The sequence below is a fragment of the Patagioenas fasciata genome, chromosome 2, assembly GCF_037038585.1.
Source record: "Patagioenas fasciata isolate bPatFas1 chromosome 2, bPatFas1.hap1, whole genome shotgun sequence".
Classification (NCBI taxonomy): Eukaryota; Metazoa; Chordata; class Aves; order Columbiformes; family Columbidae; genus Patagioenas; species Patagioenas fasciata.
The window spans coordinates 114,783,883-114,912,301 of record NC_092521.1 but is presented as its reverse complement, the minus strand read 5'-3'; the positions used below and the strand labels follow the sequence as shown (position 1 = coordinate 114,912,301).

At 40.9% G+C, this 128,419-nt stretch overlaps 1 protein-coding gene and 2 long non-coding RNA genes across 4 annotated transcripts; 1 reads left to right on the top strand and 2 right to left on the bottom strand.

The window, feature by feature from the left end:
* Nucleotides 1-9,195: 9,195 nt before the first annotated feature.
* On the bottom strand, nucleotides 9,196-95,894 carry LOC139827245 (uncharacterized). Of its 2 annotated transcripts, none has more exons than XR_011737678.1 (5): nucleotides 95,795-95,894; nucleotides 56,008-56,160; nucleotides 51,837-51,892; nucleotides 51,013-51,112; nucleotides 9,196-11,224 (listed from the first exon to the last, which is right to left on the bottom strand). It is a non-coding gene; the product is annotated as an uncharacterized lncRNA (long non-coding RNA). The 2 variants fall into 2 exon arrangements; XR_011737677.1 differs by lacking the exon at nucleotides 95,795-95,894 and adding an exon at nucleotides 58,275-58,371.
* On the bottom strand, nucleotides 15,082-27,501 carry LOC139827246 (uncharacterized). The gene is made up of 2 exons (XR_011737679.1): nucleotides 27,105-27,501; nucleotides 15,082-16,227 (listed from the first exon to the last, which is right to left on the bottom strand). It is a non-coding gene; the product is annotated as an uncharacterized lncRNA (long non-coding RNA).
* Nucleotides 91,061-112,268, top strand: INHBA (inhibin subunit beta A). The gene is made up of 3 exons (XM_065832688.2): nucleotides 91,061-91,141; nucleotides 93,800-94,320; nucleotides 105,295-112,268. Exons 2-3 carry the CDS (start codon nucleotides 93,933-93,935, stop codon nucleotides 106,179-106,181), a joined length of 1,275 nt encoding a protein of 424 aa, XP_065688760.1. The 5' UTR covers nucleotides 91,061-91,141; nucleotides 93,800-93,932; the 3' UTR covers nucleotides 106,182-112,268.
* Nucleotides 112,269-128,419: the final 16,151 nt, after the last annotated feature.

Below are 128,419 nucleotides of genomic sequence, written 5' to 3'. Positions count from 1 at the left end.
ACAGAACGAGGTCTCTGTGCTGAGAAAAAACTGTAAGTTCTCCTTCAGGCTACATGTTGAGACCAGCCCCCTGGGGTCTGAGAAGCCTGGTGAAAAGATAGGCCAAACTTGAGTGTGGGTGAGTGCATAACACCTGAACAGCTTGTGGTCACCCTTTACTGAGATAACCCTTTCAGAAAGTCTATTTTGTGTAGCAGTGTCATGCCTTCACTGACAAATGTCAGATACTGTCCTTTAAGGCTGTTTCTTGCACTGACAGAGCAGAGTCAGGTCCTTAAATCACAGCTGTACCTGCCCTGAAATGATCAAATTGTACTGCATGTAACTCACCTGTTTCTTCAACACCTAGGCAGTGCCTTTGCAGTGTGAAATCCATGTAAGTAGATCTATTTGCTTTAACAGGCACATGTGGCACTTTTGCAGCACCTGGCAGGACTTCAGGCACCAGCTTAGGGCTGGGGCCTGCCCTCTATGGGCACTTGGAAGGACACTCAAGGGCATTTAAAATGTGACTCTATTCTTACATTTGAGCTAGACTGTCATCTAAGTAAAGAAAAAAGCCTATCACACTTCCTGCACAACCCCTTCTTTCCCAAGGCTGCCTGGACTCAAGCCCTTCTAAGTATAAAACTAAAAAATTATTATGTCTCTTCAAGGGGAAAACCCTACTTGCACCCTCAGAGCAAGACCTACCACCTGTAGTGGTACATGGTGCAGACAATTGAGCTGTTACATCTGCTCAGCGTGGATCCATCTGGAAATAGTAATGTGATTCCTGAAAGAAAAGCCAGGTTGTTCAGTACTGCACCCAAAACAATAAATGCCAGTCCCAAATGGCTCTGTAGTACTCCCAGCTTCAGAGCTGTTGGTGGAGTAACTGAGGCATCTATTGCATGATGTTGATCTGCTCTCCTATGGGTGTTTTACTTGGTTGTGCCTACCAACAGACATCTGCAGGCAGAACTTCAGCTTGGTCTGCAGCTTTATGAGTGTCACAGGCAAAACCTGGGTTTGCTTTTATTTCTGATTTTGAAGCACAAATGGTTAGATGTGCTTACTCTCCACTTCATTGCAGAGGTGACGGAACCCGGACAAGGACTCTTGTAGACAGTTCAGTGCAATATGGAAAATCTGGGTGTTTTTCTCCAGAGACAGAGAGAAGTTATGCTATTGAGTGTTAGGAGACGATGACCAATGTCAGTATTACTGCATTTGGGAAAATGCAAATACAGAATTCTTTCCCAGTGATCATGGATAGTACTGTGATATGTAGAAATGTGGGGAATTAGGCAGTGTCATCCCATGTGATTTGTACATACTTAAGAGGGAATTAAATCCATGTGAACATATCCAGCTTCACAAATGTTGAGGCTTGATTTGGCTTGCTGTTGTACCAGTTTTATATGCGGGCAACTCCACTGAGGGCTGTGGAGTCATTAAACACTGACAGAAGAAAGCAGAGACTCAGATGCTGCCACCCTCCTTACCACACCAAGAAATAGCATGCATTTCCCAGACACTTCATCCATTGAGCAACAGCAGCAGTACTGTCCAGGTCTTCTGTGATCTGCCCATCATCTTATCCATGTGTCCAGGGGTGACCACCTCCAGGAGTAAGAGGTCAGCAGTTTATCTGCACCCATTTGGGTTTGGGCCTCCCTGCAGTATGACAAGGATGCAGCATCTGCGTTCTGCCATTTGCATATCATCACAGCTCACAGGCTTTAAAGAGTCCTTTGCCATACCATTTGGTGCCCAGATTTCCATTTCCTCTTAAATTACTGTCACATACTGCAACCACTTTAATGTTGGAGCTAATGCAGCACCCTCTCTGCTGAAAGGCTCCATTTCCGGTATCCTAATTGCAATATACCCCATCATAATCATTATCACCCCCGTTGAGGGATTGTCTTTCCACCACATACTGGGCCGTATGTTCTACTTTACAGCGGCGCTACGCCCCCTGACCTTCCTCCTCATTTATGCTGACAAGAGAAAAGTCAAGGCCAACAACAAGTTCTTTTATGTAGGCCTTTCTGAATACACAGGGACTGGTGGCATTAGGGCTGTGAGCCTGCCCATCTGTGTGCTGAAAGGATTGCTGTCCCATGCAAACAAAGCCAGGCATGTAAATTATGCTGGGTGCAAACCACGTTGAACACCAAGAACAGCCTTTGAGCAAGTGTCAGTCTGAGCATCTACTTTCCGCCCCCATCCATGGAGGAAGGGTGTAGCAGGCTAGACTGGGATGGGAACGTGATCTGTATCGTGCTACTGCAGGATTTACACACCTACTGATTTTACTCATGCAACGATGTCGGGTCTCCCCATCTCCTTGCCCTCGATTAACTTTTAGCAGAAGAGTGGGCGTAGGGATGTGAATGGCACTGCCCAAATGCATAAAGGTAACCGTGTGGAGGATCCAGGCTTCACTCGTGATTCATGCTGTTCCTTGGAAGCAACTTGGCAGCCCCGCAGCCATGCAGCTGGGTGTCCATGCCAGCCCTTGCGAATGCAGCCTTGCAGTCTTGTCTTCTCTCAGCCCTGGAATCAAGCCACGGGTGCTGGGAGAAAGGATTGGGTTTCCTTTTTGGTGTTTTGTTTTGTTTTGTTTTTTTTAATATTTTCCTATGAACCCACCCAATTTTGCAACATTGCAAAATGAAGGCTTTGCCTGTTGTTTGTTTTGTGTCCTGCTGAGGGGAGGGACAGAAAGAACTGGGCAAGATAAAACAATGGAAATTAGAGTGGAATTGAGGAGTGTGAAAAACAAGAAGGCTGAGGTTGTGAAAAGCAGGACCAGGCTTGGGAGAGAAAAGCCCTTTTATGTATTGAGACATTGTCTTATAGCCCTGCTATATATGCATCAAATACTAACCCAGTAGGAAGCACGGATAGGTATAGCACTGCTAACAGAGATTTTGTAAGCTATTATTCGGCCTAAAGAACAAACTGGCTGACCTTGCCTTTGGCTAAAACCTATTAAATACATGTAGGCATATGTGTAAATTGAATTGCCTTTGAAATAAAACAAAACAAAACAACACAGAAAACACAAACCAAGCAAACAATAAAAAAAAAAAAAAAACAAACCAAACCAAACAGACAAAACAAAAAAACCCCAACCATTGGATTAAAAATGATGGTAAAATTACATCAGGTAATCCCACAGAATCTGGCAAACTCTACAACTGCTTCAAGTTACTCCTGACCCTGGCAGTTCCCCATTCAGTGTGTGGTCCTTGGCCGGGGCGGCCGTGCCACTGGTCTCAGTGCTGCTGGGCCTCCGGCTCACTTGCCTGGTCTCCCCTGTTGTTCTCTCTTTCATTATAATGGGGTAATATGGAGTAGTGGTTGGAGTTCAGCAAAAAACAAAATCAGAGGCTTTAACATTTGACAGCCCTTCCTGGGAAGGACCAGCAGGGTCTGAGAGTTTCTCCTCTTTATGAATTTTGTGCATGAGGGGCTCCTGAGAATCCCATGAAATGCCTATCTCCTTCTTCACCACCAAAATCCATTTTAAAACACAGTACTCATTTTCATGTTTTCACAACACCTCACTTGCAGGCATGTTACTAGATCTAATTAATGCTTGTAATCAATGAATGCTTAATCACTGCTGGTGAATAATGCTGGATAAATGTACAGTCTTGCTTGATTGAATGCTCTTTGATGGGCTAATGGGTCACTCTATTACTCTCTTAGATTTTGCTTAAGCAGGCAAAATATCTGGGCTGATGTAAAACAATCCTGCATTGATCTCTCCAGCCAAGTGGGGTCTTTCCAGTAATTAGAAGGGTGGTGACAGGAACAGCCTTGGCTGGCTGGAGGACACGGGGGACTAGAAAGAGGGGTTTTTTTTGTTGGTTTTGAGTTCTTTTTATTTTAATTTGAAAGCCATGCAGCAAATAGCAAGGAGAAGACTGGTCAAGATCTTTTGACTTTTAGCTGTAAAAAAATCATTTAACATTCCCTGATAAGCCTCTTGATTTAAGCAGAGAAGCAATTTCTTCTCCCTGGGAGTTCCATTTGTGTAAGTCTGGCCCCAAAACTTCACAGACTCAAATCTCTGGAACCAAATTCCAGGAAACATTCATATGTGGATGATGCATCTGTAACAGATACAAAGGGGAGAGGGGAAGCATTTGGCAATTAGAAGCTGGAATCATTTATAAGTCCAGCTGGTACTTCTCTTTTTTCAGGTGACATGTCTTGAGGGGAGGAGAACCTGTCAGTGGCATGTTTTGCACTATGTCTTGCCTTTTCTCCATATTAAGGCTTTCCCCATGAACTCTCCCAAATGAGGCCAGTTTCACAAGCGTGGAGAACCAGCACTAAACTGTGCTCTGCTCTCCAGCACACTGCACAAAGGCCACTGAGAAGCATCCTCACTGCACTTCTCTGGATTCAAACTAGTGTGTGCGAGAGCAAAGTGTGGGCCACTCTCTTGGTGGGTGTTCAGAGCAGGAAGGAGCACGTACCAGACATGGGTCATAGTCTGTGGTCTGACTGTGCCTTCCTGGATACTGTCAGAGCTGGACCATGCAGTGCTAAGCACACCCAGACCACAGAACCCAGTGGGTCTGGGAAGGGAGCAAAGGATCACAGGGATTCTCCAGCATCCTGCAGGCTCACTTGCACTGTGATGATGTAGATCATTGGTGAATCTTTTTCACAGAAAGAAAAAGGCCTTAAGAAAAGCAACAGAGATATTAGCTACAATAAACTGATTTTCAGCTTCCTTATAAATCCAGATGAGATCTGTGGCACCTACATCGCAGATCACCAGCACTTATTTGCAAAGCTGAGTACCTGCAGAAGCAACATCATCAGCACATGTAAGTCTCAGAGTGCAAGTGAAGTTTCCCCAATCCAGCCCCCTGTCTCTTTAACTTTATACTCTCTTCAAATGCTCAGGCCTGTGCTCCAACATAAATACATTGCCTGCATTTCCCTCCCCCAACATTATTCCTCTTGAGCTGTGGAAGATTATATGCAACAGATAAAAAAGTGCTTGTTTCTTTGACAAATGCAAGGCTTAAAGACCACCCTCTGTTCTTGAGCAAAATTAGCTTATCTTTGCCCCAAAAAATGTTGTTACTAAGAATGAGCCATCATTTGTGTGTGGCCTGAATGAGATGCTCAATTCATCTTATTAGAGGTTATCCTTTGAGGAGCTTTAAAAGGAAATGCATTGTTCTTAATTATTCTTATCTCAACAGCTGCATAATTCCTGGTTTTGATTTAAAAAAAAAAAAAATCCAAAGAAAGATTATACTGAAAGCTGGAGATGGGTCTGAACCCAAACTGCAGAGTTGAACTGTAGCTCTTCAGTCTGTGCTAAACTGTCTTCTGCTTTCCTTTGAGAAGGTATGCGTTCTTTCCCTTCTCCCGAAATTAAAACACGAATATGTGCAGAAAACAACACAAAATCTCAGAAAAATAGGTTTAATCTCTCTTTCTGGTTTTACACTTGTCCTAATAATGTTCTTTTTGTTGTGTCAGAAAACAGTAAACAAGACTTGGTGAGGAAACACTGCTTTCCTCTGTCATTTCTGCACCCCAAGCTACCCTGACAAATTTTGTAAATATTTTCATCAGAAGGGCCGAAACCCAGTATTTCTTTTCCATTCAGTGAAAATTCTAAAAAAAATCAAAGCAAATTGAAATTTGGGTGAAATTTACTACCACGCTAAAAAGCCACTTTCTGTTGGTTAAATGTTTGCACAAAAAGTGACATTTGCTGTGATGCTGTACGGTTGTCACAAGCTGCTACCCACTTTGAAGTGGAGCAGCACATAATGGATCAAATTCTCCACAGAGCTCAATGCCAGAGTTTCAAGTGCTTGGCATCTCGCATTTGGTCCAGCTTCTCTGAAGTGGTCAGCATCCAGCAGCTTCTATTGTGACAATAAGTGGCAAGATGTTTTGTAAAAGGGCTTAGCTACCAAGCTGCTGAATTCTTCTGAAAGATCTGGTCCAGGATGGTATTGAAGGCAGTTTCAGCTGGTTTGATTGAACCAGCCACTGAATCACAGTGGATTCCTTGAACTTTTTATTATAACGTGCCTCTGCCGTGAATCGCTGCCCCTTCTCCCAACAACCAGGTAGTCAGTACCACCTGCTTCCTACTGGTACCATTCTGTTGTCCCAGAAATGCAGACGGGTCCTTCTTTGTCTTCCATCCTGTCTGTTCAGGCTCAGCCCCAATCCCTGTGTTTACATATATAGAAGGATTTATTCCCGTAGTTCATGGCTGAATCCAGTAATATTGAGAAGACAATGCATCTCTCTTTTGGTGTCTTACTAAGTGAAACATTGAAAGGTGAGCACTGTCTCAAGCTGTGTATGTTGGACTCTGCTAGAAACATTAGCCCATGCACACAGTTTGTACTGAGCTGCATGTAGGATATGCGTGTGCCATGGAAAGGCTACGGGAAGGACTGAAACTATGAACAAACAGGAACCTTAGGTGTACCAAGGAAGCTTTTTGTTGATATCTTATAAAAACAGGCTGATGTAGAGGTCTCAGTTTTGACTGCGCTGTTTAGTGCTCTTCTCATTTGAAAACCAAACTGCTTTGGTGCAGTTGGAAATAGGCTCTAATTTTCACAAGAATTTGAAATCAAAAGGAATTAGACACTCCTAACGGCATGGCCATAGAAGCCTTATATTATCCAGTTCAGCAATCTTTGGCCTCACCTTTACACTCCACATACTAATTTAAAGGTGTAAAATAAGTTAAGCATCTGCCACGACTGCTAACCATGCTGCTTACCTCTTGGCAATGATGTAGGAAGTTGGAGGGTAAACTATCATGTTTGGCTCACCAAGCAGCTGCACATTCTGCAGGGGCTTCTTTCAGCCAAGAAGCAACACAGCTGGTGCATCCCTTTCCAGTACAACCTCAGTGGCTTATCCAGGAGGATTTAATCAGTTGAACATGGGCTGTCACAGATCTCCTTCCCACAACCTCTCTGGGCAACCTGTTCCAGTGTTTCACCAACCTCATAGTAAAAAAATTTCTTCCTTCTATTTAGTCTGAATCTACCTTCTTTTAATTTAAAACCATTAACCCTTGTCCTATCACTACAGGCCCTGCTGAAAAGTCTGTCCCCATCTTTCTTATAGGCCCCTTTGAAGTGCTGAAAGGCCACAATAAAGTCTCTCTGGAGCCTTCTCCAGGCTGAACAACCCCAACTCTCTCAGGAGAGGTGTTCCAGCCCCCTGATTATCTTCATGGTCCTTCTCTGGACCATCTCCAACAGCTCCATGTCTTTCTTGTGTTGAAAGCTTCAGAACTGGATGCAGGACTCCAGGTGGGGTCTCACCAGAGCAGAGCAGAGGGGCAGAATCACCTCCCTCGACCTGCTGGCCACGCTCCTTTTGATGCAGTTGGCTTTCTGGGCTGCAAGAACACATTGCTGGCTCATGTCCATCTCTTCATCCACTAGTACCCCCAAACCTTTCTCTGCAGAGCCGCTCTTAATCCCTTCATCTCTCAGCCTGTATTGATACTGGGGGTTGCCACAACCCAGGTGCAGGAGTCTGCGCTTGGCCTTGTTGAACCTCATGAGGTTCGCATGGGCCCACTACCCCAGCTTGTCCAGGTCCCTCTGGATGGCATCCTGTCCCTCAGGTGTGTCAGCTGCTCCACTCAGCTTGGTGTCATGCGCAAACTTGCTGAGGGTGCACTTGATCCCACTGTCTGTGTCATTGATGAAGATATTAAACTGTAGTGGTCCCAGTATGAACCCCCGAGGGACACCACTTGTCACTGGTGTCCATCCAGACACTGCGCCATTGACCACTGCTCTTTGGGTGCAACCACCCAGCCAATTCCTTATCAAACAAACAATCCATCAATCAAATCCATACCTCTTCAATTTAGAGAGAAGGATGTTGTGGGGACCATGTCAAAGGCCTTACAGAAGTCCAGATAGACAACATCCATAGCACTTCCCTTGTCCACTGATGTAGTCATGCCATCACAGAAAGCCACTAGGTTGATCTGTGTTTCCCATAGCACATTCAGGAGTTCACAGATGTGCTGAGACAGGCAAGTGCAAAAGGTATCTTATGAAGTGGGACTATAGAGAGGCCATACAGGACAACAGGAGAACTATGAATGTTGCATGACATGTGACAGGGTCCAGTGGCTGGGAATCAGTTAACCAGTTTCTCCTGAGGACCCCAGGGTGAAACAACTGCCCAGTTGGTATGTGTATCACCATTGCACACACAACAGGCTTGCTAGGCACCCAGGGCACTCACTTTCCTCCTACAGAGCACATGGTACATCACTAGAATATCCTGACTGCCTGTTGTCTTTCTTATGTGACATTTCCCAAAGTGCTCATCTTGAACTGAACATGCTATGAAGAACTTCTGTAGGTGTTCTTGTACATATATTGGCAGTTTAATCTCTGGCAATCAGAAGCAAGCAAATGCTACCCAAACATTGGTAATACAGGGCAGCACAGACCACATTGTTCGTGTTTCTTGTATATTTTTTTGTTTGGAAGGCATGTTTTTCTTTCCAGTAGATCTTAACATTTCAAGCAAGTATAAAACGTCATGTTTGTGAATATCTAAATCATAACGATTTTGTCATTGCAATCATTCCTTGGTGTATTAGCAGCATAGTGACAATGGACAGCATAATAAACCAGCCTGCGACGGGACCTCACTTCTGGCATTCATACGATTGTGATCAGGCTCTGGCTGCTGGTAGGTTCAGCACGGAGTGGTTATTTTGTACACCCCTCCCCAGCCCCCTAGTTAATATGAATGGGCATGTGAAGATTAGCTCCTGTCTAAAACACAGTAACTACTGAAAGCAGCTAGACAGTATTTCTCTGCAAGAGATACTACTAGTTAAGCGGTGTTAGCTCGGAAGACCAAGCTTCCTTTGAAAAGATGCTCAGCTACTATCAGCAGTAGATTTGGGTCTTCCCTCCTGAATGGCAGTCTCCATTTCTAATCCCTCAAACAACAATGATGTTCTTGCTTTGATTTCTCATTAGTGAAAGGCTATAGGAGGAATACAAGATTAATGACTGCAGCACAGCCTTACTCAGTACCTACAGCAACAGCAGCTGTTACCTCATACAAAACAATATTTTTCTCCTGGGTACTCATTCTACCTACATCAGAAAAAGAGATGAGGACATTTACAGTTTCCCAAATTCCTTATCTTTATTTTTAGACATTCTTAGTGAATGCCTAAAGCACCACTGCTAGGCATGAAACAGAGAGAGAAAAGAAACAACAACAACAACAACAACAACAAACAACCCTCCACAAAGCTTAAAGATGCACTACGGACAGATTTAAAGAAACAGCAAGGGTGTATGGCAATAGGCCATCTCTTCCAAAACCAGCTTGACTCCTATCCAGACATATGCTTCACAAAGAGCAAAACTGCCAAACAGTTATTGACACTAGAGGTATTATTTAAAAAAAAATTATTTTCATTTAAAAAGATGAATATCTGCAGCTGAAGAGAACCTGACTGTTAACAGGAACTTTAATGCACCGTCCATGCAGAAACAGCCATTTGCCAGTACTGCAGAGATCAGACATGACAAAAAATAGCTTGACTCATCCAGACGGTAATTCAAAGCAGCAAAATATATCAAATCCTACCCAAAACCCCATCATGCATTTTCCACGTGGAAAGTAGACGACTCCCACAGAGAATATCTTGTTGTCCAAAGCGCTTCTGAAGTTGCCCTAGAAAAATCTCTCTTCCACCAAGTCACACAATATTAATGGACACATTGCTACTTATCACACATGTACATAATTTTGTAAAGCTTTGCACATTTATGTTGTTGCTAGGGATACAATTGAGCGAGGACTTGACCTGAGGAATGACTGAGCAATCTCAGTATATGCAATGAACGCAGCAAAGGGCTGGGGGTGCCCAGTACCTCTTATGAGCAAGCCTGTGCTGTACACAGTCACCCTACATCCTGCAAAGCATGCATCTGATTTACAGCAATGGCTTGCGTGCAAACTGATTTGGGCAAGGTTTGTTCCAATGGTGGAGTGAGGGCAGTGCCTGGTTCAGACTTCACTGAAGACTTAATTCTGTTCCAGTATCACTGGTCTCATTTTATGATCTTGGGTGAAGCACTGGGCTGACTCTAAATCTGTGGATGTAACTCTGACTATTATCCATCACTCGGTATCCAGAAGAGATAAGAACAACTCACCCACTCTTCAGTGGCCTGATGTCTCTAGCAGTTAACAGGCTGACTACTAACTGGAAAGGAAGGACAGTGCTGACCGGCAAGGAAGGACTGTGCATTTCTGAAGCAAGAGGATCTCTCACATCATAAACACAAAGTTGGGAATTTCATCTTACCAGAGGATACAGCTCCTTTTTCTTTTAAATTAGAGACGGGTGAAATAGGTTGGACAAAATAAAACTTGATCCAGATTTCCTCTGAAGCCTTGAGATGGCCTTAGCAGAAAATTAGATATAATGGACATGTTAAAAGAACTAGATCTCATTTGAAAACATCAAAGAAACAGAAACACCACAGGCCACATTTTAGAAACTGGCTGCCTGAACAGTGAAAGGAGAACAGTGCAAGCACCACCTCATATACCAAATATGCACTGATGTGTGCGAAAAAGGATACTCACGTACTCTACCACCATTTCTCCTCAGGCAGTTGTCCATTCCCTTACAAAATCCTGGTCTTGTACAGACAGAAATTAATGAAATCCATTTGTAAGAACATTTTGGTTATCTAATTTTGAAAACATATCTCCAAACGATACACACTGCCCAAAGAGGACTGGTGTGCTCTACCAACATGCAGAGCTGTTGCCAATGTTGGTATTCAGGCTGGTTCAAATTTCCATACAAAGCTTGAATTTAAGTACATTCATTTCTGACAGCCCAAATGGAAACACTGACTTTTGTAGGGCAGTTTTTCAGTACTCTCTTTTTCAAAACAGCTCTTCAGGATGCCTCCTGCTAGACCTCTCCCAGAGTCACTGTAGGTGGTTTTGGAAAGGTAGAGCATATTCCTCCACCAAGTATTTTCCCTCTACCTTTCGTGAAGGGATCCATGGTCCTTCTTACAATGCTTCCTGGCAGAAGGAGTGTCGCACTGAAGTTTCCAGGTATCACACAGCACGACTGAATTAAATCTCTTGGAAAAAAGTTTAGTCTCACAGCAGCAGGTCTAGGCTACAGCTGTGTCCACTGCAAGAACAGAAGAGAGATATAAAAATTATTTAGTGCATCTTTCTACCCTGTTATCTTTCCACCATCCTCAGCTGCCTCAGTATGAGGATAAATGTGCTCCAGGGAGTCCAAGATGGGCTGGCTGATGCCCACAGGCCCAGACATCCCAGCCCACAGCCCTTGCAGGGCCCCTTGGGATTTGCTGCCAGCCCTGGGCACATAGCAAGGGAAAATGGGTTGGGAGGATGGGTGTGAAGCTGGCTGAGCAGCCCAGAGGCTCCAGCCCAAGATTTTGCCAGTCAGCTTTATTACAAACATTTGTGGCGTCCCAACAAGAACACTTCAAAATGCTAGAGCTCACACCGCAGGCAACAACTGCAGAGCACAGTGCTTATTTATTTATTTATTGTTATTTATTAACTGAAAATGAATCTGTTTCTACACTTTTTAAGTGGGGAGTGTGTGTGGGGGGGTGTGTTATAGAAAACTAGTCCTTGCTCCGTGCAGTGGAAGGAGCTATTTTTCCGTCAGGAGAAGAAAGGAGCGCACTGACCAGGGGCACTGCACAGCAACGGCACCAGCTCCTGCAGGCTGTGTCCCTCGCAGGCTGACTGACCTTTTTCAAAACCCGTGGGTCACTTTTAGTGCTCAAGAAAGTGACAAGCAAGTAGCACAGATGTGTTCTCCAAGCTTCCCTGTGCAGCTCTGCCAGCACAGAGCATCTTAGCCATGTCCTGCAATAACCTTGTTATCCCAAGTCCTTGGGAAGGGACTTTTGTAATTTTCCCATGATTTGATTTCTTGTATAGACTTTTCTGCAGCCTGCCTCACCAAAGCACAGCCAGAGTCCGTAACCATTGAGCCTTTACTTCTCTCCATGGTGTCTGACAAACTGAGCGGTGGCATTATTTCAATTTTTCACATGCAGAGAGAGGCTCCAGCATGAGCTCCAGGGTCACCCCAGGGGCCTGGACAAAACTGGGAAGCAGTGGGCTCTGGGTGCAGGTGAGAGGATCCTGGCGCTGTCTCAGGATGCGTGAAGGTTGACCTGGAGCTGCAAGGACCAGGGCTTCACAAAAGCCATGGGGGTGAAAGCCAGCATATCCCAAACCCTGACAAGCAGAAGGGAAGGCAGCTCCCTTGGTTGATTCATTTGCAAATCCTATGGACTTGAAGTGTCCGAAAGGTTGGCGCTCTGTAGAGGGAATATCTGGCAATAGCAGCTTTCAGCAGGAGTGACACCTGATTGAACCATGATGTCTCAGAAGAACTACACATCTCCAAAATTCTGAGGTTCTGCTCTTCTGTTTGCTAGGCACGAGGAAAATTTTCCACATTTGTCAAATTTCTGTTCTCTTTGAATTATTGCAGTTTTGAAATGCAGCAGTATCATCCATGAACATTCAGAAGAAAAGCTAAAAATACATTTAAGAAAATAACCCAAGTATTGGGGGTGTGTGCGTCTCTAAGAACCAAGGCTCCAACCCTGATCTAAACCAGACTGTTTCTCTCCTCTCCCCCACCCCCCTCTTATTTAAAGAGAACTGGAAGGGAAAAGACTCCATCAGTCTCTGAGTCTGTAAACCTTTCCCCTCCCTAATATCCGAGACAAGACTTAAAGAAGAACCAGTCTGGAACAGAACATGAAAAACCTTCTGAAAAATGACCAGAGGCCTAATGCTGTCACTGTCCCATGTTTATTTTTCTTTCTTTGATGTCTGATGTCAAAGAGAAAATAATGTCATCTGCTGGAAACTCAAACATGTTTGCATTTTGAGGTAATTAGAATTAATGTTGGAGGGCAAAACTAACACTGAGCCACTCCAGTCTTTCCCATGTGAGGAAAACATTCCGTAATGACTTACATTTAATCTGGGAGCTGGCAGGCGGTCAGGAGCAGCCCCGATTCAGGCAAAAGGGTAATATTTCAAAAACTTTTTCTTTGAAAAATAATAGATAAAATATAAAATAAAATAAAATAATAAAATAAAATAAAATAAAATAAAATAAATAAAATAAAAAAAAAAAAAATAAAATAAAATAAAATTACCTATCCATATATGCTCTGGTTTATAAATGCTGGAAGCCCGACTGTGCTTCTCCAATTCCAGAAGGGTGTAACTCTGCTGAAAATCAATGGCTGACAAGGGTGTAAATCACGGAGTAATGGCAGTCCTGGTTTAAGACCACCACTGCTTCCTAAGTACTCAGCACCCACAATTGCAGTCAGATTTTCTAAAGAAGTCAAGCCCTCATTCACATCCAAACAAGGGCCAGATTTTTGTAAGTGCTTAGCACGCAGTCTCTCCCCATTGTGACATTAATGGCAACACGCTGAGCTCTTTCGGAAAATTGGTCATACATGTTTGTTTTGGACCAAATCTTGTCACTCTTATACATGTTGAGTAGCATCTTACTCAGTGAAGAATCCTACTTAAGCAGTGCCTCTCTGTGTGAGTGTTGCTGCACAAGGACTGTCTCTTTTAAGTCAAATGCCAGCCATGTTGCTCAATGCCCTGCTGGAAAAGTCTCAGATACTATGGTTTTTAACAAGCTATGAAAACCTGACCTGAATCAAACCCAACTGAGTAGGTATGGGTTAAATCTTGGCTCATGAGAAACTGGGTGTGGTTCTCACAGGGCAAAGAGAAAAAAAAAGGTTATTTCTGGACTGAGGACTCTCATTTGAGTTACTCAGGCATCTTCAGGGGTTAAAAATAGAAAAGCAACCTTTTCCAGTTCAAATAAAATGAATGGCTATGCTTATCTGTGTGGGTAATTAAAAGCAGCTGAACTTCAAGAGCTGAGACCTTCCATACAGCTAGTCCTCACTGAGGAGTAGCTTCTTAGCAACACTTGACATATCAGAAAAAATAATATTAGTAAGGATTGTTCTGTAGTAAGAGTAATGTGGATTGTAGCTACATTCAAATACAAGTTATTGCTGATAGAACTATGGAACAGATTAAAACATTCAAAAAGCAAAAGAAAAATGCTTCTCCTTCTACATGGGTCAACTGTAACTCTCCTGACCTCAAATGTAGTTAAGAGCAGAACAAATGCTGTATTTTCCCTTCTGCAACTCTGCGGAGGTGTGTGCCCTGGCCCTTGCCATCGCACGGCTGCTGTGGCAACCCAAGTGACTTGCAAGTATGGCTAATGCACTCACATGATGTGCCTTGCACTGCAATTCCACCACATCAGTTCCCAAAGACCCATGGGAACTTCACTGGCTGAACTATGATTTTCCCCTTGTCATGCACTGTCAATGAGTTTCTCTTTTTTCTGACTTTTCTCACAGGTCATGTGGTCCAGCAGATTCACATGAAAGAGAAGTGACGCAGGGACGTTTACGTTGGCTGTTCTGAGTCTGGCTCGGCCAATTTGGGCAGAATGACTGCACCTGCAAAGAGGAAATGTTGAGTGGCAGGGGAGTCACTCTCACAGTGCGTCAGGCTCTGCTGCCTGTGGTCACATCACATCTCTCCTCAAACTTCTCCTCTGCACAGCCAAAGGCTCGGTCTTACACTAGGGCAGTTCGGTGGAGTTACTCTTGCTCTGTACCATTGAGAGTTGTTGTGGAGATAGGTGGGTATCACAGGCTGTCATCCTGCAGGCTGCATTTCCAGCTCCTCCACCATGCTGCCGAGTCACATCCTTCTATAGACTTCTCTTCGACAGCCAGCTCGCAATTGGAAAGGCAGCAGAGCAGCTGAAAGAACCAGCAAGGTCTTTCTGCATGAAGGACAACATTTAAAAGGCGATTTTTCTTCATGTTTCATCAAAGCAGCCTATAAGAAAATGAAATCTCAAACTTTGACTATTATCCAAATCATCAGTCTTTTTAAGCCTGCAAAGCTGAAAGTAGATACCACTTATATTTGCAACATGTTTTCTTTATTTAGCCATGGTCAAAAAAAGTGAAACAATAGCATACTGTACTTTTTGAATTTACATTGGCCCATACTGACAACTCCAAAGACAATTTCCCTAATCTGCAACTGCCTCCCAGGCCTGGACTTAACCAGGCTACTTCCTATGTTGACAAGACAAAGGCATCTCTAACAACTGTAGAAGGCATATTCCTATGAATGTCAAGGCCTTACAAATTCCTGGGCCCTGAGTGCTGCTTACACATCAGATGTGCTGCAGCCACTGCCAAGCAGGAGACTAGAAGAGGAGGAGGGCCATGGAGGGAGTTTCTTGCTGTTTTCTTCAGCCCTGGCCTTTGCTGATGCTTCCCATATTCCTTACGCTGTTCACCTTCCCTCATTTTTCTCTCTGTCCTTCCAAACACAGGGTTGCTCACCAGGGGCAAGTGACCTGCTGCTCAAAATCAATTTATGCAGCTAAGGCAAGGACCAAGTGCTGATCAGTAGCTGAGGAGGAATTGTGTATACATGTTAAAACAAGCTGAGATGTCTTCTCTTAGAGCGTTTGCTCATTGACTCCAGCCACCCATTCTCAGGAAAAGCTGATGGCTAGTGGTGGGAAACAGGTTGTCAGGAGGCAAGTGCTCACACAGAAGAAAGGTAGCAGAGCTCCAAATCTCTAAGTCTTTTTTATCACCAAATAAATATTTTTCTCTGTTTTCTTATTTTCTAAGAACAGTGCTGTTATTACAGCCTGCCTGCTGCTCAGTGCTCCTCTCTCCCTAGCCTGTTACCTCCCGATCTTCTTCATTGCTTCTCTCCTTTGTTTCCTTTCTTCCATTCCTTGTTCTTTTGCCTCCTCTGGCTCCATTTCATTGACAGCAGCAAGGGCACAGTGAGATTAACCAGGTTTGGAAAGTTTGCCTTTGCTGTGCACACATGCTCTGTTTTCTTCCCTTCACTCCCAGCGAAGAGAATGTGTCCAAAATTGCTGTGAAGCTCCTCAGTGAAGAGCTGGCATAAAGCTCCCCCAGCAGAGCAGTGCCATGCCTTTGTCTTGCACAGGAACCCGCACACAGATTACAAGAAACAGAATGGTGACTGTAAATAAGAATAAAAGATGTCTCTCCACACAATTTGCCAGCACTTCTGTTAAAGAAAAAAAAATAAAAAAGATATCACACAAATCAGAAGTCTTTCATTGCTTAATGTAGATATATTGTACACAAAACTTGTTTCACTTCATTTGGTGTGAAGCTGCAGTAAGTCCATTAAAAATGAAGGAGTTGCATCTGCTTAGAACTGGCACAAGCCAGACCACAATCAGACCCATTACATCTATTGCTATAACATCATCACCTTCCATATGGTGCCACAACTAGTCCGTATGCTGAAATGAGTACTGCCTAAAATCTGTTTATCCCCAAAGCTACATTGATCTTAGCCTCTCTTATATCAAGAACCTCTACTCCAACCTGCAAAGACACAGCCATTGTCACAGGGCTGTTTCAAAGTTCCAGTGTGTTATGACGGATTCACCACTCATCCTCACCTAATTCTGAACACAGATACTCAGATTGGGCCCCCTGGCCAAGAGCAGAGCTGAATTTCCTTAGTAGAGTCTATGTGGCCTTGGCCCTTTGTAAAATGTACACTGCACACTGCAAATATGGTCACTCGCTCTACTGCTAATTCACTCCACTGCTACTTCACTCCTCACTTTCCAAGGTTTCCAGCTTCTTCCTCTGATCTATTACAAGCACTCACTGTGTGGACTTTCCTAGTGTTGGTTAATAACAGCTATATCTAATTACATAGAAAATATATCTGTGCCAGTATTCCATCTATCATTTCACACTTCTTTTGGATGAGTACTCTAGTATCCCATTACCTCACTGAATATGAGTTTTTTTCCAAGTTCCTCCAACCCAAGAGTCTTCAGCCCTCATTATTCCTTACATCCCTGCAAGTGTTGGAAACAGGAATCTTTGAACAACAAAGGACCAACACACAAATGTATTTATCTGCTCCAAAATCCTCTTTCACTGGCATTCAACTTTTATACAAGCAGCATTTATCATTGTGGACTTAACCTCTTGTCCTCTCCTACCTTTATGTACTGTCCTGGCCCAGTTCATTTCTCATTTAAACCTCACCTTCCCTGGGTGAAGTGGTTTGTTTGTTTGTTACTCTTGTAAAATGAGCTGCAGCAGATTTCTCTTTAACCACACATCATAACTAACATTTTATTTCTCCTTCACTTTACTTTCCAAATGAGGTTGTCTCACCTGATTTTCACGTTAAATCTCTGATCAAAGAGAGAGAGGGATTGGCTGCTGTTTTCCTTGCACTTTTTGCCCCATTGGAATTTCCTCATATTTAGTTTAGTCAAGTTCTCCACTTCTAAAATACCAAATCTAAGTTTCCAGTGATCAATACTATCCAGTGGAGCGCCTATGCTCATCCTCTGTATTAACTCCTGCTTTTTCTTAGGGGTAATCTGAACTTCCCCCAAGCTACGCATCAAAACGAGTGGCTTTAAATAGCAGTTGTCTGTGGTATTAATCAAGTTTCTTCTTAAAACCATCCCAGATGTGCCACTCAACCAGCTTATACTGGTTTCTGTAAGAACACCCACTGTTATTATTGTACCAACAGATTTTGCAACTTCCTTAATTTCTTTTAACACATGAAGGTCTTGAGCTGAGATCTTTTGCAGCAATGAGGGTGTGCTAACAGCAGAGGGTTGCATAAATCTGTGCAGCAGTCCAGTGGACCGTGAGGGTGTAGGTATAGTGTGGATGAGGGGAGGGTTACTTTAAATAGCTTGCAAGCTCTGTAACGTTGCTGACCATTTTCTTCAGTCTGGAAGCTATTGGAAACTGGACAGAGGAGCGAGGATGTAAGTTTGGCCTTACACAGCGACATAGGCACGTGAGCACAGATTGCATGAACCCAGTTGCATCTGCCTGATCCCTTTTTTTCATTGTTTGGGGGACAGGGAGTGTGTTAGGAAAAAACAGATGGACAGGGATCCACAGCAACTCTGTACTAAAGTGGTACAGAAAAACGGTGTTTGGTAGAAGATGAGGATCCCATAAAAGAGCTCCCCATCTGGGCCTGGGACACTTAGGACATTCTGAGCATTTTTCTTTCCACTACCCTTAGGCAGTGGGAAATTACTACTTCTTGTGTGAGTGGAGAGAAAACAACCAAGCAGTCTCCATTTTAGCGTGCAGGAGATAGGCGCATTGCCTTGGCAAAGTGATGCCTTTTATTTGTATATATATCCATCCTGGCAATGCTTTGGGAATGCACTGTGTACTCGGTTTCCAGCCCGCATGGTCCAGGGGCCACTAGGGCAGTATTTCTCTCTGTTACAAGTCCCCACATTTATCTTGTGAACTCCTTGATGAAAGCAGTCACCAAACTATTCTCCATAGGATGACCTGATGCTCTCTGGATGTGAAAGTCTAGTGACATATTATCATGCATTCTGGGTCTACTTTTTATTGGATTTGCCACACTGAACATTTGAGATGAACACACTAATATCAAAATGGTAAAAGCAAAGTCTGAGGAAGGCCCAGTGAAGTGATAGCATATGTAGCTGAAAAGTATTTGTACTGCGGGCTTTTTTCAGTCATATCCCTAATACTAATGTCAAACTCAGCTCTACGCCATTAGAAAAATCCAATAAGAGTTTCTCAGGCTATGGAAATATTTTTGTAGAGACTTACATTTTACTTGGGAACTGGCTATCTGTTACAACCAGCAATTCAAGTCAAAGTAATGGAGTAATATTTCAAAACTGATTAGAGCAAAACAAATAATCACATGAATGGTACTATTTTGCAAAACATGCGATCTTCAGTAATTTGTGGGTTTGGTCCCTGGTGCTAAAATTGTGCTGCCTTTAATCAAGCTAATTATGCAAAACTCTCTGAAGGTCACAAAAGGTTCAGGTGGAGGCTTTTTGATGCTGAAATGCAGGCCAAACACCCATAGTACATTGTTCTGATTAGAAATGAAGCCCTGGTTTCTTCAGACTCTGTACTGTGTTTGAAATTGCAGTGTGAAATACCAGCATTTATACCTTGCCTATCCTCAGACTGCTTTGCACACCTCTGCAAAAATCAAATTACACCCTCCCACTCTCTAATGTGGATATAGAAATGAACCTTCTCTTTCCATCACCATGCCCTCTAAAAACATTACATTATACTTACAGCATTTATTTATTTTTGGCAGCCAGCCAGAAAATAAATATAATCTTCTTTCAAAAATACCCCTCCCTGTGAATTGGATTATGTTGTAATCCATTCTGGATCCACCCCAGGCCTGTTTGCCTTCTGGGGTAGAACGACAACACTTTGGATGGTCTGCAGGGCCAGGCGGACAGGGTGGACCACCAGGAGACTATGATACAGCCCAGGTTTCTCTCCCACTTCTTAATTTTACAACCACAAGGAAAAAAACCTGTACACAGAGTAGGCTTTGTCCATCTGCGGAACACACGCTCTCCCACGTTGCTGCTGCTCATGAGGTCATGGCGTGGGACACTGCGAAATGGTTGGCAATGCTGGCAAAGCCGTGATGTCAGCCTTGCGTGGTGCAACCAGTGTGGGGTGGGTGCGGAGTGATTTGGGGGCATTTCTACCCCACTGGCACCACTCGGGGCTGCCAGGCGTAGGCAGTCAGTGCCATGCCCCACTTCCATGGGGCAGTGCAGCTGCCAGTGCTCCAGCAAGGGCTTGCTGTGACTTTTCCCCCCGCCAGGGGCCACTGCTTATGCTGTTTTGCTGGCATTTTACATTGCTCTTTCCCTGCAAACCTCCACTCTCCTTTATTCTCTTCTTCCTGAGCGGTCTCTGTGGCCACTCTTCTCCATCTGACTTTGTGGTGAGTTGGGGATTGCTGGTGTTCTGGAAACCCGATCGCTGCATCTCCGGCTGCAGTGTAGGGACCAGAACTCTCTTCAACTTAAATTGAGGGTGACTCGATGACAAACTGAAGGGACTTCAGAGAGGGGAAAAAATGTTCCAAGGCTTAGATGTGGGTTGAAGGAAAATGAAGGGAATGGGCTTTGCACATATCTTGGCTGAATGATATCTAATTGGGGTATGATAATTCCTCATAAGTCTTATGAGGATATAAACACTTTAGAGGCAAAAGGATTGATTAGGACCAGAGAAGGGACTATAAGTGGAATTAATGAGATGAAACTGAGACCAGGAAAATTTATGCTTTAGAGTAACATTTCCTATTAATGAGATCTACTACAATGTGGGGTAGGATTCCGACGACAAGCAATGGAAACCCTGTTGCTTAAGTTATTTCAGAGAAGACTGGACAAAACACTCAAGAACACACTGTAGGGAACAATTCCACAGTGACAGGAGGATGGAAAAGATGATCTAATAGCTCTTTCCATTTCTAATTTATATGGTGACCTTATATTAGAGGTGTGTTGGTGTTTGTTTTTTTGTTTTTTGGTTTTTTTTTGTTTTTTGAGCTGCCAGCCAGTCAGCAGTAAAAGAAACATGCTAAAAAGTTCCTTCTGGTATTCCATAATAGTGTCATACTTCCCTACTTCCCAAGTCCTGTCTATTACACATATACAAAATAGACCTGACGATTTATAGGAGAAACATCATCCTCCATTCATCCTATTATATTTTGCTGAGTTACTGCAGGGTCTCTAAAATGTGGTTATCTTGCATGCCATATGTGCTAAAACATCACAGCACAGCAAATTCAGTCAGATGATTCAATATTAATTTCCTGGCTTTGAGAAGTCGAAAAGTGAAATCTTCTGTGTCATTTGAAAACTATTTCTTTTTCCTATTACCTTTTCTTCACATACACGGGCAGTTCTGTAGAATAACATTTGGAAAATCTTTGTAAATAGAGCCTTATTAGGAGAAAGGCAGATGCAGGCATTATTCAGTAAAAAGAGGGGGAAAACGTCTCTTTGTACTACAAAAGGTACCATAAGAGAATGTGAATTCTTGCTGAAGACACATTTACATCTGTACCACTGACTTTGCAATATATGCCATTCCATATTGCAGGAGCTCTATTTTTTATCACTTTACATCATATACATGTGTGACACACTTTCATTTCAACGAGAGAGGACAATAAAGGTTCCTTTAATGTTTAACCTAATAATCTGGGCTGTGAAGTGATAGCACAGATTGCCTGGGAAGGTAGAGGATAGAAGTTGAGTTGCTTGCTAGAAATGGTGTAGATCAAGCCCATTCTGCTTTAGATGAGGATAGATTAGATGCCTGCTTGAGTTGCTTTTCAGTCACAGTTTCTGTTTTTCACAGAATCTTCCATCAGTCTCTCTGCAGAATTTCCAGACATGCCAAAATATGTGTAGATGCATATAGGTCAGCTAAATCCAAACACCGGTAGAGTCTTAGACCTTAGGTCAAAATAAATTGTAGAGTTTATCTTGTCCAGCATTTCTGAGCATTTTCCAAGCCATGATCTCATATTACTACAGAACAGAACAACGGGCCCTTTTCTCTCTTCTTGCTTCTAAAGGCAGGGCAGTTGAAATCCTGTCAGAGGTCCCAGGACCTGAGGAGTGAGAATAGAGGCTGTAGCTCAGCCCCTCAATAGAACGGTACACATCAGCTCCCAGTGCAGAGGGGAGCACAGCTGCGTGACTATCTGACGGTGTGCAGACAGCAATGTGCACAGATGGGACACAAGGCGTGCAAAGAGAATGACCCAAGGTCTGCTGTCTGCCACTCAGCTGGTAGAAGGTGACTGATTTTCACAGACTCATACCAATGTATACTAAAACTGTACAGACAGTCATGCTACCATACACCACAGCTGATGCTGACTTCATTAAAGCTCTCTGGTCAACGAAAGCAATTGTACGTTGTTAGTGGTTGGACAGGAAGACAGGAAAGGATTTGATTCAGTGCTAGCTGTGCTACTGACTCATGGCTTACCCTCCAAGCAAGTCATTTGACCTTTCTGTAGTTAAGTCAATCTGGCTGGAAAATTGTGCGGGAAGAAGGGAAAAGCACTACTCTTACTGAAAACCACAGACAGAATCTGAGCTGAGTTTTCCTAGGGTAAAAAAAGAGAGAGGCAATATCAGAACGTGAGTCAGGATCAGAACCTCCCTGGCCTTTTCCACTCAGGACGTCTGGTAGTATCATCATTATCATAGCAGAAAATCATTTACTTAAAGGCTTACTTCTAGCTCACAAACCAAAAGGAAATACTTGGTGCCTGTGCCAGGTACACTCAGCTCCTGAATAGATTGAAGGACTATCTGAACGGATTTAATAACTTTGGACTTCTCTACATGGATCATATTTAAAGGGTATAAATAACCAGAGCAAAGACTGGAACAGAGATGGATTTATATTACTAATATTTTTTTAAAAAATTTTCTGATGGGAAAATGGAAAAATGTAGGGACTTAAAAATACCTTTTTTTCCTTGTGTTATGCTTTCTGTCAGATTTTGTACTATAGAGACCAAAAGAACATTTTTTGGCACAATACCAAGCTAAATACAATGTGGTGTAAGTTCCTAATAATGGAAAGAAAGTTGTGGTGGGAAAGTGTCTAGAGCAGATTTTGTAGACAGAAGGTCCCCGAATTGGCTGCAAAACCAATTTCTTTTTCAGAATGTCTTCCTCATTTTGAAAATATAAATAGCTCTAATTAAATGCCCCAACCTTTTTCTTTTAGTATGAGTAGGAAGTGGAGTTGTAAAAGATTGATTTTGGCCAGTACTGCCATAAAGTGGTGAAAACAATAATGACCTGTAAGGGAAACTGAAATTCAATGGGGGATGGATTTGTGGTTCTGGATATCTTGAAAATACCTCTATTTTTTGTGAGAAACCTCTACTAGACCAATGAAACCAGACCCCCTTTGGATTTCAGGAACATTTGAACTAGAGCAAAAGGCCCTCACTTGGACAGATTACTCAGGCTCAGAACTACCGTATGATGGCACTATTGAGGACACATCCACCCATACAGCACCACTCCATGTACTTCTGGGTCTCGAGGGGATAATTGAATCAAAACCCAAAAGTGCTCTGTAGTGAGGGAATCACTTGCAACATGCTGAAGGTGCTTTGGGCTGTTGGATTCAGGCACTGTGAATTTTCAGTTCTGAGCTGGCCCTTAATGGAAACAGAGTCTCCTTGCAGTTTGATATCAGGTGAAATATTGAGGTGCTTTGATCTGATAGTAGAAATACCACTAGAAGCGTGGCTTCAGTATTGTAGCCATCATGATGTTGAACTGCCAGTCATTTATCAGGGAGTCTACAAAAGATCTGCCTCATGAAAAGAATGGTTATATATTTTCACGCATCCAAATGTTTCACTTAGGTCTTCTGAACTTATTTGTAGAAATGTCAAGAAGCATCTAGCTTTTTCTCAGTCTAGATACAGGGATTATCAGAGCTTTTAGGTTAATAAGACCCAGCAACTAGAATGACAGCATTGCACAATAGTCATCATTAGTGGGGAGGAGCTGGAACATAGAGATGGGTTTTCTCCATCAGAAGGTTTATTGTTAGAAAAAGTGGTACAGATAGGGACATTTTTATGAGTCCCAGGGATACCACTTCTCCATCAGCATCATGAGAAGAAAAGAAGTCTCTCAATTTTATTTGCAATTAGGTGGTAAAACATGATCAAGAGGCTCCTTGTGGGCTCCTCTAAATTCATCACCATCATTGAACTGTTGTGTTAAAAGACATAGAGGACATAACAGACAATAGAGTTCTGGCAACATTTCACACTAAACAAATCTGAATTGAAACTTTAGACTTCTTTGAACTCAGACCTGACCCTGACTTAAGCTGGATTTACATCGAGAAATTACTCTCTTGGCTTATGCACACAAAGTCAGAACTGGACTGCTAGACATGAAATACTGTGAGCTCTGATGCTCTGAAATAGAGCCACACATCTGTATCACCTGGAAAGTTAAAAATATTTGGAAGTAGGGTTAGATAGGAGTTGTCAACATTGTAGACATGCCTCACTTGTTAGAGTTCTGTAGAATTTTGAAAGTTTTGCTTTCAATCTGTGCAGACACTTCATTTTTAAAATTCCCCTCTGTTAACTTTTTGTGCGTAGGAGACAATTATTTCTCAAATGGCTATTTTTTTCTCATATGATGCAGTCTGGAGGGGAATATTTTCTCTTTCTCACATGCTTTTACCTTGTTATTAAATAACTTTGTACATTCAGATCATAGTGATATTGTAACTTCAAGGAATTAACAAATAGGTCATAAAATACAAGTGCAACACGACCACACTACAGGAACAACATTCCTGAAGCAATCTCAAGTTTTCTTATTTCTTTCAACCTCGCTTTTACAGTAATACTGCATAAATCACCTTACATTGCAACAAGCAAAAAAGCAACTGAGCCAAATCCAAAGGGACAGATGCAACAAACAACTTTTCTTTTTCCTGTGTGTTGAGCTGGTCAAACACAAGCCAGCTGCACACTAGAAGCAATGGATCCATGGCAATTATGTGTGAGCTAAATATGCCTTGACTTCTTCATGGTCAGCCAGCTTTAGAATAAAAAGAGCAAATAAATATACCTGCACATGCGAAGATTTAGCTTTGCTTTCATCTTGAAGGCCGAGCATTTAAATGAAGAATTTTCTTTTGGAAGATGAAACAACCAGATTAACTTTCAACTTAACACAGATACTCTAGCATATTTGTGCTTGCTAAAACACAGTGCAGTCATAAGGCCCTAAAATGGCCTGTGGTAGGCCAAATCTGGTGTCAAATTGTGCTCTGTCATCATGCCTCTACACTTCCTATGCGCTAGTGTGGTGGTGGTTACTCTTTTCATCTATGGAGGACTGGAAGAGCTCAGACTGTAAATGGTTTTTGCACTTCCCTGTTTTTCCTGTTCTCCATGTGAAAACATTCCTACCTTTCACCAAGGCAGGATAAGGCAAGTGTTTCTAAGAAGGTTTATTCTCCAATGCTCCCTCATCCTGGAGCTCTTCAAGATCCTTTATAGCCAGAAGCTTCTCTTCTGTTTGAATTTGTGTTCATGCATCAAGCTGTCAGATAATTTTTCTAAGTCATCTTTCCAGAAGTCTGCCTTGACCATGCAAGTCATACTTCAGAACCATAGTGCTCAATATTGTATGCTTATGTAATTAAATAGATAACAGAAAGCTTTTATTCAAAGATCCTGCTCTTATAGTGAGCACAAAAGGGGCCAAGATGTGAAAGAAATGAGAAAACACGGCAGGTAAAGCAGATGGAAGTAGGTTTACTTGAAACTGTGTACCGAATGCAGATGCAACATCCACTAATATGTGAGATTCTAATCCCTAGTATTTGAAATTGTTCTTACAAATATCTTGGGATAGCTAGAAAAAAACCACCAATGTCTCTTGACGAAATCACGAGTGAAACTTGCCATTTTCTAAACCACGTCACAATACAACATGACGGAGGGTCCATCTTTCAGATTAGAAGGCCAGTTTGCACAAGCAGTGTCACATGGCATAGGTGTGGTGACAGTCTGGCATCTCACTGTTTGCCAGAACTACAGTGCAATGCTGCTGCTGGCTGAAACTGCAGTGGGGAAGTTCCTAGTTTCTCTTCTCTGGAATAAAGCACCCATTTATTGCTAGCTGATTCATGCTGTAACTAATCCAGCATTTAACATAGTCTTTGTTGTTGCACGAGCCACTTTAATTTGAGAATTTCACATTTGGAAAGTAAGAAGGAAATTATTTTGTGGCAGGTTTTCTTTTTTTTCTTTCTTTTATAATCATTTGAAAACTGCTGCCAGGTCTGGAACGTGGGAAGTATTCCCACATGTGAGGGTATGATATGGTGGAGGACAAAACAACACGCTCTGGAGCTTAATATACTTTTGTGTTTTCGAGACACTGACCTGAGCCGTGCTCTCTCTGACACCACCAGTGCCACAGTTAACCTACTGAGCACCTTCCAGGCACGTAAAGGTTTAATAAACAACTGAGAACTCAGCTGCAAAATAAGATTCTACCTTTGTCCCAGTCCTGGTAAAAAAATGTATCCCTCAGCTCAAATGGCACTGTTCTGGGCTACAAGTTTTTACTCTGATATAGGTATAATCAGTAATGGACACTTTGGAATAAATTGCATCAACTGTGTACTTCTAGAAGGTTCACTAAAAACCCCACAACCTTTAAGAATTGTGCGTCACCTCTGTTCCTAAAAATGAAGCTATCCTCTAACATCCCATCATTTGCAGCCTTTCCTCAAATTCTAGAAGTAGTCCCCAAAAATATTGCCTTGGCAAAAAGGAACAATCAGATTAAATTCTGACAGAGTAGGGAAGTAGTTTCCTGCGTGACCCTCAGGGCCAGGCATGGGCAGAATAGAAAGGGGAGATTCCTGCTTTTCTACACAACCCTGTAACTATACTTGGAAGGTCCCAAAAAATTAGACTGGAAAGTTGGGTTGCTTCTAGTCACAATATCACTACAGTGGTATTTTTAGTGACTTTTTTTTTTTTTCCTCAAAAATTCCCCTAAAGAATAAATACCAGAGAACCCTACTGGAGCTTTACAGGTAAACAGAGAAGACACTATTTCCAAAAAGGTTTCCAAAAATGTGTCTGAAACAGCTGTCCGAGTGGCATATCCAAAATACCTGGTGAAATGGTACAGCATAAGCTACTGGTACAGTTGTGGGTTGATCTCACTTATGAATAAGCTCAAACCTGTGCCAACAAAATATTTATCATGCAATGCTATGTCTTTTCCCCCTTCCACTCTGACCAAATTAAATGAAATCAAAATTAATCAGTAAATTACTTTAATCTTGGTAGAGTTTCTCATTAATTTGTGGTTTCTCATTTCCCACATCCCCATCGCTGCATAAAACTTCCCTTTTTACAGACAGTTCACTGTTTACATGATAAACATACTCCCTGCATTACCCTTCTGGACTTGTATTGCTCAAGCGTGAGAGCTTCAGTACATTCCACTTCCTTACCAGCCCCTTGAAACCTCCTTGATGACAGTGCTTGGTGACCACAACAGGCAGTGAGTCCTAATATTGCAGTACAGAGAATTTCCCTCCACCAATGAAGCATAACATTCAGTTTCTCCAGCTGTTCTCCTCATTCCTGGAAACCTGCTGGAAAAAGCCACTGTGGAGGTAAATGGACTGTCATGGCACAGAGGCATCACCCACATCTCAAAAGAACTGACTGAAGAGGATGGGACTCTTGCCTTGAGACTGGCAGCTCCTTCTGTTGCACTGCCAGGATACAAAAACGCTTTAAAGTGTGTATTATCTGGAAGCTCACCAAAGAGGAGGACATTCCTCTGGAGGTTTAGCTGGGACAATTGACTCCCCACGAGCTGCTGGCATGGAGACTGTGCATGCAAGAAAAGGCTTCATGGCCAAGGCTCACCCTTGCCCACTATCCCTGTTTCCCTGTGTTGTTGTGGATCCACAAAATGTCAGCTTGCATCCAACAGGCACAGTCGTTCCCTAAGTGGCAGCCTGCACCCCAAAGCACAGCAAGGAACCCAATCTACCCATTTCTGCCACTGGCACGAGGATGTTCACCAGTGTCAGTGGAGAGCGGGCATATCTGTCTCTTTTCCTTTCTTTCTTAACTATGTAAAACACCTCAGGCAGCAGTGTCAGAAATCCGACTTCCAGCCTAACTGGCATAAGATGCGTCACTTCAGCAATTATGTTTGCTCTGGGATAATATGCTCCAGCAAGTTTTACTATGAGGAATTGCTAGGTATAAACCCTACTGAGGTATAGATTAGCACCAGGAATCTCTCTATCCCATCAGTCCTGCCTATCCAATAAACCTCACCAGCTCATAGGCCTTTTGGCAGTGTTCTTTCAGAATTACCTCTGTGAATTGGCTGACAAGAGCCAGGAGAAAAACACTAAAATCTACCAGTGACTTAGATTATACTTGCCATTTTGCCCCAATATAGGATTCAAGCTATCTACAAAACCAGAGGGTTTTATACTGTATTCACAATTCACCAAGTTAATTTGTATGTTCCTCCCAATTAATTAACTAAACAGTAAGAGCCAGGACCCAATCTCAGCTCCAGGGATACCATCTGTCACAACCTGGCTCAGTCCCATCGTGTAAGGTCACCAGTCTGCTGTGAGTGGGCTCAATCCATGGGGTCCCACCTGCTTCTAACCCAGCCATTTCTGAAGCAAACAGCCTCTCCTTGCAGATCCTGTGGCCCTGGAGCTCCTCCAACCCCTTTCCAGGGAGGTGAAACCTTGCAGGGAGCCAGCTCCCCTCCGTGCTGCCTGAGGCTCATGCAAACTTCTGGGAAACTCATCTGGGGCTTCAGGGGAGCATTTCCACACTTCTAGCTTAACCCCCCCCACCAGGACAACATGATGGGAAAGCAAGGAGCAAACTTTAAGCAGAAGAGTGTCTGAACCACAGACATGGTACTCTAAAAAGGAACCAAAAATCATAGACTTACGAAAAAGGGCAAAGTCCTGAGTCCTGGCTTAGTCACCCCTTCTGTGAATGCAAGGGCTGGGATGAGCCCATTCTTGTTTTCCACACACTATCATGCAGGACTCATCCATATTCAGCTGCTGCCCTTGCAATGTCCCCACCAGGAACCTCTGGCGCTTTTCTCTCCACTTTTCTGTGTACAAGAAAAATGTCCCTGGGAAAGGCCAGCACCTACAAGATGATCAGCATACTTAGTCATAATTTAGCATCATGATGGCTTCTTACAGTTATTGCTTAGAAAGGCCACTGAGCATATTTCTGAGGCAGAGCCAAGCCAGCGAGCTACCTACACGATGTCTAGAAATGTGCCCAGGATGGTACAAAATAAAATCCTACTCTCTGACCCTGATGTGCATTTAGTGCTCTAGAAGAAGGTTCCCTGCTGAGGCACTGCTATGGGGTGTAATGTCACAGAACAGGAATACACTGGAGACAAGGACCCTCTTCCTGGCCGTACAGCAGTGTGCCCACAACGCATTGATTGAAGACTGGCAGGGTGAAGCCCCAGCATTACAGAGTTCAAAGGAAGCTCAAAGGAAGACCTGACTTTTATTTTTTTCCTTCTGGATTCAGAGTTTCAGTCATAGGCTACAAACGATACAAGGGTGTGCCTGCAGATAAATGAGCTTTCTGGATTGCACTCAGGGCACTTAGTGCCTTGTAAGATCAGCATGTGGATCTTCATGCTGGTTTTGACACCATCTGAATTATTGTATTTATTTCTGAAACCAGTTAAGTGCCTGGAAGTGTTCTAGACAAAAAACAATGAAACTACCAAGAGACTCAAAAGAATGATTTGTGATGAGAAATTAAAAGCAAGTGTCTTACCTACTCACAGAAGAATATGTTTTTTAGAGAAAAGTCATTGTCTATCTTTTCGGCTGTGTCGAATTTAAACATACTTTTGAAGTGCATATATTACATAATGAGGATGATGCTGAAATGGACACTATGAAAATTCCATAATAAAACTGTATTTTAACAAGTGTGTTCTTACCATTTCAAGCAAAATGCACAACCCCTTTTATGTAATCACCTAAATGGTAACTATGGGTAAACACGTATGTGTATGGGCATATGTGCTTGTATGTATTTTTAGTAAGAAATTTGAAAAGTGCAAATAGCAAACATGAAGAGGGACATTTAGGATGCATCAAGGAATAGTGGAGGAAATGAAACCTTCCTCAAAGTTAAGAAAAGGAAAGGACGGAAGATCCAAGTATAGCTAGAGAAGCTGTATATATTTTTGCCTGCATTTACAGAAAACCAAATGAAGACACAAAGTAGATTAAAAATAATTAGAGACTTTAGGTGCCTCCAATTCATAGTGTCAAATTTTATTCACTGTATCAGCACCTAGACTCATGAAAGTTACTTGCTTAGCCCTTTTAGTGTCTGAAGTTCAGTACCCCAAGCACACAGTTGGAAATGTTACATGAAGGACCAGATGTGTGAATTATCTAATTTCCATTGATGTAAATGGGAGTTAAATGCCTAAAGAAGGAATTATGTGCCTCTTTGCTACAGCCTTGTGTTTTAATGGATACAGCAGAGACATAGAACTTGTGCCAAAGATTTAGAGCTTACAGAATTTTTTAACCAAAAATCTTCAACAACTAAATAAACAAATAAAAGCCTCTGTTGTAATTCAGGATGATACTTTTTTTTTTTTTTTTTTTTTCTTAATCAGTATAATGCTTTTAGACTTTTCAAAGGTGGCTTAAGCTATAGGACATTTCTCTCATCTGCTACCCAGGGCAGAACTGTGTTTGCAGTGTTGTGTTTTAATCCAGGCAAGGTTTGGGATTATGCTGACAGGCACAGCATGGTGGAGGGAAAGGGCTGAAGAGAAAAGGTCCATGTGGATCCTTGCTTGATTTAGCCAGGATTTGCTTTAAAGGCCAGAACAAAACTCATGTCAAACTTTAGACTATTCTTCAGCAGCTGACCATGGATTCAAATATGTCTAGTTGGGATTTTTCCCTTCTTCTGTCAGTCCAGTAGGTTGCTTGGACCACCTCCTTCAATGCTTAGGAATACCAGTCTTTCTGCATTGCTTTTGAAGATGTGAGAAATAAAATCCCATGGGTTTTGAAGGCTGGAATGAAGCAGAAACCTTTTGCTGCTGGCCGCAATGCAAGTACATAGAGATGGCCCAATGCCCAAACATGCATTTTTTTTTCTTTGGGACCTTACAATTTGAGAAACCTAGATAGTCTTGCAGCTCACTAGTTTGGTAATCCCTCTGCTTCAACAACAGAAGCAGAGGGAGGTGTGACTCACTTCCCAACCACCACTGCCTCTAGCAGCTGAAGACAAATTAGTGTACAGTCTCTGGGCCAGCAAGTTAGTTGTCTATAATCTCAGCCACGCAGGTCTTGTGGAGAAGAGGTGATGCTACCTCAGTGCATGCAGCAGCCATGCCCTTTTCCCTCAAAATTTTGCATCATAAAGTAGGGTGGAACAAATATCCAGTTCTAAATTTATCAGCAATCTACAGTATTCTACCAGCTGGGAGGAAAGAAGGGTCAGGAAAACCTTTATATACATAAACAACCATTGCATTCGAATTTCCTTTTTCTTTTTTTTTTTTTCTTTTTTTTTTTTTTTCCCCAGGCAGAAGTATGTTTCTTATTTATCTGAAAACATCCTGTTCAAATTTAAGATTGTCTGTGGTTAGTCACTGTTCATTATTATCTGTTCTCAAACCAGTCAGGATGGGAATAATTTCTGATGGGTCACCAATAGGGAAAATAAAACAAATGAGGAGAGAAGATGTATGGGAATCCTTGCATGGTGTGGTTGATATTATGATCTGTATTTGAAATGGGATAGGATATGGAGGGTCTACTAGCACTTCTGAGAAAATCAGCTTGATAGCCTGGGATCTGCAGGGCATCTGCAGGGCAAACACATCCATGTGTCCTTTTTTGACTGTTACTCATTACTTCACAGTTTAAAAAGTGTCCATCACTAAATAATCTGGGTAGCCTCATGTTCTAGTTGTTATACATGATGTGCCCTGTGCCCTTTCCATGAATCTGTCATAGAGATTTTTAATCAGACGTACATAATAACAGAAATTATTTGACTCTTCCTTTGGAAGATATTCCTATGTGCGCATTTTGACTGATCTTCAACATTTAGTTTAGCAAAACATTCTGAGTCCAAGATCTAAAGTTCAAGTTTCCTAAAGTTTATGAACAACTCTGTGGAAATGCAGACTACCTACAACCCTGAGTTAGGGGAAGCAGCAGGGCCTACAGAATATTTTTGCTTTAGTTTCTGTTTCAGTAATGGTCACTTTTTGTTCCATGGAGCCCCTTCAGCTTGGAAAGGCTCGTTGAGCATTGTGGAGCGTTACCACGACGAATGCTGAAAGAGTTACGCTGCGCTGCCTTGTGGTTTTTGTACGTATAAATCAACCTTAGATCATAAAACACAACCTGTAATAACAATCACCAATATTTAATAAATATCTGACTAGTTTGAAAACCTGTTCAAATACTTTGTACCACCCACAAAAACGTTTGTAATAAATTGCAAAGCAATAAAAATCACGTAACACATAATTACTGGCATTATTGTATACTTCACTTTTTTTGAGGGAGGAGGAGCTGGGTGGAGAGAGGAAGAGGCTGGGTTTGAGGAAAAAAGGGAACTTTTCAGTTGTATTTCTTGAGCTAATTCATTATATGATTTTTTAAATAATACATTTTAAGCAGTGCTAAATATGGAAAAGGAATTTTCAAACAGCTCACAAGTTCTGTTTTTGAATGAGTCATTACTAATCAGTAGGATTCTCTTAACAGGGGATTTACAGCAGAAGAACCAAAGCCTATTTCTATTGAAATCAGGGGCAAACTCCCACTGACTTCAACAGAGGATTGACCCAGCAGATGTGTTAGAACCAGGAAAGGAAAAACTTAGGTGTTATTTGCTTTTAATAAATCTTCAAGGACTCTTCCAGTTCAATTACCACAACTTTTGGCACATTTTATCATTCTCCTAGTTTGTGCACAAGAATGAGGCGTAAATGTGTAAATGGCTTAAATACATGTAAACACTAAACCTATGTTTACATTTGCACTAATGTAAGCTTCTTCACTCTTACTGGTGGCTTGTGGTGAATTTACAATACTTGTGTGTTAGGTTGTTTTACCAAGAAGTGGGTTACTGTCCACTGTAGAGCTATTCTGTTTGCGATTCAACAAAAAAAGGAAAATTAAGCCATCGCCATAAAGCAAAAAAGAGACCGGCAAATCTAGTAATCCTGCCCCCCAAAAAGACAGAGTATCAGTTTTCACATGAAAAGATAAGCTTTTCTGCTTGAAATAAGGACTGAGCTGACTGGAATGTAACTTTTGCAAAGCTCTGAAAGTGATTCAGAAGCATTGATTCTTTAGTGTAGTGTGGGTTTTGTTTGTTTGTTTTTTCCTTAAAATACCTAGCAAGCCTAATTCCTATGGAAAGTCCTGGTAACATAAGAATTAACATGCCTTTTGGAAAAGGACTCAGAGTCTTCTGCATACGTTGCATGTGAGCACTTAAGGTATTTGAACTAAATTACCTATTCAGTTTTTAAAAAAGACCAGCTATGAACTTCATTTACGATCCAGATGACTCCTTTTCAAAAATCAATTTACTCCTTAAGAGATTTCCTGACAATTATTGCTTGCCCATGATATTACAAGATCAAAGCCATTCATTTTTGCAAGTAACTCAATCTGATCAAAGGCACAATATAGGAGACATTCAAAATACTGTAAGGATTTACAGACACACTGTTAGAGATGATGCCTCAGGAACTGGATACAAGTGCATCTTTCAGGTGGGAGCTGCATAACAGGACTGAGTGCTATGGGAAAAGTTCTCACTATCTCTAACCTGGATTCTGTTTTGCCCATGGATTTCTGTGATGTAAGAGAACCAAAGTAGACCATGTTTAATTTTATAAGTCTATATAATGTGTTTATATATATACATACATATATATTATTTTTACTATCAGAAAAAAATGGCCTTCAGCAATTAAATGACATAAACTGCTCAAAAAGTACTTACAGACAGCTGGGGTCCCTTGAACAGTAGCAGAATAGGAGAAGCAAAACACCAAAATTCTCTCCTTGCTTTGCCCAGGACACATACACACAAACACACACATGCAAATTTGGGATGCTTCTAAGGCATTCTTTTGCAAGGCCATGTCACTGAGCAGGTCCTGTTACTAATGGGGTCTGAGAAGGAGCTGCTTGTACTTGGAGGAGTGGGTAAAAATGGCTTACAGGCCCAGTCCCAAATATTAATCTTGGCTCTGACTTCATAAGGTGCATGGACCCCTTGGGGTGTGGCGATGCTACCAAGTGGAAGAAAAAAGGCAAGAAGTAAAGACCAGGTACTGAACATTGTCATGAATGTCTTTGCCCTGGCAGAGATCCCAGGATCTCTGTGGCTTTCAGAAAGACTTTTAGAGGGTAAACTGACAGCTCTTTTGAAGCGAGGCAAACCATCTTTACTTCCCTAAAAATAGCATTAAAAAGAACTCAGCATGTGGAACTCTGCAGTTTCCTACCTCCTTCCTTTTCTCAACTGGTGTATTTTCATCATGCTTTTAAAAATTCAGTTTTTAAAAGTAAAGATACAATTAGAAAAACGTGTATTTCAATACTGCTGAAATGCTTTTCCAGTCTTTAATTTAAAGTTCTGCAGGTGAAAATGCAAGAAAAACAATTTGGGGCATTTTCACAGGCAGTCACAAGACCAAGTAAGACAAACTCTGGACTAAGGGAGGAACAGTCTCTGCCAACTGCAGCAGCTGAGTTAGAAAGTTACATTCTTCCACCAAGTACTTTGGCCACTGTTAACACATGTACCAAGGCATTCAGGGATGATATGCATGCGTTGCATACAGACGGTCACGGGATTAAACAAAGCCACTCAGAATAAATTAGCCTCAGTATTAATCGCACAAACCTTCCATTCCTGCTGTCAAACCAGAGTCTCTTCTGGTTTACAAGGATTACAAAGACTAGAGAGTGGCATGCAAAGTAATTTTAAGTATTGGCCTCAGCATCAGGGTTACATTCACCTTCTAACAATAAATGTACACATATACAGAACATTACTTGTAGATCATTTTGGGATCATCAGTGAGCAAGCAGCAGGTTGACAGTGTGGTTGAAGCAACGAAAAAAACCTCTGCTGAATGGTATTAATAAAAACATGGAACCAAATTTTTAACAGACTGAGAGGAAGCAAACTCAAATTTAGTGCACACTTGAGATGCACGATTAATGCTCCCAGAGCAAAACCATTGAGTCCAAATGTCTAAGCTAGTAAAGGCATATTTAGACACCTAAACAAAAATGGCCTGAACTGCTGTGTCTCTGAGCACCTGCGCTTCCCAGTGAAATCAGTGGGTTTAGCAGGCTAGCTTTAGGAGCACAGGTTTGAAATTTGTAAATATGAAATGGAATAACAAATGGGGAGAGCAGAAGCTGCGTCAGCAGATGCACTAGTCTCTGCCATAGTAGTGTCCTGCAGATGTTACAGAGACGAAAGCAATTTTCCACGATAGATGATACATTCAATATATATACAATTAAAGTAATGGGAAACAAAATGAGAAATGGGGTCGCGCTCATCTGCTCTTTTGAAGATGTTTTTTCCATAGAAAGAAGCAGCTGAATGCAACTGTCATTTAGTTACATCAAAACAACATAACATGTGCGAGCGAGGGAATCCTGGCACGTTAATTGGCAGTGTAGCTGGTAATGTGCTGTGTGCTGGACACTGATGCCTCTCTTTCTCCCACTCCTTCCCATCTTTTTCCCTCCTTAATAAGAAAAGTAAACTCAAGAGAAGTCTTCCAGAACACAAATAGGCATTGTTCCCTGGATGGTAGATATGTGAGATGTACGCAACAGATTTTGTTCCACTGGGTATGGGAAGATGAACAAGTCACTGCAGGGTAAGCCAGTATGTTGGATTCACAATACACAAGCTGCTCCGTAGTAATAATCCTTATGCACCCTGCAGGACGCTGCAGTAAATGCAAAATACTTCACCTCTCAAAGGACTTGGATGCCTAAAGACACTCACTCTCCATGTGACTAACCCATACTGAAATCCATGGGAATCTGGCATGAGTGCTTTTGTAAACATTACTAGCTGTCCACCTGCAACTTTATGTACCTAAATTCCTTTGAAAAACCTGACCTTGGATCTCAGGCAGGTAATGAACCATTTTCATACTCATTTCATTTGATGCATGTAGCGCATGTAGGCCATTAGGAGAACTATTAACTTGCTCACCACCACGTGAGTTTCTGGTCCTTATGGCCTCTGCTGCTGGGGGAAAAGCAGGCGGCTCCTGGGGTGAGTGGAAGGGATAAGCGTCCTATTGCATTTGGCAACACGGCTCTTCCACATCCACCTGCATCCAGTCTTTCTGCCAAACTACGAGCCCTAGCTTTTTCTTGGTCCAGTTACATCTCCCAAAGTGCAGGTGGACGGGTAATATAGTAGACTGGAATTTCCTTAAGTTCAGCTCTGAAATCAATATGCTCCAATCGTACCTAAAGGGGCCTGATTTTCAAAGTTGAAGCAACTCCGGCTGAGGTCAGGGGACTGAAAGTCAGTCCAACAGAAAGTTTGAGATGTGAACCTCTGAGTGAGGTGTGTGGTTCAACCCTCCTCGTTTCACGGCAAGATCTCTGCTATGGGAGTTAGGGATCCCTGATTCTCTATAGAGTCAGCACTTTGCTCATGTTTCCTCTTGCTCTTTTGCCCATACGACACCACCGGTTCTGCCTGTAAGCCTCCTGTTTTGAACAGCGGAGGGTATCTGGTGAAACTACAAACACAGTGGCACATGTTGTTTTCAGGCAGTGGTTAAGGCAACTCTCCTAAACAGTATTACAAGCTTCAGGATCTTTGTCCAGGACTGACAAATTAGGAGAGCAGCATGACAGCACAGGAAGATTCAGAAGCCTGAAATTAGTTTATTTCCTGCTGCAGCCATGCTTCGCTGTGATACTGTGCCTCACCTAGCTCTGACATCATTCTCTTAAACTAACATGCTGTGTTAAGAATATTTATATAATAAAAATTGTGAATGTTGCATAAATTAAAGGCTTCATAGGTATTAAAGCACCTAGAGCTTATCATTTCCAATCTGAAGCAGTCTTAAAACCTTGAAAGGTATGAACTAAAGATTTGTTAGCTTTTATTTTTGCAGCATTATTAAATAAGTTGGTATTGGTCTGTTACACATTTAAACTCTATTATCTACACTTCCAGATTGACTTTTTAGGTTAAATATATATTTAAAAAAACCAAACAAAAATACAATGGTTAAGAACGTACAAACGCCACTGAAATAATGAACTTTACCATGAGGAGGGTGAACTAAGTCTGTACTTTTCTATACATAGCAAGAAACAATGACACAAAGAAGTATTGAACAGGTTATTTAAGCCTCAGCCTTACTGCTAAATGCACCTGTGGTCATGAAATGCTTCATTTAATCTGGTGGGTTGAGAAGCCTGAGTATGAGAAGATAGTAGCTAGTTAAGGGCCTTGTAACCTTTCTTGTTACCAGAGGAATTTTCTCTCTAAGCAGTTTGGCACAGATAAGGAAAAACCTCATGTCTCCCATCTCTTAAGCCTGCACTTTAGCCATACATCCCTTCTCCCTCCCTATCTATGTGAAAGCTGGAAGACCACAGCGTCTGGCAAAATATTTAATGATAATAATACTAAAACATTTCCCACTGACTGAGGAAACTACAGAAGTAACACATAGTGTGTGTAGGCCTCTGTCCAGGAATAATAAACTATAGGTTTCAGTCTGATCGTGAAAAAGAGCTCAGATAGCAGTGAAACAAACACATTTATCCTTATAAGACTGAATGATAGCTGTGCTGGGCCAAATATTAAGTGATAATTACGAGGGATAAGCAAACCCTGTGGAGCTGGAGGTTTTGTAAGCAGCTCAAGCTTTTAATATGTTTTGGAGTTAGAGTTTTATAAAATCCCAGGCTTAGAGGAAAAAAAAAAGTTGGAGAGAGTTGGAAATCTCATAACTCTTCTTCTTCTGTTCCTGCTCTACTGCTTCTGTTGGAATAATGGCAATGGAGATATAGGTCCCACAAGAAGGAGAATGCAAATATCAGTGTCCCTCTCCAGCCTCTAAATCTCAGTCAACTTGCAGGACACTGAGGCTGACATGCTGCCTCTCACACACTCAAGTAGCTCAGGGGAAGTGTTTTCCCCTCAGCTGAGCAGGCAGGATGGCGGGCAAACGTCAAGGTTTTCGAGCCTCTCAGTTTTTATTGCACCCATGATGGTTGGTGTTTCTTTCTCAAGGTCTCAGCTGCTGCAACTGGCTTATTACCTAGGATCCTTTGTATTTTTTCTAGGAAAAAGAAAGAAAGGATAAAGAAAGTAAAACAAAACCTAGGTGCCACATCTTCTCAAAGAAGCTGTCCTAAGTCGTGACTTCTGCACTCCAGAGGTTTGCATTGCTGACTGTACCACACTTTTGCAAGAAACTAAGCTGCCACCCATAAGCCCATCAGCAAAGCAGTTTCTGAGCTGCTGGTCAGCTTTCTGAGCCCCGGAGAAAGTAAAAAATCAGAGGAAGAGCACAGAAGTTGTACTGGCAGCTGCTGGGAGCAGGGACTTATGCTCTCCAGGGATATCCAGCTTTCTCAGCAGACAGCTCCATCGTGCCACTGCTTTGCCTTTACCCACCATTACTTAGCTTCATTTCTGCTAATTTGAGGCCACAGCTGCAAAGCCCGCTGCTATTGCCTGAGCTCTGTTCCACAGTGGCAAAAGGCAGCGACCTTAAGCCAGAGCGGAGGGGCAAATGGTGTGTACAGTTATTTCAAAAATGCAGATTTTTAAGAGCTAATTTAGACAGTTGCAAAAGATAAGTGACATAAATCGTCACATGGGGAGCTACACAGGCCTTCCTCCTTCCGAAATCTTTTCCCTTCACCTGCTGTGAAAAAAAAACCTGCATGGTATTGCAAGTGAATGCTTTATTGTCTATCTGTTCAGAGGGAAGAAAATGAAAGAAAACCACACTTGTTCTGCTACATACAGGACTTTGCCACCCATTCTGAAATCCAGCAGCAGCAAAGGCACAAAGGCAAGGTGCCATAAGACAGCAAAACCCAGGGTATATGCCATCATAAACAAATGCAGACTGGCTTTGCCCTGACACAACTAAGCCCTTGTTTTTGAAGGACAGTGCTTTCCCCAAGAGACTAAGAAGGAAGTTTCATACTACTAGCAGAAACCTTTTGCCCAGAGCTGCAGCTGAGTATTTTGGCATCCATGCTCCTTTCAGCTGTAGACATCCTCCATTTACGCTGCATGCAGTTTATATTCCCGGGCAGCAGCGGCAGCAGCAGTAGCACCACCACAGGGCTTGGGCATAACTCTTATCCATTTCTCCCACTTCCACTGCCCTTGCTCTGCTCCAGATTCCACCAACCCCAAAAGGAAATGAGTAGGAGTTAGTGACTCCTGAAAACAGACCTCAAAGCAGACAAATGTAGCAATTGCCTTGCAATAGAGAGGACAAGCTGCCATTACTTCTCCCATCCAGAAATGAATAAATGTGAGGACCACAAGTTATGTCCACAGCAGAACTGCTTCCTGGGAGAATGGGAAGAATGGGAGAGCTTTCCAAAACTTGTGGGGCGAAATTGTAAAAAGTGAGATCTACTAATAATATCGGATTTTTCCTCTGTTCATAACTCAGCTGGGGAAAGAGTGTCTGGCCACAGCTAGGAACTCATACATTGTTAATTCAGGACTTCCGTCTCTTCATAGCAGCCCAAACTGGCATTTTGCCCCCCTTTAAAAGGAAAACAAATTTAATCCTTTTGGAGTTCTGTTCCTCATTTCAAAAGTGTTTGAGTGGGTTTGAAATGAAACAAAATATGTCCACCTCTTCTTAGCAATGCCACATCACTGGAACTGATTGGAGAAAGGAGTGATTGGAGGGCACATGGCATGAAGTCTGCACAGATCACATGAAACAAACCTCTCTCTGTAAAACAATGCAGCTCAGGGACCAGTAAATTCAGTAAAATCCCCTGAGAGAAGCAGCAGGCCAAATACATCACTACTGTTTTCAAAGGAACTGAAAGATGTAATTGATGCATTTATCAGAGATTATTTGCGGGAGACTGACAGTTTGAATTCTACTTGAACTGCTACAAATTTGATGTAGTGGTGTTTGAATCAATGATCTTATGTCAACAGAAATGAAATACGAGTCAGGACTTGAGTCCAGAAATAAGCCCTCCACCACCTCAATTCTGTTTCATTTTATTCTCCCCCTGCTTGTCCCCCCTGCCCCAAGCTGAATCAGAGAACTCATCTGAATTATATCTTGTCACTGAAAAGAACTCCTGAAAATGGCTTCTGCTGAGCTGGGTTAACCATCAAAACACAGCCATGTAAGCCAAACAGCAAACAAGGAATTTGTAAGAAAATTCTCCTGAGATCTTAACACCATCTGAAAAGGGTGCAAACCGTACCAATAATTGTGCAGATCGCTTCAGTCTTTCTTTAGAGATGTATCAATGTGCACAGAGTGCGAGCTGGACAAGAAAGTCTGGAGGAGGCACCAGTCTGTTTGCATTATGTAGTCATAGTGCTAGCTGGAGTTGACTTGCAGCATCTGTGAACAGGCTTCTAATAAAGAGTGTCTTTAATTGAAAGATAATGAAATCCTGCCATTTTATTACCTAGGATGACGATGGGGGAGTAATGCTCACACTGAAGAAGAGTGCCTGTTTACGAAGAGGCAACATTTATGGAGACACAATGCAACTTGCTCCACAGGAAAGCTGGATTTTTAGATAAATAGCATTGCATAATCATTGAAACAGCACAAAGGAAAAATGGATCCAGAATACAGAACTGATTGTAAGGATTAATAAAGCAAAGATTTGTCCCTATCTGATACCCCGTGCTTTAGCTGAGAAATACAGGGATAATAGATAATTGTACATTATGTTAGACGGGAAGATACTGTGGACAGGGACTGGGGTTCAGATGGAGATGGGGAAAGTGTTTTGTTTTTACCTGGAATCAAGAAGAAAAGGGTAACTTAGATATGTGAGTTACACAATGGAGAGCTCTGGTATCCACATGTAACTCAGGAGACAAAAAAGATTCTCTAATCAGAAACAGCATCGTTTGTGAGACATGTGATTTCAGTTTGCAGGAGAAAACGTCAAGAGAAATATCTCCAGCCCTGGGGAATCACATACAAATGTCAACAGCACAGGAGCTGTCCAAGGGAAAAATCAAAACAGTGACAGCCATTAGTGCACAGAACAAGTACATAGATGCAAGATAAAAAAGCCAGTGACTCAGGACACAGAGAGACTGAAAATCATGGCTGAGTGTACACACTGTGGGCAGAACATGAAAGGCAGAAATTAGCATTCTCAGCCACTGAATACAAGTGCGAAGAGTGTAAGAACTGTGTCCCAGCATACAGCCAGTTGAGAAGAAAGAACAGATTCCAGAAGATGAAGAGATTGGAAGAGGATTGGAGGTGTCAGGGTTTATGGAAAGGGTTTATGGGAAAACTAGTACTAAGGTGGGTGACAGCATTTGGGTTTGAAAAAGAAGAGCTCAATTTCATCACCAGATCCTGCAACACTTGCAGAGTTAGTTGAAAGACTGCACTGCCAGCACTGGCAAAAGGCTTATGTCTTGGGAGATAAGGGGTCAAAAACTATGGTATAGCTTTGAGAGAGTGTTGGTACTAGAGATGTGAAAAGTGGAGATGAAAAAAGCATCATTATTGCTACATCCTTCAAAACTTGTAGGAATGGGCTAAGGAAGGGTGAAAGATTAAGATAATTTCTGAGGTACCTTTAGTTATGGCAACACATACAGCACCTTAAACTTCAAAATTACAGTATCTGAGAAGCTATGTTCAATCCTTCATTGCATGGTTTTCAAAGAAAAGTGGATTATAATTAGTGTCCCAGGTTCATGGGACAGGATAAGGATTTGGGAGAGCAGGGACTAGCCAGTTTGATTTACTCCTGGGATGGGAGCACAGCTTGGCTAGGAAATGGATCTGATATGACAGGTGAGAGTGTGGCTGGATCTGTGGCTGTTTGAGATCACTGACCACACTTGATAAAGCCATGTAGGGCTTAGAGTTAGGAACATGGGATTGGTCATAAAAGTTCAAACCAGTACCTGCCCCTGAGAACTATCATAGGGAGATGCCTAGAGTATACAACAGTGTAAGACTGATAATGCACTCCTAACATTCAGTCACGAATTTCATTTTCATGATCTTGTCTAGTCTCACCTTACCTTGAGTGCATGTAAAAAGTATCCAGCAAAGGATTCTGTGCCTTAGTTGTACAATCTGAAAAGAGCCAACTTCCTCAGCGTTTTGGAACATGCCTCTTTCTGATTTCATTTGATTACCTTAGGTTTGTATTGAAAAAGACAGTGAACAAATGATCCCCACTGATCTTTTCTACTCTGCCAAAGATTTTATAAAAACCTTATAATACTCTTCCTGTATGTTCTCCTTACTGGAACAGAATTGTTTAACTTATTTATATGGTCCTTGTATGGCCCAGTTCTATTACATTTTTATCCATAAGCCAACACTGAACATCAAATTAAATTAGAGCTCTTCAGCTTTCCAAAAAGAAAGGAAGAGTTAGGCTGAGCTTGCTTTGGAGTAAGTGGGTAACATGCTATTGCCAGATCCTATGAGTCCCACCACTGACAGAAGGTCTGTAGCAGTTGGGAGCTGCTAAGCTGTGGTTAAGTCTATGTTTTGAAGGGTGGTTCTGAAAGAGCTTTTGCCTGTAAGGTCTCTCTGTGTGGACAGAACCAGATGTGGTTCATGGTCACTCTTGGGACATGCCTAGGTTTGTTTTGGAATTCAGAAACCAGAAACAGGAGTGGTAGGGTTTCTGATGCACCCAGCGGGGCTGGCAGTGCCAGGAAGAGGACTGGAATGAGGAGGAACCTGTGCTGCCAATGCTTTCAGCTTCAGAGGGAATCACTACAGATTAATTTTTATCTCTAAAGCTACATAAACATAGAGCTGCTAGAAACAGGTGATTTTGGCCTGTTCTCAAGCACCTCTAGGGTACACTTTGATAGCTAGGACACTGTAGGAAACCCTCCCACTTCTCAGCACAGATTTTGGCATGCTGCCTCTGCCAGGGCTCCCAGGAGCATGCCAGGGTCAGCTGGGAGGAGGAGACAGTGGAGGTACAGAGGCCAAGGAAAGCACTTGGCCATGACAGCATCTGGCACTGTGTCCTTCAGAGGCCTGGGGCTCAAGACCACAGCTCCAGGGAGTGACTATTGAGTTTCCACACTTTCTGCTGCCAGGGGACAGGTGAAATACAAATGTGTTTGGGTGCCCTATGCCCTATGACAAAGGACAATGAAGAGAATAGGGCAAGGTGACTTGGAGGAGGAGTTAATTTGCCATTGTCTGAAAAAAAGCATCTCCCATGGCAACCTCAGTTCATGAAAGTAGGAACTATCCAGGAAAGACATCTCAATTATGTATTGTATGCTCAGGGAGCAGCTGCAGCAACCAGTTACATAGGCCTCCCTATAAAGATCAACCCCGGCAGATATTTCCACTTAGCCAGCCATGTGCATATGGGTTGCTTTAGTAAACTTCACCTCCTTCTCTGAGCTGCTCACCTGCTGCCTTGCCAGAGCATGAGGACACCGTGGCACAGAGTAGCAGCACAGTAAATGTGTTTCTGGCAAGGACTGAGATTAGGAAGCAAGGAGTTGCTTTCCTTCCTGAATCTTGAAATTTCAAATGAGCAGGTGAAGAATTCAGCTTAAAAATATGAGTTTGCAATGTCAAATATGATATGTTTGCATTGTTAACTCTCTTGTAGTACTTTTGCTGTCTTCAGGCTAGGGTTTGTGTCAGATCAAGGGTTGCAATTTAGTACAAGGAAATCTAGAAACACACAAATCTTGCAGGTGCTGGTAGAAAAGGATGGAGAAAGTAGTTAGTGTGGAGAAAGGATGTATGATTGATTTTTTCTGTCTAGCCTCTGACTCAGCTCTGAATGATTAATATAGTTAGGATTGGGTTTTAAGAAAAAAAAAAAAAACAATAGAGCTAGTTCTAATATCAAACCTTGGAACTTCAAATAACTTCTCTTGAGTTATAAGCGTCAGATTTTTGAGTCTTGCAAGTCTTGCTATGCTAAAGATGGAGAAATGAAGTTAGCAGGAAGAATTAGTTCACAGTTATTTTTCTTTCTTTAGTGGTTTATGTTTCAGATCATAGTTAGGAATATTGTTAGGTGTACCGATAGAATTTCTTTCAGAAAAGAAAAAGTAACATTACTCTTGAATCTTATGAGTTGTGCCAGACTCATATGTTCATTTGTCCTCCATTTCAGGGTTGAAGCTGAGGGGGAGGAAGTCTCTGAATAGTTTTGTGCTTGCACCCTGCAAGTCATAACAGGTAAGATGAAGAACACAGCTAGCAGAAAAAAACCACAACTGACGAGTAATTTCAGCGTTTCAAGAACCTGTCTTTTGGGGCAGCAGTAAGACAGGGAAGAGGAAGTCTAGAACTTCAGGGACTTTTCTTATTCTGGAAACTTGCCAACATGAGGTAAGTAACCTCCAGGTCAAATAGTTTATGATTAATTTTATGGTTCCCATGAGTTGCAGGTTGTTTAGTCCTAGTCTATTTTAATCCAGTCGCGTCTGATGAGGGATAAGAAATTAGTCAGAACTTCTTTTTCCCTACTAACTTCATCCCACATCTTACCCTCTCAGTGGCTGTAAGATTCAGGAACAAATCTTGCTTCACAGTTTTCACTGTCTAAACCCTACCCTTGAGGAGAGGCCTGAAAGCTATGGCAGGAATCACACTGATTGTAAGACCTTTGTCTCTGCTAGCTACTTCCATTGTCTTCCATGACTGGAAACCATCAGTTTCAGTAACAAAGCTAAAGCTAGGATTCCTCAGTCCTAAGCCTTACCCAAACCTGAAGAAAGAATTGGAACTTACAACAAGCTTAAATTAATTATATTTTATTTCTCAACAACATTAAAAATCCTTTGGAGTTGGCAAGATTTGGGCAAGCAGAATTTCTCTGTAGCATAAGCTGTAGAATTTCTCACTTTCTGAAGCTACCTTTAAACTTAAACTAAATTCTATCATTCAGAACAACTCATATTCAAAGGGAAATCAGGTGTCCTTTCCCCACGCCAGCACAAGGAAACTGCTGGCTAGGTTTAGCATTCAGAATAGCATGGACTGAGTATTTTAGGCTGTTATTACCTAGCAGCTCCTGTTACAGGACTGAAGATTTACCATGTTCAGAGACACTGGAGAATGTACCAGAAGGGTCTTTACCTGTTATTGTATTGGCCTCTCTAGTAGCATTAAGACAACAGCAACTTTTGGAACAGGCAAAGATTTTGAGAAGGAGATGCTATGGGACAATTTTTTTTTTCTTTTTTCTGCAAGTCCTCGAGGCAAACAAAGGGTGGCAGACAGCTTGGGAAGAACACGTAGTTTCATATTCTTGGCCACCTGGAGGTAGGGTAGATTAGGTCTAGGGTTTTGAAGACAAACTGTATTTTTCTGTAGCTTGCAAGGCTGAAGGGGATTATTTCTACATAGGTACTGGTGTAAGGATCAGGTCAGCAGTAGGTATTTAAGATTAGATTTTTCAGATCAGTATTTTCAGATCTGAAGAATATAGCAGCATCTGATCATGCTGCCTCTAGGTCTCGAATTTGTTTCCAGCACTGGAAGATTCTGGGTCCAGACCTTTTCTTTGCCTCATTGAAGAGGAAATGATCCAATTGTAAAGCTAATTCATTGGTTTCTCATTTTCTATACCCAGACCTATTCCTTATTATAACCTGTCAGCTTATCTCATCCACAAAAATAAGCACTTTCTGCCAACTAGGTTCAGCTGCATTTCTAACCACAATAACAGCAGAAATTATCCTTACTCGTTCAGACTTGCAGTCATGAATCCACGAGGTCGCACAAAAATTTACAACAGGTAACCATTAGCCATAATTTTTCAGTTTCTGATGTCATCAACACCAAGGCTAACCAATAATCACCCTTCATTGTACCACAAACAAAAGATTCATGGTTAATTCAGGATCAGATACTGGTTTTCAGGTTAGGTTAAAAGTAAGGGTTAGGGCTCAGATTACTTTTGGGACAGCAAGGATTAAAGAGATCGTTCTACTGTTGGGTACCACATGACCTGTAGGACTAGAAGCTGGGCTATCGGAGACAAATGGCTTGTGATTAATTCTCTTGCTGTTAGGGGTCTCTGGACTATTAACCTTAATTTTAAGGTTAGGGTTCAGAAGATCTGGGTCATCAGAGCTAGATTTATTGCTGGATTCTGCAAAGCCCAGAGGGCTAGTCTGATGGCTTGAAGAGGAATGAGCAAATGATTTGTGGTTCGGGGCAGTTAGGGATGACTAGGCCATGGGAATAATGTAGCAAATAGTTCGCACAGATGCCAGTTTTGGCTTCAGCAAAGATTTGGTCTGGTAGCAAGCAAAGGATAAGTTGAAGTGTCTTTTACATTTAATTAGCCTACCACCTAAAAGGTGTCTAGGATATATTAGATGAACGAACTTATCAGACTTACTTCCAGTCTGTTGGAAATACAGCCTTGTTAAGCAAGTAATATAAGATTGGATTAATTTATCAATTCACTAATTCAAATTCACTGGAAATTTTCAGGAAGAAACAAACACATACACAAGGGCCTACTAGAATGCAAACCTTGGTGTCACTGACAGGCCAACCCACTAATAGCAGGTCAGCACAAATCATGCAACTAATCAGAATTTTCTTCTCAGTATGAGACAGGAACAAGAATAATTACTTTGTTCAATATTCTCCAGTGTATAAAGCCAAATTTCAAGGAGACACAAGACAAGCTGAAGGCAGAAATTACTCCATCTGCAGCTCAAAATCTCACCATGACAAAGTTACTAATAATTCTGCAAATGACAGTAACCACTACATCCAAGAGCCAGCACAAAATAAACCAGTGGTCTACTAATCAAGAGAAAGCCTGCAAAGTAAGGTGGAACAGTGCTACCTAGCAGAATGCTGAAACGATGTCTAACCCCCAGTAAGGTGGGGGGTTACTACCAGCATCACTTTGGGCAAAAGTCCTCAGAGTTCTTGACGTCAATGGTGGCTTGTGGTATGTGGTATTTGACTTACTGCCAATCACCTATTTGCCATCACATTTGGCACTTATCATTAGTATCAGTATTATTGTCGCAAATCTAGCTACCCAAGAACTAAACCCATCACTAACTAGAGGGACTCAGAGGCACCAATTAGGTAGTCTGCCATGGTCTTGTTTCAGTAGCCAAAGTAACAAGAACAGGCTACGCAGTTCATCACATGATAACAATCACAACCAATTCCCAAGCAAGTACTAGGAGTGTAAGGTATCTGAATGCAGACAAGATGAAGCCAGACATCTTTTTATCTCTGAGAGATACTAATCAGACCCAAGAAAGAGTGATAAAAGCAATGCCTAGACGAGGAGGTTAAAGGTGGAGTCCATTGATTTACATGTGTGGCCCGTTGGTCTTCTGGGTTCTGCTTCCTCCTATCTCTGCCTTAAACAATTAGCACACAATGGTGCCACATGAGTGGCCCTGAATGGACCTGGAAAAGAGCAAGAATATCATAAAGTGCCTCAGTCTGTGGGGCAGAGAAGGCAGCTGCCCTCAGATGGGGATTGTTCACTTGTGTGGCCTCAAGACAATTCCAAGAACAAGGCAGGGAAAGAGGCAACTCAACTTTGTCTGTCATTTTCCTGCCCTCCCCGCCCCCCCCCATCCTGGAAGCTTTCTCCCCTTCTCTGATAGGCGTTTGAAAACAAGAGCATTCACTTTGAGGCAGTAGTGGCACAGGGATAAGAAGTTGCCAGGACCAAAGGTTGAAGTTCTCTCTGGGCATGCAGCTGCCAGATGGCTGCCTACTCCTTCTCATGTCTTCCCTTCCCCATGCAATGGTGAGCTGAGTGAGGTTGAGGGGAGAAGCTGTGGCTCCTGTGTTGACAACATGAATAGGACTACATTTCCCCTTTCGGGAAAAGTTCAAGATCATCAGCTTGAGGAAGGCTGCTTTGGGGAACAGTTATGATGGCTACACCAGGGAAGTTAGCATAGGCAGGAGACAGCAAGCAGGAGACATACTTGGGCTTTGAGAGTGGAAATATGGAGAAACGGGTGGGAAGTGATAAGGGACCAGGAGCTGGGAAGCAAAGGCTGGGAAGCAGGGGGAGAGGTAGACTAGCCAGGCTCTGATCTGCTGGTGCTTGAAGTTGTAAGGCTTGTTACTAGGAAGAGATTTATTTTTTAGAGCTATGTTTGCTATATTTGGCATGGGGGCACTCGAGATGGGGAAAAAGGGTCTGCTGAAGGCCAGAGAGGATGTATGTGTACAGGGGAAGGGACTGACAAGGAAAAGGGAGTAACAGAAAGGAGTAAGGGACAATGTTAACGGCCTTGCAAGTCTGCAAAGCTGGCAGCTCAGAGCACTGCCTCGACACTGGACAGAGCTACATTAAAGTCTCAAAACTAAAACACCGTCTGACTGAGCTCTTAGGAATTCACGGGTGCTATCAGTTAACCTTTCAGTACTGACTGAATATTAAATCCCAGTACAGACTGCCACAGGAGGAAACCACTGTCCATTACACTCAGACTAGTTAATCTGGTAAAGGTACAGAACAGGATACCCAGGCTGACAAAAGATATGGTCTGGCTTCCATCTAAAGAATGATTAAATAGACTGAGACTCTTCAGCCTAAGGGACAATATGATAGATGTCTGTAAAATCACAAGTGGCATAAGCATGATAAATAGGAAACAATCACACACTATTTCTTCTGGTATACAAGCCAGAGGGCATCAAATGAAAAGCAGGAAGCATTTTTCAAACAAATAAAAAGGTAGATTTTCTCTTTCTTAACTCACAGTAAAGCCAGCTAACCCCTTACCACAGGATGTTGTGGGATACCACAAGTTAACTTGCATTAAAAAATTCATGAACGAATCCACAGAAGAAAAATCCATCAGAGCTATTAAAAACAAAGGCCCCATCTCTGGCTCAGGATTACCCAAGCCACAAATTCCTGAAGCCTAAAGAGTGTTTTGAGGAAGTCTCGCTGTATTTTCCCTCTTCCCACAGCCTTCTTCAGTCATCTGGCCCTGACCATCCTCAGAAATGGGATACTGGGTTAGGGATAGACCTTCCAAATTAACCCAGCCCATTGTTGTGGGCAAATGCAAGACAGAGGTAGAGAAAAACATGAATATTAATATGTGGAATAAGTGCAGAAAGTCTGTGTGTCATGATAAATGGAACCAAGCCCAGAATTTGGGAACACTGAGCTTTAGCCGTCACTGGAAATAGATACACCAGTCATGCAAACAACCATGAAAGTACCACTGGACAATAAAGGGAAGCCAGATAGGGTGGAGGCAGGTCCTTCACTAGCAGCAATAATTCAGCCACGTAGTGGGAGTTTTATTTCAAAACCAATATATTTGAACATCTGTGAGACTTACGAGACTGTAATGGGCTGGCAAGACAAGATTCCTTGTCTCTTCTGTGGCTTGTGTTATTGCAATGTCTGGCCTCAGAAAGTCAGCAAGTGCTGGCACAAAGGACATGGCAACAACAAACATTTAAAAGGGAACGTGTAGCAACCTGCGTGGAGCTTGGAGGGAAGAATCCAGGCTGCTGCTAGTCAGAGTGGAAGAAAGCAGCAGGAAAGTCAGTATGCACTGAAGGGATGCTAGCTGCAGCTGTGGTACATCACTTTTGCACATCTCTCTTCTACCAGAAGCTTTTCAGTAGCCTTCTGATACTCACAAAGCTCATCCCAGTTCCTAGGCGAATACACACACATGTAATTCATATCTGTGCATCCTTTTTCCCTTAATTTCCTTTAGTTTAGAGAATTGTTGAAATCCAGTACTGACTATTCTCCTCACTGTCCCCATACCTTCAAACCAGCTCCACCTCTTCACTTGTTTTTATATAACAACTACATATTTATAAAACTATTTCCTGCCTCAGCCTCTTTTTCTAGCAGACAAAGCACACGAAGCTGTTTTTATTTTCTCCCACAAGGCAGACATAGGTTCTAGTTTAAATTCATCATCCCTCACCATACAGGGTGAGAACTGTACACGGTATAGCCTTCTTGGATCTAACCTGTGCCTTGTAAAATAGTATTAACACTTTCCTATCTGTACTGATGTTATCTTTTACATAGTTTAAGGGTTTCCTTTGCTTCTTCATGGGCTCCTTCAAATGACATGAACATTTGTTGTCACAATATAACCTCAAACTCCAGACCTTTCTCCTTCTCCTGAATAGGAAAATCTATGAGATCTCCATCTAGAGCAGACATTTCTGGCTTTAGCTCTTTATATGCATGACTTCACGAACAGTCTAGTCCTCAGTGTCATACGATTCTTTGTATATAATATTTGGATCTCTCCTTAGTTTGACAATGCTTCCCATCTTGAAGTCAAGAGCAGATTTTATTGGTGTACAGTTAATTCTGAGCCAGCATCATTAACGAAAATATTCAAGTAGGTAAGGACCACAACCGTCTTTGCAACCATGTGCTCTCTACCCAGCTGTCTTTCAGCTATGAGTACCAGCCATTCCTGCATACCCTTTTATTCACCTTGAAGCTTCAGTGTTAAAACCTATCTGTTGCCTCTTAACTACCTGTATTATCAATATATAATCTACAACAAATTGTCAGTTAAGTACACAAAGGCAAAACTCCACTGAATATCAAACAAGGATATCAGATAAGCCTAGCATGACAAAATTTGACAAACCTCAGCTGCAATTTACTTCTTTTCCCCACCATTTCATATTGTCTTTATCTTTAAAATATAATCTAAAATGCTGCATATTAGGGAGGTGAGCCTAGAAGGCAAGTAAATTCCCCAAATCAGATTTCCTCCCTTTCAGCAGCACTAAACTTGTGCTTTCAATTTACTAGAAATATTAAATGTAATTTTGTAGTAACGTGTCATTTACTCTTATTAGTTATCTGGCACCAGCCCTCCTATAGATTTATTAAATTACTTTGCCTGTGACAAGTAATATTATGTGCCAGCTCTTCCAGCATTCAGAAGTGGAGATTATCCATTCTCCTCACTTGATTGTAGTGAGCATTTTGAATTCTGCTTCACCTCATTTTGGTTTCTCATTCCTGTTTGTCATCCTGGCCATCATCACCCTTATTTGAAAACTGAGGCAGAGTATTTACTTACTTTTTTGGGTTGCACTTTGAGAATCAAATCCCTGTCATATCTTTAGTCCATACAGCACTCCCAATTTAATCTCCTTTCTTCTCGTGTTCTCTTTTTATTCCTACAACAAAAGAATATCTTGCTGCTTGCTTTAATTTTCAAGGTTCAACTCAGCCTCATTCCTGGCAGTTCTCGCTTTGCCTGTATACTTCCTGACATCCAAGACACAGCTTTCTTTGCCAGTCGATCTTTTTTTCTATTCTTTGTAAGCTCCCTGCTTACTCTTAATATCCCCTGCAAGATGGTTATTTATCTACTTCAGGCTGGGGCCCTCTTGGTAGGTCTTTTCCACCCACGTTGTTGGCATACAAATTACAGGTAGTTTTGTACCTTTGACTTGAGAAATTCCAAGCTTCCTCCACATTCAAATCCCTGTATTTTTCATGACAGTTGACTTCACTAATGAGTTCCCTTAAAATTTATCATACGGATATTTCAGAGTATATAACATTACATAGTCCTTTATGTGTTTAAACACAAGTACCACTAACTTCAGTTGCAGCTGCGAATGCTCAGCACTTCTGCAAACCAGACCCTAGAGTCTCCCGTCAGGACCCCAGAAATGAGAACACACAATTAGTGACCACCTGTGGAAAAGTGTGATGCCTGGCAAGGCACAGGGACTGAATGGTAAAGGGAAAGGGAGAGAATTCAACCGTGTAAACCACTATTCAACTATTTTAGCCGTATGACTTGCTCTTACTTTTCCTACAGCTGCCTTGTTCCATCACTATACTTCTCACAGGTTTTTGTAACAAATGAAGCAAGAGTATTAAAGACAATACCTTGCCCCAGTACTCATTCCTGATTCACTCCCAAAGCAGGTCAGTGAGTAAATGGCCTGTGGAGAAAGAAATACTCAACAAATGCCAAAAAAACAGTATTACTGCAAGTAAAGATGGTATCAGAGAGCAAATTTATGAGATAAGGCAGGGAAATGTAATCATGATTGTAAAGTTCAGAGTGCTTTGGAAATTTTAAAACATCCAGGTGCTTAAATGAAACTTTACTAGTACTCTGAATATGTATTTTTCTGTGTAAATTGGCTTGTTCTTCATGTTTTTGAAAGCAAAGTGAAAAACCAGAAGTTCCATCATGTAAGTACTTGTAAGCACTGCACTATCAACTATATGAATTTTCCACACAGATCTAAGTAATTTAATTTAGTGAAGTAGCTTATAGCATTTGGTTGTTGACCTCTTTATTGGCAACACCAAAGTGGGATGACACACACTCTGCTAGCATTTCAACAGACTTTTGCTGACAGCAGAGAAACTGTGAAAAGACCTAAATATCACACGTATTATTCCATGTTCCTCGGCTATTTGTCTGTCCCCTGCCAGCATTACCTCTCCTGTCTCACCTTCTCTGACACAGCTTTGCCTTCATTAATCTCTTCCCTGCTGCTGCCTCAGGATCTAAATATCATCCTTCTCATGAAACCTTGTCACTCGCTGCTTCCAGCACATCTCTCTCCTTGCCTAACAAATCTGAGTCTTCTGGATGCTTATGCACTGTCCCTTTTCTTCTCCCAATCCTAGTCTTACTGTCCAGACAGCGTCAATTCCCATTTTACATTGTAGTCCTCACCTCCTCATTCTTGCCACTCTATGACAGCTTCCCCTGACTATCTAACCTTCCTTGTTGCCTTATCTCCCTTTCCCCTGTTCTATCACACAGGACGTAGTCTTTGTACCTACCTGCTCATCAGCTGTTTGCCCTCACAGATTTACCCAGCCAGTTTGTTCCAGTTTTCCCCTGCTTCATGATCTAGATTCCTCTTTAGCACGCCTCTCCCTCCCTTTCTTTCCCTGTCCATCTGCCTTCTAATCCTGTTTTCATTTTCTAGCCAGCACTAGGTTCTTCCATCTTCTCACCCACTATCACTTCCTTTCTTTCTCAAGGTGGTTCCTGCTCTCTCCTCATCATTCCTCCACTTGTCCATTGTCCCTTTTCCCAGATAGTGAGAGTTTTTCTTCTTAATGTCAAGAACAACTAGTGGCAGTGATTGTGAAAGATCAAGTTATACGCTCTTCTTTTAATAAATTTTAGATGTTTTTCTTTTGTGTTCAATATATGTCCCAATCTGCAGATAATATTCTGATGCTTGGTGTTAAGACATATGTGTATCAAATCCTCTACTTCCCATTCTGTCTCCCCCATTTCAGTAACATGGAAACAACCCAGCCTCTCAGCCACACAAGAAAAAAAAGTTTTGACTTCTCTTACGTGATTCATTACAGTGAAATAAACTTGAACAGAACATCAAGAATGGAAAGTTGGACATATTCTAAATATATAGATAACTAAGGTATTGGGAGAGGAAGAGAGGAAAATATTTTGCATGGACAGTTTACAAACCCACAGCACTCTTAGAAGTGACTGCTGCTCCATGGATACAGCTGAATTGAAAGAGGGCTGGTTTCTTTGATAACTCTGTGTTTCAAATCAAATAAGTAACCTCATAGCAGTTTCTAACACATAAAGCTAGTTTTTGTTTTTATATGGGATGCCTTGCAAGTGCTGTCACACTAACTAGGGTGAGAGGTGACAGATTGCAGCATTACTCAGTCTCATTCATACTTACCAGCCAGAATTAGCTTCAAGAATGCCACAACCAATACTAGATTTAGTGCCTGTCTCAGACTTCAGAGTTTCCCTTCATCTACAGTCTGCCTATTTTGGCTTCCCGTGTAGTATGAGTTGGTATAAGCAACACCAGCTTTGGAGCTAGCAGACACAGGGGAAACAACAAAAACAAACAAACCCAAACAAACAAACAAAAAACAATCCACCACTCATTTAAATACACACTGTGCTGCCAGGTAACAAACCTACTGACTGTATGCTCTGCATACTGTGAAATTCCACTATTCCAGCAGAATGCTTCTTCTGAAAGATCCTGCCATATCCTAATGAAGCCATTCTGCCAGAGAACAAAGATTAGCCATGTCTGAGACCTCGACGGGTCAATTCAATCAAACAAATTCAAAGACATGTTGGGTGGGTAATTTTGGAGCAGACTTTTACCATCATTAATGTAAGCCACATGGCAATGTTTTACTGCCAAGGCTTTAATCTGGTGATAAAACAATGTCTCAGGAATATAACACCAGGAAAGACAAAAAACAAAAGCAAAAGTATCTCCATCATGCATACACCCCCCCACACACTGAATGCTGTAATGGTGAGAGTTGTTTCAGAACATTAAAACTGGGGGTGAGGGGAGCTTTCTTTTCCAATCAGCTTATTTAGAAGTTTAAATTGTCATTCTGTTTTGAATATATAACTAACTGAGCAGTAACTTAAAACCTTGAGCTCTGAGTACTCTTGGATGGAGACCAAGAAGCCTGAACACTATATCCATGCAGCTCTGATTAGCTGGTTCCATGCTTGTACTGAAAATGAGGCGTGTTTCAAAATAATTTGAAATGGCTCTTTCAGAGCTGTGCTCCAACAGAGGCTAACCACCTGAGAGGCAAAGAGTGCCAGACTGTGCTACAAATCTTGTTCAGAAGCAGTGGCTAAAGTGGAGGCTTGGTTTGTCTGGTTGGCTTAGCCAAACACCTGGGAAATGCATCAGGAGGAGCCATCTTCAACCTGTTTTTCAAACATGCCTCATCCCATTAGAGGTGGGGTTAATCAAAATAAGGCTAAACTTTGTTTGTAAGATTTGCGAACCTTAACAAACCATTTCCTCAACAGACCATCACGGTCTGAATTTTGAGTTCATAATGAAAACTGAAACCTGGCCGGTGTTCGGTGGTTTGGGATTTGACAGAGAGTATTTCACATGGCCCTAGTTATTGGCGAAGGAAATACAGCGTGGCTATGTCTACAAATCCCTGAAAACTAGATTGGTAAAATAGCAACAGAGTTATTAGGAAAAGTGGAATTGCAATGGCAGCCTAAGTATTTTTGTGGTGTTTTTGCAAAAGGCCTGCACTTAAGATGGATTTGGCATGACTTCAGCTGCACTATCCTGTAATTGTCTAGCCCACAGCTTTCACCACAACTACCTGAAGATCCAGCTTCTGGCTGAATGGAAGATCTTCCAAGAGTCCAGTCTAACTGTGGAAGAACAGTTTATACTTTTGGGAAAGAATCAAATCTCTGATAGGTCTGCTAAAGCTTCAGGAAGGAAGCGGACCTTTGACACAATGGCCCATACGCCTCTCTCACAGCCAGCACTTTGTAATGTTTGTAAATGGTGATCATGGACTGAAGCACAGCTTTGGTCCACAAATGGTAACCAACAGGAAAAAAACACATAAATCCTTATGCCTGACATGAAATATAACTCATAAACAAATGAAATGTCAATTTTTCAGTGTGCGTAATTGTCATGAAGACACCTCAACAGCCAATTTAGGCAGACAACAAGCTCCAAATAGACTTTATTCTAAGCAGAGCTGTTCAGCAGAAAACAAACTACGTAAGGGGCTTATCCAAAATTATTCCTCACTCCAACAATGTTATACAACACAGGTTCAGATACCAGTTAGGAGTTCAGCTACTACACAACCAACTCAAACTCAAGAGAATCAGATCCCAAACCTCTAGAGTGATTATTCAAAATATGCATCTTCCCACTCTGTTACAAAGTGAGGACTCTCAAGGGTACCCAGATCACTTACGAGCTTGGCAAGGTGTCTCAATGTTCCTTAGATGGCCAGTCTAAGGAGAAGAGTCTCCCACTGCGTAGCCACTGCTCTGAGTAAGACCAACTCAAAGGGGGTCTCCGGTAGGCTCCATTTATACCCTAGTTGAATCTGAGCTGTTGTCATTTGTGGTAGTGGTCCAGAAACCTCTCTTGACCAAGGCATCTCATTGGTCAAATGCCCTGTCTGTTGACCAAGGGGCATGTGCATGACCATAGTGATCCATCAGCCTAGAAGTTTCTGTTACTTTTGGGGCAGGGTGGAAGTGCAACTACCACAATAACAAACCTCGTACCTGGTGTAACACTGGAGATCATCCTGTGAAAGTGGGCTGTGGATATTGTAGACTCAGCACTTTTCCAGCTATTGCTTTATGTAGTTCTTGACAGGGACTATGAGGCAAATGGACATCATAAACCTTGATCAGTTTGGATTCAGGCCGTCAGTTCTGACAGAGAAATAAAAAAGGAAATTTCAGACTTGATTGTTATATGTTGTTCTGTCTCCAGCTTGATAAGGTACATTAAAATGGATTCTCCCTCTCCTACACCATTAGTTTAGGAAGTGCACTGAAATGATATTGATCAAATGACTGACAAAAACAATTTAGCTACAGCCAGCAAACAGAAGACAATGACTATGAGCCAGATTGGCTGGCATAAATCGGTGTTCTGTGGCCCTAACTGAGCGAGGGCCGAGCAGGTGATGACTTTGCCTCTATAACCCTATACCAATGCACATGGACGGAGTCTGATGTGTAACTCTCCTAAACAAGAAGAGGATTTAAGTGCGCAAAACCTTATGCATTATGATGAAATATATTCCATGAAAAAAAAGACTTCTATTTTGTGTTTGTGTCATAAAACTTAAAAGAAGTGCAAATTTTAGCTGGGAGGGAACTTTTATGACCTAGTTATAAATGTCTGCAAGGAGCGGTTTGCAAATGAAACACTGACAAACTCTCAAGCAGAACAGTGCAAGTGGGTGCGCCAGTAACATCCCCTCCAAATTCTACTCCAGTGCAGTCAGTGTGTCTCATGCCAGCATTTGGCGTCCACAATGAAATAACCAGTACAAAGAGAGGAAAATAGTCATTTCTGAATTACTGTCCCTCCTCAAAAAATAACCACAAAAACAGGGTAATTTTGTTACTAGAGTGTTGTGGTTCATATGTTCTAACAAGAGACTGTCAAAGAGAAAGCAACATATTCCCTCTCGTATATGTAAACAGGAGAAGGGGAGGACTAAGAAATTGGTCACAACAGCACTGGTGTGACAAAGAGAAAGCATTCTGTGTTGTGCTTAGAGACAAATGTTTTTTAGATTCTTCTTTGTCTATTTCATAAGACTGTTTCACCATTTTTTTCCCCCTCTAGGTCTGTTTCATTGCTACTTAAATAGTTTTTCTGGTTATTTATTTATATATATATATATATATATATATATATTTTTTTTTTTTTTTTGTTATAGGCATGAAGCTCAATTAATCTAACAAAAACAAGCTTTTTAAAAAATCTCAATTTTAACATCTTTATCATAACAAGGTGCCTTGATCAATAGATCAGTCTTTTTGTACAGTTTGTCTCCTGTGCCCTTTCCTGGCCAAAAATGGTCTTAAAAGAGAATGACATTTCTGTTTTATAATCCCACTGATGGAATTAATGACTATGCTTATTAATTAGGATTATTGGAATTTCCCCTCTTTCTGCTTCATAGTAGCACTCCACCTCTGCTTGCCAATCATAATTACAATTACTGACTCTATCGCATTTTGCTTTTTTAAATGAAATAAAATGTTTGGCTTGGCCCTGTGCCAAGAATGGGGTCATTCCCAAACTTGTAATAACATATACTTAGCTGATGTTTCTTAGTAACATGTGTAAATAGGAAAAAACAGTTGCACTGCGGGGGTTTAGCTTGGCCACATGTGACTACAGTTAAAGAACATGGGAAGAAAATCAGTGGTCTTGCCATGATAGCCATGCAGTTCAACAAGGAGCATGCTGCACAGAGACAGAAGTGCAGACATAATGCTGAGTTAACTGCTTTCTTTGCTCAGCAGCAAGCCAGGGCAGTATGTCCCTCCTTTGCTATGAACCAGCCATGCAACCACTGTCTGGAGCTGTGATGAGGAACTGAGCCTCAAAGATGAGTCTAGGAAAAACACGATGAAGTCTACTAGAACATTCATTCTGATATCTTCTATTTACCTCTGGCAACACTAAGCTCCTGTTACAATTAAAAACACATCTTTGGATTAACGACACTACAAGAGGGTTCTCGGTAGCACCCTCTGGATAAAAGCAGAATGCTAGATGTTGCTATGAGAGGTGGGCTAAAGCTGTGAAGCTTGGGCCAGGTTTAGATCCTTGATAAGCCAATATGTTTGAAACCAAGGGCTTTTCTCTGACTGTTGCAAAAATGGGCTCTCCTTCAGCTTGACTCAAACTTTGATATTCAGATTCACAGAACAAATTTGCCCCATGCTTCGCTGCAGAGTAAAATGTTACGAAAACAAAGATTTGATACAGAAATAAAACAGAAAGCAGCAAATACACTGACCATGTGAAGTTATCTTAAAGTCATTTTTCTTTCCAGAGGCCCCAGTGACTTTCACTATTCAGATTTCTGCTGGTTGTTTCAGATTAAGGGGGTTTAACATAGGCATTCTGCAGTGGAAACAGTTGCAGGGTGAAAATTACTATTAGTACAAAAAGAAATTACTATCAATGTAAAAAAATTCATCTAGCAGGTACCCCCAATACTCTGTATAGCAACAGATCTGGTAGAGGGACTGCCCAGCTCTACGCTGAGCATAAAAAAAATCTTTCCTGCTGCTGACTCTGTTCATTGAGGATCAGCTGCATCCCCTCAGCCTTGTAGAACTACCCACCGTCCTGTCCAAAACCTGTCATTGGGGAAAGCTGGAGGCCACAAACCACAGCTTCCCTTCAAGTGCCAGGTGCCCATGCAGAGGTATGAACACAGCATTTTGAAACCACTGTGATCAGTCTGAGACATAATTTGTCAATGTAGGAAACAACAGGCTGGCAAAGGGAGAAAAAGCCCAGAACGGTAAGGTAAAGATGTTTAAAGATAGTCTTATCTGACTTTCTTCCCCCGTACCCTTCCAGTGTTGTGATTTCTCCATTTACAACTGCAAAGAAGATGTTTCTTGCCTTGCCACTGTGCATAGGGATAATGTATCCCTGATCTTCCTATGAGGTTTAAACAGATGGGACACAGTATACTTTCTCTTTGACTCTTAGCAACTTGACTGACTTTGTCTAAAGATGATCCACTGCAACACGACTGTGTGTCCAAGGCCAAATGAGTACACCACACGCTGAGAGGAATTCTTCCTGTGTGGTTTGGTGGTTATGGTAGGAATCTGGCAGATGTGGCTCCTGGGCATTGGCATCTTCCAAGGTGCTTGTGTGCAGCTAAGCAGAATTAAGACAGGTGGTAAATGGAGAAAAAGCAATAAAAAATTATGTGCTTTGATTATCATTCCTACACAAAAGCACGACCTTTCTACTGGTCGCAGATGAAACAGTGAACATTTTGTTTTTCACATAAGCCCAGCAGAACTTGAACATAACTTGTATAGGAGCAGGTGTCCTCTCTATTTTTCACATAGTATAAAGTTTCCCATGTGGCAAACTGGGAAGTCCAGATCTTGGCCCAGGCTGTGGTTGCTGTGGTTTTTTTTAATCAGTGTGCTGGCACAAAAGAATCACAAAAATGGTTTAGCAGGCTATCCCAAGTATTTCCCTGCCATGGATCTACCAATAGGAGTTAGGTGGTTATCCATTTCAGTCAAGGCAATCTGGGGTACACAGGAGGCCTATCTCATCTTCATGTGGGGTTGGTCTGAGCAGAACAGGTCTAGAACAGCCATTGCCAAAAAATATCAAAATCTCCAAAATTTTTAACCTTCTCTCTCTACTTCCCTTCTTTCTCTTATTCTTTCATAACTCAGATCCAGACTTTCTTTTGCTACATTATGGACTCCATATTAATTATAGTAAAATTGAGATGTCATACAAAACTATGCATTGCTCTATCACAACATAAGAGACAGTGGGAATAATTCCCAAAAGCTCACTGGGTTAAAAGCAATAACAACAGCTGGAGTTATCTGAGTTTCCCATATTCAGTGGATGCCTCTGGAGATGATGTATTTACATGGTGTGAACACTGCAAATATAGGTACCATGATACCATAATGGGAATTGTTATGCTATTAAGTCAATAACAAAAGTTTGAGAGTGAGTTAATAAGGGTGCCCAGCATAAGCTGCAGGTTCCCAGAAGCTGGGTAGAATCCATTTAAGCTGAGTGCTTATCCCCTAAATAAATATGATGTGCTCTCTCTGAGGCACAGCACTCCTGACTTTTTTGAGGGGCCAGTTACTCTATTCCAGCAAGGCTGGAGCCAGCGGTCTAGTCAAAGTCCACTACAGTTGGAAGGAACTAAAGCAGGAAGATGGGAATAATTTACTGTGACAGTTTATATACCTTTTCTCGCAGACAAGGCTCCTCACATGTACATAATGACAGTTCTTCATGTGATGGCCCTTCTGCTGGTACATACACAGCACTTTCACATGAGAAAAGGATAAAGACCATGTGAGAGAGGTTACGACACACATAAGCAGCAAAGTAATCTCAGGAACTATGTCACATGTCTGTCATCTTTGCCTTTCGTTTGCCACCACAGACACTGTGGTATGGCTGATTCATGGTACTACCTTAAAACTTGGAATTCAAACATGATTTTTGGGGAACCATGTAACTCTATTACAAGGAGATATTCAGTGTTTTGATAGCTGCTTGGCAGTTGACACAGACATCTCTGAACAGACTGGAATAAAATAAAGGCTCATATGTAGAATACAGAATGAATCAATGATGTTTTCTCAGACTGCTGTGAAAAGCTGATTTAACCTTGACCATCGATGCTGGAAGACAGCCTGTGTGAAATTAAAGCAGCAGAGATCAGGGCCAAATCCTCAGCTGGTAAAACTGTTGGAGCTGCACTGAGGTAAATGGTGTTAAATCCCCACTATCAAATGGGATAGTCCACGTTACATCATCCAAAAAACACTTTAAAGTATGAAAAGCCAGCTAGCAAGCTCAACAAGAACAAATGGTTTACAGAACAGGAAAAGCTCCTATTCATTAAATAAGGGTCAAGCATATGGGCCAGTAAACTTCCCTTCATTTGATCAATTATGCTTTAAAAATCAAATGAAAACCATTCTTAAGGATATGTCAAACAGTTAAAGCCACAAGAATGTCCCACGGTTGGGTAACAGTAAGGCAGTAAATCAGATCTTTTTGTAGGCCTAACAAATGCAAGGCAAACAATAACAAAACAGACAATGGCAGCAGAGCTGTATCCTTTGAACCGGACACTGTAACAGATATATACTGTGTTTTGCAAAAACAGCACAATAGTATGTTGCTGAGAGCATACAGAAATCTAGAACAACAACAATCTGGCTTTTCTCCACTTTAAGTCACAAAAAGCCATGAGGAACTTGAGATACAAGGACATTGCAACTGCTTTTAAACAGGTCATTCTGCTACGTGAGGTCAGCAGTATTGCTGCTATTGACTTCAGCTGAATCAGGTTTTGGTGCACTGGTTTTAATTTATCACGTTATTGAAGTTCCGCACTGATATAAATCCACACCAGAGCAAAACTAGAATAATGCTGTAGTTAATCAGGCCTAATGAAACAATGGCCCTCTAGGTCAGAAATACAGCTGTATCTCTGATATTAGAATTAATACTTGCTCAGCTTTGAAATTAGTTAAAAGATTCCTGCTATGTGTGTCATAGATCACATACAGAGAGGCTAACCAGCACAACCCTCAGATCTCTGTGATTTGGAAAAAATGCCACACAATGAGGTGCAAATCAATAATTCTAATGATCCATGTGCCAAAAGAAATTCCATTGGCTAAGGACTAATATAAAAAATAAGCTTGATAATACGCATGAAGCCTCACACCAAAAATATCTGCAGATTCATAAAACTCTTCTTGCAGCCCAGGAGACAGAAGAGCAATACTTGTGCATACTACTGAAGAGGAGGAATGACATACATGTGCCATCTGCCCAACATCAACCAGAGCATTCATATATTCTAACTAGCCTGCTGCAGATACATTTAAAAAAACTCATAGATGAGCTTCAGGAAAAAATTATCTGCATTCCCAGAAATTATGAGGTATTTAAAATAAAGTCTGATGAGTTAAGTCAGTAGACACTTTCAAAATCAGTACCAGACATCCCTGAGGAATGAAGGAAGTGATGGATTTATAATAGCTGATGATTTAGTTTACAAAAGAGGTTTGATCACATTGGATCACATGGGGGATTGGACTAGATGATCTTTCGAGGTCCCTTCCAATCCCAAACATACTGTGATACTGTGAAAGACGGACAGTTTTTTCCATATACTAGAGAGACATAACGCTGAACTTAAATCTGGTTGAACAGACACCCTCTATCCAGGAGTTGAAACCAAGCAGAGAGTTGATTTACAGCTGCAATTCTTTTTAGTAGCTTAGGCATCCCCTTGCTTTAGCATGCTCCATATCATGTCCATAGCTCATTTTGTCCCACAGTCACAATTGCCCAGTCCTGTGTTCCCTGTGCATGAGGTCACTCCTGCAATTCATGCTTGAAATGCTCACAAGTCATTGACTGGCACTCTTTGACCTGCGACACGTAGTGCTCTCTGGTATGTTTGGGAGAAGTGTTGAAGTAAATACACCACTTTGAGAATGACAGTAATTCTCACTGACCTATACGGGTGACTTCAGCTGAGGGTAAGTTACACGGGAATGTTCTGCACCTTACTGAGCATATTCGTGTGAAAAATAACATTCGTGTAGCATTAAGAGATACATATAAGCAAACATTTCAGCCACCAAGAATTCTGTTCATTTATTTTTAAATATTTTTGTTTGACCAAGTTACTTTCTTATTTATGCACCTCTCACAGGAATGCGTACTTACTGCAAGAAGGGCAGAAATTTATTTATACCAACATCTCTTAACAACACTGCAGCAATCATTTGCTTCTAAATGGAACCCAAATACTATGCCTGTATTGCTACAGAGAACTTTGGCAGGTTGTTTCAAGCTTTATCAATGTAGCACAATACTTATGAAAAGTGACTGTTTTCTAATTGAAAACATATTTTACAAACATTTTTGTCTTTAGCCACAACTAGAACACAAATATAGAAGATAATTTGACTTCAGAGTGGGTCACATGCTTAGCAAGGCAATAAACAGATCTCCACCAACTGAAAATCAAGCACATTCCTTTTCATTCTACAGTCAGGAAACTATCACAGAGATATATTTCTCCCCTCTTGTTTTGTATTAAATAAAACCCACTGTTTTATAAGGCCAGAGTGAGCAAAGAGCATTTAAATCCCCACAATTTTGGCATTTAGGGAACAAAAGAATTAATAGAACTGTGCAGTGTCAGAAGGAAAAATACGATGATTTCAGCAGTTTAGGAAAAACACAGTATCATAGGTACTGAAAAAAGTTAGCAAAGGGCAAGATAAGTTTTGTTATGTCCTGGGATATATGCTTAGATAAAAGACATGATAGTTCCAAAGAACACAAATGAAAAAAACTGAGTCAAGTTCATGAAATGACAGACTATGGGAAAAGCAAGAGAGAATTTGACCTAAAAACCTATTTCTTAGAATATGATTCCTACTCTAAAATTCAAAGAGAAGCCAAAACTAATAAACAATTAGTACAATGTCGATGTTTATGCATATCAAATCATGATGTGCAAGTCGAAAAATATCAGCAGTTCAAGTTACGAAGTGAACACCCAGAGAGGTGTATCAGTTGCTCAAAACATTCACAGGGCAATGAGATGGCTGAGAAAGCCCACAGAAACTTCAATCCTTTAAATGCAGCACAAAAGGCCAGTAAAGATGTGTGATTGGATCCAACTGGACCTTTAGAGTGCACCACTGAACAGAACTGGCTTCTTCAGTCTTGATGCCACTGACTGTGTGAACATGGGCGTTGCTATTCATAAAGTCATAAATACATAAGTACATAAATACTGTATTTACAGTTGTGTTAAACCACAAAGGAAAAAAATTCTGTGAGGAATGACACATAGAAAACCACTCTCCGCCTTGATAGTCACAGCCACAAAGTCAAGCCAGACTGTTTACCTGAGAAGAGACCCAAGATGTCTCAAGTCAGGAAGAAATGTCACAATGGGGTTAGGCTCTCAACCACAGACAGGGGACGTGCCTGTCCCTGCTGCCTCTGTGAGATCCCAGTGACATCCCAGCCAGCCAGCCATGCAAAGCCGGGGGTGAAAACTGGCCTCTCACTGCAACAGAGGGAGATTGTTTGTGATGAGGGCACTAAAGTTGGTTCCACAGGAAGGAAGAAGTTCATCCCTCTGTTAGAAGAAGGATAATGCAACACTGAGCATTGCTGAGATCTGGATTTGCTATTATAAAACAGATAATAACAGTTCTAAAAGGCAAGAGTGTGTGAGAAGGGCACCACAGACACATTTGGACTCTCATGTCCACACCTGTCTCACATATCCAGCTGAGTCTCAGGAGATGGTGGCAGCTACCAAGAGACCAAGTTTTACTAGCAATGGAGAAATCAGCTCATTTAAATAAGTTCCTTTCACATCTTTACCAAATGCTCAGAGAGAAATGCTGAGATCTGAATGGTTGCTTTCATTTATTTCAATAAGTTTTGATTGAAACTCTCTGCTCTGTGTGGAAGTGGCAAAGTGCCAGGAGGAAGGGGCTTGTCAGTTGTGATGTGGTGCTTTTTTGGCATTTTTTGGGTAAAAATCTGTTCACTCTTCCAAAGTCTCCGTTTGGTGAAAAATCAGTCTCAGGTGCTGCAATAAGCAACAGCTATGATAGTGAAACAGAGAAAAGCATGTGGTGTCAAACATGACACTAATGATGTGAAGTGGTTTCCTGATCTGAGTAAAATGAGTTTAGTGATTGCAGTCCTGTTCTTGCAGCACAGAAATCCCCCCAAAAAGCACCATTGCAATGTGCTACATCTGTTAGGAAGGTCAAGTATTTAACAGACAATGCTGTTATCTAAGGTCTCCTCCAGATAATCCTCCTCCAAAGCAGGTTAGAGGAACAGGAGAGGGGTGATGAGGGAAAATGCATGTTAAGCACAATTTTCTTCTTGAATACACAGTTGAGGTTGGTTTTGCTTTCTGTTAGCCAAGGACAACAAAAGCCATAGCTGTGTGATAAACTTTTTTTGAGCAAGCTGGACAGAAATGCCCTTTAAATTAATCTAGGGAGGAATAAAAACTCTTTCACTTAGCAACAGTCTCTTAGTCCCTCAGCCCCTCTGAAAGCCTATCCCTCCAAAAGAGGTGCCTCTAGTCTTCTCTGTTCCTTTTCGCCTGTCAGCTGGGAATTGTAGCTCTCGGCTAATTTCCAATATTTGGGTACTGTTTTGTTATACAGTGGGACCAGCTATTCCCACAGGTCCTTCAAGGGGCCACATACACTGTTACACTTCTTTATCCCATGCTGTCATTATAAGACTGTCCATATTCACTACAACAGAAAAAAAATTACTTCTGAAATAAGAATGCTTACGACCCGCCGTGTTTTGGACCATAAGTAGAACCTTGTGTCCCGATGGCCATTCTGGAAGCTGCCAGGCATGGCTTTGCATGAAATGTCAGAGCACACAGTTCCCTGAGCTATCAGATCTGATAGAACTTCAGTTTGCATCTGCAGAAGTTTAACACATGTCAGATCTTTCTGACAGCACTACAGTTTTTGCTGATGCTGAGAATATTTTGCAACTAGTTTATATCCTTTCCTGAGGAAGCAGAGAAAGAGAAGCCAAAGCTTTAATTCTTCTAAGCTATTCTCTTGATTTTTCTTTTGATACACATTTTTACCCATAGGCATCTCAGTTACTAGCTGTACTTGCCAGTCCCACAAGCACTTTGGAACCCTTCTCAAAGGAAGCTTCTTCCTTGTCATTACCAAGTCTCTGTTTGCAGAGAGCTCACTGAATAAAACACACTCATCTCTGACTTCCCCTTACCGTCTTTTCTAGGAAGACACACTACTCATCATACCTTCTGCAAGTTTCTAGGGTATGTGGGATACTACCCACAGCACTCCAACACACATTGTGTAGTCTGGTTGTTGGGAGAGGAGGACTGTCTGAGTGAGCCTCTTCTCTGTTATTAAATACTGCAGCCAAAGCTGAAATACTATGCTGACATGAAATTCATGAACACAAAAGAGAGACTCACATGTTGGTAAAAGCAGCAAGGATCCCAGAGAGCACCTTCCCACACCCTAGGGTGGTCTCTGTGCTCACAAGAGAATGTTTGCTTCTGTTCCCACCTTGAGTGAAGAAAGACAGAAACAAGACTAGCTGCTACAATCCACAACTGAAATACAGAAATGCTCTACAGGGCAAAGGAGTGGTAGGATAATCTCTACAATAGACAAGCAGGCTCAGTCAGCACATTGTTGCAGGGAGATGACGTGCCAGCAGAAGAGAATAGCAGTCCCAAGACAATTGTGGCTGGCCCACAACCTCAGTCTATGTCAACTCTGTGGCCTGTAAGCCAAAGGTTTGCTTTTTTCCCCAATCCCTTGCATACCACATGGCATCTCCAGCCTTACACAACTATGGACTTCTCCCCAGATCTTTGGGTGAGCAAAACAAAGTCAGGAGCAGACTCCAGGTAGTAGCAGACAGCATGTTAGACATTCAGTCTGAGAACCAAACAAGGCTAAAGACTGCTCTGACTCTGAAGAACCCTCCGGCCTCATTCAACCCCAGCTTCCTTGAACCTACTGCTCATGTGACACCAATCTGTGCCCGAGAACAGAGCAGTTCCCTTTTCTGGCCATCCAGGTGCTTTTTCACTACTGGTCACTTGGGCAAATGACTGTGGTTCTTCATGCAGTTCCTACCTTGCTGGAATTCATCCCTTACAAGAGGCTGAAGAATCCCTTGTGGAACGGCTTGAAGGAAAAAAAAAGGTCTCCGCTGGATTACAGCTCCTTGAATGCAGCAGAAGGTATTTAAATGAATGAAAATTATACCCAGACTGTTCTGCAAGATCATTACTTTCACTACAAGAGCATTACTCAAGCTACTGTGCCTTTGTAAGTTATACATCCTCTAATAATGGTCACGGTGTCAAAACAGTGAGATACATTATTTCTTCTCAGCCAAGAAATCAATTATGAGGCTGCTCCTGGAGAATCTCCATATATACCAATATGTAACCAGCATTAAATTCCTCAAATTAACTGGTCCATGGCCTCTCTGCAGCAACACAGACTATTGTAATCAGGTGTTTGGAAGAGATAAGAAACAATAGTTCAAAATTATACACAAGGACAGAGCAAGACTAAGGGGCAAACCCGGGCTAATGCCTATCTCCACCCCCTCAGAGAAGCCAGCAGTGGAAAAGACGCAAGATAATTCAACCCTTCTCCCGGAAAATGAACAACACAGCTAAAACAGGGAGGATTTTCAGCACTTGGGGAAGGGGGGGCCAGGAGGGAGCCTGGGAAACTTTGACCAACGCAAGTGCTGAGTGCACAGCAGCATCCTACAGGCAGTGGAGCGTTCCACCCGCACACACCAAAGCGCAGGGTATAGGCAGCCCCCTTCCCGTCTTCAAGTCCCTTCCCGTCCTTTCCCACCGCCGCAGCGACCCATGCCCTCCGGGGCGGGCGGGCGGCGGGCCCGCGCCAGCAGAGGGCGCTCCAACACCAACCAAAGGCGGGAGCGGCCCCGAGCGGCCCCGCCCGCCTCGTTAACGCGCCGCAATTAGAGGCTCCGGTTCTGCGGGGATCAGCTCTCCCGCACCTGGAGGAGGAAGCAGGCAGAAGAGGGGTGGTGGGGGCGCAGGGTATGGGTGTGCTGGAGTGGAGGGACTGCAGGTTTTTTGCAGATGCTTCTATTTTTTCGCTTTCTTTTTTTTTTTTTTTTTTTTTTTGCTGTTCAGGCCAAATTCTCTGCCAAAGGGAAATGTCTGTCTTCCCCCAAGGCAGGAACTGAAGAACATGACTCAGGGCAGGGCAGCAATGAGGCTCTTTCATACCCCATTTTATTCTTGGGTGCTGTGAGTTTCCTCATTGATTCTACTACAGGGATGCACACATGTGGAAGCCACAGCGACTCCTGATAGCGTTGGTCTGCTGGCTCCTGTCCTCCTACTACTCTCCCTTAGGCCTGACAATGCCTCCTGCACAGTGAGGGGACAGCCAAGGGGCTTCTGGAATGCACAACCTGCCCACCTGTGGTGCCAAGCCCTGACTTCCTATGGTGCCCAGTATGCCAGAAGCATCCCTCAAATGCTTGCATCAGGGACTAACGTGCAGAAGACCCTGCCCTACAGGCTCGTCCAGCCCCTTCCCCCTAACCCATAATCTGATGCAAGAGGTCTCATACAACAGGCAGAAGTGGTGACATCCTTGGGCCCCCTGATGAAACCTTGAAGCTGGGTTTAACTTCAAAGTTGGCCTTCCTCTGTGCAGCTGGTTAGGCAGCAGCCTCCAAGGGTCACTTCCAAACTTAATGGTTCCATGATTCTCAGTGCTGAATAAGTATAGATGAAACATAATTATTATCATTTCATACTGCAGAAACAAAAGGTATAGACAGGTAGATTTATTGTGACTGATCATGAAAGGAACAGAAAAGTTTTAGGACGCAACAGGAGCTGTAAACTGATAGCCCCAGCAAATCACTGCCTTCCTCTCTACACTATTCTGTTAATACTTCATTTACAAATTCTGTAAATGAGGTGGAATGGATTACATGAGTTCATGTATGGATTACACTCCTGGCTTCACTGTACTTATGAACATCAACTACTAACTTGATGGTGTATATCCACCCGTAGGAAAACAGGGCATTCGATGATGGGCCAACTGGAAAAATGTCTCATTTGAAAAGATCAAGAAGTTTCTTTCGATGCTAGAAGGCAAAGGATTATCAGTTTTTGTCGCTGCAGCTGCTCACTGGTGTGTGTCTGCTGGCTCACTCACCCCTTATAAGTAAGTTCCAACACCATAAATCCAGAATTGATTTATTGAAGTCCATGAGGCTTAATGAGCCTGATTTTATTACAGATTGGTAAAAGAACTTGCACTTAGCTATCAATTTGTTTTGATTGTATAGGTCTATTTTTTAAGAATATTCTCCATGCTTAAACTTATTTTTAAATCACTGTCAGTGTTATGAGAGGCCAAATTTAACTCAAAAGTGGCTTAACAAGGTTGCTTTTACTTTGTTTCTGCAACTGCTCTGGTAATATGATGAGAGCATTAACTTGACCTAGTGGATGCTGCTGTGAACTTGTGGTTTGGACTTCCTGGGGGTCCCTGGACAGGCCACTTACTCTGTGCCACACTTCAGTTCCATGTCTGCAAAATGCAGCTAAAACTTCCCTGCCTGGCAGGGGCAGTGGGAGTAAAACCCTGCTAGGATTGCAAGATGCTCGAAGACTGCATCAGTGAAGGCCATGTAAGTGCCAAGAACAGATATGTATCTACATATCCAGACAGCTACAGACTTATTGTGACTCAATCAAGTTTAAGCATTTTAAGATAAAAGCTGCTATTTCAAGCTTCTTAGGCTCAAGGAAATCCATAATAAAAACAAAGCATCAGCACAGAAATAACTGGGATTATTCACACTCTGAAAAAGTGAGAGAAATCACTTATCATGGTCACTTTTGAGACCTTGACAGACTGAGGAGAAAACAAAAAAAACCAACGCAATGTATGAAATCCATGACAGGAAAAAAAAAAGAAAGTAAGATTAAGCTTATTTCCCCATTACTTATTCAAATGGAGAGAGAAGTCCAGTGTTTTATCTGCAACTAAATACTCCTGCAGGCTGAAACTCTGAAAATTAATTTATACATAGCAGGCCAAATTTACCTTTTCTAAAATGCCTTGAGGAACACGTCTGGGGAATAGATGTCATCCAGAATATTGACTCTTCAGGGAAAAAATCAGTTAATTTTGAAAGTACCGCAGCCCCTCATTTGCCATACATCGCTGGAGTGTCAGGAGGCAACTGACTCGTTATTTACCCTGTCCTTCTCAGCTCTGAGATGCTGGCCTAGTTGAAAATGATAAATTAGAAGGCTGACTAGCTTTTAACCCACTGGATAGAGGTTTTCCTTTCAAGTGCTGGCACACAGGAAATTCTTGTTTTAAAATATGCTGGAGTGATACTAGCAAAGTCTTTCAATCAAAAGGAAATTCTGATCCAGCAATAGCGCAAAACTGGTCATGTTGTCACCTCACCTCTCTTGTTTCAAAGCCTTACATACACAGTCACCTGTATCGACATCACCACACACCACCATTTATCCAGAGCCACACAAACTCTTACAGCTGAGATGGGCCTAAGCTACACGATTCTGGTCTGAATCCAGCATCCACCCTGCATCACCCTAATTCTGGATTTAGGGCATTGTTCAGCCTCAACTCTAATACAGAATCACAGCTACAAACACAGTCACCAAAACATAGACACATGGACTCCCTAAGTTCGAGCTTCCAAACGTATATGGGCTTAATTGGATCCTTATTCCCCATAACTAATGACTAAAGGAGCGTGAAACTCAGTGTTACGCACTATGTGGAAAACGAGCTCTTCAGTACCAACCCTGGCCTTGCTAACTAGGATATATTAATACATTGTGTGTGCCTGTCTGACATGGACAAGCTCAGCGTAATGGATTACTGTTGTAATCTTGCATGAGTTACTTGTTGCTGAGAAGGTCTGGGACCTTTCCTGTGGTTGATCTGAACAGTTCTCCCACTTCTGCATTCCAGTTACCCCCTTTGGTCTGAGGCTTCCCCCTTACCAGCTTGCTTCATTCCTCTGCGTCACAGTGCATATGTGTGTGTTACGTAAAGCATGTGGGCACCCCAGTGTGGAGTATTTACGCAGCAGCAAAAATGTCATATGTCTGTTTTGCAAGGTATGGAGTGTTTCATATGTAAGTTATTTGCAACATCTAGATAGAGATAGAGACATAGATACAGACATGCATCTGTATAGTTCCGGAAAATGTTGACGCTTTCCTATGGTGCAGGGTAATGCAATTTGAATCTAATACCAGACAAGAGGCAATATGTTGTTCTTAGATGTTGTTTGAAGGATGAAAACATTTGGTGAGCTCTTGGTTTGGTAGCCAGAGCAAAGCACTGCTGTTCAAAGCAAAATGATAAAAATACAGTAGTGAGAACCTTCTAACCAACTATGGCAAAAGAATTTCTCGTATTATGTCTTTTTAACCTTGTATTTCACTCTTCATTTCTGCATTTGATTTCAAGTAACATATTTCTCCTCTTTCTTTCAAAGGAAATGGAGATCAAAGAGCATGGTAAATTCACAGTTACAAAGATTGCCAGTTACCTTTTGCTGCTGCTACCCTTCAACTGTAATAGAAACGTGAGAACACAGAACTGGAAAGGACCATCTGGAACCATCTGTGAGTCGTTCCTCACACTGTAGGCTACTATGAATTAGATGTTTAATTGCAAACAGTTCATAGAACATCTACTCCACATGTCACAGGCCATAAAACAGTTCCTATGTAACACAATTAAGAAAGATGATGAAGAATAATGAACATCCAGAACTGTAATGTGCCATAGAAAGAACACAGCATCAAGCATCATCAGCATCTAAGTACTGAGGGCTACCATCATTTTAGGGCAAAATGATTTTAAGAAATAAAGCATTAATTTTGCTGTAAGAAGGCAAAACCAAAAAGAAACCCCAGCATCCGCTACTCTGACCCAGGGGAATATTTCTTCTTTACCTCAAAACTTGAAATCCGTTTAGCTTGGAGTGTGTGAATCAAATGCGCCTCCCACTCACTTACAGGCGGGGAGTTCATGATGGAAGAGTGTGTTATTTGTCTGCAATTTATCTCATTTAATCTCTGAAATTTATCTCATATTCCCCCACAAACAGTACTATAGCCACTCTATTTCAGCCATCAGGCAGGTCTGAAAAAGTTGGAGAAGCCCACGCAGGAGAAATGCGGCCCTGGGCCAACTCACTTGACCTGAGTATGTACTACAAAGATTGAAGAGTGTCATTGCAGTGCACTTATCTGCTGCCAGCACCCTTGTAAGGAAAATACAGGAAACCTTTGAGGCTATGTTAAAGGTATAGCTGAAAAAGACCTTTCTTCCTATTCATTCGCTGTAATTCTTCCTTACACAATGTCACTGTTTCATGAAAAAAAAAAGGAAAAATAATGGCTAATGGACCCTTTAACTGGATGGCTTTAGCTGCTGAATCCCAGCAGCTTCAGTCTGCCACAAGCATAAAACAGAGTATGACACAACTGTCCAGAAGTGGGGGGTGAAGAGGGGGGAAGAATGGAAAAAAAAAAAAGAAGCCTACTGCTTATTTTTCTCTGCCCTGATCCTTATGGGCTGATGGAGAAAAATATAGTCTGTGTAAATGGAAGGTATTCCATAAATACATTGAGTGGAGCTTACAGCATCCCAAAGGAGCTATTCATCAACTCCAAGAGGAATATGTACTGGGAGGCCTTCACTGAATTAAAAACAACAAAAAAAGAGCTATCCACTTATCTCATCATTTGGTTATCTCTGATTTCAAGGAGTGCATAGAGAAATGTTAAGCCCTCACTAGACTTTTTAAAAGAGCTCTAAGCCCTATGTCTTTTTTTCCCCTAAGTACAAGAGAGATATGCAACAATTTCTGCATGCACTGTCTTGTATTAAAAGTACGTTTTAATTACACTTACATTACATGGGATTTATATAATATATTCTTACTGAATTAGAAAAAGCTATTAAAACTCAGACTGAGCAATTCAATACTCCATTGACAGACAGTTTTAAATACCATTGGCATGTACTAGTGTCCATTCTGCTTGAGCTTCAGCAGAATTTTTGTAATTAAATTTAAGATACTTTAGGGACTGTAAAGTGGAGAAAAGAGTCGGTCAAGGTTCAATCTTATGAAATACTAAACATTTTCAAGACAGATTGAGTGTCCTCAATTTTATCTTAAGCTGAGTGATGGTGCTCAGTATCTAGTAGAAGTGCTCAGCACTCTGCAGGGTTAAATCCCCCAAGAACAAGCAAACAATATGCTCTGAATACTGACAAGCCTTTAAAAAACATTCTAATATAATGACCTTAGCCGTGACCTGGAGGGACTATTTCTCGTGGGGCCAGAGATAATTCAGCCTCTGTGCAAGTTCACACTTGAGACTTTCCTGACCAAAATGGCCAAGTTGTGCAAATTACGAGTTAGTGGTCTTAGGTTTCAAGATACAAATTACTCTCTGACAGGAAGGAAGAGCTATAAATGAATTTTATTTATGAGCTGAACAATGGTACAAAGAAGGGTACTCTGTCTGCTAAGCCACTGTTCTCAGGAGACTTCAGGCTTCCATTGAGAAGATCTGGAAGGAAGAACCTTGTTATATTGCACAACATACTCAGTTCACAATCAGTAAGGCATGTTGACTCCACACTATGTAAGAACCTCTGCACTGTGTTCGTCACTGATCTATGGAGCATGCAAGGAATGGACACTTTTTAAATTTCACTGAGGTACATGTACTTTTTTATGTCTACAGCACAAAAGATGAAACTAAGTAGACAAGTGTTAGAAATCCATTCAGATTTGTGAAAATTAGGAAGAGAGTTTTGAATCTGGCTGATCCTTCTACATCCCTGAGCACATGAGGTTCCTAGGGACATGGTTTAGTGCTAGCCTTAGGGTAACAGCTGGACTCTATGATCTTAAGGGTCTCTTACAACCGAAATGATACTGTTATTCTATGATTCTAATCATCAATGAAACTGAGCGTTATGCACTTCACTGACTGTACAATCTTTTTCCCACTAGTTGGGTACAATTAGCTCAGAAGTGAAGGGTGACAACTTCTAAACATCACACCTTTTCTGTGGAGAAAAGCTTTGGGAAGGTTACCATGCAGATAGAACTTCGATGGAAAGTTAGATCAGTGGGATGTAACTGTCAAGTGAGAACTGGTCAAAGAGGCAAGATGGAAGAGGATAATTTGCAGAAAGTGCCTTTTTAAGCTGGGAATCTTAATGACCACAACTGAGCAGAAATTTGGCCTTGCTTATCTTCCAAAGACATTATCCGAGTATTAATCCTTTCAGCTTCTGACATACTAGTACATGTTCTGTCAAGAGAAAGAACCTCTTTTTCATCAGCCTCCTCCATTCACACAGATACCTTTCATCTAATGCTGACCCACCAACATCACTTTAACTGGACACAACACAGAATGGTGGGACTGCCAGAAGTCACATTGCTACATCTCTTCTACTTTAGCTTGTATGATTAAATCCCTCAGAATCAGAATACTACAGCATATAATGAACTTGCGTCTTGTCAAATGAAAGCCAAGTGACAGAAGGTAGTGGCTTAAAATGACAATGCATTATAATGCAGCTCTGGGGTATAAACCACAGATGAAATTATTTGGATGGAAAATTTTCGATCATATGCAAGTTTTTTCCAGACGGAAATGTTGATTTGTCTAAACTGAAGCTTAGAAGGGCAGTTTTCCTGAATTTCTTCACTGGCAAACAAAGACAGAGAAAGTACCTGCAATTTCTGTCCCAGTAGAAGTGTCAATCATTCAGAAATTGACAAATGGGGTTTGAGACACTTTTCAAATGACATTCTCAAATAATAGTAGTGTGAACATTTAGAAGAAGGAGGTAGATAGAAAATGCCATAAATGGGATATTTTATCCAGATCTTTATTTGTTTGGATTTTCAATTTGATTTTTTTCTTTTTAATTCTGTTGCAGCTTGGAAAATTTTTAAAAATTCTAACAGCTTTCACGCCTTATCCTTTTCTGCCAATCCTGAGGACTTCAATAGACACAAAACTTACTTTTCTTTAACCATGGACTTGTATTTCATAAAAGACAAAAAGACATTTGACAGAAGCTGAAGATCCAACTGGGTGGACAAGGATACCAGAAAAAAAACTAGAATTATGTAGAGTGAAAATTGCCAAAAGCTGTATTGAGTCACATAGACTTCATGGATTTCCTGGCTTTTCTTAAATCAAACACAGCAAAAGGTCCTTTGTTCAACACAAATAATAAAATAGCAAGAATTATTGTTGTGCAGAAAGGATGGCATAGGGCTCAAGATATGGCTCCAAAAATGAACTGTGTTGCCTCAGTTTTCAGCAAAGGTTCAGCTGTTGAGTGTAAAGGGCAATGTTATAGAGTGAATGCAAATGAGAATTTTTAATGGACACACCTGAAGTAAAAAGAAAACTGAAACAGGTAAGCATGCTCAAATCACAAGGTAACTGCTACGCTTTTTTTTTTTTTTTTTTAAATTGGCCTGTTAAGCAGTAAGCCTGGTAACAATCTGTTATTAAATCTGTCAAGCTGTGGGAGCACTGAATTACTGGCAAATTCTGAATGTGGCATCCAGAGATAACGGAGGGAATTGTGATCCAGGCAAAAAAGGGCATTTGACTGATCTCAGAAGTACTTAAAGAAAAGAATAATTAAGGGCATGCAGCTATATGCAGCTGAGTAGTGAACAGGTAAAAAGTAGACAGGGTTTCATCAGAGGTATTTAGTGCCAGAACATCAATAAATCTTCCTTTGATATCAACAGCAATTTCCTTGAAAAGTAAGACAGTATGTATTTCAGTAAAATATTTGGTATGATGCCACAACAGAATTTACTAGAAATTTTAAGAGGAATTGCACTTGAAAGATCAGTGATGTCCCAAACCAGAGTATGGAGAACTTTTGATATTCCCAAATCTTCTCCTCTACGATAAGAACTTTTTTCCCAGTGATTTTCTCAGGAACAAAATCTGGAAAATAAGATATTTTAATTAAAGTCTTCAGGAACTCCAGGAGAATATGATGCAATGATGGTTGAAAATGGGACCCAGGAATAGTTAGGACTAACAAAGTACTGCTAGAAAAGAAAACCTTTGAAAAGCAGCTATGAAGGCCAGAGACCATGGTTACAATGATATTTAGATTACTGACAATCTGAGCTGTCATCAGAAAAGTCTTAGATACAAAGAGGAAATATCCAAGAACAAAGATGCCAGTCAGGAGTGATACTCAGTTTGGCAATCGTTACAAATGAACCCGAGTTAAAGAACTCTACCCTGAAAGACATGGGACTGAAATGGCCAGTTTAGCAAGTGGATTCATCATCTATCTATTACACAGTGCCAAACATGCCACATCTGATGGCACTGAGCACACAACCACTGAAATGGGAGTACGTGGTATGTGACCACAGCTGGTGGATCTCACAGACCCATGGTGACAGCTGTGCTTAGCACCAATGCCTCTGATAAACTCAGAAGTCCCTTGACCCTGTCTTCACCAACACGAGGGATGGTGACCAGCATCTAGTCTTTCTGTGCACTTTCCCGCCTGAGGTGTCACGAGTTGTAACAGCCCAGATCACACTGTGAGCTCTAAGAAGCATGATGTGCCTTCTATGCAATCTGTGCCTTGTAACACAAAAAGAGAGACTAATTTCAAGAAGAGCAGAAAAATCTCAGGAGAAGAGACTCCGCAAGGGCTAATCCCTCAAAAATAAATGAATGTTATGGCTGAAACTGAAAGAAGATGCAAAGCCCTTGACAAGGGGGCTTTCACAAGAAAAGCGACAAGAAAACATTTAGCAAGACGCCATGCAAACTGATGGCTGCAGTACTGGTCTGGAACACCTTAACATGAAAAAGTTAGTCTCAGTCATCTTAACTATATACTGAAATTAAGACATCAACAGTGGGCCTCATCTACTTGAATGTTACAATGCAGTGTTTCTTACTGCTCTGCACCATTATCCCAACCATCAGGAAGATGCAGAGTGCTCCTGGGGCAGACTCGCTGCTAACTCTGCCCTTGCTGCTTGGCCTGCAGGAGTGTGATACGGCGTCTGCGGTGCATCTACAGGCCAAATAAACTGCTCAGTGAGCCAAACTCGACATGCCACCCCAAACCCCACAGGACAATCCATGTAGATGTGCTTGGAAAGTTCACCTCATTTCCGTTACTTCCTAACACTTGGCCAGTGAAGCATTTGTCTTCACACACACACAAAAAATCATGCTCACCTATTCATGTATATATATATATATATGTATGCAGACGTATTCATATATGAATATACAGAAAATCAAGCAAATACTAGAGAAAATAAAATTTCTTACAACTTGAGCTATATGATGCCACTTGGTGACCCATTATATTTTGCAGCATGATGCTAATACACATTTAAGTATATTCACATGTGAAAGAATGCAAATACTGGAGTGAGGTCATACAGGGTAAGTTATCAAATCTAGGCACATAGAATTTTATGAATAAGGGTGTTAAGTAATGCCAGCCAAATTGTAAGCAGGGCAATTTACTACTGACCGCCTATATTTTCCTTGAGATTTTAAAAGGATACAGAATTCTTTATTTACTAGGCTAAAACATTTTGGCTATGAATTTAATGTTCATGAAAGGTGTCAGATTAATGGCCTGGAGACCATAATCTCCTGTATGCACAGAACAAAGTACATTACAGGCAGAAGTAGTGCAAGCTCCCTGCATTCTTCCACTAAAACTGTCCAAGCTTGACATGGACAACCTCTTTTTAAAGGTTGCAGCATATTTCAAGACAGACTGGAGTAGAAAATTAGGCAAAATGGTATATATGACAAATAACATGATGTCAAATATGAATCAGACAGCCTTGTGAAAAACTGACATTTAAACATGATGGCAAGTTATGGTTTACCTAAGTGGACTGAAAGATTAAACATGATTAGCTGACATGAATTTAAGTGGTCCTTATCTGTGGTAATGTGTCTTTCTCTAAATCACCTTCTTTTATAGGTGTTCTTTAGTGATATGAGTTTCTTTTTTTTCCTAAAGCCCTTAGTACTTATTAAAACCATAGATCCTGCTGAAATATTGAACAGCATGCTACCTCAAGGAAAATAAAGTAGACACAGAGGAATGCAAATAATTGATAAGGGAAGCTAAAAGTATTAATGAAACTGCATGATCAATAGGTGTTAATTGCAAAAATACATACTTCTTGTCCCAACGGGTTTATAAATCAGGCAATAAAGGAACACCAGCAATACATCTGTTCAAATCCTATTTGGAATTTTTCTGCCAGCAATAATGACAGAAAAAGGGCAGACATGCATGATAAATATTTCTGTTCTGTATTTTTCTGTAAAAAAAGAAAATCAGAGACTGCATGCAGTTTTATAATGGATTACTTTCTAGTTTATCAATAACAACAAATGTTGTTTGCCATAATGTATTTGTGTTAACCATTCTCAAGTCAAATGCATTTTTCCAAGGAACTGGAAAGATCAGAGCTCTCTTATCATCCAAGTGCTAGTTTTTAGTATTTATAAAATAAAGAGAAAAATCAGAGTATTAGGAAAAAAAACCCCAAAACCTCGGTTTAATTACACTTGATCTGATCCTTAAAGATTCACTGAAGTCATACTATCTTTCCTAAGTTTGAAACAGGATGAGGATCATTGTTGCCCCTTGGGCACTTTGACACTGAACAAGGCAAAATAACTGATTTTGGATTCCTTAAGAAAAAAAAAAAAGAGTGAATCTGCGTGGCTTCATGGAACACTGGTAAATATCTGGAATGCAAAATCAATGTGGGAAAATCAACTTAGGAGACATTAAGTGAGTTTATATCTAACTAAGAGTTGGTTGATAAACTTCACTATTCATGAGGATTGCATAGATTAGGGCATTTCACTTTAATTCCGCCAAACTTTCCAGTGTCTAAGTGTTATTTTAGTATAGCAATTTGAATACAGAACGTGGAGTATAATAACAAATCATTACTGGCAATGGCTAAAGCTAATGAAAGTTTGGTGGCACAGTAATAGTGATAACAGCAGATCACTTAGAGTGCTCAGTTGACAGTGATTGTTTAGGTGATCTGTCTGACATGCTGACCCTACTTCATAAGTTCTGCTCAAGTGCATTACAGGTGTCATAGTTGTGCAGAGAGCAATGCTACACATCTTTCAACAGAGAATACAAGTCATACTCACAGGATATGGCATTTTACCCCAGGGGAAAAAATTAAGAGGTCACAGTAAATAAGCAAAATGAGCAAAGCCTTTTGCATTATATTGCAAGGGAGTAAGAAACTGATGTTTCATCAGTCTGTGAAACTACACTAAAAATAAATTAAAAAAAAAATTTTGAAGCAGGAGCACAAAATCAGAAAGGTGTCAAGAAAAATACAAGAATCACTTAACTTGTGTAGACCGTTCTCAGTGATAAAATTATGAAGCTCAAACAATTAACCTTTGAGAGAGAATGTTAAAATGTAATTTTAATGATGGTTTCCAAATCCCTACAGTAAGAGAAGGTATCAGACAGTAAAAGTATCTTTAACTAGCAGACAAACACATGACAGTGTAGAGTGGTCGGAAGTTGATATTAGCTAAATTTAAACTGGAACTAAGCTGCACTTGCCTACTAATAATGGCAATTATTCACACAAGTAATTTACCAAGGAATCTGTCTCATTACTTGTTTTATTTAGATTCAACAAATGATTTCGATGAGAATTTGGGAACTTTTTATGTTATTGAACTTGGTCCTTAGGATCTTTGTCATCAGGAGTGGACGTATTTGTTAAAATAAGCACTTGGTCACATTGTAGAGATGGGAATGTAGGTATTATTGAGGGAAATTCTACACATGTTATCTTGTAGGAGGTGTGGCTGGATCATATTGTGCTAAATCTAGTGTTGTCAATTATATAATGTTGTGGTGTTTTCTTGAGTAACTACCCAGTCTACTTGGAAAGGGAGAGAGACCATCACAATTATTTCACCTAAGTTCAAACACCATAAAGTTGAAGAGCTAGAAATAACTATTGACCATAGCAAGCATAACCCAAGACTTACTCCAGTTTAGCTGAAGTCAAAGAGAGTTTGCTAGTAATTGTAATTGAAATTAGATCTTTAGAGAAAAAGGTATATATTTGTAACTAATCTCTCAAATAATCTATTCTGTCCAAAAGGAAATGTATCCATTCTAACAGACTACAGAAAAAATCCTGAAGCTATAGAAATATCCATCTCATATTGCCAAGTATTTCATTCAGATTCATCTACCTGTATGTCTGATCTGTCTGCCTAATCCTTCACATTCATCCAGTCATGGCTACTTCTTTGCTCTTTTCCCTGACCCTAAAGAGATGAAGAATGTCTAACTCAAAGTCCTGCCTGTATTTCCTTCCCCAGCATTAACGAGTCACTTCAAAATAACCCACCCTTATTGTCTAAATCCCTCTTCTCAACTGCTCTTCTCTTGAAGTAAGAAGGTAACTTTTGGCCTCAAAATGACTGAGATGTGGAGTTAAAAGTGAAGGGTAGAGTCTATCTTTTCCTTGGTCTTAGGCAATAGGTCAGCAACACTAGAAAGACATTGGCTTCTTAGCAAATCACTAATTAAATATCCTTCAAAAAAATCAACAATGAAAAACTTGCCCTTGAAATTTGGCTTATTTGCCTTTTTATAGATAGATGTACAAGCAGACAAACATTTTATGTTATCTAAAACAAAAGCAGAGCAGAAAATACATATTGGAATGCACCAATGCTGAAATCACATTCAGAGTATGATGATAGCCTGTGTCTGAAGCACTTTAATATATTATACTATGGAACATGATGTTTTCACTATAATCAATACTGCTAATGTTTTATATGGCAAGCGACTTCATCCTATGAGGATCCCTTGGAATGTGAGAGCTTCCAGTTAAAGATATGCTCTTTCATCTCTAAATAGATTACACCTTCAGCAGGTGTTTGAAATAGCAGCCTCATAAAGAGGAAAAAGGGGGATGGTTGGTCAGACATGGAAAGTGAGACCTGGTAATTATTTTCATATGACATGCAAGAGATGTGACTAAAGCTGAGCATGAGTTAGCCAGTCCTCTTCAACAATGATGTCACCCAGTTCTTGCTTTCTACAAAGTTATGATTAATAAAAAGGGAGGATTATTACAGTAACTTACTCTTAGTGGGCAAGGGCTGACATCAACAGCAGCTGAGCAAACTGACCCAACTTAGTTGTGTGTTGTTGAGGCTTTTTTCTCTAGCAATGACTAACAAGGGGCTAACAGCATCTGACAGCACAAAGGGCCCTTGAAATTGGACGGACGCTTCTGGTGGAACTTTTGAATAGGAGCCACCATTTTAACTCTTCCACTTCACTCTGTGGTTGCAAGAAGCTCCGGTTGGCCTACAGCAAGTTCTTGCCTTTCTCTGTTCATTAAATGCACACACATGCAAATTCAAAACTCATCAAAAACTACCCTGCTGGCCTTTCCAATATCAAGCTGCATGATCCCCATTTTCTGCCTCATCTGCTGTTATTATAATAACTTTCTGTCTTTGTTGCTTATTCCAGAATATCTTTACAAAAGGAACTTGTGCATCTTTGGAACATGAATTTTAAGAGCAACAACACAAAAAAGTTAGACACGGAATGTAGAATGCTGAGCCTCCAGTTACTATCTGGAAGAATGCCATGTTTAATCACATTTTATTTTTTCAAATTGGTAGAGACTTGTAGCAATCCTGCCTGCTATTTAACCTTTGCAAATTTGCCCTCCCAAACATCAGATTTGGCCACCTGGAAATATTTACCAACTGAACTGAAATGCTCTTGTGAAAGCACCACCAGTGTAAGTGGAATTCTTACCCCTGTAGAGAAACAGCACTTGCATTGTGCAGCCTTGAATATAACTATGAGATGCCCTGAGAGAAGGTCAGATTCCTTGGACTCTATCAAGTTAACTTTTCCATGTGAGGTGGACAGCATTTGCACTGATAATAAAAAGGGCATATGACACTACTTTTGACTCCTCTGTCCTGCAAGCACTAAGAAAACAAAGCCAAATGGGAGCTGCAGAGGTTTTACATTACATTACATTACTCTGAGCTGGGACAATTCAAATGCCCTTTTTAAACATTAATTAAACAAAAGATAGAGTGTGCAAACTACTCATTTACTTGTCCAAACACTAATAGCATTGTGCTTCTCATTTTCACAAAGACATCTTGTGAGGGAAACAAACGTAATTTTCTAAACTGAATCAGTGAATAATGGTCCCAATGGTAGTATCTGGAAACTCAGCCAGAAGATGAGATGAGGAGTACTACAGATACCGAAATGTTCAACCACAGACCAGTTAACTTTACACTAAGCATTTTCTGTTTGAGGCTTTGTGCAGCTTAGAATGGTTTTACAGTTCATGAGTAGGTAGCAATGTATTTCAGCGAGTGGGAGAAAAGCTCGAGAACCATGGCAGGTTCCCATTTTCATCCTGACCACAGACTTCTCTGGTAGCCCTGGACAGCAAACTAAGCACTGTGAGCAAGCTCACACCTTGTATCTTCCAAGTTTAAAAAGACATACCTATTTCAAAGGATACAGTGGTGATTCATCAGTTGATTTCTGAGAAGTTCTACATGCTGTCTGAACATCAAGCATTCATGCTATCAGTGATCAGTTATTTTATCCCTTATACTTAACTTCACAGTTAGAACACATTTAAAAGACAAATTAAGATTCTGTGTGGTTCTTATTGTATTTTAACCTATTCTTGAATCTCGGAATACGCTTGGGAACTTTTTTTTTATTTTATTTTCAGCAGATGACTAAGAATGTCTCACAACATCTGTAACTCTTATCAGTTTATGTCCAAAAATGTCTATATTTGCCTGTCTAAACAGCTTATTGTATGTAGAGATCAGGTAATGAAATACCAAGCTGTCACTGTAGCAGTTATTGCAGTTCTATATGAGCTGGAGTGCTCAAAGGAAGCTGCTGGGTTAGCTTTACATAGAAGAATCACCTCTGACTTTCACCCTTCTTTCTGAGTCAGATGTCATCCTGCAATTTCAGCCTCACAGCCTGTTTCTGTTTCCAGCCGGTGACACGCAGCAGGCTTCCCATAAACATTGGGACATCTGGCCATACCTGGGCAATTCGGAACAGCTTTGCAGCTAGACAGCAGAGGCAGTCTTTCCCAGTGATTCAGCTTCGAGACTATGAGAAAGCAGTCTAATGTATACAAAATATGTTTTCTTAACTTTTCATCTTAACCAGAGCTTGACGTACTGCTTCAACATCACTGGCTGAGGAAATGTTTCCTATTGCTTGTGATCACAGTCAACCAATAATCATTATAATAATACTGAGCTCTGATACAGTGCTTTTGCTCTTGAAAACATTTATCAAAATGACTGTGAAGGGTCTGGATTGAGTTTTTTGTATATGACACTTTTTTCAGTTCCAGATCAGTGGTTCAAACCCAACCTGTGCCAGTTGTGACTAACGCAGTTATTCACAAGACCAACTTTTGTCTAGGGTAGTTTTCCTTTGAAGTAAGTGGTGAGAGATAGGCTTTTCTGAGGGTGAATCAGGGCAGGAACAGTTAGGTCTTGCTCTGAATCACCTTCAGCAGCTTTCTTCTTCTTTCCATGGCACAGAGACAGGACTGTCTCCCACATAAGGACATGAAGAACTCCCCGCAGGGTCCCACTGGTGGTCCATCTAACTGCCTTTTCTCATTCCAACAGTGGCAACAGTAGATGCTATTTGAAGAGAGAATGTGAGGCTGGCCACTTTCCGCGGGCCTGTCCCTTCAAACTCCCCAGCATCCACAATTGTTGTATTAAGGATGTTAAAGGATATGTCCCTGCCTATTCCCTCTGGTAGTATTTGATGGACCTTTTTGAGTTTTCTGATACTGTCTGCCTCCACAGTCTCCTGTGGCAACAAATCCCAGCAGCTCAGTCTCCATTGTGTAAGCGCTGTATCTGTTTTAAATCTTCTCCTACCAGTTTGAACGAGTTCCTCCTAGTACTGCAGGATTTGGTGGATAACAGTTCGGCATTCACCTCATCTGCTATCTTCACGATTTTCTAAACCTCAAGCATGTCTTCTCTCAGCCTTCTCTTCTTCAAGCTGAAGAGCCTCTGCCTTTCAATTTCTTCTCATGAAGCATCTGCTCCACAAACTTAAAAAATTTAGTGGCTCTTCTCTAACTCTATGTCCCTCTTGAGATGCAGAGGCCAAAACTGCACACAACACCCACCTTGTGGGTGCAACCAGGGCTTTCTATAGCAGCAAAACAGTGCCCTCTGTCTTGCTCTCAGCACTCTTCCTGACAACACCCAGTGTTTTTTTGGCTTTTTGGATTGCCACTACACATTAAATTTATAAGTTAGGAGACCACTTAATGATACCTCCAAGACTCCTCTCCCTAGGCTGCACATACTCCTCAACTATACTGGCTGGACTGTCACTTCCAGATCAGCTATTTGCTGATTTGTATGAAGGGATTCGCTTCTTTACATTCAGCTCCCACTCAAAGCAAGACACTACAGCAGGCCACTCTGCTTTGCATCCCAAGAACTCGTCGGACCGACAGCATAAGCTAGCTTCTGTGTGCCCAAGAATGTAGGTGAGGAAGGCTGTCCTGTGGCTGTCCCTGCTGCACCTTTCCTGTGAGCAAGCAGATGACATTATTGTTCGAAGCTGTCAATTTGGCTCTGATCACAGGAGCTAAATTCAGTGTAAGGGGAAAAAATAAAAATAATAATAATAATAATTAAAAAAAAAAAAAAAAAAACCAAACAGAACTAACCCCCCCCCCCCCCCAAAGAATCTGCTTCATGAAAAACATCTGAACACTTCTTTGTTCATTTTATACTTCCTAGATGCTTGGTTACTGTCCCTGAATGGGCAGCTTCAAAGGAGCAATTAAAAAATGTGTGCATGGACACACAGATGAGCCCTGTTTGCACACAAAAACTTTATTCTGAGCTACCTTATGTCACCCCTTTTAGCAGGAGTCATCACGAGGGCATGACACCAATAAGCAGACAATGAATAAAGAAAATAACTGTTCATAAGTTCATAGTTGGCATACAAAAGTTATTGAAGAGGAACTGATATTCTAGGCAACTGGCCATCACTGCTGCCTGTCAACCCTCTTTTCCCCCAACTGTTACAGGGTGTGATAAAGCTCATTTTAAAAACACTTCTATGAGACCTCTGAGCCTGGTAGGTACAATTTCATGCTCACTGATAAACAGGCTTAAACCTTAGTGTTCATGCACATTGTAGTCTGTAGTCAAAGACAACAGGCAAGCAGGTATTCAACTGTCTATGTGTTACATCTCCCACCTGCACTGAACTATAAGTATAAAATTTCACCCATAAGATGTGAAGTCACATGAGAAAAATTAACGGAAGCGGATTAGTGAATTAAATCCAGATTTGAGGACGCCATATTCATTCCAAAGGTTTAACCTCAGTGCTACCAAGTAAAATCTTAAGTGTTATAATCCCAGATTTGGGGAAAATTCTGAGATGATAAATTCTCAAAACTTAGGCAGGTTTACATGTGAACCTGGAAATTCCAGGTCATCTCCAGTGCTTGTTAATACAGTGAGTGTGTATGTGTAGGGAAGGGGAGCAGCTTCATTACATCAACAAACGATGGCTGTTTGTTTTACTCTGGTCACCTTCCCACAGGAGAAATGATCTCAGAAATCTCCAGTGTTTCCCTGAAAATAATCACTGAACTTCAAACCATCCCTCAGAGGTAACCTGTGTCTGTATTGGACATGAGTCCAAACATTATTTTAAATAACCAACATGAGAACCAGTGCTGCTAGTAAGAATACAGGATGTTGTTGCTCACTGCACACTATGTGCTTTAGCTGGACATCATGTCAAGTCAAGGAGCTTCTGAACTGGTTAATGGCAAAAATGCTGGATTGAAATTTTCAGCAAAAACAAAAATACCTTTTCATGCTTGCTCCTGGGCACCGGTTCTCCTGTGTGATGCGGGGCTAGAAACTGCCCCTCCTAGAAGCTCGCTGGTGCCTCAGAAAGCAGCACTGAAGGAGAGCAAGGAAAGGTGGTGCCAAAATGGTACAAGGTGGTACCAAGGAAAGGCAGAATGCACAGGGAGCACTGACACTCTGCTCGATGTCAAACAAACTCAGCTTGCCTGTGCCCTCACCCACACCCTGCCTGCCCCTTTGGCTTCCTCTGTCCAGATCCTGAAGGGTCATGAGAAACCAAACAACAGCAAGGACGTGTGTGTCACTTCTGACCCACAGATCTCAGAACAGTTGTTGATTCTTTCCATTTTGCAGATGAGGAAATGACGTACTTGTCTTCTTACCCAGCAGTCAAGGGCAGAGCCAGAGAATCCAGATTTCCTGGGTCATCATCTAATACACTATTCAGTAAACAGCTGTAAGCAGTCAGACTTCCCCTTACCATTTTCACTGCAAGGATGTGTTTACTTTTCCACAGTGATTTGCTCCACAGGGGATTCACAATGGACAAAGAAGCAACGATGCACAAGATCAACATATCCTTTTTAAGCCACTTGTTGGTGTCCTCAGTATTTCACTTATGCCAATTCTCTGCTGGTCACTCTCACAGAGAGGGAATATCTGCCAATGTGTGACACCGCAGCTTTTCCCAGTGGCCTGTGCGTGATGACTACCTTGGAAGATTTGCCAGCGTAACCTCCTGTTGAGTTCAGCTCAACCAAAGTGGCAAGCTTATGAGCTTCATTCAATTCCCTCCCACCTGTCAGCAGATTTAGAAGTAATCAAAACATAATAGGCAAAATGTATCCCCCTCATCGAGGGAGCTAAAACAAGATGAAATCGGACCTTTCTTACAATACAAAAACTGAGATCTGTTTTTAAAAGGAAAAGCCAAAAACCAGACAATACTACGTAGAAGTTAAATAAAAAATATACCTTTGATCAGACCTTCTACTGATGTAATCTACTCTCTGAAGTCAGGAGAGCTACCCCAATTCACATTAACTAAGACTCCAGTCCTCCTCTTGCAAACAGAGTTGTAAGCCTTTCTAAAATCCACAGACAATATTACTTTGGGAAGTAGATCAGTGAATAATCATCTCAACAACTTTTATCTAAGACCTGATTTCTTGTTTCTCTTTCCATCCATCAATGGTTAATATTATCCTTCAGAGCCAAAGCTTGATTCAACTGACTTCTGCTCCCATAGTCAGCACTAACTTCAGTGGCATCAAGAATTGGCTCTAAAAGCTAAAAGATAACACGAGTCTATACCGACACCGTTGTGTGTGTTGTGATTTGACTAACTAGTAAAAGAAACACAGGAAAGAGAATTCAGAGCTTGCCAAACAAATAAAACCTTTCCCTCTTATTTTGCTGCTGCCCCAAATATATTCTTGATCGAAGTACCATTACATAAGGAATGATTCTGATGTATGTTTTGTGCAGCAGTCAAAGTTTACAATAGCATGTAAATTAACTTAGTGGAATCTACATTTCAATAATAGCTTTAATTACTCTTTAAATGTTAAATGCTGCTCCCACTTTAGCCATATATTTTTCACCCTACTTTGAACCAAACAGGATCTGTCATCTGGAACACACTCCCTGTTTGGTCTAAATCATGTGATTCTACTCATAACCTCTGGAAATATCTTTGAAGACAGCATCACTCCAGACATTTTACACATTACAGAGCTGTTTCTCAAGACAAAATAAAAGAAAAAGACTTTTCCAGTAATGTACTGAAAAATCGCCTGTCAAAGGAACAAGAAATGTGCATAACTTCAGTTCTTTGGACTACCCTCTAGAGTTATAACTTAGCTATATCTATGTACTCTCGATAAATTCAAGAGAATTCTCTTTGTAAATAGGTTTTCCCCCAAAATGCAAAGTTTTGAACAAGCTCTAATTATAGAACACATTTGTGTCATATTATCTCATACTAATAACATTGTCTGTGTCACCTGGCTTATTTATTCATATCTCCTGGTTTTAATGTTTTAGTGTAAAATGGCTACGCATATACTAAAATAACACGGACATAAAAATATCCCTGTTAAAGAAACAGCTCACCGTTCCATGAGTTGGCAAGAAAAAAGATCAATGAATGATATGGCAGAAGACATAGGTATAGTTTAGAAAGAAAATTAACATTCTTGTATTTGTTAGTCAGATTGACTTTATATAAGATGCTCTTAAACCAGAATATTTATACTCACCCCGCATCCCTGCAGAAAGTGTCATCCATTAATATTAAAAAAAGGCGAGAACTTGAAAGCTATTCTTTACCCCACCCTCTAGACTGAGTTCTTATCCTCAGATGAACTTTATTTTTTGACCAGCTCACTAATCATGACTGAAATCACTGGCCCCTCTGAACAGCACATAAGCATTAGAGTTAGCAGCAATAGCAAGACTGGCCTTAATTGGTCCACTTACATAAAAGTAGAAACATAAAACTTCTAAATATAAGTTTCTGGAATATCTTTTCTTGCTATCACATTAAAATGAGGTACAAGAGCGTGAGATCCCAGCTGATTTGCGCAGAAGACTGTGCCAACATGTTTTCTAGTAACTGCTCTTCAAATCAGGAATGGAGATGCACAAATACTGTCGTGTACAATTCGGGATTCCAAAAGAGCCAGTGAATCACCCAGTCTCCAGTAGGTGAATAACAAAGTGGCACTAGGCCATTGTTTTTAATGTTTTGTAAAATAAAATCCACAATTAAGAAAAAAAGGGGCAGGTTGCTGGAATACTAACTTTTCTCTCTTGGTCCCATTCCTTTAATTATTTGTTATCCCACAGGGAACCAAAATATGTCTGTGAGCCAGGAAGACAGGCTCAGCATCTCTCTGATGTTTCATGTGGTCCCCATCAGTGGTATCAGAATTTAAGTTAGAAATCCCATCGTCACTAAATGAACAATGATTACCCAGATTCTGAATCTGCCAGAAAGAAAATAATAATAATAACAATAATAATTTTTTTAAAAAACAACAAAAAACAACCAGCTACAGCCTTTCCCAAGAGCAATTGCCCTTTCTGGCAGGAAGGGGTAAAAATAGAGGCAGCTCATTAATATGGCTTGGCAGTACTTAATGGCAGCTGGTCTGAAGAGTTAGATCAGTGGCCCTTTCCAGCAGTACTCCCGGACCACTGCCAGCAGGTGTTGCTGTGTTCAACAAAATGAAAAGAAGTGGAGGGGTGGGGAGAAAAATATTTATAAAGAGAGAAATAGGTGTGAAAAAAAAATTAGTCACTGAGTAAAGCTTTCATTAGGCCTTTGGTAAAGCTATACACAAATCCCCCAAGGCAATAAGGAGCATGCTCTGAAATGAATAATGCTTTTCACTTCTCCTAATCTCCTTTCAGAAGTTATTCTGTGCTATAAATCACATATGTGTTTTGCTGTGCTTCACTCGGTAGCCTTCTCTTTTTGTCACAGACCACACACCTTTGCGCTGGGAATTCTCGGCCCCGCTGCCGTTGTGGGAGCAGCCACGGCCCGTTCGGGTGCTGCAGGGTCGGGTGTGATGGTCGGCAGCCGTCACGCCAGCTGCTGCGAAGGGAGCTCCGCGCTGCTCTGAGCCCAAGGAGGAGATAACTCTCTTGCTTTCAGGGCAATTTTTCCACTCTCTGTAAAAACCAAGGCAGTACAAGAGCTCTTGCTGAGCGTATGTCTGCTGCCAAATTACAACAGTCGCTGCACTACCAGTGTGTAACTAATTTCAAAGAGTTTTAGGATGCCAGTTAAAACCAAATTCAGTCTGGTCCTGAGAAAAACAGAATTCCATGCTGGAAAAGCCCTTTGCCAAAACTCACTTTTAGGATCCCCGTTAAAAATATGGTCCTGCAAATAGCTAGTTATGTGCATGCTCGTTATTTTTTTCTTCCAGCATGCCTCTCACTGTGCCTGAAGAAAAAGGGGGGGGAAAAAAAAGCTGTTCTTTGTGACAACTGGAATCACCAATGTCAGATTGGAGGAAAGCTACTGAAACCTGTTTCAAGAGGCTTCAATCCACAGCATGTTACAGCCTGAAAACTTATTATATGCATATTAAACCTGGGAAACAAAACAACCTATCTGGTCATATGTTTCCCATTAACTCCTGAATTTTTGCTCATTCTACCAAAGCTGTTGTGTGAATACAGCACACACACCAGTTGGAATCAACGCTGCTATAAGGACTCCCTGGTATCACTGTGAGTTGAACATCTTACATCTTTCTTCCCTGATCCAGATCAGCCATATTCCAAGACAGATTAAACTTACATTACCAACAGGACATAAAAATGCAATTATAAGTACGATTCAGACCAAAAAAAAAAATCTGAAGGATAGGGATTTTCTGGTAATCAGTGGGTGTTTTGAATGAGTAAAGACTGCATGATCATGCCATTTGTCATAAACGGTACCACATAAAGCCAGCTATTATGTGTGCTTAAGAAAGGAGATGGATTTTGGATTTACTTTTGACCTTTTATATATATACCTATATATATATATATATATATATATAACTTTTGTACTGCCTAATTGGCATACAGTTATTTCTGAATTTCACTAATGTAAACTGAAATGAAAACTGTATTTTATTTTATTCCACGTGTGTTAATACCACACTTGCAAAAAATGTGACCTGTCATTCATTGTAACTTATTTTTAGACGTCTAAACCCTTTTAAATAGTGTGATGCAATCTGCACGTCAAGAAGCCAGGAGAGTTGGACAAGAGCAATATGAATCATTTTTAAGAGCTTTAAAGGGATCCCTAAGTTAACAGAAGGACATATTTATACAAAGATCAAATTTAAAAAATTCATCCACAGCAAAAGGATTCTTAATCAAATGCATTTTCCTGAATTTGAAAAGAATCCAAATTTGCAAATAGATTATCTGATATAGCCTTAAGTATGAAAGAAGAAAACAATTTGCAAACTAGTAATTAAGTATCTGGCAAATAGTGTGTTTCAACTAAATCAGTGATATCTACATCTAATAATATCTATATCTAGCTATGCAATAAAACAAGTTGGAGTGTGTCTTCCTGACTCATAATTTTTGCTTTCAGTCTGAGTTCAAGTTTTATTCTTTAAATGGATACAGAGATCGCCACTACAAGTTGGATTCACGATATTTTGTCATGCTAGACAATTAGGAGTTTCCATTAGATAATTACCAGAAGTATGTCTCATACAGGAAAAACAGTCAATTGCTGATGTAACAGGATTAACCAATCCAGCACAGTGATCCGGCCCACTTACTTTTGACAGACATTATATGTGAGTGTACACATGAGAAGTACAGTATAAAGCTTCGCATTATAAATACCACAAAGAGGAACTTCAGCAGTTCTTAATGCACAATACAGCAGTCTCCTTCTGAGAGTCAGGACTAGAGAGGTAAAACTTTAAACCAGCTTTTTTCCTTTAAAACTGAAACTTTTAATTCCTGTGCATGCTCTTGCATACTGTTGGGGCTATACTGAATGAATGTATATACAAAGCTTTGCAGCTCAGGTAATTTTATAGAAAGAGTCTGAACTGCTATTTCTATACTTAATCAAACACTATGTATTTTTGTACATATATTTATGCATGTATGTAAGTACAAGTGAACTATATGTTAGCGGTATCAGCACACTCGCTCTTAGAAAACAGTGGTTTTTAGAAAGTTATGCTTTAATGTTAAATCTGTCATCATCATGGCATGCAAGTAGAATATGTTATATGTAATAGAGATTGTCTGTGATAAGTGTACCTGTTATATATGTCAAGCAACGTATACCCCGCAGCAAGAGTCCAAATATACTTATCTGTATTTTATATTGATTTATGCCTATCCTTTACTTTTCATCAGACACTGTTGGGATAGGTGCTATATTAGAACTATAAATAAACCCTTTAATTATGTCATCTGTTAGTACATCTAATCATGAATGCATATTTCCATCTGAAATTATTTTTTGTCCAATTAAACTTTTAGTTCTATTTCAAGCTGACTTTCAGACTTTATATAATTACAACAGACTTTAGGCTGCTCACAAGATCCAAGAAATTTAGATGTATTATAGTGAGGTTTGTGTTACAAAGATGTGTTTATAAGAATGGCTGCAGGGTTTATAATGCTGACAGACCTGTAAGTGTAACAGTATATAACAGTATAGCAACTGAGGTCAGTAAAACACAGATGAGGGTGTACTGTGGATGCCTTATAACAGTGAAAGACTTATAAAAGAGCTTAATTGAAAAGGACTTGCAATATATAACATTTGTAAAACTTGAGTTGATTGTTCAATTACTTCTGTATGTTTCCTTTACCCTAACTATAAGTCCTTGCCTGTCTGTCAGCCCATGTCCCTGTAGTCATCTCACAGAAACTAGAGACTTTACAATGCTCATATATATTAATTACTTGCTTCCACTAAAATACAAGGGTTGACAGTAATATAGTGAAAGTGGAATATTTGCTGGGTAGGAGGTAACCACACCTGAGAAGACAGAGGTGTGCGTGAGAGACAATGAAATGGAGGGAAAGGAAGAGGGTAAATACTAAAAAAGTAGAAGCTATTCTAAGCAAATCTGAACAAGTTAAAGTCTGGAGGGGAAGAACCTCAAAAGTTAGAGTCTATCAGCTGTAGATTTCTCATTTTCCATTACAAAGTTCAAATGTGAGGAACAGAATGGAGAGCCTACAGAATGTAAAGGCAATGTGAAGCTGTGGCAGGGACACGGGGAATGCATTTTCACTGCATAGCAAAACCTTCATGGGCATGAACTGACAAGGGTCTCCCAGTGCTGGTTGAAACTCCAGCTCCTAGCAGTGTTTTAGATGGCTTTTAATTCCTGATGTCTTAGTCTAATATTATGATTGCTCTGTGTGTTTTAAATGAATGGAACGAAAAGTGTCTTCTAATAACAATGGGCCAAATGTAGATGATCTTACTCAGCCTTCCCTCAGACAGAATTATTATTGGCATCGATGAAGGATTTGCCTGAGTCAGGAGCGAGTATGATTTGGCCAGATGACATGTAACATTTCTCACCTTCAAAGCATTTTTCAGATGTTACCTAAATATATCTGCCTGAGAACTTCTAGGCACAGACAGGCTTAGAAGTAGGGATATTTCTGGTGCAAGGGCACTGCCATAGCATGTCACAGGTATGTGCCACACCAACTCCTGCTTAGGCTTTCAGTGCCTGACCACATATTGCAGCTGGAAAGCGTATCATGTATTATATAGCCCTCCAAACAAGAGTGTTATTTTGCTCCCGTCAGATCTCTTGCCAGTGTTGATAACCTCCGGCATTTAGAAATGAGCAGAAAAGATCTTTTCTACTCTAGGTGGAATAATGTTCTGCCCAAGATATTCGGAGCCCCTGTGCTCATCCCCATCTCATTCACAAGCTATTTAACATATGCTTTCTCTAACAATACCAGTCAGGACCAAGAGCAAGGTGCTTGTTAATAAAAGATTTCACTCTTTTCATTCATTCATGTTTCTTCTGTTTAGGTAAGCCAGTGGTACTGTTGAAACGAACAAAACAAACAAAACCAAACCAAACAAACAAAACTAAAAAAAAAAAAAAAAAAAAAAAAAAGGGGAGGGGGAAAGGAATGACAGCTAGGGGGGTGCCAGGAGGGTCAAATTGAGAGGTAAATAAAAAAAGGAAAAAAGAAAAAAAAAAAAAAGAGTTAAATTTACAGGAATGAAAAGAGATTTCAGAAAGAGGGGAGGGCAGGAACCACGAGTAGTGATATTTGAAGAGAGGTGTGTGTTAGGGGAGCAATGAGCATAAGGAAGCCAGCCTGCCTGTTCCTCCGCCTTCCTAATCATAGCCTTTACTCACAGACAAAACTCCCTCCCTCTCTCATTCACTCACTCACTTTAGGCCAATCCGTCCTCTCTCTCTCTCTCCCTCTCTCTGTGTCTCTCTCCTACTCTGAGACAGAGTCAGAACTCTTCTCCCTGACAGCCACAAACATCTACAGCACTTATTGCATGCAGAGAGGGAACCTGCAAACAAAACTTCACAGAAAACTTTCGGTTCTTGTTCCAGAGAATTTGCTGAAGAGAAGGAAAAACAAACAAACAAACAAACAAACCAAACCAGCCCCAAAAAAACTGTGCGTGAAGGGGGAGGAAAAGCAGGGCCTTTTAAAAAGGGAATCACAACAACTTTTGCTGCCAGGATGCCTTTGCTTTGGAAGAGAGGATTTTTGTTGGTGCTTTGCTGGATTATAGTGAGGAGTTCCCCAACCCCAGGATCCGAGGGGCACAGTTCAGTCACTGACTGTCCGTCATGTGCCCTCGCCACGCTCTCAAAGGATGTGCCCAGCTCACAGCCTGAGATGGTGGAAGCAGTAAAGAAGCACATACTGAACATGTTGCACTTGAGGGACAGACCTAATATCACCCAGCCGGTGCCCAAGGCAGCACTTTTAAATGCCATCAAGAAACTCCACGTGGGAAAGGTGGGAGAGGATGGTTATGTGGAAATAGAGGATGATGTTGGAAGAAGAGCCGAAATGAATGAAGTTGTGGAGCAAACCTCAGAAATCATCACTTTTGCAGAATCAGGTGAGTGCTTGAAAAACAAAATTGTAAAATATCCTTTGTGCCAGAACTGCAATTAACTTCTTTTCTTCTCCCCAGCAATAATGTTTCCTGCAAGGTTGTAGGATGAGACTTGGGGGGGGGCGGGGGGGGAGAAGGAGGAACGGGATGGAGGGGACAGGACTCTGAAGGAATTTGATTTTTCTGATTTAGTCTAAGCACAGACAGCCACACAGGGAGGAAGCTCTCTAACCAATCTTAAGCAGAAAGTCAGGCTGCAGTGGGGTCTTCCAAACTGTGCCTGTGAAGCCAGAGTACTTACAGTAAAGTAACTAGATTGCAGAGGTGATGGTTAAAGGAAAAGGGCTGAAGCCTTTTGGGGAGTTTCAAGACAGAAAGTGAACTGCAAACTAATTGAGAAACAACCCTTTCATGTAAAAAATTACAGTGGAAGTTATAAAATAAGACGAATCAGCTTTAACTTTTAGCAGTGAGAGGTGTGGTGATTTTTATTTTTTTTTTAATTTAACACAGCATCTCCGTCAGTAAAGAGTTGCAGGGATGGAGTTGCAGGGACTGTCAGATGACTTCAACAGAACCAGACAAGTTGCTATAGCTGATCCAATTTGTAATGCAGACTTCTGCATACTGGAAAAAAAGATTCTGTTCCTAAAACACTCCTGTCAAAAAAATGCAACCTTGGTAGGGTGCATTTTGAACTCTTTCACAGTTCTGTTTTGCCTGTTACACAGTAGAGTCTTAGAATATAGATATTTACAAAGTAGTGGCTTAAGACTCGCATCAACTGGCTATAGGAAACAACTCTAAAGTTGTACTTTACTGTCTTGTTCCTACATGAACAGGATCAGAACCCATTTTAATTCAATGTATATATATGTGCATATATATCTGTTAGTATATATGAGTATGTTTATACATGCATCAATAGCAGTATATTGCAATAACTCTGTCATCTAACTAACAGGAACTTTTTATGACGTTGTCTAGCCGAAGCATTTTTCCTGTTGCCAAGACGGTTTTAAAAGAATGTCATTGTTTTGTTTGGTACAGCATATGGTAGGCAAAGTATGCAAAGGAACTCCAAGCATTTTTGTTTAAAAGTTTGCTGCGGCAGTATAAACAATTAAGACAACACTCAGAGTTTCCAGTCCTGAAAACCTGTTGACTCAGATGTTCTGTTTGCAGGGGAAGCCATGCACAAGAAGTGTGCATGCTTTTAAGAGCAGACATTCCTGCTGGCTGTCTGATTTCCAACTGTACAAGGAGCCCTTGCCTTTGGAATCCTTGTCAATATACACATTATCAGTGCTTTCAGTATGAAAGCTCAGGCTTTTCAGTTTTTCCGTTCACTTCAGAAAGCAGGCAGAAGGTATCAACGCCAGTGGTCATTAGAAGCAGGGGTGGCTCAACGTTAGTTTAGAAATGAGTTTTTAAAAGCAAAGAAATCTCTAAGATATCTATGAGTCGGATTCCCCACCTGGTTTTCAGCAGCTCGCACTGAGCACAGTGAAACACATATGGCATGAGCAGTGGTTTCTCTTCACTGTGTGAGTCCCAATCATTTGTAAACACATTATTGTCTCTCCTGAGCTCTGACACAAAGGAATTTGGAATTTGATATATGCCTACTCAGTACGACACCCTCTGACGGCGGCTCCTGAAGCCATTGGCTCTCGGGGCCACGTGAGCAGCGAAAATCGTGCCATTGCCCACAGGCTGGCCAATAGTCCGGCCACCGATCCCCCCCGCTGCAAACTACCCAACACTAACACGTCACTTAGTTTGATTTACATAGCGTTGTCCTACCACTGCTAGCCAAACTAATTTAAGAAGACTTATGCTGTGGAGCTGCCCAGCTGAAGGATGGGGGCATCCAGTGTGTTCCCATGGCTTTTCTGCGCTGTTGCCGTTCTCCACCTTCATGTGAAGCCCATCCTGAGAGCCAAAGCAGGAGGGCTGCTCTGGCCCTTTTCCCCATACCTGCTGGGCTTTGATTTGGGAGTAGGGAGGAGCAACTAGCAACCTAGAAACCGAGCTCTAGGGTTTGTGTTTGTAACATAAATGATAACTCCACTCTGTGGAGCAACTTCAGACCTCTAAAATATATTTTTCACCTGTAGCCATTCATATTTGGTGTCTTGCTGACATCAGAGGATCTACCACGCTTTACAGGTGCCCATGCTGCAACAACTTCAGTAAGCCTGGAATCTCTTCCACTCACACACCAGCATTACTGCATGTCAAATATTAAAGCAGTATTATTTTTCCTGCTGAGGAAAGTGAGGCAAAAAGAAGGCAAGTGACATGTCATATAGGAAGTATGAGTTAAAAAGGCAGGAACAGAATGTAGCCACATGAACAGTTGCCGCTTTTCAGTCTGTGGGAACTGGGAAGGGTATGGATAAGTTTAAAACACCAAGCAGGAGAATAAACCTGCTCCCCTCACAGTCAGGTGAATGTTCTTCCTGCTTTTAATGTGAAACATGCTCTGTTGTGAAAGAAGGCAATAGGAAATCAATGAAAATGAATGGAAACCTCTCACATTGTATCAAATGAAGGTCTCTGGAAAGAGAAATAAGACTTTAGGTTTTTTGTTCCTTTGGGTATGATTTGACATAAACCAGCCATTCCCCTTACCTTTCAGAAGCCACATTTACTACTTGCCTGCATAAAAAAGTAGTATTTCCATCTTTCATCAGCCATATCCTCAGACATACAATGAAATGGAGTGAATGAACAAACAGTGCCCTGTGCACGTGCTTCTGGCCTGAGACTGCTATTTTCTAAAATAGACCAAAATTCAAACGAGTGCAGGCTTAGGACAATTAGAGGGGAAACTAATTGCGGTGAACTTGTCTGAAGCACAGGTGTAGTTATGTCCAGGAAATCAGCAAAATAGTTGGCAGGTAGTTTTCACAGCTAACAAATCAAGGCAGATCTTTGCGAAACTAATGACCACGAGTATTGGGCAAAAGTTTACAAATGCACCCTACTGTCCTTTGGCACTCTTACAAGTAAAACATGAAAATGATTTTCTGCTTGCATATCAAACTAAGATTACTGACCTTGATTAGTTCTGCTGTGAGGGTAGCTGTGCCAGAGCTCTGTGGGTTACTTCAAGGTCTTAAAAATAGTCTTTTTAGGAGAGGGGTCATATAATTTTGTGACAAGCAAAACCAACAGGTTCTATAACTGAGATACCCAATCCTCATAACATATAGTTGGCTACTCTTTCATTATTTTAAGTAGATATCTTATTAGGCAGACCTGGGATTTTGCCAAGTGAATTTGATCCTGGCAACTAAACTACCAATGAAATGGGTTGCTAACATTAGCCCCTGAGAAGGTGATAGGGATTGCTGGATGGAAATACTGAAATCCAAAGGCTTATCATTAGGAGAACTGTCAGGAAAAAAATGAGAAGTCTCACAGCTACTTAGGCCACTTCTACCTTTTTGTATCACTGCACACAGAAATCAAGGTGAACTGACTTGATCATGTGATGCCAGCTTTCATGTGCAGATCCATGTGTGTACACACTTGCACCTTTTCCTAGGAAGATACCTACTCCTGTCCATCCGGGCTGGCAGTTCAGAAAGAAAAAAAGCATGGGTCTCTTGTGCCTCTTCAAATTATTTCCTCATTTTTTTTGGAGAGCAAATGCATTTAATGGCACAAATATCCGTGCTGAATAAAGAATGGCCACGAGAGGGCACACTCCAAAGGCTTTTTGCTCCACGCAAGGCAACCTTCCTGCAAGCTCCTATTTTACCTAATCGGATCCTGAATCCCAAAGATCTTTATGTTTATCTGTAGCTTCTCTGAGTGGAGCTCTTGTTTCTCTCTTTTGGTTTATTTAAAAGGCAGAGATTCAGTGGAGTGGAAGACTGCAAGTAAAATACTACAGGAAGGAAACGGGCAAAGGCAAAGGGGAACAAGATAAACTGATAGATGCTGGAAGTTCTGGAAATCTAGAAAGATCAGAAATTACCATTATTATTTTCTACAAGATACTGAGAAATGTGACCATGAATCATCATCTGAGCTGATTTTCTCACATCTTTTTTTAATACAGTTTCCTTGGCTTTTGGAAAACAAGCCTATTTCCCCTCAATTATTTTTTTTCTTTTTCTTTTTCTTTTTTTTTTTTTTTTTTTTTTTTTTTGCTTTGGCATACTATATCAAAGATTTCAAGTTTAGCAAATGAAAGCAAGTTACTTCCAGAAGAAGAAAACCATTCTGTATTAATCTGTTTCATTGTCACAAAATGTCAAAATGCGGGAATTCAGGGAGGTTGGTTGGTTTGAGAACAACTTGAGAAAACACAGGCGAATCTGAGAAGGTGGGAACCAGTTTATAAAAAGATAGCTGCGAGAGAGACAGAAATTACTGTCCATCTCTGTGTGTAGTCATGCATGCAGTTTTGTATGCAAATGCAGTTGTGAATTTCAGAATATGCATTTGCCTGTATGTGTGTATAAGTGCACATATGTCCACATGTACAGGTACGCCAAGGCAGACACGCTTATATACCCATGTACCTGCACCACACTAATATTAACGTGTTCCTGCAGATAAGTATGTGCATTAATGTGCTGTCTGGTGTGCACGATGTATCTATACTGCAAATGTGTAACTGATTCATGCTGAGGAGTTCTCATATCTCGATATGTCTATAAGGGTATGAAAGGGCAATCTCATTTAATGCAGCAAGATCGATTTAGGATTGAAGCTTAGTCTACTGGAAGTGTTTGGAAGTTTTGCTATTCATTTCAGTGGGCTTGGGCTCTGGGCCTTAGTGCATAGAAATTAACTATTTTAATGAAAACAGACTGACAGCTTCTGGTCCACTTAATTTTAGAATTTACAACAAATTATTACAAGTATGTAAAAAAACCCTTTACTCTCTCTTTTATGAAAGACAAAGACTTGTTATTAGTGTTACCTTCAAATATAGTAGTAGTGCAAGTCGCACTAAATGTTGCTTGAGCTATTTTAGATGTAAATGCAAAAATCAAGTAGCAAAAAACTTCAGCCAAAAAACCACCTTTTTTTTGTTTCTAAATATTTAAAGCCATGTGGGGGAGGGGCTTTCAATTTGGAAAGAGCTCTGAGCTGTGGATGTAAAGTGTTTCCCTCCTGACTATTTTGAGGAGAGTCAAGGTTCACCAGAACTGAACTATTTCACATTCTCAATGACCTTGTCAATGCCCCTTTGGGTTAACTTTTCAAGAAAGGTATTTAAATAAGGTTGCTGCTGCTTTTTCCCTCATGAATGCCTGGGGAACAGTTCTTTTCCCTGTGTTTTTTGGTTTTTTTTTTTTTTTTTTTTTTTTTTGGTCTGTTTTTTTCTTACAACAAAAATCTCCCTTTGCTGGCAGCAAAAAGTATGTGAACATAAAGATAAGGTGGTTGCTATCTGTGTCATAATTGCTCCTCCCTTTGTAAGAGGCAACAGTAAGACAGTCGGGGCAGGAATGGAAGTACACAACCTGGATGACCAGTCACATACGGGGGTGACGAATAGTTAGAATAAATTGTCTGCCAGCGCTCCATAGGCTGAAATGCATTCACAGAAACTGCCACTGTCTAATCGCGGTAATAACACATTAGTAATAATCAGTCTGCCTAGGGGATAATTGCCAGACGATAACAGTGCTAAATTCACTGAATAAATTCTACCGTTTGAACAATTCATCTAACTCTAGTGGTCACTCATTAGTAAACATTTTGAGCAATTATCTCTCAATAACCATGCTCTTCTCTTCACTCTCTTTAGAGGAACCTTTCTAGTAACCTATTTTTTTCTGTCTCCTGGGGAACGGAAATGAGAAGTGAAGAGAAGGATGCTTTTGAATGTAATTACAGATTGGCACGCAGCACAAATTCCCCCAAATCTAAACATAGGCAGTAGTAAAGTTAGCAACTAAAAAAGGAAAAAAAAGCTTGCTTTGTATGGAAAAACAGTTCACTTACAGTATAACGTAAAAATGGTTCAAAATTAAGCAGTGGTGAAGCATGGAAATTTAAAGTAACAGCACCTTCTTACACAGTGAGCATTTTGCAAAGGAAAATTTAAATACTGCCTATTAAGAGAAATTAAGAATAAGTCACATTATATTGTCAGAAAGGATAATCGCTGTCATTATGAAAAAAACAGCCTTAATAATTTAGCAGCATGTGTTTTGTTTTGTTTTTAATAATTTTAATTGTCTTAGCATTTTACTCAAAAAAAAGATCCTCTTAATTGTATAGCTTAGACTCTACATGGTATATGTATATAGCTTAAACTATTAGGGCTCAATCATGAATCCCACTGCCAATTGGAAATAAATGAGCTTTTGCTACATAGTTCAAGCCAGCAATACTGAAGGAAGGATCCTTAGCCTCAGAGGAGGAGTGTGCTGGAGCCACAGGCTCCTGCTGTGAGCCCAGGACCAGCTACCCCATGCAGGGCTGACCCTGCCATCCCCCCACACCTGGGCCCACGAGGGCTCTGCCAGTCCCCCCACACTCTCCGGCACCATGCCCGTCACCAAGTGCCACTTGGGACCAGGTAGAGAGCACAGAGTCCCGCACCCAAGCCCTGAGCAGCCCTTCCAGAGGTGGAGAGGAGGGTACCTGTGCGGGCTCCCCTCTGCTTGAATCTTCAGGTTTCCTCCTAAAAAGGTGTGCGAGCACCACTGAAGAGAAAAACAGATAGGAGCAAACTCTCCTGGTATATATACTGATGCTACACTTTCTTTCCATTCAGTAACTCCTTTCATTAAACCTTTTACCATATATGCACTCCTTCTTGGGGTTAGTATTTTTAACCATTTCTCACAGCATTTGCTGGTGTCACAGTACTCTTCCTGGAAGGGACTTCGCTCAGCAGTAAAGCAGAGAGGTGGCCTCTCCAGGGCTTTGGGAAAAGGATATGAGGAAAAGCAATCAAAGAGGGGGGGCAAAAGTAATCCCTCATCTCCTTTTTCAGCTGCCCTCTGCTATGATAACAATCCAGGCTGTTGACATTACCGTTTATATTGAGCATGGAAGTGACAAAGGCATTACCACTGTTGGGCCGTGAGTCTTTCCACAGGAGTCAGGCAGGAGGTGCAGGATGACTAGAAATGGAAGAAGACCCTTGCAAATCAGCTGTGGCAGATGAAAAGGCAAGACAGAAGGATAGACAAAGTGTAATTATGGAAGTGATACCATCCCCAACTTTCAGGAAGGTCTCCTTTTTACTTTCAGTTAAATGAACAACATATATTTCTAAAGCTTTGAACCTGGTCAGTAAATCAGACCAAAAAGGAAAGACTGCTAAATCCCTAAGCAATATTTGGAGAAGATGAATTACAGTGATTTTTTTGGTCTCAGAATACTTGAAGAATTTATTTTATTGTAGCACTGAACCTTTTGGAAATAAAGATCCTGTTATAAAGTGAATGTGTAATCGTAAGTCCGATCCAGAGATCTCCATTCAGTTTTAGCACAGGCCAAACTCTGATTTCAAAATGAGCTTGTCTGAGCATAGTGACCTTGTAAAGACTGCAGGATTCATACCATTTGTGCTGTGTGATCGTAACAAACTAGTTGTGAATGTGGAGAGAATTCAGAAAAGCTTCGTTTTTTTCCTAATGTGAAAGCATGCTTTTTATCCCCAACTTTGTACCATTCCCAGTCTCCTTCTAAAAAGATCCGTGAAAGGGAAAGGTTTTTTTTTAATTGCTATAAAACCTTTTATTAGCTATGCGGGGTTGAGGACTCAGGATTTTGTTTCATACAGAAATATTAGGCTCATATAAGCTTCCTGAATCTTTTTTCTTTAGAATCTGAATTGACCATTAGTGTATGAAAATGTAGCTAATGACATTCAGAGAGGCTGTTATTGTGGCTAACAACCGATAGGGAGGCTGTTATTCCTGTATAAGGACATGTCTTATGCTACCTTGCCCAAGCTCACCATACTATTCTAATACTTTTAGTAATGAGGAAGAATTCAGCTTTCACACATACAGAAGCATATGAAAAACTATTTAAGAGAGCTCTTGAGGTCCTGTTTCTTTCGTGTAATATATGTCAAAAAGACAGGTTGCATTACTTACACTGCTGGCCAGTGCATAAGGTAATGTGAATATTTACTGTTGGAGATATGTCGCTATTTTCAACTCCCACTAGGATGGAAATAGCAGAATGTGAAATACCATGCCTTAGCACGCAACAGCATCAGGCTATTCTGTAACATGGGGCTGCCTGTTTTTTTTTCTGATCTGATGGGCCATGCAGCTTCTTCCCCTAGTGAGCTAAGTCTGGGCACCCCGGCTGCTTTCTTCAGAGCATGACTGGGCTGATTTTCCATGTTCGTGTCCAGCACAGCTCATCTGCTCATGCTCATGCACAGGAAGATCCCCCCTAGCACCAGAAATGCTGTCTGTGCCCAGCTTGGTACCTCTAGAACACAGAACAAGTTTTGCACTTCCCAGCAATATATGCCTATTCCCCGCACCAGTCTGTGAGCTCTGGGGAAAGAGAGCATCCGGGGAGAGACTGCTGGTGACAGAAGAATTTCTGGTCTGAACCATCTTTTTTTCCCCAAGGTTTCTCTGGGTAGTGACAGGAAGCAGAGGGGATTAGATGGAAAGTCTTGGAGGCAGCAGCCCACCCCTGGCAGGTCGCCTGCCTTCAGGTTCCCCTGAATCCCAGGTCCCCCTCAGAAAGGGTTTGTCGGGACTGTGCCAAGGAAAGGGATAAACTAAAGTTAGAAGTTTGCTTTAGGAGAGGGAGTCAGGAAGAATGAAGCAGCAGGCTGGATGGATGATCCTCACAGGCCTTAGAAATATCCATTCTCATAGACAACACTATAACATTCCTCCATATGAGGCAAGCAGCCTCATGGACCAGGCTTTATTAGGACTGGAGGAATGCCACTGTACATCTCCTTATGCTCTGAAATCCATGAAGGAGTGCGATTAATGCCTACTACCTGCCCTCTGCTCCAACACAGCTGACACCTTTGCCATAGTTCATTTCTAGAGTGGAAAAAAATGGTGTTAGCTGGTAAGAGATGACTAATGAACTTTCCATCATTACTGAATGAATCTTATTTAAAAAAAAAAAAACAGAAAACCAGTAACTCCACCATGCCTCACAGTACTGGTCCGCTTGCTCTATCTTTTCTATAAGCCACTTCCTTTTCTGAGGCACAGCCCCCCTGGTTCATGTGGCTCCCTGAGAAATCAATGTAACTTACTTTGGAGATGGGCACCAAGGTCTGTGAGAAGCAGTTAACACAAACCATGTGCTTCCCTATCTCAGTGACAGTTAAAGTCTACAGTTTCACACTCTCACTTAGAGGGAAAAAAAAACCAAAACACTGTGCCCTTTGGCCACTGTAATTCAGAAACGTCTGTCTCCTTGACCTGGGAATGCCACTGCGGAAAGCTGGATGTGTCAGTGCCAGGACTTCACAGCGAAGGAAAGCAACAGGTAGCTCGAAGGGGAGCACAGAGTTTAGAAACCAGAAACTCCTGAATTTGCAAGGAAATACAGAATAGATGTTTCTTGTGATTTTGTCCTACCTCTGTCTCACCTGAGAATGGGGGAGTGGGGAGATGGTCAGGGAGCTGGTACTGCTGGAGTTCAGAGGCGACGGGAAGCAAGGAAGAGAGCCTTCTTGCCATGAGAGCAATTTTTCCTGTGTGCATCCAGTCACTTCAGCTTTGATCACCACTTGCCCTTTTCAGGGTGCGAAGTTCTGGTTCCCTGACAAGCAGAACCACTGCACAGAGAATAGGGTCAACAGCCATGAGTAGCTCAAGAATAATATCAATGACAAACTGACGATTATGAATACCACTTCTGTCTCACTAAGGTCAGACATCTGTGCGTTTCAAACCTGTGACCCCAAGTCCATCCCAGCCTCCATGCTAAGAAAGAACAAAAGATGCCAACATGGCTTTTTCTTTTGTCAAGAAAATAGAAAAGTACCGCTGTTAAAAAAAATAATAGCACCACCCCCCAGCTAATTCATTCTATCTCAACTTTTTTCATGCTCTAGTGATCAAATCATTAAACAGCCCTCATTATTCATTCCAACTTCTGCCAGAAATATGAGCTCTGTATCAGAGAAACACCCCCTCACCATCATAATCATCATCATGACATCTCAGCAAGTTGATACAATTATGCCAGAGAACCATCCCCATAATTATACAGTTCTTTAGCTCATTTTTCAGTGTATTCACCGTTACTATAATCACAGCGAGTACAGTGTGTTAAATTAAGAACAGGATCTACAGCTAACATCTCACAGGATGAAGAGTCTGGCTGCTGCAATTCTGCAGTTCTTTACAATATAACTCTGCAAACCTCTCAAAGCTGAGGCTCATAGTATTTCTTTGTTTTTGAAACAATTGACATTTACAACTCATTTTAAGATGAATCTGAAGAATGGCATTATAGGGAGGGAGAAAGGGCAGACCTCATTCCCATATAATTTCCAAAGTATTGCCAAAGAATTGACAGGGCTGGAACTCACTCCCTAACTTTAGCTATTAGGCGTAGCTTTGCATGTGTATGGTACATAAAGTCATGGGCTGTCATCACAAAAGCATTTTTGCCTTTCAGCTAACAGTGATCACAAAGACAACTTAGGCAAATATACTCTTAGCAGCTACTGATGTTTATTTGCCGTGAAATGCTATACCTAAATGACTACACCATTACTGTAACAAAGTGCTTTGGTTAAAATATTATATTGGAAAACAAGAGGCAAAGAAATACTTTTCTAAAGGGAGAAATTTCACGAAAGACAAACTGAGGAGGGGATGGGGTGAAGGAAGGATAGAACAGAAAAATCATAAAAATTTACAGAGCTAAGTAGGAAACCCAGGGAGCTTCATGCCTGTGGCGACAGTAACAGAATTTTCTTTAACAGAATGCGAGCACACATACTAACAAGTTCTTCCTGTCTATTTCCATTTACCAAATCAGGCACAGCCAAGAAAATGTTGCACTTTGAGATTTCCAAGGAAGGCAGTGAATTATCAGTGGTGGAACATGCTGAAGTTTGGCTCTTCCTGAAGGTCGCCAAGGCCAACCGGAGCAGGACAAAAGTCACCATCCGTCTGTTTCAACAGCTGTGGCAGCCAAAAGGCAACTCTGAAGGAGCAGAAGATATGGAGGATGGGGGGCTGAAAGGTGAAAGGAGTGAGACTTTGATTTCAGAAAAGGCAGTGGACACCCGCAAGAGCACTTGGCACATCTTCCCAGTCTCCAGCAGCGTCCAGAGACTTCTGGACCAAGGCAAGAACTCTTTGGATGTGCGGATTGCCTGTGACCTGTGCCAAGAGACTGGAGCCAGCCTGGTGCTACTGGGGAAGAAGAAGAAAAAGGAAGATGACGGGGAAGGGAAAGAAAAGGAAGCCGGAGAATCTACAGGAGAAGAGGAGAAGGAGCAATCACATCGTCCCTTCCTGATGATGCTTGCCCGGCACTCAGAGGACCGCCAGCACAGGCGGCGGAGACGAGGCCTGGAGTGTGACGGCAAAGTCAACATCTGCTGCAAGAAGCAGTTTTTTGTCAGCTTCAAGGACATAGGATGGAGTGACTGGATCATTGCACCTACAGGTTATCACGCCAACTACTGCGAAGGAGAGTGCCCCAGCCATATAGCAGGCACATCTGGTTCGTCATTATCTTTCCACTCCACTGTCATCAACCATTACCGCATGCGAGGCCACAGCCCCTTTGCCAACCTCAAATCATGTTGTGTGCCCACCAAGCTGCGGCCCATGTCCATGCTCTACTATGATGATGGCCAGAACATCATTAAGAAAGACATACAGAATATGATTGTGGAGGAGTGTGGCTGCTCGTAGACACACGTGTGCGCAAGACCGTTCTCGTTAAGTTGGGAAGAAAATGTATCAAAAGCCCAAGAAGAGGAAAGACTGGACATGATACAACCTTTTTTGAATGAGAAAAAATCATCAGAAATTAAAGCAAAAACAGAGAGAGAAAAGAGGGAAAGAAAAAAGAAGACTCATGGAGGATCAGAAAAGACTTCAGCTATAAAAAGGAAGAAAGCTTCATGAACCCGGGCTCGAATGAGATACGTCTGAATGGCAGTATGGGTTGGGAATTTCCTCTTCCTTTAAGTATGCTCCTTATCTTATTACATAGTGTATTAAACGTTAGTTATTACTAGGGGAGTTATGTTCCCTCCCTTAGTTACCCATCAGTTCACGCCGTGGTAGCAGCTCATCTAACCTGCAGCAATTTGGACAAAGTCCAAAATGTCACTGAAATTCCTTGAAAAGCCATGTGTATGAATACGACATTCACTGGCACTTTCAGCCCAAACTTATCGAGGAACTGAGTAGGTGTGTAGTGTTTGTCTGTATATATGTTTGGCTATGTATTTATATACATATCTCTATACATACAGACACTATACACATACATGTACTTAACATTGGTAAAGGGACAATATTGTGCAGGTGTATACACCTTCATCTTCTGCACTACATTTACAAAAAAAAAAAAAAAGAAAAAAGAAAAAAGGAAAAAAGAAAAATGAAGAAAAAACAGAATAAAAAAGGAATGAATGAAAGAATAAAAGTTACATTTTGTAAAGGTGCTCACAAAGTTAGAACTATGCAACCTAGTTGGTTTGAAACTGTTTACCTGCGAGAGGAAAAAAAAAAAAAGAAAAAAAAAAGCAGAAAGACTTTTTTTAAATGGAAGTAACTTGTTTTGAAAAAAAATTCTTCAGTGAGAGATACTTGAAAGGAACATGTTTGTCCAGTTACTGGAGCCAAACATTTCTATATTTTGTAAAAAAAAAGTTTTTAATCGTTTACTATTTGCACTACAATGGTGTCTGACCTGTCTAATCCTTATTTAACAAATATTTGCAAGGGAGGGTGGTTGGGTGTGGGAGGGGTTGAGAGCTGCACTTATTGTGAGCTATACAAGAACTGCTACAGCACACAAAATAGCTATTTTTATTATTATAATAATTATTATTATTTTGTACCTTAAAATGAATAGACACATACACCAAAGACATTTGTGCGAGCCTCTAAAAAGTCTGTTTGTGGTTGGTACCATTCACCTGTACTAAGTTAGGGTTTGAATTAAGGGTAAGTACGTTGATTATATTCGGGCTAGAATATCTGTTAACCATTTAAATTCAAATAGCGCCCTCAACAGAAAATTGCCATTTGAAGTAAACCCAGAAAAGCCCCGGGAATCGGATCCAAGGTGCTTGGATCCGAGGTCCATCTAAGCATAATTGTACCCTTTTGCATGTTCAACACTAAGGCTTGTCCCTGATGCACAGCAACTGTGCATTGGCTGGGAAACAACTTTATACAAGGGATATACATATATGTATATATTTCTGTATGTATATATGTATGTATACGCAAGGTATAAGCACTTCTGGCTTCACTTTAATGTTCTTAAAACAATGAATGTTTGTGTGCAAAGCACAGTTATGTTAAAAGATTGCCTGTACTACCAAGTGGGAGGCTACATGTTCAAAACGGTATTTGTGTGACAGAAACCTAAAGTGCTGGTGTACACTTCGAAAGTCTTGATATAAAATTGCAAGCAGCTTTGGGCCCTGCCCGCCTGTCGCCCCTGCAAATATACAGAAAATGGCAGTTATGGTAGGATTTCTGTTTGAAATGCCGTCTTCAGCAAAAGACTGGCTGTCTCAACCACCACCCTCTAGCACGACAACTCTTCATGGGTTTGCGTGTTACCTGTAAGACCTGTCAACACCTAACCCAAAGGGTCCAACCCGTAGGGCACAGGTAGATAGTTTTTAAAACAAATTCTATCGCTGTCATATTTAAAAGAATGTTAAAAGTTCCAACATTTGTCTTTGGGTAGGGGGAGATGATAAGAGGGAACGGGAGAAACCTTTAGGCCCTGTTTACACTGAGTTTGATAACCCTGAGCCTGAAGCTTCAGACTCTCACAAGTTTGCAGGACCAAGCCCCTGTTAGCTGCCTTCTGATGGGGCAGGCTTCAAAACGCCTCTCACAGAAAGTAGCACTAACACGGCTCCCTACCTTGTTGAGAGCACAGTTGGTAAAAAGAAAATTAAAAAAAAAAAAAAAGAGAAAAAAAAGAAAAAAAAAAAAGAAAAGAAAAAATAGCACAATTTAACCCGGTCACATTGGCTAGGGATAGAGTGTTAGCACCTTCATGGCGAGAACCATGTTTAAACAGTGTAATCAGGGCCTTCATTTTTTGTCAGCCAAAACTGTTTATGGATGCATGTGTGTGTGGGTGTTCTCTGTGTCTGCATATGTATGTATGTGTGCATGGGCTCATGTCTGTATTTGTACGTATCAATAGAGATTAAAAAAGAAAAAAGTAAAAAAAAGAAAAAAAGAAAGAAAATAATAAAAAAGCCCTTTCCTCTGTTGAATAGATATCAACATACATGCTTATAGCTAAGTTTTCTATCTAATTTATTCCACAGTATTTAGATTGCATAGTACAGCTAATGGGCTATACATTTATGTACTTTTTTATACAATACATTTTTTTACAGACTTGTTTGCAATTTGCAAAAAAAAAAAAATTCAAAAAATTATAACATTTGGGTAAACACTAAATTTGTCACTAAAGTATTCTGTAAAATATCAAGGCTTTCTGATTTAAATTATTTGCAGAAGTTTGTTGGGTTTTTGTGTTTTCTTCCTAGGGAAAGGGAGGGATACCAAAAGCTAGCAGGAAAATACAAATAAATAAATAAATAAAGATGCACAACTAACTTATAACTTAAATAAACCAAGTTTCTGGCCCTGTTTCAACTGAAGCAAGTGGTAGCATTACTGTTGATTTTTCTAGAAGCAGAGCCAGCCTCTGGAACAGAAGGAGCAGAGACATAGTCTGTGAGAGTTGTTGAGAGTACCTTTTAGTTCACTGGGCTTTAGACTTGGCCTTAAAATTGGATGCATGTTGTCCCAGAACTCTTACTCATGTCAACAGGCTATTTGACATCTACTGGTCTCCTTACAAGAGTAGTAAAACTACTTAAATGAGTAAAGGTAAGCCAGGGTGTCTCACAGGTTCCTTTGCTGTGGGCAGTGTGAAGAGAAAGGATTTTGAATGAATGGCACCACATACAACATTGCTTAATTCAATTATTTTCAACCCGTCTGCTTGCATCATGATTGATCCCTGAACGCAGTTGCAAGGGAAGCAGATGAGATGTCTCATGTTGGTAAAAATTATTCTCAGGCGTATTTAGTTAGAGAGCATTGGAGACCTGAAATCCCAGCACCTTCCCCTAAATGGCAATGGCAAAACTCCCATTGGTGGCAAGTAGAGTAAGCTTAGGCTCACAGTTTTCCCAGCCAAAGCAGAAACAGCCTTTAAAAAGAAGTCTGGTGCTGAGTTCAATACCAGCTTTTATGTGGTGAATGGGAACTGGCCCCGGAAAACGTGAAACTAGCTTGAGACAACTTCCAAGTGAGGAAAGAAAATAGGATATTAGATGTGGTGAGCATTATCATGATAGATACACCAAAAAGAGAAGAAGGTTTTCAAATCAATAAGTAACTGTTCCTAAGCCCTGCTTTTTAGCTTTCATTTGTGCCTATACACTAGTCACAAATTTTAAAGGTTTCTCCCTCCAATCTCTAGATACAGTCATGGGGTTTTGATTTGTGGTCAGAGTTATTTAAAGTAGGAGGAAATGAAAAACTATATGATAAAATAAAATATGAAATTGGGATGTTAATCAAGACTGACTGATTCCAGCAAAACGCCCCACCCCCAATAATTTGATTTAATTAGATCTGCATGTACTTAAAATAGCATTAGAAATTGTTACCATATTTAAAAAGTTGTCCAAGGGCATGTAGTCTCAAAAATTACTTCTCCTTTCAGATATAACTATACCAAAAAAAAAAAGAGAGGCTTTTAACTACTAACACATTCCTTTCCATATAACCTACTTCGTGTTTATATTGAAAAGGTATTTTCAGTATACATTTAATCACATAAATGTATTTGTTTAGTATCTCCGCAATCTCCTTGTGTCACAGTTGACCACGTTTGGTTGTCTTTCCCCCTCTCCACGTCAGATGCCCACTGGATACAAGGCCTCAGAAACTGGCAGAAGTGCACATTAAGATGTTTCTTTGGGAGGGCTCCGTGTATTTGTATTCTTGGGTTTTAGCAAAAGGAAATGCTGACAGATGCTTATAACTATTTTGCACTCGTATGTCATAGTAGAATACTGATCTAGGGCGCAAAACTGTAGAACAGAATGAAATGGGAGTTTTGTCATTGACTTCAATAGAAAGAATGTCTTACTGAATCATTGCAAAGTGGGACTACATTATATATACCTGGTTTCTTTTTGCATTTAGTTGAGATTTAAGCCACCAAGTTCATTTAACTGTGATACCACAAGGCTACGTAGAGGCTAGCAGCAATATATCTAAGGTAGAAAAGTTCTATGTGCAAAATTAAAATTTTTATGGACTATAGTTACTTGTGTGGAATAGTGCCTTACTCTGTAAGCAATGCTGTTGATTTCAGAGGGTCTCCTTTCCCAGAAAGTTACCAGTCAGCATCAGTAAAGTGAGCAAAATCTATTTCTGGAGTATAGGTAGAAGAGTTGTGATGGAAATAATTAAGTTATGTAAGTTAAACCTCATGTCAATAGTGTGCATCTGTATAAGAATCAGATGCTAGTCACTTTCCTTATGCTGAAAAAAAGCTTTACTCCCCATCTGCTCTCACTGCATTACATGTGGACTAAAAAGGTTTTCAGTATGAGCAAACAAAATCATAATTTGACCTTTCATGAACAACTATAAGTAACATTTTCATGGGCAGAAACAAACAACACTTCTGGGTTATGTAGTTATTTATTTTTTGAGATACAGTGAATCTGTGTTAATTCTCAATGGGTTTCTTTGTATTTAAATACTTTCAAAACCAATACATTGACGATGGGTTGAAGATATATATATATGTATGTATATATACATATTATATATATATCTACAGTATATATACACACAACTATATATATATGTATATACATATATATATAAATTATGAAAGCCAAGATATTATGAAGCCTATTTTGTTTTTATCATTTTGTGTTTTGTTGTTGATATTATTATTATTGTTATTATTATTATTATTATTTTGCATACTACATGCAGTGCTTTAACCAATGTCTGTTCGGCTAATGTAATTAAAGTTGTTAATTTATATGAGTACATTTCAACTATGTCAATGGTTTCTTAATATTTATTGTGTAGAAGGACTGGTATTTTTTTTATTTACATTATGTTTAAAGAGGTAACAGTTTGATATGTTCTCATTTGTTTATATTAGAAGTTATTTATTTTCACAGCATTCCGTCTGGTATTTTGATATTTGGAAGGCATGCTACCTATACTTTGTACAGTTAGTGGGCAGTATTCAGCAGCTCCCAGTAGATTTTTAGGCCCTATGTTAAATAAAGACCTGTTTGAGATTTTTATTTTACATCTTTCCTATTGGTTTGCCAGGACCACTCAGTGCACTTATTGCCAGACACTCTGCCTGTGTGACCAATTTATTCCTACTGTATTTACCCAGGACAGAGGACCAAAACCACCTCTGGTGTAAGTCCAGTGACTTCAGTGAAGTTATACCAGAGATGTATTTGGCTCACAGAGAAAAATGCTTGTACAAATCAATGCAAAGAAAAGAAAGAAAGAAAGAAAGAAAGAAAGAAAGAAAGAAAGAAAGAAAGAAAGAAAGAAAGAAAGAAAGAAAGAAAGAAAGAATCTTTGCATTTGGAGGGAGATTTCAACATGTTAAAAATGTTTGAGTCACCTACTATTTTATTTTACTTTGTTCTTTTTGTTATTTTGCTCTTTCTTATACAACAACAGCAACAACACAAGTGAAATAAATAAAGGGAGTTTCACCAAGTATTGTGTAATTGTCCCTTAATACACATTCCTGGTTGGGAAATTCATGAGAGCCGGGGAAATTACAGAAAAAAAATCAGCCTTGGAGGTGAAATATGTGGGTGTCTCTTTGGTTTGAATGTTGTGATGCCTTTCCCTTCAGTGTGACTATGCTAAATGGTCATTCGAATTCATGGCCCTACATGTAATGGAATTTTAGGTTGTTCACTTCTTGTGAAATGCACCGAATACAAAAGCTAAAGCCAACTGCAACTTCCCTTTGCTTGCAGGCTGTTAGGTCTTCAACTGCCATCACCACAATTCCCTTGAATAATCCAGAATTAGATGCTTACACAGATAAAAGCAGAATTTCTAATACAGGACAAAATCCCAAGGCTGTCAGTTCACATGTGCTGGTTCATAAATTGATTAGAGGCCTGGTCACAGGCAACTGATCCCTGGTCTGAGTGAGAAACTATCTGAACATCCTCATATTAGAAAGTAAAGTGAACTTATGAAGGGTTTTCACCAGTCATTGCATTCCTACGGTGATAAATGGATTCCTGTTACATTCCAGTGGGGTGAGAATCAGGGAACAAGAATTTTTAGGTTAATCTTTAGACAGATTATTTGCATGGTGCTCAAGCACAGGCCACCACAGCTATAAGCAAGCCTTTTAATAATTAGGCACTGAAAGCTTGTCTACAAAGGCTGGAAAAGTGAATTTCTTTCCTCTTACTGAGAAGAAATTTTCAACAAATCAATGCAATCAGAGCTAGAGAAAGCCTTTGTTTTGCATATAATTAAGACATGACTGAATATTTGCTTCCTTTCCTTTGTTATCATCACTATTATTATTATTATTATTGCCAGGAATGACAAATCCAACTGGATTTGAAATTTGCTCCAAGAGAAGAAAATCATAAAGGCTACATGGCTCCAGCTGCTATTGTACTAACCTGGTATAAATGAAGCTTACACTTCAGGTTTAAAATGGTGAATTAACCTTTCTCTGGCATGACATAAAGTGCAGTAGTGGATGGTGTTATACAGATTTTTTCCATTTTTTTTCCCAGCTATTTAATTTTCCTTTAAGAAAACTATTGTGAACCGTTGCTATTGTACAGGCTTGTTGAAATGCCCCATCTGAAAAGAACAGTGGAACCAAAACTGCCTTTTGCATGAGCAGAACAATCTGCTAAAACTGAAAAAACCCTCTGTCCTAAATGAATTTGACCAAGCTAATAATATACAAAGACAGATAACACCAAATGATTTTGCAAAACAGATACACAGATAGTGTCTACTCGGTGTGAATTTCCTACCTTAGAGGTACATCTTCAAGCTGCTGCTTAGGCTATTGAGTCACTGGGTTAGTTTCAGTGTATATGATGATTCTTTGGATGCTTGTCACAGGGCTGACAGACTCTATGTTTTGGTAATCTCAGTGGCTGCCCTCAGTGATCCCTTTCTTACCTAAGTTTGTCTGTCTCCCTGAAACGGAACCACAGACTGATTTAAAGCACAGTCTAGGGCTCAGAGTGACTGTCCTCCCTTATGCTGTTGATAGAAATACAGCACAGTGATCAAATCCATGGCTTGCAAATACCTGCCGCTCAGCTTCTATGACTTCTGGGCATTTCATGGTTTCAAAAGAGCTATATTGCACTATGTCACAATTTTATCACACCTCTCCTGTCTACTATTGCTTCTCATCAACTTTGCTAGAATTGCAAAATAGTGTAGAAAATCATGAGCTGCTAGAGTATCCCAAATCCTTTCTGCAGGACAGGGTTATGTGGATGGTGAGGTTTCCCCTCTGACAGGCAGCAGCTCCGAGCACCTGAGGTGGAAGGGTTGGGAGAAAGGTCCACTTGAGTAGACACTATCCATCTTTTCTTTTGAGGACTGTGAGAGGGAATGCGTTTATTTTGTCTGTGAACAGTGACACTACATCTTATGGACACAGTGGCAATTTCAGTGTACACATTACACCACCACATCAGGAAGCAGCATAACAATTATTTAATATGTCTGACTCATCCAGTCTATTGCTTGAGAAAGTTACTCTGTTTCTGAGAAGGCAGAAATGTATACCACCAGAGTCATGGCCTCCCAAATTTCTTATAACAGCAGACAAAACCAACATAGCAGCTTTATTCAAACTAGAAAAACATTCAGAGCAAAGTTGGCAAGAGATACTAGCAGAGGTCCCTAGAGGGGCTCTTCAGCAGACTGCTCCTCCACAGCTTCTGCACACACAAGAATGCCTCTTATAGCTGCATTAGGATGCAGTTTATAGGCCTGGGCTTGATCTTAATGAAGTCAGCAGGGTATTACAGACCTGGATGGCTTAACTGAAAGTAAAATTAAGTCCTACTCGAGAAAAATCGCTGAGTATAAAATAGCAAAGAGTAAGATGGTAGACAATATGGACACTTTAATGAACCGCATGTGAGAGTGATCAGAGTTTGAAAAATGCCTTTGAAAAATGTGAAGATAACCTAAATTAAGGTAGAGGTAGAAAACTCACCAGTTACAGAATGCAATTTCACAAGGTCTTTCTACATAAGGAGCCTATTCAAATGTTTAAATCTTAGTTTTCAGCTGAGCTGTGTGTCTTCTGCTTCACTGACACAGCCCTTCCCAGGGTCATGCCAGCCTCAGAAATGGTGCGATGCAGAAAAAAGATGCAGCACCACTTTCAGGTAGCAGAGAGTCACTGCTTAACCACCCTGAGAGTGTACAGAGGCCACAGATCTATCTAAAGACTGGGCAGACAAATCGGTTAACAAGCAACAAATCAAACTATTTCAATTTTTTTGAAATTTCTAGCACATGACGCAACCCTCAGAAGCAATTCAGGCCTGTCTCAGTGCTGGCGAGTTACCTTAGTATGAATCAGGTTTATATCTGTCATGCTTTCAAATGCATACCTTTTTGTGCAAATCCTACTCCTTTCTCACGCTTTCAGTGGACAGCCTGGTCATTTGTACACAGCTGTTGTGGCGAAATTGGCTCTAGGTTTAGGCTTCAGGCTTTGCTTCTCCATTTGTATTTCCATAGCCTAAGAAAATACTCTCAGGCCCAGGCTTTTTGCCACCCCCACATGTCTGGACAGGAAGGACAGAGATCAGATAAATAAGTCAATTATGTCAACAAATAGGAGACATTCTCTATGAATAGAAACTCCAGGTCCAAACAGGAGAAGCCCAGTCCTAGACTCGCCCTGCTGGTGACCCAGCCCAGGTACCCAGAGGGTCTGCAGACCCTGGGGAACAGCAGAGGGACTGCAGGGAGAGCAAAGGCAGCAACAGGGGAGTGGTTTCGATTACTCCCATGCAGTAACTGTCACATCAGGTCAAGATGCAGAGGCACAGACTGAAGCATAGGAGGTTCCATCTGAATATGAGGAGAAACTTTTTTACTTTGAGGGTGCCAAAGATGATTAAGGGCATGGAACATCTCCCATATGAGGAAAGGCTGAGGGTGCTGGGTCTCTTTAGTTTGGAGGAGACTGAGGGGTGACCTTATTAATGCTTACAAATATATAAAGGATGAGTGTCATGAGGATGGAGCCAGCCTCTTCTTGGTGACAATCAATGGTAAGACAAGGGGTAATGGGTTCAAACTGAAACACAAGAGGTTCCACTTAAATTTGAGAAGAAACTTCTTCACAGTGAGGGTGACAGAGCACTGGAACAGGCTGCTCAGGGAGGTTGTGGAGTCTCCTCCTCTGGAGACATTCAAAACCCACCTGGACACCTTCCTGTGTAACCTCATCTGGGTGTTCCTGCTTTAGCAGGTGGGTTGGACTAGGTTATCTCCCAAACCATTCTGTGATTCTGTGATGAAATTTTTTTCTGTCACAAATGACCTCTTCAGGGAGCAGCTAGGCAGGGAGTCCACAAGAGAAGCAGCAAACTGCTGTGCAGAACCTGGCTCAATCTGTTATGAAATTATTGTTCTGAAACAGTAACTATACAACAGTTACAGCAAGAAAGTAAGTCGTGCTTGGCCATCTTTCTGTCTACCTACCTCTGCTACAGCAGAGTGCATTTTCAGAAAGAGAAAATGATAAAAACAACGAAAATTTCAAGAAACTAAAAGGGACAGCTAAAAGGGTAAAATATTTCAAAGCAGTTTGCAGACTATTTAAGGATACTGTATTAGAGGCACAGTACTGAAAAAGACCCCAAAAGCCAGTATGATGGGTCAGGAGGATAAAGTCATATTTAATTGAGATAATAGAAAAGAACAGAAATGTCAGCAAGCTAATTCTAAAAACGTATTACAAGAAGGTTAGAAAAGAATCTGAGTACCCTGCAAAATCCACAATACCTAAAAATGAGTTAAAAGGTCAAGTAAGATAAATGCAGTAAGTCAACGTGTGCTTTGTATGTGGAAAACCTGATTCATTTCTTTGAAGGAATCAACAAGTTCATGGAAAGGAAAACATGCTGATATAGTCAGCTTGGATTTTCCAGAAGGAGTTTATAAAGACCCCCACTAACTTTTCCTAAAGAAACCAATCTAGCAAGGGATAAAAAAGGCAGCACACACATAACTTAATAGTTTTAATTAAAAGAGATGAAAGAAATGCAGACATGTCTTTAGTGTCTGTCTCTGCATTAGGGTCTGTGCTATGAGCATGAAAATTCAGATGACAAAGTCTCCTGATGATGCTGAGTTAATCAAAATAGCAAAAGCAATGGCTGATGGCGCAGAATTGCGGAAGTTCACAAAATAAGGAAAGAACAGCTGAATATCAGTATTAACAACTGGAAATTACAGAGGTAACACAGGACATGTGTAAAAGAAAACAATCCCAACTTCACATGCACAGAAGTGAGCAACCTCTCTGGAAAGGGACTTGAGCATTATAAAGAACAGTGTCGGCTAAATGCTCATCATCTGTAAGAAAAGCAAGGGATTACTAGGCAAGACTCGGTTTGTTGCTTATTAGATGGGTTGGTATAGCTGGAAAATGGTTTGGGCTATCAAGAAAGAATGGCAGACTTCAGAGTAAAACAGAAACTCTCATTAGGTAGCTGAAGACAGCAATCAGGCTTTTGTTTTGTTTTGTTTTGTTTTAAATACATGTTTTTAAGATTCCTTCCTCTTAAATCACAAAACTTTATTATTCTCATGGCTGAGCAGCCACAGCCTGTGATGATTATCTCCATGCTTTCTTCAAAGGCCAGTCACTGTTTCCTTCAAGATCAAGTTCAAGTCCTCCTAGCTGCTCTTTCAATTGCACAAACCGCATGCATCCCTGGGGAGACAGATAGACGGGCAAATCAGCTTATGAATGATCAGGTTTGCCTTGCTGCATTCATGCAACAGCAACAGAGATTATGTTGCTTACATTATTATTCCTGGCCTACACTATCTAAAAAGAAAAGGAAGGGGGTGGGGAAGAAAGGCAAGCTAAAACAAAGATGAGGCTAAAACCAAAATTAAAATAGTCTTCATACTATTTCCACATAAACAAAATCGTTTGAAAAGAGTTTTGTTTTGCTTTGTTTTGTATTTTTTTTAATAGGGAAAAGGAGAGAACATACTGAAATGGAGCAGTGGATGTAACTTCAAAGATAGGAAACACCACTGGGTAATAAATATTTATAAAATAAGATATGCTTCAGCCTGCCACATAGACTTTCTACAAAATTATATATGGATGACTAAAGTGTGATAAAGAAATGCAGAGTAAAGTAACACAGTACCTAAATTTAGACACATGTAGATTTTTCCAAATGTTGCATTTTCAAGGATATTAAAAGAAAGACAAGAAGGGAGGGGAAAGATGAAGTGGGTTTTTGGTTTTGTTTTTTGGTTTTGTTGGTTGCTTTTTAAAATTTTTTCTTTTTTTTTTTTTTTCCAAACTAAACACAACTGTTTCACATCTTCATTTTTTCTTTGTTTCTTCCCTTTTTTAAATTTCCCTCAAATCCCAGCCTTTGTTCCTTTGTCTTATAACACGTTGTTATTCTCAATATGACAAAAGTTGTACTTTCAATGCCAAATTGTTTGATACATTTTATAAAAGAAAATGAAAGACAGACCTTGGATTACAAAGAGATGTGGAAGTTTGCTTGGTGCCATAATGTGCTTCATCCACCATTTTCAGTTAACCCTTCCCCGGCCAAGTGCTGCCTGTGCACACTTAGCAACACATTTCCTGCCAAAGCAGCCGAACAAATCACCACTTCTGCAAAACTGAGAGGTACCGCTTTAAATTTCTTAGACACTCCTTTGAGATCAAATTAAGGCCTTCCTGGTACATTTAGCAGAATGGTGACCAGATCTCCATGCTAAAAGTGCTGTGTCTCAAACCTGGCCCCAAAGAATGACCCCAAGTGGGTCTATGTTTGTAGCTGGTAAGAGAAGTAAAGTTTTACTGTTATTAATACCAATTATTTCTGCCATTCTAACATGAAGCCTGAGCTGTATTTTATTCCGCAGTGTGTATTTTCCTTGCAAAATGTGATCCTTTAGATCTGTAACGTGTTCATGCAAAGCAAAGGGCCTGGCAGTGTCACCAAAGGCATGATCTGAAGAAGACAGGGTGCTACAAAAAGAGGCTTTACAATATAAGGAGGCCTATACTGCTTGCAGAACCTGATGATGGTGTGTCAATAGCTCAAATCATAATACCCTGTGCGGTTTGCAGGGCCAGATGTTAGGAAAGACAGCTTTTTAACTTACAAAATGAGCACTTCAGCTATAGAAACAACTGTCAGACAAATATAGAACCCTGAAATGTCATTTTTACGCTCTTTTTTCAAAGTAATACTACACTTTAGGTACAGTAGAACATAATGATAGTTTTAAGGAGAAAAAGAATAGATTTTATTTTAAAGACTAGGTATGGGAGAAGTGAGTCAGATCTAATATCGAGGACACCAGAGGAGATTTGGAGTTACCGCATTAGAATTATTTCTGATGTAGGCAAGTATAACTGAAATTAGGACCTAGCAAACTCTGGAACAAAGGCAGAAATATCCTTCATTATGGAGCACTTGAAGACAGCCACAAAAATAAAAAGCTACATAAACCAAAAAGGTACGTAAGTATAGGCACAGTAACCCCCAAAAAGCTTTCTGATGTCTGTACCCAAACCCAGGTGCTTTCAGTCAGCAGGGAATAGAGGCATCACAACTCAGTCCCATCTGTTGAAGAAATTCCCTAATTTTGGATGGCTGCAAGGATGTTCAGGGTGTTATTGGAGAAAACGCTGGGGTGGAAGTAGCATATAAAGCTACTTCTCAGGCTATCCTGGCAATGTTTGTCTGTACAGTTAGCAGGCAAGAGAGTAAAGAGGAAGGAGGTCAGAGATGTATTGTAAGATATAGCAAGCAGAACAAGATAGATTTTGAATACCAGTATAAAAATTCTGGTCTGGAACTGAAGCTGCATATAAACTTCATATTTTTTCGTTTAGATGCAAGATTACATGTGGTCCTATGCCTTGTGTTTGTAAACAAAGTAGCTATGGTGCTTCCCTCAAAGGAAGCCTTGAAGCCACCAAGGTAGTTGTTGGAAAGGATTTGATGATTTACTGATCTGTGCAAAGCTGGAATGACACAGAACCAACCACAGATTTTCACTAAAAGACGGAAAATGGGTAGAAACATACTCTTTCAGCAGTACGCTTGGCCAAGGTAATATATAACATTTAAGTAACGAGAAAATGATGGCTTAGTAAAACCTTTATATTTTTATATAATTTATTTTTAACAAGTTCACCTAATCATAATTCCTGAGGATTAGGAGTATTTGGCAAAATTTGTCCAGTTTTGCAACACTTTTTGTCTGATTTGGCCTAAAAGAATAAATGGTAGAGACTGCAGCCACACACACAACCCTTTGCTTTGATCCATGTGTGCTGCACAGCTATTTCAAGAAGGAAACACAAACAAAGAAGTACAGCCTGCTCTCATTTGCCTGCACTGCTTCAATTTCTGATATCACATGCCCTTTTATATTTGGGCAAAAAGTCTCTCTGTAGTGGGCAGGAATCACTTCTTTCTACTGCAGTTATTAAAGCTGTTACACTTCTTGAGAGTTTTTCAGCTTTCTGATATCTGTACACGAATTGTACCTTGTATCTGTAAACATGTTTTAAGCAGTACCTATCAAAATACAAAGCATCCTTTGCCGTCAAACTTTCTCTTTGCAGAAGCTGTTTCTGGCAGCAATGCTTACGTTTTTCTTTACTCATACTGCAAGAAATGGTTAGTCTAAAAGTATCTAGAATGATGACAGTGATGCACGGCATTTGCTCTTTTACATTCACTATATTCTGCGCATCTAACATCTCAGTTATGTGACATATTACTCACTTTTTGACCTACATTATCATGCAATCTTGCTTTGTGCTATTTAAAAGTTACCTCATCTCACTTTGATTACCACTAAGCAATGACAGCTGAAGTGATTCCTAACATGGTCGGTGCCCAGTTTCTGGAATCTATTCAGGTAACAGGCCATACCAATGTTAGATCTTATTATCTGACAAACTGTCATGTGCTTGGAATTAGTCTGAACATCTAGTTTGGACAACTGAAAAAAGTCACACTTTTCAGGAGATAACCAGTGAGTGAAATGTGTTTATGACAAATGTAACAGTGTTATTTCAGTGTTGACTAACAGAAGGATTTATGAATGTTTGTATTGTTTGCTTGTTTACCAGAAATGTGAAGATAGTGTTTTGGATCCTCTAATAGAGATATTGCAGAGAAACTGATGAAAAAGTTTATGTTTAATAGTATGGTACCCTTATTACACAGTACAATTTGATCATGCAGCTTGTGAAAACAGTTATGGCAAAGAGACACAATTATGAGGCATCTCAATCCCATGGAGGCAGCGGGATGAATCCTGTTGTCATTGCTAAGTCTTTCCCCTAAGAATTCCCACCGGGGTGTGTACATGTTTCTCGTCACTTCTGGTCCCTTGCCTCAGTAGGACAGGATCATTTCTAAGCCATTTTGCCATGTTTAGGAGCTACAGGCTCCCTACGCAGGGTGCTCAGGGCAGAGACCAAGTCAATTGTGGGTGCAGAAACAGCATGAGCTGCTTGGCATGATGCTGCAGCAAGCCAGTCCACCCCGGTGCAAAGCCATGCTCCTTCCCCTATGCACCCAGAAGTGTTGCAAAAGTCATATATGGTCTTCTAACACGTGAGCATGTATCAGGGATTGGTACATTAATTCCCAAGTCTCCTGTGGAGGCAGAAGTCATGACCAACCGGCTAGCAGGATCAGGCTCCTCTGCACATGCAAAAAGGCTTCCTTGTGCATTGGATAGGAAGGCTGGGGCAGGGAGAGGAGTCACGTATGAAGCTGAAGCCTGAGGAGACTGGTCAGCACAATGTTAGAGGATGATGTGTTATTGATGCCCTTAGGAAATGCTTAGGTGAGGACTTGGTTGTGATTTAAACTGTGATTGAAAAATTCAGTATGGTAGCAGTGACCTACTAGGCCTCTATAGAGTTAGGTACAGAAATGCTCTGTGGTTACAAAGGCTTCTCCAGGACAATATTAAGGCACTGATGGCATTTGCAAAACCTGTACCTAATCCTGTAGTCACACAAACTTCTTTGATGGCTATATTGCAGTGGCTGTCATCTCACAGGGGCCCATGTAGCCGTGAGAGTGCAGCTTCTAGCCACACTGAGTTGCAAAGGGCAAAAGCTCAACAGGGCTTTGCCATAGATAGCCCAAAATGAAACATCCTGTTGAAATAAGCTCCATCCTGGCCACCCAGTGGCTAGAAGTCACTTAGGACATCTAATGCACAGGAACCATAGCCCTTCCCTGAAAGGACTGGAATTGTTGTCCAAAGTAGTCTTCTAACAGTGGCACAAAACATGTCCATTTTTGCCACAGGGTCTCACTTACTCCAGTTAATTGAGTGCTTATTGTACCCAGAGTAAGGCATCTATGGGTCTGAAGATCCCCATCCCAGATTATTTACAACATGGCTACACACTACCAGGTGAAAGCTGCTTCTCTGACTTTAAATCAGAATGCCAAAGAGAAGCTCTAGCATTTTCCAGCCATCCTACCTTTGGTTATTATTTTGTAACTCCACAATTTTACTACACCTGGTAAATAAGGGAGCAGGACAACTTAGTGACTGAAATATGTAGCATGGTTCCCCTTATTTTTGCATTACAGCAAACACCCCAGCCTGTGACTCTGAGCAGGTCCCAGTCTGTCTTTCAGAGGATATTTAATGTGAGGTTCTCACTGCATGCTAATAGAGATCCCCCGGCACTTTTCACAAAAGTAGGGCTATTAACCTCTCTGACCTGACTGTATTCCACTCTTCATTAAGCACCATGGGAGGAAACACTAGTTTAGTACTGACTCAGAAGGAAGAGTGCCACCCACAGAACCAACCAAAACCATCACACTTAACAGCAGCAGCCTGGATATATACGTACATAGACATATGTGTGTTTACAGTATATATACACAGTGTATGTTGAACAGAAACCAAGGAGTGATCTGACGTGATGGTTATAATTCACCATGTCTTAGATTAATGTGTTACATCGTTCAGTGGCAAAACTTACAAGATGTTACACGATCACTTTTACTCACATTAGGTATGCTGTAAACCAAATACAGAATTTTCCCTGATGCTTAGTGTCAGCACCCAGGAAGAAATCCCAGATCCATGACTGTAGCATTAAACTGGTGGATATACACCAGCGGAAAAAAATGAAGCAGGGAATGAGGCCCACGTTATTTCTCCCATCCCACTGTTTCCTCTCTGCATTGTGGCTGTTAAGAACAACTTTCCTGCTTGATATGTTGTTTTTTCTGCCAGCTGCGACCTTAAATTAGGCTTTCTTATGTCATTTGGTAATAAGGATCTTTGGGTTCATGTCAGGAGATTCATTTAACATGCTTCTGATACTCCAGCATAAGCAGCTGTGACATGTAGGCAATTCTGAACATCCACAACCATCACCACCAATTACCCTCTGTATTAGTCGGACCTTGTGGTGGATACCCAGGGAGAATTTCACTGTCAGTCTAAGCATTTCACAGCTTCCTATGTTTCATGAATATATATATATATATACATATATATAAATATATATATATATATGCCCTGTTTCACATTTCACTTCTTTGCTGCCCTCCCAAACACCAGCTTCTTAATTTTAGCTGTTTCGGTAATAAGATATAAATCACTTTTTTATGGCTGCTGCACCATTTTTCTGCTAACAGCTGTCATATTGCATTAGGCTACATTATACACGATGAAGAACGAGGGAGAGGTGGAGCACGACATGTGCAGCCTAACAAATTTATTATGCTGTTCGGTTGATAGGCCTATTCATCTTTCAACGCTGAGAGTACAATAAGTCCTACTAACCCAAACTAACAGCACTCCAGGAAAATGTTAAGAATGTAGATTATATACAAATCGGGAAACCCTGATACTGTGTATTCAGCTGGGATAATCTACTCCTTGATAATGGAGCCGATGTATTTTAGGCATCCATTACCCTTAGGATGCTTTTATGAAAAGGCATTTATAAATCAGTTTCCAAGCACAGTGGAAATCTGTATTGAACAATGGAACTGTTTAGCTTGTGGTTATGTTTATACAACTCAAACACACTCAGGGCTTGTCTACACTGCAGGCTGTGGGGTCATGCAGATACCACATCTCAGCTGAGGTAGCTCAAGGCTTCCTAATGTTGTGTGGTCATTCCCTGGACCCACATTTTGGAAGCCGGTGAGTACCCACCTAGAACAATGTAGGAAGCCCCTAGGGTGCCAGAAGTGCTGCTCTCCCCTAGCCTAAAAAGTCAAGCCTCATTCCTGCATTTTGAAGAGGTCAGCCACAGTCTGAAGCATCCCTGGTCATGTTTATCGTTTCAGCACAGCTGGGCTTCTCCAACACTAGCACATATTTTTTAGATGGGCTGTACAAACTGGCAAAGGTAAAAACATGTTGAAAAGCTCTGACTTCAAAAACATCAGGAATTCTTAGAGCTATTTTTATCAAATCCTGGAACTGAAATTTCCAAGTGAAATTATTCTAAAACAGGTGTTTCTATAAGAGCAAAATATAAGTAACTACAATATGTAAATTTGGAGTTATAGTAGATTATTTAGGCTATAATAGCACGAATTTGTAAGTGGAGCAAAGTTTTAAGGAGCTCTTAAAAGAAATGTTATTTTTCTTCCTTTCCCATGCAAAGCCCCCTGCTGCTTCTGCAGTTATTGGGAGTTCCTTAAATCACAGCATTGAGACTCCGTATTAAGGAATACGCAAATTAAAATCCTTACAATTCTAACTTTTACCGAATTATCTTTACAACAGCATTCACAGTGTGGGGAATACTGTAAACTGTTTGGTAATGTTAAATATTTGCAAATGGCAATTGTAAAGGTTTTAATAGTGACCTCTGTAACTAGAAACCTTACTGATCACGTCTACTCTCCGATGTGTAATTACATAGTGCTGGCTAAAGCACCCAAATCCTCTCTTGAATGTACTGAAGTCTATTTGAAACCTGGGATGGGCACCTGAGGAATAAATTCGTATTTGGTTGCTTTTCAGAAATTTCAGTAAACTAAAATGTCAGAAGTTGGACAATTATGTTGAATTATTTTATAAAGCTATGAAGAAAACTGATTGAATTAAAAATCTGTACAAAGTAATCCATGCTGGTTTGAATGTAAAACATTTGCAAATCAATGCCTGAATGAAGACTTTGGCAGGCGTTTTGTTTCCTATCTGGATATCAACAGTTGCACCTAATGAGGCCCTTTTGTTTCTTGTGTGTTCTGAGACCTATATACAACTCTTTCAGTCCTTTGCTAGTTCAAATGGCTCTGTATTTAGCACACACACACGTATTTCAAAATAAATTCACTGGAATATGAACCTCATTTTTTGTGGCTTTTTTTTTTTGTTGTTGTTGTTGTTGTTGTTGTTGTGGGAACAGCAAATAGGATTGGGACATTCTGCAGAGATGTTTTAAAATCCACAATACACCAAAACACAGATTTTGTGCTTTCCACCTCTGTTACCAAGCTGTGCAGGTAGCCAAGATTTTCCTACAAACCACGACAGTTTTTATCATGAGCCATGAATCATTTACACACAATGCTGAACAAGCAGGAATGAATACCACAGCCCAAAATTTGGAAAATATCTCAAAGGGTCTTCCTCTAGCACATGGGAGCTAAAGCTCCTGAAAACTTACATTTTTTGCTAAGAGTCAAAAGAGCATTGGATGCCACTATGACCAGCCAGCTTTGCTGGCTCCAGTGAGCAAAAAGCGAGATCATATTTTTAGTTCTCTTCATATTTAAAATTAAGTTAATGTGAGCCACTTTCCAGACCAGCATACACGCTCAGCAGATCTGCAGTTACAGCTTGCCACTATACAGGGGTGTTATTCCTCACTCTTTCAGTGCAACCATATAATATCTAGGCACATTTTGTCTTGAAGAGGTTAACCAGCTCTGAACCTTATGAAGTGTTTTGAGTGTTAATGGTCTCTGTTCAGTTCTGCATTGCTTTGAAATAGCCCAGCTTATGCATCTGTTTATTTGAACTCAGATTAGCTAATGCAGTTGTTTATTTTTCCTTAACTAGAGCACTAAAACACTTATTCTCTATAGTTTTAATCACTAATTCCTAAGAAACATTTTTTTTTTCAGCATAATAACTTGGAAAAAGATGTTCAATTAGAGTGGGAAGAGTGAGATGATTTTATCCACATTTGTGTCTTATTGTTTTAAAAGCGGAAGAGAAACGACAAAACGTTGAGACAATTACATATGTGCAAAATTATTTGTTTATTTGATGCTTTAACCTAGGGAGATGCATGAATTTATTTAAATTTGGTTTGGATAAAACTTTCCCTTGACACTGTACTCTATATATTTTAATTTGGTTTAATGCCTGGATGCTTTGTGTAAAGCCAAAACCAAAAAGTCCGCTCTCCAGCTATATCTAAGAAGATTGTGAGTTAACCACTTTTTAACCTTTCCAGTCCTCTGTATGGAAGCATCATCAGTATCAAAAAACTTGTTCTAATTTCCCTACGTGGAACAATCTTTATCAGAACAGAATGAAATTCTTGGATCAAAAGACACATTTTGAAATATCAGAAAGGATCATATTGATGTTTACAAAACAGGAACTTTCCACTTCTCATTTTACAATAAGATTTCCATTTGAAATTTACCTATATTCAGTTTTAATGAATGGTAAACAGCCTAAGCGAAATGTCTTCTGACCTGAAATGACATTTCTTTCAAATTTGTGTATTTGTTGCTGTTTGGTGAGAAAACTGACAAATTTTAATTCTGGGTGGACCAAAAGAAATATTCTTATTGTTGTTGATTTTTTGGTTTGGCCAGCATACAAATAAATAAATACTTTATACAACTCTAGTCTTCAGATTAGCAAGAACTAACTTGATCAGCAAAACCGTCCTTTCGGTTTTACACATGTAAACAACAAGTAACCATATTTGTTTTCACAGTGTTACTTCATACTTATGCAAGAGAGAAAGGAGCAAGATTTCCTGTCAAAATAGCAAAACCAAAAATAGGTTAAGAAAAAAAAAAGAGAGAAAAGGAAAAGAAAAACAAACCAGTGTAATAGAACCTCATCTCTCCTGTGTGTTGCTCGACACCAGCTGAAACAAAGATGACTTGAGACTCTGCAGAAGCATAGTTTGGAAGCGAGCAAAATAAATTCAATCCTGCAGCAGTAGAGCAACTCCCCCGGACACCGCGCTGGGAGGAATCAGGGGAGTTTCAAGGGGCTGTGGGTGGAAAAGAGGACTAGGAAGAGCCAGCGGGACTTGGCTGACCTTTGCTAACTTCCTGACCCCCGCCTTCCACCCCTGGGAGCTGCGCTCTGGTCGTGGGAACAGCACCTGCCTTCCCCAGCCCCGTCTCCACAGAGGCTGCTGCTGCCCCCCGGGCGCCCAGGGCCAGGAGCGACCGCAGTTAGGGGAGAGCCACCCGTGCCTCATCTGCTCCCCTTCAGCCCACGGATGGAAAACACCTGAGGTGTGCTGGAGCAATGTGGTTCATTGCTGCACGTTGTTCTGCAACCTCACTGAACAAAGTGCCCAGCTCCACCTGCCTGGCCTTATGGGGTACCATGGGCCCCAACCTGAAAGACAGCACAGAAACAAAAAACACCATCAACTTTAACTGTGGCCTGTGCCCAAAGGTGGTTTTGGGTCACAGAGGTGGAAACCAGAAGTTAACTGCGTGTCTTTTTCAATCATCCATAGCTATACCATCAGTATTTTCCCTACACTAAAGGTCTAAAGCCCTCAGTTACAAGAGATAGGATCTGAATAACATAAACAAACTGAATATTAAATACACTTTCAATATCCATCTGTCTGTCATATGGCAATGCAGAGAACTACAGTAAGTTACACACATATTTCAACACATGGGCAACAGACAACCACGTGTGTGCTACAAACTGAAAATGTAGCCCCACTTGGGTCAACACCTACACCTCCATCAACTTCCATGCAGACATGCCTAGTGCCATGTGGGGCACACATATGATTCTGCATGCCTGTTAGTCTAGTGTGCATATTGATTATCCTTAAATTCCTGTTTAGAGGAAGATCATTTTCCCTCTAGTAGTGATAAATCATGGACCACATAACATGTCAAAACAGTGGTAATAAACGACCCAGTACCCACATGAAACACAGGTCAGTGGCATCAGCCCTAGCAAAGATTTTGGCCCTGTAAGATTGATTGCACTCTCAGGGCAAAAGCTGAGAAGATTTCTGTCAAGGTAGATGCTTTTTCCCTTTCCCTGGTATTTATTGTTTCCCTGTTGTTTTTTTTTTCCCTTTTCTTCCAGTTTCCTCCTTTCTTCAGCTCACCTTTTTCTTCCTCACAGTAATAGCACTATTACATGTGTCTATCATAATGCCTAATCAAATTAACTAATTCCAAGAGTGACATTACCATAGTTCTTTTTATATGTCTTGTGCAGTGTTTATCTGATTTCTATGAATTATACAAAATAATAGTTACATTTACTTGCTTTTGAGAAGAAACTTCTTCTCAGTAAGAGTAACAGAACGCTGGAACAGGCTGCCCAGGGAGGTTGTGGAATCTCTTACTCTGGAGACATTC

Bases quoted from the DNA above. Each gene is read 5' to 3' on its own strand.
- INHBA (XM_065832688.2), top strand. From the start codon at position 93,933: ATGCCTTTGCTTTGGAAGAGAGGATTTTTGTTGGTGCTTTGCTGGATT. The intron at 94,321-105,294 runs GTGAGTGCTTGA...TTACCAAATCAG, and splicing joins CATCACTTTTGCAGAATCAG to GCACAGCCAAGAAAATGTTG.